This window comes from Geotrypetes seraphini, chromosome 8, assembly GCF_902459505.1.
Source record: "Geotrypetes seraphini chromosome 8, aGeoSer1.1, whole genome shotgun sequence".
NCBI lineage: Eukaryota > Metazoa > Chordata > Amphibia > Gymnophiona > Dermophiidae > Geotrypetes > Geotrypetes seraphini.
Window position 1 is genome coordinate 171,182,968 of NC_047091.1, and position 123,155 is coordinate 171,306,122.

Below are 123,155 nucleotides of genomic sequence, written 5' to 3' on the forward strand. Positions count from 1 at the left end.
GGGATCGAGCCAGGCAGGAGCGTAAAGGGATCGAGCCAGGCAGGAGCGTAAAGGGATCGAGCCAGGCAGGAGCGTAAAGGGTTTCGAGCCAGGCAGGAGCGTAAAGGGATCGAGCCAGGCAGGAGCGTAAAGGGATCGAGCCAGGCAGGAGCGTAAAGGGATCGAGCCAGGCAGGAGCGTAAAGGGATCGAGCCAGGCAGGAGCGTAAAGGGATCGAGCCAGGCAGGAGCGTAAAGGGATCGAGCCAGGCAGGAGCGTAAAGGGATCGAGCCAGGCAGGAGCGTAAAGGGATCGAGCCAGGCAGGAGCGTAAAGGGATCGAGCCAGGCAGGAGCGTAAAGGGTTTCGAGCCAGGCAGGAGCGTAAAGGGATCGAGCCAGGCAGGAGCGTAAAGGGATCGAGCCAGGCAGGAGCGTAAAGGGATCGAGCCAGGCAGGAGCGTAAAGGGTTTCGAGCCAGGCAGGAGCGTAAAGGGATCGAGCCAGGCAGGAGCGTAAAGGGATCGAGCCAGGCAGGAGCGTAAAGGGATCGAGCCAGGCAGGAGCGTAAAGGGTTTCGAGCCAGGCAGGAGCGTAAAGGGTTTCGAGCCAGGCAGGAGCGTAAAGGGATCGAGCCAGGCAGGAGCGTAAAGGGATCGAGCCAGGCAGGAGCGTAAAGGGATCGAGCCAGGCAGGAGCGTAAAGGGATCGAGCCAGGCAGGAGCGTAAAGGGATCGAGCCAGGCAGGAGCGTAAAGGGATCGAGCCAGGCAGGAGCGTAAAGGGATCGAGCCAGGCAGGAGCGTAAAGGGATCGAGCCAGGCAGGAGCGTAAAGGGATCGAGCCAGGCAGGAGCGTAAAGGGATCGAGCCAGGCAGGAGCGTAAAGGGATCGAGCCTGCCTTGCCTCACCGCTGGACTACTGGGGAACTAAGGTAGACGTGCAGGGTGACTGGGAGGGGAGGGGCGGGTTAGTTGCACAAAGTTACCAGGCGGGAGGGATTGATGGCAGTTCCAGCTCCCCAAACCTGTGAGCTACTATCTGCCCATCATTCAAAAAGCAACACATGAAAATGAAAAAAAGTGGAGAAAAAACCTCGGATGAGCTTCGAGGGTTTTTTCTCCACGATTGGCCTCTCTGTTTGCTCTTCCTTTCTCTGTATTTGGTAGATTGTGGTTGTGTGAATATAGGTGGGATTCCTTATATTTGTGATTATAGAGTATGTATAGTGTTTTTTTGTGATTTCAGTTACCCCAACATTGACTGATTAAATGTAACATCGGGGAGTGCTAGGGAGGTAAAATTCCTAGATGTCATAAATGACTGCTTCTTGGAGCAACTGGTCTGGGAACCGACAAGAGAGGGTGCTATTTTAGATTTGGTCCTTAGTAGAATGCATGACATAGCACAGGAGTTAACTATGTTGGGTCCGCTGGGAAAGTGATAGAATTTGAGCCTATACTGGGAGTAACATCGCAAAAGAATCTACTGTAGGGGTGTTTAATTTTCAAAAGAGCGACTATGATAAAATGAGGAAAATGGTTAAAAAGAAGCTTAAAAGGATTGGTTGCAAAGGTTAGGACTGTAAACCAGGCATGGATGTTATTTAAAAATACTGTCATGGAAGCCCAGACCAAATGTATTCCATGTATCAGCAAAGGTGGAAAGAAGAGGAAATGAGAGCCGGTGTGGTTAGATAAAAAAAAAAAATCCTTTAAAGAATGGAAAAAGGATCCAAATGAAGAACATAAGAAGAAACACAAGCACTGGCAAGTTAGATGCAAAGCATCGATAGACAGCTAAGAAAGAATATAAAAAGGCAAAAACTCATAGCAATTTTTTTAGGTACATCAGGAGCAGGAAATCTATGGGACCGTTGGATGACCAAGGAGCGAAAGGGGTGCTCAGGGAGGATAAGGCCATAGCGGAGAGATTGAATGAATTCTTTGCTTCGGTCTTTACGGAAGAAGATGTAAGAGATCTACCTGAACTGGAAATGGTTTTCAAGGGTGGTGATGCGGAGGAACTGAAAGAAATCTCGGTGAATCTGGAAGATGTACTGAACCAAATCGACAAGTTAAAAGGTGATAAATCGCCAAGACCGGATAGTATACATCCCAGGGCACTAAAAGAACTCAAACATGAAATTGCTGATCTGCTGTTAGTGATCTGTAACCTGTTGCTAAAATCGTCTGTAGTACCTGAAGATTGGAGGGTGGCCAGTGTTACACCGATTTTTAAAAAGGGCTCCAGGGGAGATCCAGGAAATTACAGACCGGTAAGCCTGACTTCAGTACCAGGCAAAATGGTGGAAACAATTATAAAAAATAAAAATTGTGAAACATATAGACCAGTGGTTCCCAAACCTGTCCTGGGGGACCCCCAGCCAGTCAGGTTTTCAAGATATCCCTAATGAATATGCATGAGAGAGATTTGCATATAATGGAAGTGACAGGTATGCAAATCCCTCTCATGCATATTCATTAGGGATATCTTGAAAACCTGACTGGCTGGGGGTCCCCCAGGACAGGTTTGGGAACCACTGATAGACAAACATGATTTAACGAGACAGTCAGCATGGTTTCAGCCAAGGGAGATCTTGCCTCACCAATTTGCCTGACTTATTTGAAGGTGTGAATAAACATGTGGATAAAGGTGAGCCGGTTGATATAGTGTATCTAGATTTTCAGAAAGTTTTTGATAAAGTTCCTTACGAGAGGCTCCTGAGAAAATTAAAGTGTCATGGGATAGATGGCAAAGTTCAGTTGTAGATTAGGAATTGGTTATCGGAAAGAAAACAGAGGGTTGGGTTAAATGGTCATTTTTCTCAATGGAGGAGAGTAAACAGTGGAGTGCCGCAGGGGTCTGTCTATACTGGGACTGGAAATTGGAACGACGAGTGAGGTGATTAAATTTGCAGACGACACTAAACTGTTCAAAGTTGTTAAAACGCATGCGGATTGTGAAAAATTGCAGATGAACCTTAGGAAATTGGAAGACTAGGCATCCAAGTGGCAGATGAAATTTAATGTGGACAAATGCAAAGTGATGCACATTGGGAAGAATAACCTGAATCACAGTTATTGGATGCTAGGGTCCAACTTGGGGGTTAGCGCCTAAGAAATGCCAAAAAAGTAAACGAGATGCTGGGAATTATTAAAAAAAGAGATGGTTAACATAAGAACATAAGAGTTGCCGCTGCTGGGTCAGACCAGTGGTCCATCATGCCCAGCAGTCAAAAACCAGCGCCCTGAGACTAGCCCTACCAGCATTCATTCTTGTTCAGTAGGAACTTGTCTAACTTTGTCTTGAATCCCTGGAGGGTGTTTTCCCCTATGACAGCCTCCGGGAGAGCGTTCCAGTTTTCTACCACTCTCTGGGTGAAGAAGAACTTCCTTACGTTTGTACAGAATCTATCCCCTTTTCAATTTTAGAGTGTCCTCTCGTTCTCCCCACCTTGTCCTTATCTACTAAGTCTATCCCCTTCAGTACCTTGAATGTTTCGATATGTCCCCTCTCAATCTCCTCTGTTCGAGGGAAGAGAGGCCCAGTTTCTCTAATCTTTCGCTATATGGTAGCTCCTCCAACCCCTTAACCATCTTAGTCGCTCTTCTCTGGACCCTCTCGAGTATTGCCATGTCTTTCTTGATGTATGGCGACCAGTGTGGTAGGCAATACTCCAGGTGAGGGTATACCATGGCCTGGTACAGTGGCATAACCTTCTCCGATCTGTTCGTAATCCCCTTCTTTATCATTCCTAGCATTCTGTTCGCCTTTTTCGCCGCCACTGCACATTGTGTAGATCAGTGTTCTTCAACCTTTTTACACCTATGGACCGGCGGGGAAAAAAAAATTATTTTGTGAACTGGCAAACTACTAGGACTGAAATTTAAAACCCCTATTTCCGCGAACTCGGTCCTCACAAACCATCTGATCCCATCCACACAAGCCTCAGTTATGATTTTATATTGAATGTATTTTATTAAAGTATAAAAAGAAATAATATTCTGTACAATTGTCATTTTATAAATACAAATAGAGCAAGGATCAACAAAACCCCTGTCTCCCCTCCCCTTTACATATATCCTCTCTATCAAGAAAACTGAATAAGCCAAATTATTACAGAATGCCCTTATAACTGTTACTACCTAATCAGATCACACTACAAACAATAGGATTGCATAAGGGAGAATAATTTTTTGTAATCTAGTTCATGCATGCATTATCAAGATTACAATGTTATTTTTAAATACCTTTATAAAACAAGCCATCCAAGCGGTTTACAATGCAAACTTTAAAAAATAAAAGGAAAAGAACTCCAATAAAATAGGAAAGGCATTAGAAATAATATAGCTCATAAAATATTAAGTATCATCCACTACTGACCAGTGAAAGTTGAGCTGGCTTGGTCTATATTTCATTCCTACAGTTTCATTCGGTGTACAGACCATTTTAAGATCTTTCTCGTTCCCCCAAATTAACACTAAAAACGTGTGAACAGTAAACTACTACAGAAAAAAAATAGTGAGTTGCGACACTCAGCACTGAGATTATTGGGGTTAAATTCCAAGACTCCGCTTCACGAACATGCTAACTTGAGCGCGCCGTCAATCAACACAGCACGTCCTGGAATACAGTACTTGGGTCCAGCTAGCGACGCCTGATTGGTGGAGCCTGTAAGATGAGGCCCTGCCCACAGAAGGTCAGACAGCATGTTGAGCATGGAGCTGGGGGTCTTCGGTTAATTGAACAGTTAGAAAGCTTGTTTTTTTATTTAGTTATCTGTCATAGCCCGGACTTCCTCCAAGATTTCATAATATTCAGTCACTGTTTCTGGGAAGTTCGAGGAATGTGATTCCTAACGGAGGAGGAGCAGAAGTTGGGTGGGAAATCGAATACCCCCACCAGTGCAGGAAATTGCAGCTGTCGATCTCGCCGGCCCTGCGCGGACTGGCAGGAATTTTCTATGGACTGGCGGTTGAAGAACAGGGTTCATAGACAACCCCGCTAAAGACAAAGGCGCGCGCCGACAACTGAGCGCAAGACGGAGGCGCGCGCCAAAGAAAATTACAGTTTTTAGGGGCTCCGACGGGGGGGGGGTTTGTTGGGGAGCCCACCCAGTTTACTTAATAGAGATCGCGCCGGCGTTGTGGGGGGTTTGGGGGGTTGTAACCCTCCACATTTTACTATAAACTTAACTTTTTCCCTAAAAACAGGGAAAAAGTGAAGTTTTCAGTAAAATGTGGGGGGTTACAACCCCCCACAATGCCCCCACAACGCGCCCCCCCGTCGGAGCCGTAAAAACTGTAATTTTCTGCGGCGCGCACCTCCACGCTGCGCTCAATTGTCTGCGCACGCCTTTGTCCCGGCGCGCTTTTGACCTGACACCGAAGAACAGTGGTGTAGACGGCTTCATTGACTTGTCTATCAGAACTCCTAAGTCCCTTTCCTGGGAGGTCTCTTCAAGTACCACCCCGGACATCCTGTACCCGTGCTTGAGATTTTTGATACCGACATGCATCACTTTACACTTAGCCACGTTGAACCTCATCTGCTACGTTGATGCCCCTGCATCTCTCCATGGTGCGACCTCATTTGGAGTATTGCATTCAATTCTGGTCTCCTTATCTCAAGAAAGGTAGAGTGGCGCTAGAAAAGGTTCCAAGAAGAGCGACTAAGATGGTAAAGGGGATGAACTCCTCTTGTATGAGGAAAGACTGGTTAGGGCTCTTCAGCTTGGAAAAGAGAAGGCTGAGGGGAGATATGATTGAAGTCTACAAAATCCTGAGTGGAGTAGAACGGGTACAAGTGGATCGATTTTTCACTCCGTCAAAAATTACAAAGAATAGGGGACACTCAATGAAGTTACAGGGAAATACTTTTAAAACCAATAGGAGGAAATTTTTTTTCACTCGGAGAATAGTTAAGCTCTGGAATGTGTTGCCAGAGGTTGTGGTAAGAGCGGATAGCGTAGCTGGTTTTAAGAAAGGTTTGGACAAGTTCCTGGAGGAAAAGTCCATAGTCTATTATTGAGAAAGACACGGGGAAGCCACTGCTTGTCCTGTATTGGTAGCATGGAATATTGCTACACCTTTGGTTTTGGTACTAGTCACCTGGATTGGCCACCGTGAGAACAGGCTAGTGGGCTTGATGGACCATTGGTCTGACCCAGTTAGGCTATTCTTATGCTCTTAAGCTAAAGGAGAGGCTAGCCAAAAGAAATGGGTTTGTAGGGACTTAACGTTCAGAAACAAATTCTAAAGTTCAGAAGGGTTCCAAAGGCAACCACACCAAAGCAGATCTTAAAGGTATGCAGATCATGCTGGTGCACATAGAACAAAGTGAACTGTACGGAAAAGAAGGGAAACGTATAGAATCCGGTTAATGCACAATGGTATTTTGTACAAAACACAGAAAGCAACAGGAAGTCGATGCCCTTCCTTGCCTATGTAATAACACTAGGATTCTGTACTAACTGAAGTCTTCAGAATTGATAGCGATCTGAAATGAGCGAGTTACAATAATCAATCCTCGATAGGTTTAGAATATTTAAAGGATTGGCTACCATTGACCTGTCCCCTCCCCCCCAATATTCACATACACAGAGCAGAGCACCCTTTTCACCTAGATAAGCTCTGGCTGCTGGCTGTATTCAATCACACAGTCCATTTTAGCAGTGAAAGTGGGAGATGGAACTGAGCAGGACTTTGGGCTAGATTCACTAAGGTTTCCTTTGCTGGGCGATCCGTGGCCGAGTCTTTCTGGGCGATCGATTCACAAAGCCTCTTCATGCAAATTAATGCAATTGGAGGCACACCTCATAGAGACTACATGGATCGCTGCAGAGCAATCCTGACGCATGCGCAGACCGTCTTCTTTTCCTGTAGATGGTCTGTGCATGCACTTGCTCTCTGTGGCTTTTGCTTTTTGGACTTGATTTTTGACTTTTGCGAGCCTGTGGTTTTAACCCGCGGGTTTAAAGCAGGGATGCACTGCAGGTGTGTTCTGTTTTCTCAGAAAGATTACATGCCAGCAATATCCTCCCAATGGAGAAGTCCTACTCTCACAGGCTCAAAAGAGAGCCCAAAAACTCAACAGAGCAGGAGAGTCCTTCCCTGCAGTGCGAGCCGGGAGAATCAGGGAGGCAGAGAGCAGGGCGGTTGCTTTGGGGGAAGAATGGGATTGCAGAGAGCAGGGTGGTATGTATGGGAGAAGTATTACTTTGATTTCAGGGCTGCAGGGTTGGGATTTCAGGGCGGCAAAGAGCAGGCCAATCGGCAAGGACGTGAGCGACTGGTCCTTAGCAGTTGCTTGTTTTTGGATCAGCCAGCCCAACTGGTGGTGTTCCTTCTTGAGTTTAGTGAATCGCTGCTTTCCTACTTTGCATGCCGTTTCCCCTCATTTGCACGTGCGGATCGGGAGGAAGGTTAGTGAATTGGGTCGGGGTCACAAACTGGTCAGGACACATTCGGTGGGCTTAGTGAATCTAGCCCTTTATGAGGGAAGCAAAAGGGGCAAGAGATAGATAAAACTGTGTCAATACATCATTCAGACAAGACATCCAGATATGACTAGCAGCAGCGGGAGAACGAGTGGCAGCAGTGGGAGAGCGAGTGGCAGCAGTGGGAGAGCGAGTGGCAGCAGCGGGAGAGCGAGTGGCAGCAGTGGCATAGCCACAGGTGGGCTCAAGCACATTTATGAGGTAGCTGGCGGGGATCTCCAAGCAACCAAAAAACAAGCCCTGGCAATAAAACAACTGGAAAAGTGGAGTACTGAACTGGCAAGTCCCAGGTTTATTGAAAACAAAAATTATAAAAACAGTACACACAATTATAAATTATAATTGGTCCAATAAGGCACACAACAGATACAGTTACTGGTGTAAAGGAGGCAACAGATTGGCACATTTCTGGGACTATATGGCTGGCAGTGGCTGAAGATGGTAATTCCAAGAATAGCAAATCTACTGGCAAATAGTATGACAGTGTGATGGACTTCAGTGGATGAAATGGAGCAAAAGACACAAGCCCCACCAGCTAAAATTTTCCCAGACTCCTCTGAGCACCTTTTATTAAAGGGCTGATCTTCGCTGGCAGATAGACATGCTGCTCACGCTGGCCCCACAGACTTCCTTCAGATGTAACTTCCTGTTTCCATAGAGGCAGAGTTATTGAGAAGGAAGGCTGCAAGGCCAGCGTGAGCAGCGTGTATCAGTCATGCTGCTTGCTACCGGCAAAGATTGGTTTTTCAAAAGGTAGGCAGCCGGAGCATCAGAGAGGATTGGACCAGATCACATCACCTCACCGGGAAAGGAAGAGATGGGATCCACTGAACTGGGGTTCAGGCCCACCCAAAACTGGGTGTCTAGCTACAGCCGAGTGGCGGCAATGGCCTCAAAGGAGACGGAGGGACAGTGGGAGAGGGTACAATGTATCGGAAGGGGCTAGAGCTGGAACTTCAGAAATGAGGATCAGCAAATGACACATCAGAGCAGAAGTGGCAGGTCAAAAGCGCGCCGGGACAAAGGCGCGCGCAGACAATTGAGCGCAGCGCAGAGGTGCGCGCCGCAGAAAAATACTGTTTTTACGACTCCGACGGGGGGGGGGGGGGGGGGGGAAACCCCCCCCCCACTTTACTTAATAGAGATCGCGCCACGTTGTGGGGGGTGGGGGGGGTTGTAACCCCCCACATTTTACTGAAAACTTCACTTTTTCCCTGTTTTTAGGGAAAAAGTTAAGTGTACAGTAAAATGTGGAGGGTTACAAACCCCCACAACGCCGGCGTTGTTAACCGCTCTTATCACAACCTTTGGCAATACAACTTAACTATATTCTCTGAGTGAAAAAAATATTTCCTCCTAATGAAGTAAACAAAAGGAGTTTTTTGTGGCACTCATTATGCCTTTGTTACAGGATGGAAAAAATGATAAATGATCAAAGGGGAATTACTAAGATATTTCAATTAACATGGGGTCTGTTGACTAATTTTATTAATAATAGTTGAATGATTTATTAATATACTTCTGGCTGTAAATTACACATCCAAGGGGTGGATGGGTTGGGATATCTTAGAAATACTTATGTTCTCTTATTCACTCAAGTGGGAAGGGGAAAAAAGGATTGTTCATGTTTTTCTGAAAGATAAATGTGCTTTTTCTTGTGTTATTCTATGTATATCTAATTGTTTATTGCACTGTTGTTGATTTGGAAAATCAATAGAGATATTTTTTTTAAAAAGGAAAAAAAGCTCTCCACTTCTATTTTATGTCCTTCCCCTCTAAGAGTAATAAAGGAAACATTTATCAAATTTGATATACCACTTAACGTTAACCAGCCAGAAGCCATTCCTGGCTGGTTACATAGCACTGAATACTAGGAGGCATGTTTCTCTCAAAAACCCAGTATAAATAATAGAATAAGGATTGGCTAAGTAAGGTATCGCCACATGTGTGATGGCCCAACCCCCACTGAAGCCAACAGCTGTTTTAATACTGCCGTCATAGCACCCTCATTGAGCATGGGGAGCAGAAATCAGGCCAGGATATCAAACAAGTTTTCTATATATCAGAGCACAGCCCTGTGGCCGAGCTCCCGGTACAGCTCAGCATAATAGTATGACAAATTCAAAGAAGGTGACGAGTGAGCGCAAGTATGACTATAAAGGCAAAAGAGCCAAAGATCTAGGTTTCCAGTTAGACTGTAAACTCATTTTACCAGTACAATTTGTAGGAAAATGACTGGTTTGGGGGTGCAACATATGCTACGTATTTATGAAAAAATTCTTTAACGTTTTCGGCAAATACATTCACCAATTAATCTCTTCCTCACTAGAGAAAGGGACTATACCTCAAAACTGGATAAACTCAATCATTTACCCAATACCCAAAGATGTTAAAGGGATTCCAGTAATTTTAGGCCGATAGCACCCATTCCATTTTTAGCAAAAATGACGGAAAAATAGTTTTTAATCAAGTTTCAGAATTCATAGAGAAAACCGGAGCATTACACAACACCCTCACCAAACAGGATTTCGACAATATTATTCAACTGAGCACTCTTTAATCGGCCTGACATCCACTGTACTATATTTTTGGGATCAGCATCAATCATTTCTTCTTATATCCTTAGACCTATCATAAGCGTTCGACACCTTCTTTTACGTAGACTAAGATCTATGGGAATCTCAGAAGTTGTTCTTCAGTGGTTTCAATCATATCTCCACGAACGTTCATCTAAGGTTACATTTAATAATTCTTCGACAAACTTTGGGATTCCACAAGGTTCAATTTTATCTCCGCTATTAACATATTCCTGGCACCACTGCTAATACTCAGTCAGTCAATTGGGTTTGTCCCATTTGCATATGTAGTTGACGTACAACTGTTATACCCAATAGACTAGTGCTGTTGGAGAAATTACAGCAATCAATGAGAAACTTTCTAAAATATCAAAATGGTTGCATGACAATAAATTGGCTCTCAACATATCCAAAACTAAGACTATGCTCTTTCCGTGTAGGGAGGGTCAGAAACTAGGAGCAAATATAACCATAAATACAATTAACCTTAAAGTAGTTACTAAGGTAAAGATTCTCGGGGTTATATTAGACCAAAAGCTCAACTACCACGATCAAATTAGTTCATTGGTAAGAACTTGTTTCTACAGGTTAAGATTAATTAGATCACTGTCCACGTTTCTCGATAAATCATCACTAAACCCTAGAGAATCTACCAAACTGACATCTAATTACAGACCAATTGCGAGCACTCCCCTATTCGTCAAGCTAATGGAAGGACTGGTCAACCAGGATCTAGTATTGTATCTGGACAAATTTAGCATACTGCATGACTATCAGTCTGGTTTTCTTTCCAGATTCAGCACCGAAACTGTCATGGCATCACTTCTAGACTACCTCCATAACTTATTCAGCCAGGGTACAAGTGCTCTTATCCTGCAACTAGACCTAAGTAGTGCCTTCGATCTAGTTGACCATGCTATTCTGATTGCCTATCAGGAATCAATTGGTCTTTCAGGTAACGTATTAAAATGGTTTTGGGGTTTCTGAGCAAATGGTCATATCAAGTCTACAGTGACAATAAAATATCCTTTAGTTGGGTTAACTCTTGCGGAGTCCCGCAGGGCTCTCCTCTTTCCCCCACATTGTTCAACATCTACCTTGCCTCATTGGGATACCTACTACATAGCCTAAAGGTTAAATTTTATATCTATGCAGACAATATCACCATTGTTATTCCCCTTACTTCTCTGATCTCCGAGATAAAGATTCATCTATCATCCATTCTAAATGAAATCAAACGATGGATGACCGAATTCAAATTGAAGCTCAACACCGACAAAACTAAATTTTTCCTGGCAAGCCCTAATGACAAAATCAAAGACTCCTTGATCTCCCTGAATGGTCAGGACTTCCCTATTGACCACTCTATTAAAATCCTGGGAGTCACCTTGGACCGCCACCTCATTCTAAATGCACACACAGACTTACTAGTTAAAAAATGCTTTTCAGTTCTATGGAAACTCAGAACCATCAGAAAATACTTTGATGCACCATCCTTCCGCTTACTGGTTCAATCATCCATCCTGAGCTTGCTCGATTATTGCAATATTATTTATTTGGGTTCCTTCAAAAAAACCATTCTAAGACTCAGAGTTATTCAAAATTCGGCAGTTCGACTGATCTTTAGGCTGAAAAAATGGGAACATATAAGCCCCTACTATCAAAGACTCCATTGGCTGCCCCTAGAGGCGCGAATCCTGTTTAAGTTCGCTTGTCTATGTTATAAATCAATATTTGGTCTGGCTCCCACTTACCTGGTTTCCCACTTCAATCTGGCAAATTATCTTAGGCCCACACGAAGAATTCATCTGTTCACCTATCCGACAATAAAAGCCTGCCACTACAAAAGATTCTTGGACAGAACTCTTGCCTTCCAGGCAGCCAAATGGAACGACTGGCTTAGTAACGTTTTCGCGCACTCTTCATCCTACTTCAATTTTAGAAAACTATTAAAAACAAGTCTGTTCAATCGATTTGTTAACTAAGAATCTACTCACCACTTCTTATTCTATCCTGTAACCCTATGATTCCAAATCAATCAACATTCTGGTCCATTCTCTTATCATATCTAAAATTGATTATTGTAATTCTCTCTTTATTAACATAACTCAGAAAGAAAAAAAACGACTTCAGATTATCCAAAATACTGCAATAAAGTTAATCCATAAAGCGAAAAAATATGATCACGTCACTCCATTACTGATTAAATCACACTGGCTACCCATTTCCCACCGTATTACTTTCAAAATTATACTTTTGGTATATAAAACATTGACCTTCAATGAACCGCAATTTATCTCAAAAATTATTATTCCATATAACTCCGCACGTTCCCTACGATCATCATTCTCAAACTTACTATCTATTCCCTCCCTAAAAATTATCGGCACTAGAAGAAATGACATATTTTCCGTTATGGCCCCTACATTATGGAACTTCCTACCAAACTATATAAGAAATGAAAAAGACCTATTATCGTTTAAAAAAATTTTAAAAACTTTTCTATTTCAAGATGCATTTGATACGTGACATAACACACTTAAATTTTTTACGTTTTATCACGACCATCAAACTTAACAACTCTCTCTGTCCCCTATTGTGCTTTCCCTTTTATGTAAATTTCAACAGATAAAGATATTGTAACTTTTCCCTCCTTTCCTGCCCATTCATGTCAGTCCCTATCCTAATTTATCTTAAAATTAATGGATTTATAATGGCCGTTTTTTTTTTCTTTTCTTTCTTTTGTTCCAACTGTTATACTGCTTTATATTGTTTGTCTTTTGTCTAATTTGTCTAGATTGTATGTGAAACCGCCACCTAGTGGCTTTTAAACTGTAAATCGCTTAGATATTTTTATAAGCGATTCATCAAATGCTAATAAACTTGAAACTTGAACCTTTTAGCTTTCATATTCTTTATTATGTAAGATTGTATTACTGACTTTGATTGTAACCTCTTCGCTGATTGTCCAGCGCCTCTTGCTGTAAACCGCCTCGAACTTATATGGCTTTGGAGGTATATAAGAATAAAATTATTATTATTATTAATACATTCCCTAGTCATTTCTAAAATTGACTATTGCAACGCCCTATACAAAGGGACTACCTTAAAAGAAATACGTAGGCTACAAATGCTCCAAAACACCGCAATAAAAATTATCATGAAAAGAAAAAAATTTGATCATGTAATCCCACTGTTAAAGGAAAATCATTGGTTACCGGTAAACCATAGAATTATTTACAAAATAGCCTTACTCACACACAAAATATTAGTAAATAAAGCCCCAGCATTTTTAGAAAGATTTCTAATTCCATACACCCCTGTAAAATCTCTAAGATCAGAAGAAAAATCTCCGTTAATAATTCCCTCATTAAAAATCATTTATTCAAGGAGGGATATGATCTTTTCTGTTACAGCTCCTTAAATTTGGAACTTGCTTCCTTTCAACATAAGAGAAGAAAAATTACTTAACAAGTTCAAAGGTCTACTAAAAAGTTGGCTGTTTAAGGATGCCTTTAACTGACCGAATTAAAATCACATGACCTCATTCTGGAATATATCTGGACAAGGAACACTGCTAAGTAGAAATTAAGTGGGTAACGTTCCCTAACCTTTTGTTTCTTTACCCATCCTTTTTCATTTATTTTGGAATTGTATTTACTCCATTTTTTTTAAACCCCCCCCCCCTCTCAACTGCATCTTTATGCCATAATTGTTTTTAGTGTCCTGTTTGTTGGAGTTTTAATTTTTTAATTTTTAATCTTTGTAAATCGTATTGGATTTGGATATTGCGATCATATCAAATATTATAAATAAACTTGAATAAATAAACTTAAACTACTGAAATAATAGCAATAAAAGTCGACAGTATTTTTGAAAGTGTTGATTAGAAAAAAACTCCCCAAAACAGATTGGGCACTGATGAAACTACAGGAGCAGTTGGGCATGAAGACCGAAGCACAGTGGCAGAAATGTTCAAACAGCTCTTATGCACCAGTAACCAGGAGAGTTTTCCATTCCAGTGCTGCAGTTAGGCACTGATTGAATCCCTCCTGCTCTTGTAAACTTTCATATGTAGCAGAGAACTTTTTTTATTTTCAGAAAAAGAAAACCTCTTTCTTTTTACATCCATTATTACAAGCAGTGCAAATATTTAAATACATTTGTATTCAAATACTGTAGTCTGTTGTACTGCATAGGAAGACCAGCAGGGGGCAAGCCTGTACCAAGTTATATTCTGCAATGGCAAAAGTGCTCATTTTCTTTCTTTTTTATTCAGTTATTACAACATATAACAACTTCAGGTAATTACAAAAAAAAGATACAAAATAAAAACAACCTTAAAAGTATATATCAAGTCCTAAAGGAGTCCCACAATTAATAAGAAAATAGGTAAATCATAAATATAAGTGCCCATTTTCAACTGTACACCAATGCTGAAACCTTTAATAATAATAATAACTTTATTCTTGTATACCGCATTACCATGGAAGTTCTATGCGGTTAACAGAAGAAGAGACTGTACAATTACAGCGAAGTTACAATTTCGTTAATGTTACATTAATATTATAGACAATGCATTTTTTTTTTCAATCAAGTTACATTTACATTTTAGACGGTACATTGACAGAGAAGTTAATTTTTGCAGGTAGGTAATATATTCGGAGTAGTTATGTTTGCTATGGGTTACATACAGCAGTGTTACAAATATAAGTGTAACCTACGGCAGTAAAGAGTCTGGGGGAGAGTCGAGGTCAGAGGTGGAGGAGGGAGGGGATCGGAACATTCAGAGGAATTTGTCAAAAAGGTAGGTTTTGGTTAACTTCCTGAAAGTTTGATAGGGGGGGGAATTGGAGATGAGTGGAGAGGCATTTGTTCCATTTTCCCGCTTGGAATGCTAGGGATCGGTTGAGGAATTTTTTGTAGAGGCAGCCCTTCGGGGAGGGAAAAGAAAACAGGTAGGTATTTTGAGTGCGGGAGGGGCCTGCAATTTCAAGGTACTCAGATAGGTAAATTGGTGAGGAGCCTGCTAAGGTTTTGAAGCAGAGGCAGGCGAATTTAAAGATGATTCTTGCCTCCACCGGCAACCAGTGGAGTTTGGTGTAATAGGGGCTGACGTGGTCATATTTTTTGAGGCCGAAGATGAGGCGGACTGCGGCATTTTGTACTATTCTAAGACGTTTGATGATGTTTTTATAGGCTCCCAGGTATATGATATTACAGTAGTCCAATATGCTTAGGATTAGTGATTGGACCAGTAAGCGGAAGGAGAGATGGTCGAAGTGGTGTTTGATGGTGCGAAGTTTCCAGAGGGAACAGAAGCATTTTTTGACCTGGGCACTGGTGTGGGCTTCGAAGGTCAAGCTTCTATCTAGGATGACTCCGAGTATTTTTATGGTGGGGTTGATGGGGTATTCTAGGCCGTTCAGTTTCAGGGAAGTGTTTGTTATTTTGTGGGTAGGGCTTGCCAGGAAGATTTTGTTTTTTTCTGTGTTTAATTTTAATTGTGAGGTCCATTGTTCTAGCTTGGTGAGGATAGAGGAGGTGAGTTGTTCCGTCTGTTGAGTGAATGAAGTTAGGGGAATGATAATGGTGATGTCATCGGCATATATGAATGATTTAAGGTTTAGGTCGGCTAGTATCTGTGCTAGAGGGGCCAAGTAAATGTTGAAAAGGGAGGGGGATAATGGGGAGCCTTGTGGGACTCCGCAGGAGTTATGCCATTGATGGGAGAAGGTTCTGCTACTGTGGACCTGATAAGTACGGTTGGTTAAGAAGCTTGAGAACCAGTCAAGTACTTGGCCGGAGATGCCGATGGAGTCGAGGCAGCAGAGCATGATGTCGTGGTCGACCAGATCGAAAGCGCTGCTTAGGTCGAATTGGAGTACTAGGGCGCTTTTGCCCAATGAGAATAGGTGGAGGAGGTAATTGGTTAGAGCGGCTCTGACCGTTTCTGTGCTGTGGTTTGAGCGGAAGCTGGATTGAGAATCATGAAGGATGTTGAACTTTTCTAGGTAGTTCGTGAGGTCATGGTTAATGAGGCCTTCCATGAGTTTCTGGAAGAGTGGTATATTGGCTATGGGTCTATAGTTAGCGGCGGAGGAGATGGGTTCTTTGTTGTTTTTGAGGGGGGGGGATACGAGAATGTGTCCGAGTTCAGTCGGGAAGAGACCTGTGGACAGGCATAGTGTGATCCAATTGAAGAGATCGGCTTTGAATTGGGGTGGGGCGGATTTAATGATGGCGGGTGGGCAGTTGTCTAGTAGGCAGTTGGAGTTGGCGTATTTTGAGAAGAGTTTGAGGAATAGGCTCCAGTCTGGGCTTTCGAAGGAGCTCCAGGTCATGTCAGCCCTTGAACCTGTTGTGTCTATTGCTGGAAGGTCGAATATTGTCTCAGCGTTGGGAGTTGTAAGAGATGATTTTAAGGTTTGGATTTTGTTGGCAAAGTAGTTAGCACAGGTGTCCAACTCAAGGCCCGCCTGGCTGTTTTATGTGGCCCGTGGTGCAATGCTGCGTTTTCATTGCCGCCCGTGGTATTATCTTCTGGCCGGCTCCCTCCTCCTCCTCCTCCCTGCGTCTGAACTGGAAGCCTTCTCTCTGACGTCACACATGCTCTGTGTTGTGGTAGGAATGAATGTTGAGAAGCATACAGTGGGCTTTGTGTTAATAAGATTATGTTATGTGTTGTTAATAAGATTATATTGTGTGTATATACATGAAAAATGAATGGAAAAAATGGTGTTACAATTAGTACTATTATGGGGGCGGGGTCTGGCCTGCGACTTAGCCTGTGTTTTGCATTTCGGCCCCTTAAAGTGACTGAGTTTGCTTTAGAGCAGTGATTCCCAACCCTGTCCTGGAGGAACACCAGGCCAATCGGGTTTTCAGGCTAGCCCTAATGAATATGCATGAGAGAGATTTGCATATGATGGAAGTGATAGGCATGCAAATTTGCTTCATGCATATTCATTAGGGCTAGCCTGAAAACCCAATTGGCCTGGTGTTCCTCCAGGACAGGGTTGGGAACCACTGCTTTAGAGCATTGGGCAGGACACTAACATTAGTGGCTAATCAACTCTAGTGCTCATTTTCAGTTTTGAGCATTGGCTCATTAGACAGTTCTTTTATAAAACCTTAGCGTGGACAGTGTTTGTCAAGCTCCGTCTCTGGAACTATTCAAATCCAAAGCAAAAGCCTACCTCTAAGAATGCATTTAATTCATAACTCCCTCACCCTAAGCCCCTACTTGTCCTGTGGTCTGTTAATTCAGATTGTAAGCTCCACTGAGCAGGGATAGTCTCTTAAATATGTTGTACAGCACTGTGTGGCTATCAGCACTATAGATATTTTAAATTGTAGTTGCAGTACTGGAAACAAAGACTACCGTATTTTCACGCATAGAACGCGCGCGTTATACACGATTTTATAAACCATGCATAACCTTGTGCGTTGTATAAATTTTTTTTACATCGTTTCCCCCCCCCCCCGACATCCGATTCACCCCGCAGGACCGCTCGCAACGCACCTGCACCCCCACCCCGAAGGACCGCTCGCACGCACTCCCACCCGCACCCCCACCCTGAAGGACCGCTTGCACCCCCACAGCCTCCTGACCCCCCTGCCCCCATCATGTAGAAGCTCCTACCGGTGTCCTGCTGCTTCCTCTTGGCGGTCCCGGCCCTTCTGTGAGCCCTGCGCTGCTTCCTCTTCCGGCGGTCCCGCCCTTTCTCTGACGTCAGAGAAAGGGTGGGACCGCCGGAAAAGGAAGCAGCGCAGGGCTCACAGAAGGGCCGGGACCGCCAAGAGGAAGCAGCAGGACACCGGTAGGAGCTTCTACATGATGGGGGCAGGGGGGGGGTCGGGAGGCTGTGGGGGTGCGAGCGGTCCTTCAGGGTGGGGGTGCGAGTGCGTGCGAGCGGTCCTTCGGGGTGGGGGTGCGAGCGGTCCTGCGGGGGGGGGGGGAATCGGACGTTGGGGGGGGACATCAGGCTTTCAGGGTGGGGACAGGACTTCAAGGGGGAGAGGAGAGTCGGGGCAGCATGCGCGGTATACGGGTGTGCGCGGTATACAAAATTTTTTTTACATATATTTTGGTTTCCCGCACGCTATCCCCGTGTGCGTGTTTTACACAGGTGCGCGTTATCTACGTGAAAATACGGTACTCTCTACTGCAGTGAATCAGCGACTTGGTGAAACCAACTTCTTCACCAGTGATCCCAGAGCTTCAGCAGTGTTCTCGTCAACAGCAGAGTTAATCAGACCTGTTAAGCAGAGTTGAAGAGACCGCAGGACGAGTGCTTACTTTCACCTTGGCTTCCTTGCAATTCCAAATCTTCACAATGTATAAAATAGTCCAACACAAACATGAATACAACATGACAAAGGACCCAACATGGTCTGTGTTTTTGGCCTGAAAAAGTATCTCGGAGGACCTTGGCTAAGTGTACATTTGGAGTGGAGGTGTGGCATAGCAATCAGAACTGCTGCCTCAGCACCCTGAGATTGCGAGAATTTGATCCAAGCCTGCTCCTTGTGACTCTGGGCAAGTCACTTAGGGGAAGATCTCAAAACTTTAACGTGGTTGCTAAACTGGTTCCAGCCAGTTTAGCTTTCATGTATTTTAGTGGCGGATTATAAAAATGGTTTACTGTGGTCTTTTCCGAGCTTCCTAGCAGTCTCCGACTCTGCCATGCAAATGTATTATAACAAGGTCATTAATATTCACAAATACTCTGGGCAATTCTCTATTATTACCGAGTGATTCCCTAACTGCGGTCCTACATTTGCGAGCAAACTTTTCTGGCAGGTTTGAGCTGTCCTAACCTTACTTTCTGGTCAGTGCCAGAGTGATGCTTGGATCAGGCATTAACAGGAAAATAAGGCTTGAGAGCTCGGACCTGCCAGGTTAACCCTTTCAGGACCAAGGGACATATTTGTCCCATAACTTTAAAATCCTATAAATTTTGATTGGGATAGTCTACAGTTCTAAATTTGATATGTACGGATTCCATATGATACTGCCTTTATGTAAACAAACTGGTTCCGACATTCATTCATTAGCGTCGTTGCCAGATTGACGAGAAGATTCACTTGCCACACTGTCCATAAGCCAGAAGTTTGATTTTTTAAAAAAAAAATAATGATATTTCACAAAAAAAATCAATTTTTTGGCATCTGCAAGCCCTTTTTACCATAAAAATGTCGTCAAAACCACAAAAATTGGCCTACGATCCTTATGGTCCTGAAAGGGTTAAGCAACCCCCCACCCCTCCTCCTTAAGCAATCTGGGCCAATCAGAGCCCAGGTTGCACAGGGGAGGGGAAGGCTTGCCATTTTGAAGAGGCGGGCCTGCTGGCTGGCGGCATCCCTCTGGCTTGCCTTGGCAGATAAGGGAAGGGGAAGGGGGAGTCATCGGGGGTATGATGGCGGTGGGAGAGGGCATCTCTCCTACTGCCGGGGTGTCAGGTGGGGTTGCTTTGCAGCAGGAGTAGGCATCCCTCCCACTGCCTTGGGTGGGGGGTGTTGCTTGACAGCAGTGGCAGGAGGGAGTGGGCATCCCTCCTGCCAATCTTTGATTTGGGGTCTTTTAAAACAATTTTTTTTGTGTGCATTTATTCTGTGCATCACCAGCGATTGGTACATGCAAATTTAGTGACCCTCCGCAAGCCTCATTTGTATGCATTTTTTTTTTTTTTAAAGAATGACTTACTTGCCTTTTTGTTAGTGTTGTTGAATACCCATTCCAGCTTATCCAAATTGGTCTAGCCACAACTGGCCACAGACCGTAGATGTCTGCCCAGCCCTAGCCTTACCGGAGTTGCTATGTAAGTGCTACCAAGTTTGTTTTTAATGCCATTCTCCCATATAGAACTTGTGTGTTTACCCCCCCACATTTTTTAATTCCTAAGGGTAGAAATTACAGACTCCAAGATGCCTGGCTTCAGTCCAGCGTTCCCTTCTTCACATCTCCATTGAAATAAAAAAATTGTGATTATTGTCATTGAGGTGATGTGATCCAGTGCTTAAAGCAAGGAGAGAACTTTGATTCTCAAGGTCAGCAAATAGATTTCTGGTAACAGAGCAATCTGATTCTCTTACCAAACACTAGCAATTATGAATGTTCGTTATGGATGGTCAGAAATCCAGTCCTGGTTTGTAGCACTGAAAGATGGATTAGGCCATTAGGGGATTAAATTTACACAGGAATTATCCTAGGGGGGACAGGAGGAAGGGATTCCCCTCGTGTCACTTAATCATTGGGCAAATAACCATTGTCCTGTGTTTACAGGACACAGCTTTAGAAAGTGAACATAAGAACATAAGCAGTGCCTCCGCTGGGTCAGACCATAGGTCCATCCTGCCCAGCAGTCCGCTCCTGTGGCGGCCCAAACAGGTCACGACCTGTCTGAATCTCCAGAAGGGGTCCCCTTGCCACCTTGGTTTCCCATTTAAGTCCTAGCTTCCCATCGAAGTCCTAACCCTCCGGTCTTGCACATGCACGACCTGGTTGGGTTTCTATACTTATTACCTGGTTAGCTTTCTATACCTGTGATACATCCCAGCACCTCTCTCAGTATCCCACGATCCCTTTATCCCTCAGGAATCCATCCAATCCCTGTTTGAATCCTTGTACCGTACTCTGCCTGATCACTTCCTCCGGTAGCGCATTCCAAGTGTCCATGACCCTTTGGGTGAAAAAAAACTTCCTTGCATTTGTTTTGAACCTATCTCCCTTCAGTTTCTCCGAATGCCCCCTCGTACCTGTTGTCCCCTTCAGTCTGAAGAATCTGTCCCTATCCACCCTCTCCATGCCCCTCATGATCTTGAAGGTCTCTATCATATCTCCCCTGAGCCTCCTTTTTTCCAGAGAGAAGAGCCCCAGCCTATCCAACCTCTCGGCGTATGGGCAGTGTTCCAGCCCTCTTACCAGTTTGGTTGCTCTCCTTTGGACTCTCTCAAGTACCGCCATGTCCTTCTTGAGGTACGGCGACCAATATTGTGCATTGGTCTTTATCTTCCCAAATCAAACAAACTACAGAAGAGTATACGTGTACATATTTTTAGACAGTAGTAATAATAATTTTAAAAAAACACATTACACTTTCTAACAAAAGAAGTTTAATACTATTGAAAGAGAACCCCCCCCCCCACACTGAATTTAAGTTCTTGATTACAATCTGAAAATTAGAAATGAATTAATTTAAAAGGCATGTTTCTGATTGTCACAGATACAGAGGTTGTTATACCTTATCCTGACTGAAAGTAAAGAGAGGACAAAATCAAACACAATGTTTAAAAATGCACCTTTAGAAAAATTTCCAGGAACCTGATACAAAATAGTTCAGTCCAAGCTCTAGATTTTAAAGTACCAATAGAAATTAGTCCACATATTTAATTAATGTTATGTTTACCACAGTGAAGTCTGACAAACTGGACAGGCAACACTGTCCTTGGCGTTTTCAAATGTTCAGCATTTTGCAAATAAATGCAAAAAAATACATTCCTGATAGAGTAGTCACAGTTAGCAAATATTTTACAAGCAATATGCTTGGAGAATTTGTTTCCTCTGTCAACTGCAAAGATTGTTTTCTCTTCTGAGTAATGAAAAATAATTTCCAAAGCCCTGCGAGAAAGACAGAAAGTGATAATCAGCAAAGGAAAATAGTGCTGGGGGAGGAAACTGGTGCAGGCATTTCTGCTGTGCATTTAATGAACACAAAAGAATCTGAGTGCTTCTTTGAGGTCATGACATTGCCTCAAATAATATCTATCATTTTCACACATCTCACTCTGTGGGGATGGCCATTATGTTAATATATCACTTATTTTGGTTCCCAGTGCTGCAGAAAAAAGTGCATTGTAAAAGGTACTTGAGCCACTGATTTTAACTTTCTGCCAGGTAATATGGCATTAAGAATCTGCTGCTTTGTTTGGTCCTTAGTCTTCCCCAGGTTTTGTGCCAAATAACTTTGCAAATGCAGAACTACCTCTATTGCTTTTAAACAATGCTGAATCATTATTAGCAAGCTGAAGCCAAATTCTGCCATATACAGAGAGGCCTCATTATTCAGTTGGGGTCAATTATCAATAAACTTGTAAATCAGTTATATAATCTCTGTGCTCTGTCCAATTGGTCATTGTACCTCAAGAAGGATATGGTGATACTCGAGAGGGTTCAGAGGACAGCGACACGTCTGATAAAAGGGATGGAAAACCTTTCATACGCTGAGAGATTGGAGAAACAGGGTCTCTTTTCCCTGGAGAAGAGGAGACTTAGAGGGGATATGATAGAGACTTACAAGATCATGAAGGGCATAGAGAGAGTAGAGAGGGACAGATTTTTCAAACTTTCAACAAATAAAAGAACAAGAGGGTATTCGGAAAAGTTGAAAAGGAACAGATTCAAAACCAATGCTAGGAAGTTTTTCTTCACCCAGAGGGAGATGGACACCTGGAATGCACTTCCAGAAGGCATGATAGGTCAGAGTACGGTATTAGGGTTCAAGAAGGAATTGGACAGTTTTCTGAAGGAAAAGGGGATAGAGGGGTATAGATAGAGGACTACTACACAGGTCCTGAACCTGTGGGGCCACCGCGCGAGCGGACCACTGGGCACGATGGACCTCTGGTTTGACTCAGAAGGCACTTATTATGTTCAATTACTTTCCTTCTAAGGAACAATTCTAATCGCTTTTTCTATATCTGACCTCAATGGTGACTCATTTCAAAGGCAGTGCTCAAGTTCTCATGACTCATCGCAATCTTTTCCGGTCCATATATATTATATCACCCCCTTTATTCTCATTTGCACTTTTTTTTTTTAAACAAAATCCTCATTCACTCTATCAAACTTTGAATCATTGCATATTTAAACCAATTCAAATTGGGTTGATTAAATATGCTGTGTTGATGCAGAAAAGTGTGCTGAAAAGTGAAAAGCAGAGTCTGAGGAGGCATACAGCTCCCCCTCAAGGATCTTCTGAGATGAAGTATAACATGTCACCTTAGGTGATCCAAGTCCCCAGGGCCCAGTGGATCTAACATAATAAATAACAGATAAAAACCCACATGGCCCAGCCAGTCTGCTTAACAAGGTGGCCAGAGCCACACCTGCCACTCTGTGCAGGCCCCAATCACCTCGTATAGGCAGCCAACCATAATGGGGACGATATAGGGTCATAACCAAAACTCCATGTACTGCCAACAGTATTCATCTTCCCAGTCAAGTTGTTTTCCCCTCCCTCCTGAGCTGCACAGTAGAGAATGACACGGGGGAAACTTTGTCCCTGTGAGCTCGGTCCCCATCTCCGCAAACCTTCTGATCCCATCCGCACAAGCCTCAAACAATACTGAACATATTTTATTAAAATATTTATTAAAAAGAAACAATATTCTGTACAATTTGTCATTTTATAAATCAAAGTTTTGGCTGCTGAACTAGAGGAAGAAATCTTCAGCTGTCAGGGCTTTGTTTACAAATGTTTATCAACAACTAATATACTACTTTATTCTAAAGCAAAAAAGAAAGAAATAGAATTTTTTTCTACCTTTGTTGTCTGGTTTCTGCTTTCCTCATCTTCTCATCATTCTATTCCTTCCATCCACTGTCTGCCTTCTCTCTGCCTCTTCCATATGGCATCTGCTCTGTTACTGTGCTTCTCCCTTCCATCTCTCCCTCCACCTCCCACCCCCATTGGTCTGGAACCCATTTTCCATCTGCTCCCCCCCATAGTCTGGCATCTCTGTCTTCTTCCCTTCCACCTTTCCTTCCCTCCCCCAGGTTGTTTTTAGCATCTCTCTCCTCCTTTCCTCCCCTTAGATCTGGTATCATCTCCCCAATCCAGCATGTGCCCTTTTTCCTTTATCCCCTCCTTCCATCCAGTATGTGCTCCCCTCTCTCTCCTCCCTACTTCCCTTCAGCATCTGTTCCACTCTCTCCCCTCCCCGCTTTTTCAATGTCTTCTCTCTACTCTCTTCCCCATTTCCCTTCAGTGTCTGTTCTTCTCACCCCTCCCCCCTCTCTCTCCACTTCCCTTCTTCAGCGCCTTTCACACGGTCCAGCAGCCCTCTCCCTCCCGATCGCCACGGCCAGGGCGATCCTCGCACCTTTACTGGTGTTTTCATTGTCTCCAAGCGGCCCGAGCCTTTTTCTCAAGTTGCATGCCGCTGTCCGAAACTTCTCCTCTGCCGCAACTTCCTGTTCCCAGTTGCATCAGAGAAGTTTCAGGCAGCTGCACGCGACTTGTTTAAAGACTCGTGAAGCTCAGAGACAATGAAAATCACCAGCGAAGGTGAGGGGAAGGCAGGGAGGAAGAAGGCTGCTGGACCACATGATTGCAAGGGGTGATAAGTATTTTGCGTGCGTTCCTTCACTTAACTCCATGGGGCAGTGAATGGTCTTGTCCCCGTACCTGCGGCAACCAGTTTTTTTCCTCCTCATTTCAGTGGGTTACCTGCAGGTAACAGTCACCCTGTCATTCTCTACTGCACAGCACCCTCATTTGCAGCATGCGAGGAAAAGGGATCACCTGACCCATTCCTGGTAGTCTAGTACCTCTCCCAGCTCCAATCCTACCTTCAACACACAATCCCTGCCAAACTTCTCTGGTACTCCAGTGGAATATGAGCCCAATCCCTCACCTCATGCTCCAACGCACAATCTCTGACAGTTTAATAGATACCTTTCCCACCCCCCACACCTGACCCATCACCTTGAGGCAGAAAATAAATCCCTGGTAGTCTAGTGACTCCTGTCACCTACTCACCCACCTCACAGGAGGAGATGGAAGCAGGAGCGAATGGGCCTAATACTACCATAGTCCAAAATGGTTGCACCAGACTCCTAGTCTGTGTTCTGATGTACCACTAGGAGTCAGTCTACCGTTTAAGGCAAATATTGCCTTATTTGGTAGGCTGATCCTTAGTAGTATGTCAGAATACACTCCTAGGAATCAGGTGTCAACATTTTGGACTAATGTGGTACCAGAGGCAAGAGTGGGAAGGCATCACTCCTGCCTTTATGAGGAGAGTGGGGAGGGGTCCAGGGAAAGGAGCCACTAGGAGTACCAAGGATCTGTGTTCAGGAGAGGACAATAAATCCATGGGCGTAGTGGAGGAAGAAGCACTAGATTACTAAGGATTGTGCGCCAGGTGGGCAAACATTTGACTCGTGGGCCTCAATGGGTTCTTAAATTTGACAGAAAGGCCGGACCAAGAGCATCTTTCTATCTCTCCATCCCTCCCATCCCCCTGTGCAGCAGAACCCTTGCCCAGCTTCCCTCCCTCCCTCCCATCCCTTGTGCAGCCGAACCCTTGAGCACCCACCCCTGCCGTGCAGCTGAACCCCTGCTGACCCTCCATTCTTTCTTCCCATCCGAACCCCACCGACCTTGAGCCCTACATACCTCCCTCCAGAGCAGCATCGGGTCGGCAGAACTCTAAACAGGCTGCTTCGCAGCCTTCTCTTGTCGGGGCCTTCTGTGTGCCACGTTACTGATGACATTATCAGTGATGTGGCAGAGGGAATTCCCCGACGAGAAAAAGCCGCAAAGCAGCCTGTTTAGAGTGCTGCCGGCCTGACACTGTTCTGGAGGGAGGTATGTAGGGCTTACTGTTGGCGGGGTTCAGATGGTCAGCGGGCCAACTTTAAAAACTAAACGGGCCGGATAAGGCCTGCGGGCTGTAGTTTGCCTATGACTGGGTTAGAAGGTAAGGAGCCTGAGTCCAGGGAAGGAGAAGGGAGCTACTAATATGTCAAGATGAATATCAGGAGTTGGAGGCTTGGGTCTGAGGGAGAGAAAGGTGGTAGCTGTTTTCATATGGCTACCTTCCTATCCATGTATGAGCCAATCCCTGCTCATCAGAAAGGGAGTGGAGACATTTGCAGCAAACAGTGGGATAACTGCTTTTTCTGATAGTATACACTTTAAATACTGTAGTAATCTGAATGCCTTATTGCACGGGGAGGAGAGGGGGCTAAAATTTTGCATTAGGAAGCTTGTGTGGCTGTCAATTCACATCTCTAATGCAACCTTTTAATGAATGCATGCTTAAACCATTACGTGTCTCTGCATGTGCAAAATTACATGAAATTACACACATTTTATAGCTATATAAAATCCTAGCTTTACGCACATCACTGATTTACTCATCTAAATTCTGATTCTACACATTTAAGCCTTCCTTTTGAAACTTTAGGTTTTAGCATCTGAAGTTTGGGATATTTGGGGGTAACATGGAACTTCTAACCTTTGAAGCCTCCCTCCTAGACATACCTGTAAAGCTTTTCATGTCATCAGTTTGAAAAGGATAAATTTTGATTAACCTGAAAGAGAGAGAAAGAAACCCAAGGAATCATTACCAGCATTCACATTCTCAGATGTAAAGACTTTTCCCCTTGGTTTCCCATGAAGCACTATTTGATATTACTACTACTACCTACTATTATTAAACAATTATATAATATTACAAACTGTATCTGGTACTTTACAGACACACATTTATTTATTCAATTATTTAGCCCGTCCTCCCAAAAGGAGCTTAGGATGGGTTACAAAGTACATCCACAATATAATCGAGACAGGACAGAGATGACATAATTTACAATATAGACATGACAATAAAACATACACTAAGCAGCATATGGTGAGAGTATGTGGCGTAAGCGTGTCGACTCTGAGTGGCATTTCTGGGTGCATGTCCTCAGGGTGCTGGGTTTGTAAAATTGAAGTTGGAACTCTAGACCATCTTTTATTTTATTGTCCATGTATTCAGGCAATTTGGATATCAATATGGGATCAAGTTAATATGTTGATGGAGAGTCATGTGGCTTTATCCTATGACACAGTGATTTTTGGAATGTGTATGAGGGCCAAATGCCAAATATCTGCAGCAAACAATAAATTATTGTTGATTCTTACGGGAGTGGGAATTCAACAGATAACAACTAATTGGAAAGACTGTTCTAGATTAAATTGTAATTTTTGGTGGAACTCAGTTTGTCATATGTATAAGATGGAAAGATTTATTGCGATACAGAGGGGGTATTTTAAAAGATTTCAAGAGGTGTGGAGGCCATTAATTGAATATTATAACGAGTAAAGTTTATTTTTTTTCCTTAGGGGATAATATATAGAAATGGGATGGGATGGGAGGAATAGGGAGGGAAAAATATTGGAAATATGTTGTTATGAAAAATAAGGAGATATATGTAATAGGATGGGATATTTATTGTTGTGCATTACTGGGTATAATAAAATGTTTAAAGTGTTTGAGGAAGAAGGATGGGGAGAGGGACAGATTTCATGTCAGATTAATTGTATTATCAAAAAGGGATGTATAATTATATATAAATTTGGAAGGAATATTTTATTGATATGGAAAAGGGTGGGAGGTGGGGGGGAATAAAAACATGTATAATAATATTGTTTAAGAATGCCAAGTGTGTTATGTAAATTAATTGTAATAATACTGTACACTTGTTGAAAGAAATAAAAAGGAATAAAGATTTAAAAAAGAAGAAGGTTTTCATGACCTTCCTGAAGCTTCAAAGTCCATCTAGTGTTCTAACAGATGGACTTTGGAGGCCTCACTGAGGAGGTCATGGCAGCCATTTTGAGATTGGAGCCGACATGGGCAGGAGTGACTGGGGATTGCTCCTGTTCCAAATAGACAAACAAAGTCTGTAAAATAGGCCTTTGAGTGGAGGGAGGGTAGTTCTTGTGGTCATGGTGGGCTAGAAAGCAGTACAGTATATGTACCGTAAATGAAAGCCTTGTGCTGGTAAACCTCAATAGCGTATGCCCATGAAGGGGATAAGATTTGATACACTCTGTGGTTACAACTATATTACATGCAGCTACTTGTGTTGTCCCTTGGACAACAGAGGGTTAAGTGATTTGCCCAGGGTTCTAAAGACTTGTGGTAGGAACTAAACCCTGTTCCCTTGGTTCTCAGGCCAGTGCACTAATTAGGCTTCTCCACTCACACAGAGAATATATATCTACTTTGATGCCACTTTGTTTCCCTACCTGTACTCTTGGGGGGGGGGACTAGCAGGGATGGTATGCATGGATTGTCTGTTGAGAGAGATGTAGTATGCTTGTTGTGTGTTTGTTGCGGAGTGTGCGGATTCATGATTGTTTGTTTGTGAGTTGATGGGGGATTTTCTAAATGAAAATGTTATGGCCGATGGTCTAGTCTGGCTCAGTGCTTGTTACGGGTACTGTGGGTCCGGGCTGATTTGCTGTCCCCCTTTTGCTGGACCTTGCCCTGTTCCCAGCCGGATTCTCTCTCGATGGGGGGGCTAGTACTTGCTTGTTATTTACAATGTTCTTATTGTTCTTCCTGTATTGTTTTTTTGCTGCTTGTATTTACCAGTCTGGGCCATTTTCCATTCTCAATAAAAAGATATTTTAAAAAAAGATATTAAACAGCAAATTTAAATAGCTCCTACCTTTTTAAACAGCCAACTGTGGCTAACTGTGAACATTCAGTAGTGCTTAACCAGTTAGAAGTACCACTGAGTATTTGTGCTAAATGCCTGAGCTGGTATTGGCTAAAGTGGGCATTCCGAACAGCCCTTAACTGCATAAGACAGCTGCTGGACCACAAATAGCAGTCCTGTCTAAGTGGTTCAGCTTATGTGGTTAAGGGCTCAATACTGCACTTAACCACATAAGTTTTAAAGGGCAACATCCAACCAGAGAATCAATACCGGTGCCTGGACATGACCTGGCACTGAGCATCTGGGAATTCAGACAGCAGTGGACAATAAAACACTTACCACTGCTGGTTGACTATTGGGAGGTAATAAAGCTATTAAAGTACATAAACAAACAAAAAGTGCTTTATGTACTAATTGTTCCAATAAATACCAATGTCTGTTTCTAAATGCCCTTCCCAGCTCTTTCCCCCCATGCCACACCCCACTTCCTAAACTGCACACTCTCCCCGCACCTGAAAAAATCCCCCAGTTTGCATAATCCCCTCAGCTCGCTCAATCCCATGCCAATCCCAATGCATATCCTCTGCCTGCTCGCTCCCTCTCTAATCCAATGAATCATTCAAAGATGCCTCTCTTTATCCAATGCCTTTTCTCTCTTATTGCTTTAAGCTCTACTTGTTTGTTCCCTCTCTAATCAAATGCTGTAATATCTATGCCTAACTATTTGCTCAGTAAGCTCACTGTACTCTGTTACTATTGTACACCGTCTTGAACTGAAAAGGTATGATGGGATATAAATAAAGCTATTATTATCATTTGATGATCTAACCTGAAAATGTCCTTTCAAATTGCTCGGAACTTTAAAATCTCCCTTCATGATCTACAAAAACAAAAGAGAAAGAAAAAAAAAAAATAAGCATACAACAAGATCAACTTTATCCTGCATTGTATAGCCTCACATTTCAAGCATGCAAACACAAAAGTCTTTTCTATGTCCATAAAAAACAGAATTGGACACAGGAGTCATGATCTGGGCTATACCATGACTCCAGAACTGAGGAGGAGGAACGCTGGGAATATGAAGACAGCATATCCCTTCAGATTTCTAATACCTTATATATCGCACATTATGAATTATGTACCAAATATGCAAAATGTTGGAAAATGCCATTTGTTGAGGGGAAAACTCTGAAACATTAATTTTTTTCTCTGTCCTCAAATTAAAGGGTATTGGGTGACAGCCAAATATTATTTTGTAGAAATGCTGATGATACAATTGCCTGCTTCTGGAATGGGTTTTTTGATGATTTCTCAACATTCTTATTATTCAGGAGTGGGGGGGGGAGTGATTAGTGCCCCACTAAATTCAGAATTTTTAGCTTCTGCCAAAACCTAATCTGCAACCAATTTGAGTGCTTGGTTTTGACAGAAGCCAAAACTCAAGATGGCTCCCCCCCACCCATGGATACTTCTGGCCCCCTCCGCCAGGCCTTCCTTAGGAAGCCTTAGTGATCTAGTGGTCTCTGAAAACGAACAAATCCCTCTCATCCCTGCCCTGTGCACTGCTCCATTGAAAATGGCTGTTGAGACTCCTGCCAGTGCTGGTTCCAAATCACAAGATGATTACTGAGTAGCCATTGTGTCAGAGCAGTGGCATGGGGGCAGGAGCAAGCAGGATTGTTCCTGACTTCAAAGAGACCATTAGACCACCAGGGCTTCCTAAGGTAAGCCCAGGGAATGCCTATGGGTTTGGATTTTGGTGCTGAATCCAAAAACCAACATTCAGTCAGCTTCTAAAACGAGCATTAATGTTTCTAAGAATTGTGGTGAGAGAGTTTGAGGACAGGAGGTTCTGGGAAATGTTGGAATTGAGAAAAGAGCCTTCCATCTCTGTATGCAGTGATTACAGACTCCATCCCTCTCTCCTGGTATATCAACCAGCTCTGTTTCAGAGTGAGGTGAGAGAGTTTTGAAGACAGGAATTTGATTTGATTTGACTCACCAAATTGATTTTTCGATTTGATTCACTTTTCCCACCCAATTGAGTGATTTTTTTCAAACAGCCTGGTGGGTTTATTTTGTAGCCTCTTCACCCACCTCTCCCCTCCTTTGCATTCTCCAACTCCACACTAGCACTGAAGAGGCAGCACTTGGAACAGGCTGCTTCTGGCCTTCCCTATGCCATGTCACTAGTGATGTGGCAAAGGAAAGGTCCCAGCGGGGCCAGCCAAGAGTAGCCTGTTCCGAGCTGCTGCCACTTCCCATCTGCCGCTGCTGCTTTGGGAAGCCTATGTCAGATAAGAACATAAGAAGTTGCCTCCGCTGGGTCAGACCAGAGGTCCATCGCGCCCAGCAGCCCGCACCCGCGGCGGCCCATCAGGTCTATGACCTGTCAGGTGTTCCTTGACTTAGCCCTATAATCCCCCTTTTTTCTTCTATCTATACTCTTCCTAACCTATCTCTACTTTTATCTGTACCCCTCAATTCCCCTATCGTTCAAGAATTTATCCAATCCTTCTTTGAATCCCCGTAGTGTGCTCTGTCCTATCACAACCTCCGAGAGCGCGTTCCATGTGTCCACCACTCTCTGGGTGAAGAAGAACTTCCTGCCATTGGTTCTAAACTTGTCCCCTTTCAGTTTCTCCAAGTGCCCCCTTGTACTTGTGGTTTCCCGTAGTCTCAAGAATCTGTCCCTGTCTACCTTCTCTATGCCTTTCATGATTTTGAAGGTTTCTATCATGTCTCCTCTAAGTCTCCGCTTTTCCAGGGAGAAGAGTCCCAGCCTTTCTAACCTATCAGCGTATGAAAGGTTTTCCATACCTCTTATCATTTTTGTCGCTCTTCTCTGGACCCTCTCAAGTATTGCCATGTCCTTCTTGAGGTAAGGCGACCAATACTGGACACAGTACTCCTCCAGGTGCATGATGACTTCCTCCGTCCTGGTCGCGATACCCTTCTTAATGATACCCAACATTCTGTTTGCTTTCTTTGAGGCTGTTGCACACTGTGCCGATGATTTCATTGTTGTATCCACCAGTACACCCAAGTCCTTCTCAAGGTTACTTTCCCCTAGCAATGATCCCCCCATTGTGTAGCTGAACATCGGGTTCTTTTTCTCTATACGCATGACCTTGCATTTCTCTATATTAAAGCGCATTTGCCACTTTTTGCCCACTCTTCTAATTTCTTTAGGTCCCTTTGCAGGTCTTCACATTCTTCCACGGTTCTGACCCTGCTGCAGAGTTTGGTGTCATCCGCAAATTTAATAACTTCACACTTCGTCCCCTTTTCCAGGTCGTTTATGAATATATTGAACAGCAGCGGTCCCAGCACCGACCCCCTGCCAGTCCGAGTATTGGCCTTTTACTCAAACCCTTTGCTTTCTTTCTGCCTACCAGTATTTAATCCATCGGTAAACATCCCCTTCCATCCTGTGGTTCCACAGCTTCCTAAGTAGCCGCTCGTGGGGTACCTTGTCGAAGGCAAATGATGTCTATGGATTCCCCTTTGTCCATCTGGCTGTTTATCCCTTCAAAGAAGTGTAGTAAGTTTGTTAGGCACAACCTTCCCTTGCAGAAGCCATGCTGGCTCGCTTTCAGTTGTCCATTCTTTTCTATGTGTTCATAGATGCTGTCCTTTATCAGTGCTTCCATTATCTTACCCGGAACCGAAGTTAAGCTTACCGGCCTGTAGTTCCCCGGGCCCCTCGATCCCTTCTTAAAGATAGGTGCGACATTTGCTATTTTCCAGTCCTCCGGGATCTCCCCAGTTTTCAAGGATAGATTATAAATTTGTCAGAGTGTTTTCGCTATTTCGTTTCTTAGTTCTTTTAGTACCCTTGGGTGGATTCCGTCCGGGCCAGGTGATTTATCGCATTTTAATCTATCTATTTGCTGGAGCTGGGGGAAGGGTAGTCAGGAGGTGCCTCACAGGGGGATAGGAGGGAGGGAAAGCTTCAACATTTGTGCCCCACCCTGGAACCTCACTCAACACAGGCCTGCTCAGGTGTTCCCCTTGCCAAAAGTCCCTCCCCTCCAATTCAACCTCATGCTTTGCAAAACAGGAAGTTTCAAGTTACACTAGAAGGAAGAGCTCCGGCAGAAAGCCAGGTCTGAATGGGCCAGTGCAGAATAGATCAGCAGTGAGGAGGCTTATGCCACTGATGATGAATCAGTGAGTTCAGGTTTTCCTGAAAATGAATCAAATTTGAATTGATTCACCTGAAGTGAATCAGTGAATCGATTTGAATCGGAAATCGGGCAGCTTTACTAGAAAGTGTTGGAATTTAGAAAATAGCTTTCCATCTCTGCCTGCAGTGTTTACTGACTCCACCTCTCTACCTTGGTATATCAGCCAGCTCTGTTTTAGAGTGAGGTGAGCGAGTTTGAGAATAGGAAGTTCTGGAGAGTGTTGGGATTGAGGAAAGAGCTTTCCTCTGCCTGCAGATTTCACTTCCCTCACCCAGCTGTTATACACTTCTTCTTCCGTATTCACTGTGATAGGGGATTAACAGACCCGCGAATAACTTTTTCATATGTTATTCGCTGTTTTCCATTAAAAACCATCGTGAATATAGTGAAACCGCAAATAAAATGGTGGGAGACCTGGCCTGTTCCTGAAGGAGAGGCAAAACATGGAGAAGAAAGTGCTGGGAATTGGTGATTTTTTCTATGAACGCTTGGAATCAGCGAGTTCTCTATGCAAGCTAATATAATTTGGGAGGAGTAGTCAGCAAGCTAAAAACCGCAAATAATCGAAACCGCAATTGCTGAAACGGCAAATACGGAGGGAGAAGTGGAGCACAGTTACTTACTGTAACAGGTGTTATCCAGGGACAGCAGGCAGATATTCTCAACATGTAGGCGACGTCACCAACGGAGCCCCCTAGCGGACGTTTTCGCGAGCAGACTTGCTTGACGACCTTCAAGCTTGCGATTGGCCAGCGCATGCCCCTCCCGCCAGACCTAGGGCATGCATCTCCTCTGCGTGTCCTCAGTTCAGATAGCTAGCAAAGAAGCCAACCACAGGGAGGTGGATGGGTTGCGAGAATATCTGCCTGCTGTCCCTGGATAACACCTTTTACAGTAAGTAACTGTGCTTTATCCCAGGGCAAGCAGGCAGCATATTCTCCAAGCTAACCAGAATGGGATGGAGGGAGAGATGGCAATTCAGGAGAACAGATTTTGCAAAACGGACTGGCCAAAATGGCCATCACGCCTGGAGTAAGTATCCAGACAGTAGTGAATAAAGACGCGGGCACAGTGACTTAACCGAAAATAACCAAATAAGCCGCGGTGCAAGAGGGACGAGATCGCGCGAAGCAAGGGAGCAGTGCTTCTGGCTCCGCGGAAAACATAAACTGAGGACATGCTGAGGAGACGCATGTCCTAGGTCGGGCAGGAGGGGCATGAGCGGGCCAATCGCAAGCTTGAAGGTCTTCAAGCAAGTCTGCTTGCGAAAACATCTGCTAGGGGGCTCCGTTGGTGACGTCACCCACATGTTGAGAATATGCTGCCTGCTTGTCCTGGGATAATGAGGTATATTAGCCAGCTGTGCTATACAGTGAGTGAGTTATTGGGACACGAAGGGGATATGTGAAAAAAACTGCATCTACACCAGTGATTAAAGATCCTATGGACAAACATTTGACTGGAATTAATCAAGCAGTAAGTACTTTTTCACCCTCTCTTTCTTCAGATGGGTTATCTCGGAGTCCCAACACTAGATCTCCTCCACCCCTGCCTTCAGATGTAAATATTCAGGTGGAGTCATTACCTAATGGGTTGCAGGATAAACCTGAAATAGTGCAGAATCCCATTGTAGCATCTCAAGGGACTGATAACTTAGCTAAATTGCAACCGGTAAGTTTTGAGACGGTTGAGATAGTTTCCACTCACGATGTTCCTGAGTGTGATATTTCCTTAAAAGATATTTACCGCGCAGTCACCCGGACTGTAGCACAATTATGTACTTTTTCTAGTCACGTTGTGTCTCATCTCTGTATCACGACCCCCATCTCCCCAGCCCTCCGCACAGAGCACTGGCTACCAATCAACAAACACTGCACATTCAAGGCTCTTGTAATAGCGCATAAAAGATTCCACACCACCACCCCAGCCTACATAAGTTCCAAGCTACACTTGTACGCCCCTACCCGCCCCCTCTGCTCTAGAGCAGAGAGATGACAGTGCATCCCCCCAAGAAGGTCTCTCCTGATGGAAACCGCCCGAAAAAACTCCAACAGCCACTTCATCCCACAGCTCTGGAACCAACTCCCCCCCACAAATCAGATCACAGAACTCATTAGTGACCTTCCGAAGAGCCGCAAACAATCCCCTCAACTCTCCCATCAACAACCACTAGTTGGTGAACCTCTGGTTCAATCTACTGTATTACCTCGCCAGGAATTTCCTATGAATGTCCCCATCCAAGCTGTCCTTACGTTACTCAACTGTCCAGCCTTGTCATTATGCTACTGTATTGTATGGTTTTTTATTGTATTGTAGTATATTGTATTGTACTGTATTGTCCAATGTAACATACTGTGAATGTTGGCTTGTAACCTTCTAAGCTCCTGGAAGGACAGGATAGATATTGAATTAAATAAATTTTTTTTAAAAAATCAAATCTGGTAGGAAGTGATGTCACCCAATATAATGGTGGCTTAATTGCTGATCTACCCTGACTCCCCCGCTTAATGAGCTAAAAGTAGTGCATAGTTGGAGAGCAGAGTCGCGTTTTTCTTCGCTGGACTGAGGGAGATTGTCTAGAGCGCTGATGGCGAGCAAAAAGGTGTGACCCGACCCAAAATCATTTACCTACCAGCCGGTTGAAGGTTCTAAGGCCCATTGCAGCCATGATGTGCATGCTCACACTGCGGGGGTTGAGCAGGGACTGCCTACATCGCTGGAGCTGGATTCTCACCCAGCCATGGGAGCTGAGCTGCGTACCTGGATGAAGGACTTTAAGGGTACAATGTTGGACATTCAAAAGTCCTTGCAGACTGAATTAGGAAGTCTGTGGACTAAATGGGAGCCCGTTTGCATGATTTTGAGGATTGACCACAATGGAGTTGATAAGCATTTGCAAAGCCCTCAACTTCCCTTTACCATTCCCTCTTTCCAAACTGATCCACAGTGCCTTTTCCTTACCCTGCAGATCCTGCAATTGTGTGGCTTTAATATGATCTTTAACATATAAACGCTACTCCCCCTCTTTTTCTTCCTACCCTATCTTTCATGAGCAGATTATAACTCAGTATAACTACATCCCAGTCATGGTTCTCCATGAACCACATCTCCACGATCACCACTATATCTAATTCATCTTCTTCTATCACAACTTCTAGATCCAGAATCAAGCCATAGGGTGTCAGTAAAATAGCAAACCACTAACTGAAATTTGTCATGTCTCAGAAGAGAACACAAAAAAAAAATAAAAATTGAGGAACACGTGTGTGCAGTGGGATGAAATGCAGAGGCTATTGTAACCTTTAAATACATATATCTAAAGATTGTTTTCATTCATGCGTCAAGTCCAACTAAGCCCCCAATAAAATGGACTGTGCATAGTTTTCAGGTTCCTTTGGCAGTGCTGTCAATTTACAAAGAGTTATATGATTATGGTTTGTACAAGTCTGTGCACTAAATGATAAAGCTATATTCCCAAAGATCCTGGAAGACCAGAAGAGGAGTTTTTCAATCTTCATCCTAAACACCATTTACAAGATCATTTGCAAATCTGTAACTTGTTGAAAATCTGGTTTTTAGACAGTCTCCCACAGACCTTATCTAATGCTAGAGGTCATTGCTGGGTCTTTTCCTTAATGATAGTATAAGGGTGGGTGAAACATGATTTTTTTTTTTTTGCACTGTGTGTTGTGATGGTTACTGGCTATATTTTAATTCTGAGCTTAAGTTCATGACTTGCTATGTTAGTTCGTTAATATAATTACATATTTTGAAATTCATGGAGGTGGTGTGATGCTGGCTTTTGTGTAGATGCCTTTACTGTATGATTGACCTTTTAAGGACAATTTATTTGATCATTAGCGCAGTCTCTGTGGCAATTACAGCAGTGCAGAAAGGAGAAATTAGGTTCTTACCAGCTAATTTACTTTCTTTTAGCTTCTCCAGACCAGTAGAGGTTAACTTTACGAATGGGTATATATCTAATCATGACCAGCAGGTGGAGACTGAAAACAAAACTTTGGGACAGTATATCCTAGCCCCTCCTCTCTATTTCCCTCAGTCTGCCGAATAGCCAAGCAGAACCAAGAACTGGAAAACAACAGAGAGAAAAAACAATACTCCAAAAGGAGTAACAAATAACATACCCAAAATGCTGTTGGAAAATGCAGAGGAGAAATTCCCGAAGGAAGAATGTCCCCACAGCTCGCCAGCTAAGCCAGCCGAGCCACAGCCGCTGTTCTTCAATTCTCCCCGGCCCTAGAAAAATACTAGAACCCGCAGCAAAAACCAAAAACTGCCCGCGCAACAGCCCCAACAACAACAACAACAACAGACAGGGTGGGGACCTCTACTGGTCTGGAGAAGCTAAAAGAAAGTAAATTAGCAGGTAAGAACCTAATTTCTCCTTCTTTAGCACTCTCCAGACCAGTAGAGGTTAACTTTACGAATGGGACGTACCAAAGCAGTCCCTCTCACGGGCGGGACCCCCGAAGGGCCGATACCAGTACACGCTCACCGAACACCGCGTCCCGACGCGCCTGCACATCAACCCGATAATGACGAACAAAGGAATGCAAGGAAGACCAAACCGCAGCCTTACAAATATCCACTGGAGGCACGAGCGACGACTCAGCCCAAGAAGCCGCCTGACCCCGAGTGGAATGAGCCTTGAGAAACTCCGGAACAGGCTGCTGTTTCAGAAGATAAGCGGAAGCAATCGTCTCCTTGATCCAGTGCGCAATAGTAGCCTTAGAAGCGCCCGCTCCCCGACGAGGACCCGCCAGGAGGACAAAGAGATGATCGGACTTCCGGAATTCCTGGGTCCGCTGCACATAAGAGCGAAGGACCCGACCGACATCCAACTTGCGCAGCTGCCGTTGCTCAGAAGAGCCCTCCCGACCACCCAAGACCGGGAGAACCACCGATTGATTGACATGAAAAGGAGAAACAACCTTCGGCAGAAAGGAAGGAACAGGCCGCAAGACGACCCGCTCCCTAGAAAACTCCAAGAAGGGAGCCCTACAAGAGAAAGCCTGCAGCTCAGAAACACGCCTAGCAGAAGTAATGGCCACCAAAAAGACCGCCTTCAAAGTAAGGTCCTTCAAAGAACAGTCGTCCAAGGGCTCGAAAGGCGGACGCACCAAAACAGAGAGAACCAGATTAAGATCCCAAGAGGGAACCGAGGGCCGTAGGGGAGGCCTAAGCAACTTGGCCGCCCGCAAAAACCGAATCACATCAGGAAGAGCCGATAAACGCTGACCTGACACCAACCCTCGAAAGGCCGACAGGGCCGCAATATGAACCCGGAGAGAAGACCAAGCCAGGCCTCTATCCAGGCCATCCTGCAAGAACTCCAGAATGTTAGGCAGAGAAGCGCGAAAAGAGGTCACTCCCCGCGCCCGACACCATTCCTCAAAGAGACGCCAAACCTGCACATAAGCCCGAGAGGTAGAAAGCCTCCGGGACCCCAACAGTGTAGAGATCACCTTGTCTGAATATCCCTTCTTGCTAAGGCGACCCCTTTCAAGAGCCACGCCGTAAGACAGAAGGGAGACGGGTCGAACATGGGAATGGGACCCTGCATCAGAAGGTCGTCCGAGAGAGGCAGAGGAAGAGGATCCGCTACCAGGTGCCTCACCAGATCCGCATACCACGGACGGCGAGGCCAATCCGGCGCCACCAGCACCACCAAACCCGGATGGTGAACAATGCGAAGAAGCACTCTGCCCACCAGCGGCCAAGGAGGGAACACATACAACAGCCCCTCCGTTGGCCACTGCTGGACCAGAGCATCCAGACCCTCGGCCAGACCGTCCCTGCGACGACTGAAGAAGCGGGGCACTTTGGCGTTGCCACCCGTGGCCATCAGGTCCATCAGGGGCTGCCCCCAAGCCTGCACTATCAACTGAAACGCCTCGGCGCCGAGACACCACTCTCCTGGATCTAGAAAGTGACGACTGAGGAAGTCTGCCTGAACATTTTCTACTCCGGCTATATGAAAGGCCGAGAGGTCCAGCAGATGGGATTCCGCCCAAACCATGAGCAGAGCCGCCTCCTGCGCCACCTGAGTGCTCTTGGTGCCCCCCTGACGATTGACATAAGCCACCGCCGTGGCATTGTCCGACAGCACTCTGACCGACTTGCCCAGCAACAGGGAGTGGAAAGCCAACAGCGCCAGACGGACCGCTCTGGTCTCCAACACGTTGATCGACCAGGCGGCCTCCTCCGCGGACCAGGTGCCCTGAGCTGAGTGACCCAAACACTGAGCCCCCCAACCCAGGAGACTCGCATCCGTCAGGAGCACCGTCCACTGCGGGAGATCCAGACCCACCCCCTGAACTAGGTGAGGGGTCTGGAGCCACCAACGCAGACTGCAGCGCGCCAAGCCTCGCAGGGGGACCGGAACATCCATCCCGTGCCTCTGGGGAGACCACCTCCGGAGCAGAGCATACTGGAGAGGACGCATGTGGGCCCGCGCCCACCTCACCACGTCCAGGGACGCCGCCATCGACCCCAAGACTTGGAGGAAATCTCGCGCCCGAGGACACCGGGACGCCAAAAGCAGGCGAATCTGAGATTGCAATTTGCTCACCCGGCCCTCTGGGAGGAAGACCTTCCCCAAGGAGGTGTCGAACAGCACCCCTAGGTACTCCAGACGCTGAGCCGGGACCAACCGACTCTTGGAAAGGTTGACCACCCAGCCCAGCGACCGGAGAAACTCCACCACCCGAGCAGTAACCCGGGAGCTTTCCTGCAACGACTGTGCCCGAATTAACCAGTCGTCCAGGTAGGGGTGTACCAGGATGCCCTCCGACCGCAAGGCTGCCGCGACGACCACCATCACCTTGGTGAACGTCCGAGGAGCCGTGGCCAGCCCAAAGGGAAGCGCACAGAACTGAAAGTGCCGACCCAAGATCGCAAAGCGCAAGAAACGCTGATGAGAGGCCCGAATGGGAACATGCAAGTAGGCCTCCGTCAGATCGAGAGAAGTGAGAAACTCCCCCGGCTGAACCGCCAGAATGACCGACCGCAGAGTTTCCATACGGAAAGAGGGAATCTTGAGAGCCCTGTTGACCCCTTTCAAATCGAGGATGGGCCGAAAGGTCCCCTCCTTCTTGGGCACCACAAAGTAAATGGAGTACCTGCCCGTGTCCCACTCCGGAGGGGGCACCGGAACAACTGCCCTGAGATCTAGCAAGCGCTGAAGGGTCTGGCGAAAAGCCTGCGTCTTCCCCGGAGTCTGACATGGAGAAGCGAGGAAAAAATCCGGCAGAGAGCGGGCGAACTCCAGGGCATAACCGTCCCGCACCACCTCCAGGACCCACTGATCGGACGTGATCTCGGCCCATTTGGGGAAAAATTCGCGCAGCCGGGCCCCCACCGGAACCAAAGGGGGCGCCGGCAAGGCGTCATTGTGCAGGACGGGAAGCGGGGGAACCGGCGGAGGGATTCCCTGCCCCCCGACGGGCCCCCCGAAAGGGCTGCATGCGCTGGAAGAACCGACCCCGGGAAAATCCCGGAGACTGGAAAGAAGCAGCCCCACGCCCAGGGCGATACTTGCGAAAGTCCCGCAAACGCCCCCGGGCCGCACCCCCCCGAGACGCCGGGCGGGCACGGTCCTCCGGCAGACGGGGAACTTTCGAGTCCGACAAAGTCTGAATCAACTTATCCAAGTCCTCTCCAAACAAAAACGACCCCCGAAAGGGAAATTTAGTAAGCTTAGCTTTGGACGCAGCATCCGCCGCCCAAGCGCGCAGCCACAACACACGCCTTGCGGCCACGCCAAAAGCCATAGACTTAGCCGAGATCCGCACCAAGTCATATAGAGCATCTGAGAGGAATGAGGCCGCCATCTCAATCTTCGCTACCTCCTGATCCACCAGAGACCAGTCGTCAGACTCTCGATCCAAGACCCGCTCTGCCCACCGAAACACGGCGCGAGCGACCAGTCCCCCACAAATAGCCGCCTGGACCCCAAAGGCAGAGACCTGAAAATTTTGCTTAAGGATGCTCTCCAAATTGCGCTCCTCAGAGTCCCGCAAGGCAGAACCGCCCTCAACAGGCACGGTATGCCGCTTGGAAATTGCCGAGACCACCGCATCCACGACTGGCGAAGCTAACGTAGCCCGATCCCCTTCCGGAATGGGATACAGGCGAGCCATGCTGCGCGCCAGCCGAAACGGCGTCTCCGGCGTTTTCCACTGCTCCAGAATAATATCCCGAATATCCTGATGCATAGGAAAAGAGCGGGAAACGGAACGGATCCCCCGTAACAGGGGGTCCCCCACACGCGGAGTCTCCGGCGGCGCGTCCTCAAAACGCAAAACCGAAGAAACCTGCTGAATAAGGTCAGGCAGCTCATCTTTCTGAAAAAGGCGCACCACGGACGCCTCGTCACTGGAGAACGGGAAATCCGACAACCCGCCGCCAGCTTCCGTCCCCTCCAGAGAGTCCTGGAACTCCTCAGAAGGGTCCAGGTCCTCCTCCAGACCGACCCGTTCCTCCGACCACAAATTCTCGTCCCACGACACCCGCGGACGCTTGGACAAGGGAGGCGGCGGAGGGGACGTCACGCCAGACGAAAGAGGCAAAGCCGCAGGGAGCGCGGAGGAAAACCCACCCCCCGAAACCCCCTGGGCGCAACCGGGACCCCCAGCCGCCTGAAAATAGGCTCTGCATAAAGAAAAGAAAAATTCAGGAGAAAAACCCCCCGAGGGTCCCAAGGGACTCCCTGCCACAGCAGGGGACCCAGCAGAACCTTGCCCCTGCATAGTCAAAACAGGGGGAAGGTCACCTGAGGTGGAAGACAAAATGGAGGGGCCAGACAGAGAAGATGGCGGTTTTCCCGCCAAAAAAGCTCCCTCCATAGCCTGAAGCGGCTGAGAGACCTGAATAGTCTCAGCCGCTAAAGCAGGCAAGCCGGCATCAGCTGTCAAAAAATCAGCTGAGAGGGAATCCTTCGGGGAATCCCTCCGTGGGCGGTTGTGGAAGACCGGGCTTCCCCACTGCTCCAAGCCGACTCGCGAGGCACCATCGGCGGGGAGCTCTGGGCGCCTGCAGCCGCTGCCGACGGAGCTCCACCACCTCACCGACCCAAACCGCCGAGTTCAGGCCGGCCACGAGTGCCTCGCGGCTGGACTAAAATTGTGGCCTACTCCCCCGGAGAAGGGCACAATTGCTCCATACGCGACCTAGCTATAAAAAAGTGCTGGTTACATGAAAAAATACAGTAAAATACAGTTTTCTTAAAGGGAAACAACCCTTCAGACCAGCACTACCTCAGGATTTTTTTTTTTTTTTTTTACAGAACAGACTCCACAGGCTCTCGAAGCAATATGCCTTGCTTGACTTAGGGGGCAAGGGATACTGCTGAGGCTCCTCTAAAAAAATGTGGGGAGGTGGAGGAAGTGGGGGGAGGGACCCCGCTCGTGACCCGCCGGGTTTAACACCCCCGAGGTCGGACGAACCCCCAAACAGAGTCCGCCCAAGCTCCGTCCGGCTAAAAACAGGGACAATAAACCCCCTAAACAAATTCCAACAGCCCTACCAAGGGAGATGGGTACAGATCACTCAACACCTGCTGGAGACTGAAAGAAGACTGAGGGAAATAGAGAGGAGGGGCTAGGATATACTGTCCCAAAGTTTTGTTTTCAGTCTCCACCTGCTGGTCATGATTAGATATATACCCATTCGTAAAGTTAACCTCTACTGGTCTGGAGAGTGCTAAAGAAAAGGGAAAATCTTTAGTAATCCTTACCTCTTGTTTTTTCCTTAAATGTCCTTTTCTTTCAACTTATTGTAGTTCTACCCTTTTCCCTTTCATGTCGGTTGGTTTGTGTGTTTTTGAACCCACCTTTATGGGATATTAATTAGCCTTTAATTTTAACTTGTCGGTATTACATTGTTTATACTTTTTATTGTAAAGCCACTTTGTAATTTTGAAAAGGTGAGATAACAAATTTTTAATAAACTTGAAACTATATTTACATGTTGGGAACTGTCTTGGGTTTCTTAAAAGGGGGCACCCATTCTTGGCTCAGACCCAGCCAAGACGTTTCAATAATGGTTGCTTTTCTCCCCTCTCTCACACCTGGATCTGGCCTACAATCTGGCAGACCTCCCCCTTCTAGAACCTCCTCATTTTTGTAGACAGGAGCAGAGACACACATTAGTTTTCTGCACTGGCCTTGCAGGCTTCCCTCTGGTTGCATCCCACCTTCGCTGATGTCACCTCCTGGTGGAACATGGCAGAAGGAAGTCTGCGGGTCAGCACAAGTAGCAGATGCACATTGCTGTTGCCACTGCCATTCAAGAACAGAGGTACACGGGGGGGGAAGCAAATGGCAGATACAGGGGTAGGAGGAGAGGGGGCAAGATGCAGGACAAATTATGTGGTAGTGGTGGGGAGGTAGTTTGGGAAGGCCCACCTAAAACAACAGGTCTGGCTAAGCTACTGGCCTCAATTACAAATCAATATATTCATAAATGAAGAAGCAGTTATTGTTGTCACTACTGCTCAGTCAGTCTAGGACGGTATATCACAAACTGTGTGCCGTGAGACACTGATGTCAGCTGACTGCCTACAGGATGTGCCTCTCGTAGTGAGAGGCATGTACTGTAGGCAGACAGCTGGCGCCAGCACCTCTCCTCTCAGTGCCTCAACTCTTCCAGAATCCCACCACTCGCAGCTCAGGGTCTCTGCGCATTTAGGGATGCCCTCAAGCCGTGGCTCCTAGGTTAGTGTGCCACAGCTTTGGAAAGCTTGCAAAACACTGGTCTAAGAGATGACCAGATATCTAGCATGTTCAGCCTTTGCTTAATTGCCTGCAAGTTCTACATGGCAATTACAGAAATCATTAGTATTGTTGTAATACCTGAATGTACATGACATCCTTGCACATGCAGTCCAGTACCTAAAAATGAACGTGCTAGATACACTCAAATACTTGCCCGATTTGTGTTGTTGACAACCACAGGATCTGGCTTTCCATAGCCTGGTGGATTTGCTAAAGGATCATATCCTAGTCTGGCTAGCATGGGTGCAATCTGTGCCATGTCCTTCACCACATCATTTGGAATGAAACCCACCCATTTGGCCAAAGCTTCCATATTCACTGGCTTGATGACCTGATCTGTTGATCGTTCTATCCTGTGAACACAATAAGGTCATTTTCATGACTTTCCACCTGGTTCCATTTAGATGGTCAAAGAGGCTGATTGACAAAATTAATGATACAAAACATAGCAAAATGAAAATTTCCATTGTATAGAATTTATGAGATCCTTACAAAAGCTGGACTGGGGAAGGCTCACCTACAGGAAATAATACATCAGTTCCGAATACCTCCTAGTATAAAAATGCTTTCCCACACAATTCAAAGCTTGCATCTGTACATCATCTACAGACAGTTTAGATGCTATAGGACCACTGGCAGAAACATTCATACGAGTAGAAATATAGATAGGCCAGCCCAATGGCCAACACTGCTGCTATATAATTGGACCTTGGTTCTAGCCAGGAATTAGCTGAGGATGCAACAGAACAGGGTTCTCACTAACCACAGGGTGAAGGAGGGGAAAGCTGTGACCATTTCTCAAGAGTAGCATCTAGTGGCCATATCCAGGGTCCATGTTTGCAGAGTTCTGGAAATAGCTCTGGTGCATGGCCACCAGAGAAGATCGTTGCCACCAAAAACCAGACTAAAAAATTTGGAGGGGGTTTGAAGATTGAGATACAGACTAAGAGAAAAATCCCTTACTAGTTGCAAATGGAAGCAAGGTCCTAAACCCTGTTTCTGACTCCATTGGGAAGTCTAAAAGAACAGAAAGAAAAAACTTCTGGGTCATAACTCTCTTCCCCCCCCCCACCCAAAACACACACAAACCAAAAAAAAACCCCAAAAACCCTTCTACAGCTCATGCCTTGGCACTGCACACTCAGAGCTGAACAAACAAAACTGCAGGCAAATAATGTAGCCAATGGTGTAAGAATCCCCCCCTCCCAAATCTGTACAAAGATGCATAACATCCCTAGCACCCCCTTTGCAGTTCATCATGAGAGTTACAGCTAAGAGAAAATTAAACAAGGACTCCCAGACATGGTATGGTCTCTGAAATCCTGAGATTTACAAATAAGCAATATACTGAAAGATGGCATATAGTCCAGTATTCATCTTTTTATGTACGATTCCTGCATTAGAGATGAGATTCCACCATTAGAATACACTCATAAAAATAGTCAGTAGTGTTTTGCATTAAATGACTCCCTAGCGACAGTAAGCTTACATACATAATATCTCTGAAGGATGTGGCCAAGAGACTACACCAGATCTGGTTCATACTGTGTGGTACAGAAGCAAAATTAGTTTGTTTTCTTCTTGCTGCTTCTGTGCCAAACTTGGGATGTGGCACAACTTTCTTTTTCTGCAAAAGGGCAGGAACTTGATGTGAAACTGCAATTACTGAATATCCCCATGTTATTATGAAGATTTTAAAAATATGCTTCTTGTATTTAAAAAAAAGTGGAACAAAGGAAAAAAAAAAAATCTTACTTGTATGCAGTGAATCAAAATAACAGTGCACAAAAACACTCGTGATAAATCATACAAAATTATATGAAGTTGCCGTAACACATTAACTGACAACAAGATAGACTAACTGCACGGTCTATCCAAAAAGCAGTAAAAAGACTTAAGTGGACAGCCTGCAAAAGCAGGAACTCCCTAAACGAGTTTCACAAAGGGTCCAATTGCAGAAGCTGTACTCCAGGAAACACAGATGGTTCAACTGATTCAGTTTAGGAAATAATCCTTCTTCAGGAACCTGTCTACTTCCAGGAGAGAATGCCCAGATTAGACTGCCATTTCTAATCTGGGCATTCTCTCTTGGAAGTTCACTGAGGACAGGCGATGCTCTAACCTTGCTGTACTACATTTGCGGGTAAAATTTTCTGGGAAGGTCTGAGCTGTCGTAGCTTTACTTTCTGGTCACTGCCTGAGTGTGGATTGGTTCAGGCTAGAGAATGACACGGGAAAAAAAATTTGTCCCCTTGACCACTGTCTTTGTCCCTGCAACTACTATCCCGCATCATCCATACAAGCCTCAGTATTGCAATATTTATCTTATTCCTTCCTGCTGGCTGCTGAAGTAGAGAAAGAGATGTTCAGCTGGCAGGGCTTTGTTTATAAATTTTTATCAACACAACTAAAATACTACTTTATCCTAAAACAAAAAAAGAAAAGAAAAGAAGTAGGAATTTTTTTTGCTACCTTTGTTGTCTGGTTTCTGCTTTCCTCATCTTCTCATTCAATTCCTTTCATCCACTGTCTGTCTTCTCTCTGCGTCTTCCATTTTCTCTGTTACTGTGCCTCTCCCTTCACCCCCCCAATTGGTCTGGCACCCATCTTCTTCCCTCCGCTCCCCCCATAGTCTGGCATCTCCGTCTTCTTCCCTTCTAGCGTCTTTTCCCCACTCTCTGTTCCCCATTTCCCTTCAGCGTCTTCACCCCACTATCTGTTCCCCATTTCTTTTCAGCATCTATTCCTCCACCCCCCCCTTCAGCGTCCGTTCCTTTCCTCCACCACCCTTCCCCTCTTGCCACCTCACCATCCTTCGGCACCCCTCACCCCTGCACCCCTCACCCCCCTCCCTCCTTCCTACCCACTCAAATCTATTTATCTCCCTTCTTCCCTCCCCCTTACCTTCGCGGCGCGTTTTAAGATTGAGTAACTTGTTCCAAAGCCGTCGGAGCCTGCGTTCAGTCACGTGCTTCTGTGGGAGAAGTTGCGTCAAGAGGAGAAGCTTCTGCTCACAGATGCATGCGACTGAACCCAGGCTCCGACGGCTTTGAACAAGTTACTCAATCTTAAAATGCGCCGCGAAAGGGGAAGGGAGATAGATTCGGGTAGGTAGGAAGGAGGGAGAGGGCTGCTCGTGATCGGTAAATGCAAGCGTTCCCTTCCTTAACTGTAGGGACAAGGCCATTCACTGCTCTACAGGGTGGTGGATGGTCTTGTCCCCGTTGGCGGCTAGCCATGGGTAACAGCCACTGTGTCATTCTCTAGTTCAGGCACTGACAGTAAAGTAAGGATTGACAGCTTAAACTCCACCACAAATAATTTCCTCCTGCCCATAAATTAAAAAAAAAAAAAAAAAAAAGGATCTCAAATTACTCCCTCCCATCGATTTCCCCCAGGGCTATTTGATGCTCCATGTTTGGCAGGAGGGATGCCACCGGAGTCCACTGCCCCTCGACAACCCCCCCAACAGCCCCCACCCTACTCATTCCCGCCTGTCAGCAGGCTACCGGGATTCTCCGACAACTCCCCGCCCCTACTCGAAACTAAGTTGGATGGCCGAAGGGATGCTCATTCCCTCCGGCCATCAGGCCTAGCCCTTCAAAATGGCAGGCTTACTCCTTGTCATAGAAGTCTGCCTGGCACTGTCCTTAATTTCCAACTACAAGAGTTGCCATCGAAGCCCATTCCGGCCTAAACAAACCATTTGGTCACTTGCGGGACAGACCATAAAAATCTGCCTGGCCCGGTCCTCATGTTCCAAATTACTGGAAGTTTCTGTCAGTCTTCTTCAGCCTATCCTAAACCAAATTGCCATATATAAGATATGAACTGTGCAACTCTGCAATACCAGCCTTAGTTCTTCACAGCCGGAGTTTCCATCTAAGCACCACTTCACATATGAAACACATGTATCCATTTAAATTTTGATTATACCATTCATTTTCTAATTAGAGATCCTGTGTTCATCCCAAGCCTTTTTGAATTTTGTCATCGTTTTCGTCTCCATCACCTCCCTCGGGAAGATATCCTAGGCATCAACCACCCTCTCTGTGATAAAGAATTTCCTGACATTATTCCTCAGTCTGCAACAACAAAGGAAACCTCAATACTCTAAAAAAAAGTAGTAGAATTGATGGACTGGATGAACCAAGTTTATTTAAATAGTTAAATTGTGACTTGATTAATGATTAATTTGTGACTTGAGGTCAAAGTATGATCCAACAAGTGTTCACAAATCAATATAATAGATATTGGCGTAAACAATGATGCTTTGGGAAATAATGGAACAGAAGACTACACTTCCCCCTCCCCATTCGTGGTTTCCGCACTCGCGATTTCACATAATCGTGATTTTTTGAGGGGGAGGGGAAAACAAACAAACAAACTCATATTTTAGCCTTTCCCCCGGCATCCCGGTCTTACCTGGTGATCTAGCGGGCTTTCAGGGCAGGAGCGATCTTCCTATGCTCCTACCCCGTGTAGATCGCCAATAGGAAATGGCTGTGAGGAGTTCCCGTAGTTTCTCGAGACTACGACGGGAACTCCCCACAGCCATTTCCTATTGGCGATCTACACGGGGCAGGAGCGTAGGAAGATCGCTCTTGCCCCGAAAGCCCGCTAGACCACCAGGTAAGGCCAGGATGCCGGGGGAAGGCGGGAGGGAGGTGAGGGTGGGTCAGAGCCGGATATTCGCAGTCCGGCTCTGCCCCTATCCCCCACGAATAATGAGGGAGATGTGTATCAATATTAGATGGTAACACAAAAGGCCCAATATAAGATGGGTCTTTTGTGTTAGCATCTAATGTTAGGCCACTCTATTATATTGTTTTGTGGACACTTGTTGGACCATACCTTTGGCCTCAAGTCACCATTTAATCATATTTTATTGACTGATTTAATTATTTAAATAAACTTGGTTCATCCAGACCACTTCACTCCACTTCTTGGTTCATTCAGACCATTCCACTTCTTTGTTTGATTTTGTGATTACTCCTCAGTCTACCACTCTGCAACCTCAATTCCCGTCCATGACACATAGGGGTCCTTTTCCTAAGCTGTGGTAAGCACTAATGCATGCTTATTGCAGCTTAATAGGGCTTAATTACCGTGGGGGGGGTTGCACTGAGGTGTCCCACAGTAAAAATCTGATATGCGCATACTATCAACACATTAAAAAATACATTTTTTTGGCTAATAGGGCATGTCTGGGGGTAGAGAATGGGTAAGTGCAGCCACATTTCTGTGAGCTGATTAATAAGTAAACAGCGCCCAAATCGACAGCCGCCTACAAAAAAGATACTGGCTGCGTGACAATCATGCTTAGGCACCATTTAAAAGAATCATGGCTAATGGCACTTATCACAAAACTTAGGCACTGGTAATGTAGACCAGGGTGTTACAGGCCTACATAACAGACGTCCAAGTTCTTTTGAGAACTGTGCCTCATGGCACCTAATTTCATCTCTGCCCTGTAGACATTATTATAATTCCTACTTTTATAAATGAGGGGTTTTTTTTAATGGCGGTCAATTATTGCACCAATTAAAGTCATTTAAATTAGGCAGTGGTAGGGTTATTAAAAGTTTTAACTGCACTTCGATATAACCAGAGTTTTGGCGATTTTAAATCTGTATTTCACAAATAATTTCAGAAAAGCCACTCCAGCAGTTTCTATCATTTAGTAGAATTTTTACTTAGTTCTCATATGTGGTCTATGGAACTCTGTGCACTTCTATTTCCAACATTACATAATGTTGCAGTCTTCTAGGGATACTCCCAACATTTATGCGACCCTCTGGCTGGGTATAAAGGTTGCTTATCCTTGTGAAAAGGGAAAAAATAGGAAGAATACCCTGAAAATTTGTTCCAGGGATCTATTCTTTCAGTGCACCAGTTCAATCTGAAATCTGGAAGCTGGATTTAACAGTTACCAAGACAACACTCGATCAAAAGACTCAGAGTTCACACAGCCTCATTTTTCTCTTACATAGAAACATAAATGGCCCATCTACCGTATTTTCTCGCATATAACGCATGCGTTATACGTGGTTTTTACGTACCGCGCATACCCTTGCGTGTTATACGTGTGAGCGCGTTGTACAAAATTTTTTTTACATAGTTCCCCCCCCCCGACGTCCGATTCACCTCCCCCCGCAGGACCGCTCGCACCCCCACCCCGAAGGACCGCTCGCACGCACTCCCACCCGCACCCGCACCCCCACCCTGAAGGACCGCTCGCACCCCCACAGCCTCCCGACCCCCCCCCCCATCATGTAGAAGCTCCTACCGGTGTCCTGCTGCTTCCTCTTGGCGGTCCCGACACCCGACACGATCGGGGCAAGAGGGAGCTCAAGCCCTCTTGCCCCAGTCAACCGCGGCAACCCCGACACGATCGGGGCAAGAGGGAGCTCAAACCCTCTTGCCCCGCCGACTCCCCAACTCCACGACAATATCGGGCCAGGAGGGAGCCCAAGTCCTCCTGGCCCTGGCGACCCCCCGCTAGTTGTTCGGGCCAGGAGGGAGCCCAAACCCTCCTGGCCACGGCGACCCCCCTACCCCCACCCCGCACTACATTACGGGCAGGAGGGATCCCAGGCCCTCCTGCCCTCGACGCAAACCCCCCTCCTCCCAACGACCGCCCCCCCCAAGAACCTCCAACCGCCCCTCCAGCCAACCCGCGACCCCCCTGGCCAACTCCCACGACACCCCCACCCCCCTTCCCCGTACCTTTGTGTAGTTGGCCGGACAGACGGGAGTCAAACTCGCCTGTCCGGCCGGCAGCCAACAACGGAATGAGGCCGGATTGGCCCATCCGTCCCAAAGCTCCGCCTACTGGTGGGGCCTAAGGCGCCTGGGCCAATCAGAATAGGCCCGGGAGCCTTAGGTCCCACCTGGGGGCGGGACCTGAGGCACATGGGCCCAACCCGACCATGTGCCCAAGGCCCCCCCCCCAGGAGGGACCTAAGGCTCCCGGGCCTATTCTGATTGGCCCAGGTGCCTTAGGCCCCACCAGTAGGCGGAGCTTTGGGACGGATGGGCCAATCCGGCCTCATTCCGTCGTTGGCTGCCTGCTGGACAGGCGGGTTTGGCTCCCATCTGTCCGGCCAACTACACAAAGGTACGGGGAAGGGGGTGTCATGGGGGTCGCGGGTCGGCTGGGGGAGGGCGGTCGGAGGTTCTTGGAGGGGGTGGTCGTTGGGGGGAGGGGGGTTTGCGTCGAGGGCAGGAGGGCCTGGGATCCCTCCTTCCCGTAATGTAGTGCGGGGTGGGGGTAGGGGGTCGCCGTGGCCAGGAGGGTTTGGGCTCCCTCCTGGCCCGATATTGTCGGGGAGTTGGGGAGTCGGCGGGACAAGAGGGCTTGAGCTCCCTCTTGCCCTGATCGTGTCGGGGGTGCCGCGGTTGGCTGGGGCAAGAGGGCTTGAGCTCCCTCTTGCCCCGATCGTGTCGGGGAGTCGGGACCGCCAAAAGGAAGCAGCAGGACACCGGTAGGAGCTTCTACATGATGTGAGGGTCGGGAGGCTGTGGGGGTGCGAGCGGTCCTTTGGGGTGGGGGTGCGGGTGCATGCGAGCGGTCCTTCGGGGTGGGGGTGCGGGCGGTCCTGCGGGGGGGGGCATCAGGCTTTCAGGGTGGGGACAGGACTTCAAGGGGGAGAGGAGAGTCAGGGCGGGCGAAAGGAGAGTCGGGCAGCATGTGCGGTATACGGGTGTGCGCGATATATAAAAATTTCTGTACATAAATTTGTGTTTTTTGCGTGCTATACCCGTGTGCGCGTTTTACCGTGTGCGCGTTATCTACGTGAAAATACGGTAGTTTGCCCATCCGCAGTAACCTTTATCTCTTTCTCTCTCTGAGAGATCCCACGTGCCTATTCCAGGCCCTTTTGAATTCAGACACAGTCTCTGTGGCTTTGCAATAAAACAAAAGATAAACAAATAATTTGCATCCATCTGAAGATCAGTTATTAAAAATCACTGGACTTCTCACCCTTTCATCCCTGAATCTAAAAATCAGTTATCCTTGTGCTGATGCTGTTTTTCTGATTGACTCACTGCTGATGCTTCTCTTTTTTAAAAAAAAAAATCATCTGAGACTACATTTGCCTTCAGTGGATGCAGTTAGTTGGGGTTTTTTTTGTTTTTTTTTTTAATAACCCAAGTGCTTCCATTAGGAATTCTGCCAAGTTTTAGCTCAAAAGTCAAATAGCCTGTACTCATTGTTCAGCCGAGCAGAACATCAAAAGAATTTTATGCATTTACAACAATATGGATGCTTTCTGATTGATCCAAAGTAATTAAGGATTCTCCAACTAAAAAGGAGATGCTGTTTCGATGGCATGGCTATGTGGTTGCTTCCATAAGGGTGCCCAACCAAGCCCGAGAGAACCTTCTTGTGTTAGCATGCTACCTAGAAAAACATACAAGATTTGTTGCTAGATATCAGATTCACAGAACTCTACTGGCATAATAATTTTAAAGGTGGTACCAAAAAGTAACCATAATGCTACCATAGTGATCCTACAATAAAACAACCTAAATCCTACAGTCTACAAAAGGCCAGTGGTTCCCAATCCAGGACTCAAGCGCACAGTTGCTTTAGGTTTTCATTTTCTTCCTCACTAGTCCTCTACCATTCTGGGTACATGAGCATGTTAACTTTCCATACTGAATTCAAACACTTACTCATCCTCTGGAGCCTAACCACCGAGCTTGGTAATAATCGCAACAGCCATCACTCGCCCATCACTCACTTCGGGATCCCAGTCAGCATGGATTCACCAAGGGTAGGTCCTGCCAATCCAATCTCATCAGCTTCTTTGACTGGGTAACAAGAAAGTTGGACTTGGGAGAGTCTTTGGACGTCGTGTACCTGGACTTCAGTAAAGCTTTTGACAGTGTCCCACACCGCAGGCTGCTAAGCAAGATGGAATCGATGGGGTTAGGAGAGACACTAACTGCGTGGGTCAATGATTGGCTGAGTGGCAGACTTCAGAGGGTGGTGGTTAATGGTACCCTCTCTAAAACATCGGAGGTGACCAGTGGAGTGCCGCAGGACTCGGTCCTGGGTCCACTCCTTTTCAACATATTCATAGGGGATCTGACTCAAGGGCTTCAAGGTAAAATAACACTATTCGCCGATGACGCCAAACTATGTAATATAGTAAGTGAATGCAGTTTACAGAATTATATGGCGCAGGACCTGCTTACATTGGAAAGTTGGTCCTCAACCTGGCAGCTAGGCTTCAATGCTAAGAAATGTAAGGTCATGCACCTCGGAAACGGAAATCCATGCAGGACGTACTTCTTGAACGGAGAAACTTTAACTAGGACTTCAGCAGAACGAGATTTAGGAGTAATCATCAGTGCAGACATGAAAACTGCCAATCAAGTGGAGAAGGCTTCATCTAAGGCAAGGCAGATATTGGGTTGTATCAATAGAAGTTTTGTCAGCTGAAAGCCTGAAGTCATAATGCCATTGTACAGGGCCATGGTGAGACCTCATCTGGAGTACTGTGTGCAATTCTGGAGGCCACATTACAGTAAAGATGTGCGCAGAATTGAATCGGTTCAGCGGATGGCCACCAGGATGATCTCGGGGCTCAAGGGTCTCTCGTACGAAGAGAGACTGAACAAATTGCAGCTCTACACTCTCGAGGAACGTAGGGAGAGGGGAGACATGATCGAAACATTTAAGTACCTCACGGGACGTGTCAAAGTGGAAGATGATATTTTCTTTCTCAAGGGACCCTTGGCCACAAGAGGGCACCCGCTCAAACTCAGGGGCGGAAAATTTCATGGCGACACCAGAAAGTATTTCTTCACAGAGAGAGTGGTTGATCATTGGAACAAGCTTCCAGTGCAGGTGATCGAGGCAGACAGCGTGCCAGACTTTAAGAATAAATGGGATACCCATGTGGGATCCCTACGAGGGTCAAGATAAGGAAATTGGGTCATTAGGGCATAGACAGGGGGTGGGTAAGCAGAGTGGGCAGACTTGATGGGCTGTAGCCCTTTTCTGCCGTCATCTTCTATGTTTCTATATTCATGTCTAACCCAGTCATCTTCACTATTTTTGAACTGGAGGTCCTATTAGCAAAAAGACTTCAACATGAAAGCCAGCACAAACCAGATGATCCTTAAAGATCTAGGAGACAAGGGGGTGAGGATACCTCTCCCATGTGTAGCCAGTCCGGCTTCTCAGGCACAGAGAAATATATGCAAATTAAACAAAGTTAGATAACCTCTAGGCTCTCTCAGGCCATCTTGTCTCCCACAATCTACATTCCCCCTAAAAACTCTCATCTTTACAAACTCTCCTGTAACTCTATCCCAATGACAACTCCCGCCAACCTCTTCTCCCAGACAGCCACCATCATTCTATCCCCAATTCCTCCTGGCTATGTCTCCTCAAGTCTGATAATGCCCTCTGCCCTTTCCCAGAGTCTTGCCACAGTCACTGCCTCTGGAACAGCCGTTCTATTTATTTTCCAGCATCATGTGGCTCTTAGTAAGTGATGTGTGGTGTCCAAAATTCTTTACAGCAGAGTCATACAAGAACAGCATGGGAGCTTGTATGCTGTACAACTCAAACTCACTGAGAGCTGCACAGTCCTAAAGAGAAACAGAATAGCAGCAAGCTTACGGACAGAAGGGAAGGGGAGTATGTATTGAGAGAACAGAGAATCATACTTGGGATCAAAGGGGCCATCACTGGCCCCTACACCTTGCTGTGAAGAACACTGGTCTAGCCTGCTCATTGGCTCTGGCGCCCATCTACTCTGAGCTGGTATTTTAGCACCCACCACAGTCAAGCACACGCACACTATCTTGTTCCCATTCTTGTGTACTCAAATGCATGACGACTCAGCAAGTTTTTTTGTGTTAAGTACTTTACCACATCCTGAAGCTTTTCACAGAAGAATAAATTTGGTATGTAAAAGGCCGCTCACAAGAAGCCAACATTTCATGTTGCTTGATACGCAAGATGAGTACAAGTAGCTTATTATTGATAAGAGCTCATACAATTCCAGAAATTTGTAACAGTATGCTCCTAGGAATAAAACACTAGCTTAAAGCAGGGCCGCTACCAATAAATATAAAATAATTACTGTACTCAAATATAAACCAACCTGAATATAAGTAAACTTTCCCTCCCAAAAAAGGAGGAAAAAGGTTGACTCTAATATAAACCAGGGCTCTGCACCCTGTTCTCCCTCCTTCGCTGCTCTGCCACATTCTGCATCCAGCCCACTCAATCACTCCCTCCCCATCTCTGCACCTAGCCCCCCTCCTTCTCTGCCAGGTTCTGTACTCTTTCCCCCTCCCTTCTTGCCGTAAGAACTCACGGCAGCCAATCAGCTAGCGGCTCTGCATGGGCCAGGAGCAACTTTCCTTTGCTCCTGTCCGTGCAGAGCTGCTAGCTGATTGGCTGCCATGAGTTCTTACGGCAGCAAATTAGCTAGCAGGTCCTGCACAGGCAGGCGTGAAGGTTGCTCCTGCCACGATTCACCGCTGGACCTCCCTCCTGTCCCAGCCACTGCTAGACCACCAGGTCTTCTCATGGCAGGCCCAGCAGAGGCCTGCAAAACAGGTTTGGGAGGGGGGTGGGACAGCGCTGACTCGAATATAAACCAAGACCCCCATTTTTGGGCCATTTATTTGGCCCAAAAATTTCAGTTTATATTAGAGTATATATGATATATATATTTAAAACAAAACCCTGAAGGTGTCAGATCTGATTCTAACTTTTATTATATTTTTGTTTCTTTTTAACAGAAGAGTCTCTGCTTCTTTTGTTCAGCTGCCCAGCCCTCCCTCCAACAAAGCTCTTCCACAAATTTGATCTGTGGCCTCAATGCATCATTCTGTACTAATGTTCTGCCCACCTCCAAGAACTGCTCTGAGCTGGAACAGTAAACAAGGTATTTCAGCATTCACCCCAGTCAAGCACACTTGCATTTTCTTGTTCCCATTCTTGTCATTCTCTCTTCCCACTCTAAGCTGATCCCTTTTTCACTTTCTCTTCCCCCACACATAAGATGAATGGAAAAAGCCAATGGGACATTTCCTGTCTTTGAATTCTCTGCCAGTCCACCCGAATAAGAGTCATTTCCCCACTCCATTAAATCTTTACTTACTCCAACATACAACCCTGCTCCAAGTATTCACAGAACAGTGGTCTCAAACTCATGGTCTGGGGTCCACATGCGCCAGGTACTATTTTGAGGCCCTCGGTATGTTTACCATAATCACAAAAGTAAAATAAAACAGTTTCTTGATCATATGTCTCTTTATTATTAAGACTTAGCCAAAAGGAAAGATTTATAAACTATAAAGAGTTTTACCTCATGCAAAACCGTCATTTCTTTAATAAGACATTAACTATTTTTTTTCTGAGGCCCTCCAACTACCTACAAATCCAAAATGTGGCCCTGCAAAGGGTTTGAGTTTGAGACCAGTCATAGAATGCATACAAGTCATAGCCACGCCTCACAATTGCTCTATGTGATAAAAAAAAAAAAGTTACTATTAAATCAGCTGAAGTACAGCTCTCATTTAGAGGTCAATGCTATTTAGTCATTTCATACAAAAAAAAAAAAAAAAAACCTGCCACATTTTACAGAGCTAATAAGCCTCCCCTGCAAATTTTGTACCTTTCATTCCTATTGTTGGACGAGCTTTACAATCATCAACATGGAAGAAAAAAATATCACACGGTATTATTTGCATAAAACGCTCATACATGTTCCAGTTTGTAGTTGACTCCCTAATTTTAGGCAGTTTGAAAATTGCCCACCTTCTCATTCATGCAGAAGTACACATGGGCATAGAAGCCAGCTCTTTGGGTGCTATAGATGCTTAAGCACCTCCAATATTGAGCAAACTCCTTGACTATGTCCAGGGAGGGGTTAGCATCTCCTATATTTTGAAGAGTTGGCTCCATCAATGCTCCATGCACTTTTATTTATTAGACAAAGGAGGACTGCTCAGAATGAGGGATACAAAACACACTGAGATTTGCATTTGCAAACTTAAGCTAATTTTTTTTCTTCTGGGAAAAATGACCTGGTGCACATCTTTTCAGGAAAACTTTTACCTAGGCAATTTTCAAAGGAAAAGCCTTCTGCTTTATAAAATCTGAAGATAAAAAGAATCCCTAACTTTGTAGCTGCCCACCTGAGCTGGAATGTACATTTCCTGACTGAACATGCAGGTCCCCTGTGGATACATGATATCATAGTTGCTTTTTTCCTTCAAGGTTCTATGCAGTGGTTCCCAACCCTGTGCTGGAAGACCACCAGCCAGTCAGGTTTTCAGGACAGCCCTAATGAGTATGCATGGGGTAGATTTGCACGCAAGTAACCTCCATAATATGCAAATCTCTCTTATGCATATTCATTATGGCTATCCCAAAAACCTGACTAGCTGGTGGTCCTCCAGGATAGGGTTGGGACTGTTCTATAGCAAGGTTGAAGACCTGTATGTTGCTAGCTGCAAAGCAAATTATAAATTTTGGTCTTGCACTTGATTTCTAGATTGTAACAGAAGTTCCTAGAGTCAGTATTTATGATTTGTAGTGGTTTTTTTGGTTGGTTTTTTTTTTTTTTTTTTTTTGAGGGGGGGAGGTTTGAGTGAGGAGCGGGAAGAGGTAGTGTCTAGGTCAAGGTTATCCAACGTCGGTCCTCAAGGGCCACAATCCAGTCAAGTTTTTAGGATTTTCCCAATGAAATTTACATGAAATCTATTTGCATGTACTGCTTCCATTGTATGCAAATAGATCGCATGCATATTCATTTGGGAAATCCTGAAAACCTGACCTGGTAAGGGCCAAGGTTGGACGCCCCTGGTCTAGGTGGATTCCAAGGCAAACCTTTCAAAAACAATCACAAAGTTAACTCTCCAACTGGGAATTCTTTTGGAAATACCATATCATGTGCAAAAATCATCATACCTATTCACTTAAATACAAACTACTCATAACCTTTAATGACATCGCCTAAATAGATATTATGCTGCAGAATGACTTGAAGAGCAGGTTGAAAATATTAGAAACAATTACTATGATTAAGTGCATCTTTGGCACATTTTTTAAAAGTATGTCAGTGTAAGCCAGTGCAATGAGAACTCTGCAGAACAAGGACCACTGGGAGAGTTGGTAAGGGCAGATGTCTTCCTTTTGGCTAATTTGATCATCATATTCAATAGTCAACAGCACACAACTATGGGATAATTAATCCCAAACTCAGTTAAAGGAACTGTTTATGAAGGCTACCACAATTAAATTTCACTGTGTTATGTTAAAAAGAAAATGAAAAGAAAAAACTAACAACAAACGACTCACTTTGATAGTGATACTCCTCCAGGTTTCCCAATCAGCTCCTCGTGATGTAGCACTGCATCATTCCATGAAATGCCCAAAAAATTCATAATAATCTGCATGGACAGCTTGGGATGCAATACCAACTGTTCATAATAGACAGGCAGGCACTTTGCCTGCCCCATTTCTAAGCACTGAGAATACATGCTCTCAATTGCTTTGCTCCATTTCGTAAGGCAATCTCGATAACTGCTTAAATCAAACCCAGCTATCGTCACCTTCCTGGTGATCATTGAGTGCACAGAAGCACGCCCGTCCCGAATCATCAAAAGAAACTTGGAGTTTGGAAATAATCTAGAAAGATAGAGTGAAGACTTTAGTGTAAAAGGGTCTTTGTTACATAAATACTTAGCTGGCTCCCCATGTTTGGCTATGATTTCTAATATAAACGCCTGCATTGCAGAGTCCAAAACCAGGTCAGTCACCCCAGCTTCATCCAGACGCAATTTTTCACGCCCCGATTTGGACCATGCCTGGCGCATAGCCAACAATCTGGGGATAATGCGGGTCTCCTCCCCACAACGGATGTCTGGATGAGCATCCAACATGGCTCTCATTAATGTTGTGCCACTTCTTGGCACACCGCCAATGAATATCAGCGGCATCTCCTTGCTGTAGTGATACTCAACATTATTGGAATCCAGCATGACCAACTTTTCATTCTCTGGTTTCATTACCCTATTTCGCCTGCTATGCTCCTCACTGAGTATCTGTTGACATTCCAGCATTTGTTGACCAAGATGCATGGCTACCACAACCACTACAGTGAGGCTTAATACCAAAAGTAGCCTTCTCGTAGTCACCCTCATTGTGACCTGCTCCACATATGCAGGTATACCGAGATATTGTAGACGTTTTCAGCCTTCAGTTGCTATGCAACTCTTGCACTGCACGCCTGAAAAGAAATTAAAAAGTACAGAAAGAACACTATATTTTGAAACATATTTATGAGTATACCTGTAGTTAAAATGTAAAGTTATACATGTTTTGAGGAAGGGCTTACAAAAAGAAAACTAGGTTGGTTTGTTATTTTAATTCACCAAAATTCCCAGGAAGATGAATGAAGGAAAGAGTAGGGACCTCAGCACCTCCACTGACATTAAAATGTATGTCTCTGGGAAAAGGTGACTAAAGTAGCAGAACCGAGCTGTTATTATATAAGAAAGGGTGGTATATTAAATAAAATAAACCATCCAAAATTGAACTTCTGTAATTTTCCTTTATGTAAAAAGATGGGGAGGAGGGGTTGACTGTTGTATTACAAATTGTTTGTCTGGTTATTTTAGTCATCTTTTTCCAAAGACTGTCACAAATATCACATGTTTGTTCAATGCTTGGTTTTCACCGATTGTTTCCCCAAAGCTTGGGGAAAATGTCCCAACAAGAATACTGTAAAGCAGGGGTCTCAAAGTCCCTCCTTGAGGGCCGCAATCCAGTCGGGTTTTCAGGATTTCCCCAATGAATATGCATGCGATCTATGTGCATGCACTGCTTTCAATGTATATTCATTGGGGAAATCCTGAAAACCCGACTGGATTGCGGCCCTCAAGGAGGGACTTTGAGATCCCTGCAAAAGGAATGGTTGTCGGTTAGTGCATTGTAATATACATCTAATTTCTGATTGCACAATACTGCTATATCCACAGTCCAGAATCTCTTATGAATTAAGTGGTGTTATGAAAGCAGATAAGTTTCCAATGATAATTTTCATGAGAGCCCATTCTTCTTTGCACCTTCATCTAGAACAGGGGTCTCAAAGTCCCTCCTTGAGGGCCACAATCCAGTCGGGTTTTCATGATTTCCCCAATGAATATGCATGAGATCTATGTGCATGCACCGCTTTCAATGCATAGTCATTGGAGAAATTCTGAAAACCCAACTGGATTGTGGCCCTCAAGGAGGGACTTTGAGATCCCTGATCTAGAATGAGCTTCCCAAACCAGTACTTTAAGCCAATAATTCAACCAATCAGGCTCTGTCTGGCAGTATTCAAAGTCAGACTAAAAACCTACTTATTTGAAGCTGCATTTATACACCGACACATCTGTCATTCCCTCAATAGCCTCCTATGTGTGTCTGTCATAATTAGATTGTAAGCTCTTCTGAGCAGGGACCATCTCTTACATGTACAATAGTGCTGTGTGCACCTGGTAGCGCTACAGAAATATTACATTGTCATAGCTGTCTTGATGCCATTCAGTCACACATTAGTGGATGGAGTCATGAGAAGACAGACTGCTTCCCCTACAAGGGCCGGTTCTTTCTCCCTTCCTTTGAACCAGACGTGCAATGACAGTTAGTATGGAATTATAGGCAGCCCCCCTCCATGTCTATGGACTTCCAGTTAGTCACTGTATACCAATTCACAGGCCCTGCTTTGGTTACTGCCGGCGATTAGGAGACAGAAAAGATGAGCAGTGAGAGGGGTTTTGCTTTGTCGAAAAACTTTTTGCCTATTATCTATTATATTGTGTTTTAATTCTTCTATTGTTTTTATTTTGATTGATCCTTTTTATTGTTATTACTATGTTCTTTATAACCTATTTTTGATTAACAAAATATAAATCTAATAAAGAAGATACATCTATAATGTGTGCATTTTCACATCTATAATAATAAAACCCTAGAGTGCGCATGCGCTCTTGAAAGTTTGTGATTCCTGGCGCCGTGAGGTGTGCTTCTGTGGCAGTATTCTATTTCACACCTCACGGCGCTTGCAGGGGCTGGAGGCGCGTGCGGTGGCTGAAGGCGCGCAACTGTGGAGCTTTGTCAAAGGCGGTCGGCTTCAGGCGCGTTTGTTGGACCGGCGGGAGAGTGCAACTGTGGAGCTGTGTCAACGGCAGTCGGCTTCAAGTGCGTTTGTCGGACCGGGGGGAGAGTGGCGGTTGTGGTGGCGGTGGCGGTTGTGGTGGCGGTGGCGGTTTGACAGCGGCAGCGCCGGCATTTTCTCTTCTGTTAGTAGGGGCTGGAGAGTGTCAGCTGCTTTGTAGGAGGCTGTGCAGCAGCTGTTATAAGGTAAAAAAATATATATACTACAGCCCAGGGAAGTGGAGGGGGGAGAGGGGAAGGGGGCTGCTTTGGAGGGAGGGGTGTGCTGGGAGGCCAACAGACAGAAGGGGGCCAGAAGGGACAAAGAAATACAGGCAGGGGGCCAAGGACAGAAACAGGGGGCCAGGCTGAGAGACAGAATGAAAGAAAAACAGGGGACCAGGCAGAGAGAGAGAGAGAGAGAGAGAGACAGAAAGAAAGACAGGGGTCAGGCAGAAAGACAGAAAAACAGGGGGCCAGGCAGAGAGACAGCCAGAAAGATAAACAGGGGGCCAGGCAGAAAGACAGATGGAAAGAAAGACAGCCATCTACACAGCGGCCAAGGAAAGAGAGAGAGAAGGAAAGAAAGAATGACAGACAGACAGCCAGCCAAGGATAGAGAAAGAAAAAAAAAAAAAAGAAAGACAGACAGACAACGGCCAAGGAGACAGAGAAAAAGAAAGAATGACAGACAGACAGACAGACAGAAAGGGAGAAAGACAGACAGAAGGAAAGACAAACAGACAAGGGGTAAGAGAGACAGATAGAAAGAAAGACATACAGCTATACAGACAGCGGCCAAGGAGAGAGAAAGAATGAAACAATGACAGACAGGATGCCAGAAAGAAAGACAGATAGAAAAACAGACAGCCAGCAGCCAAGGAGAGACAGAGAGAAAGAAAAAAATACAGAGAGACAGCCAGCGGCCAAGGAGAGAGAAAAAAAGACATACAGACGGCCAGCAGCCAAGGAGAAAGAGAGAAAGAATGAAATACAGACAGGGGGACAGAGACAGACAGAAAGGGAGAGAGACAAACAGAAATAGACAGACAGCCAGAAGCCAAGAAAAGAAAGAAAGAAACACACAAACAAAAAAAAAAAGACAGACAGTGGGCAAGGGAGAGAGACAGAAAGAAAAGGGCCAGGGAGAGAGAAAGAAAGACATACATCCTATATAATGTTCCCTGCCGCCGTGTTTTCTGATCCGTGGCCGGATTCTATTTTAGAATGCGGTGGCAGGGAACACTCTGGCCACTCCCCTCCTTCCGTCCTCGCTCACCAACCACTGGAGGAAGCACAGGCAAGCTCTCTCCCTGCCCACTGCCCTGTCACTCCTCACACGCGCATGACGCCAAGCCAACAGGCCACTGCCCAGCAGAAGCCCCAACACAGCGCCGACCACAAGGGAATTGCACACAGGAGCCCCCCCCCCCCCGACACAACCCTCCAAGACAAGCAGCATGGACATGGAGCCCCGCAGGCAGCCCGAGAACACGTGCCAACTCTGCCGAAAAGGCCCGGCGCACAGCTCCACCCGTGCAACCACCGTGCGCCAACTGAAGAAAACGCCACGGACGCCTGCCCGCAAGGCAGACCCTCAGGATGACGCCTGCAGCTCTGAGCAGCCAGTGCTCCCGACATGCAGCCCGCCGGGAAGAGGTGCTACTGGACCGTGGGAGCAGGGAAGAGGTACTACTGGACCGTGGGAGCAGGGAAGAGGGACAGGGGGAGCAAGGAAGAGGTGCTACTGGACCGTGGGAGCAGGGAAGAGGGACAGGGGGAGCAGGGAAGAGGTGCTGCTGGACAGGGAAGTGGAGTGGGGAGAGAAATGCTGCTGGTGAGAAAAGGGGGCTCGGGCTGAAAATAGGGGATATGTGAGGGAAGGAGGCTTTACTAGCACCCGTTAATGTACAGGCTTAAACACTAGTTTTAAAATAATAGTGAAAATAAATGCAGCTCAAATGGGCTTCCCATGCTGCACCCACCGCCCCGTCCTTAAAAAAATTTCCCTGGTGGTCCAATGGACCTTGGCTCCTTCCAAACCTAGCCATATAAAGAAACCTATAAAAGAAAAAGTGGTGGGAGGGGAAATGAAGATACAAATAGGATGGGATATAAAACTAACCAAAAAATAAATTAAACAAAAAATTAAATTAAATCTGACTTTTTGAGAACACACAGGTCTCTTTTGAGCCTCAACTCTAAATTCCATCTAGAATCTGTTTGAATTAAACAGTAGCTTCCACAGATGTTTAAGTGCGATTTTCCTTTTCTCTCTCAGAGTGCATGGTCACCTGTCTGTATGTAGTGAACTCCAGTTAATATTCTGTCAGGCATCTGTACAAGATTTCTTTGCATTTGGACAGCTCCAATCATGAAGCCTAGCTGATATTTTGAACTGTCCTTTTAGTAACAGCAACAATCCTTCTAAGCTTAGCTCTTAGGGGTTCCAGCCCTGTGACGTTTTCACTCTTAGTGCAATATGGATTTTATTTGACCCTCCAGGACATTAAAATTAATTGCTGTACCCTAGCTAAAGCTATTCTTCCAGAATCAGAATCGTAGAGTACAGAGGGAGTGGTAGTTTTAGCAAAAATTAGATAACCATAACAAAGAGAGACAATTTAAGAGTTCTTTTCCAGGAATGCTGACTTTTCTCATAGGTTTTCTGCTAAATTTAACCTGTTGCTTGAAACATCTGCAGAATCAATTACTCCAGCTAGGTGTGGGAGGGATCTCCAAATTAACACCAAATAACTTACTCCATTTTGTACCTGCTAGAACAGTCTCTCTCAAACTTTCTCAAGCCAGGGCACACTCAAGGTAGTGGTCATGGCTCGAGGCACCTGGAAGTGCGCGGACGTCACCATGATGACATCATGCGAATGCGTGACATCACCTTGACATCCATGCATGGGCAGAGGCCCTCCAGACAGGCCCTGAAATGCCAGTAGGGCATGCCAGCAGTGAAGTCTAACAAATATCAACTGAGTACCCCAACCACAGACCTCCCAAGCTCCACCCTAGACCCGCCCCAGCTCTTCCCTAGATCCCGCCCCCTTTACTAATTGTAATGCAATTTTTTCCATTCATTGTTCATATACACACAATATTCACAGCAGATATAAATTCTCAAAATCGACACATTTCTATCAATATATTGAAAATAAAATCATTTTCCCTACCTTTCTTATTTGGTGACTATTTTTCTGTGCTTTTAACTGTTTCCAGTGCCTTCTTATCCATTGACTGTTTTTCTCTCCTTCTTCACTTTCTGCCTTGCATCCATCTTTATAGAACAAAACACAGAAGACCCCCCCTCTCATCAATATTGGACAAGTTTCTCAAATAATATCATCATGTAACATTTAAAGGCTTTTAAATATTTAAATGTGCTCATAAGCTCTTCAGTAAGGCACCACAACAGAGGTATGTCGTCGCTGGAAAGGTGCTTGAATTTTAATCATAATACATTGAATTGCTTCTACTGGAGTGGCAAATGTTATGGCTCTACAAAAGCTGTTTAACAGTAGACCACTTATCTGAAAAGGTCAGTTCATGGCTCCAGAGAGAAGACGCGGAAGGCAGGATACACGACGGCAGCAGGTGGGGGTGCAGAGAGAAGACATGGAAGGCAGCCCCAAAAGATTCGCGACGGCAGCAGGAAGATGCCCCGGGAGACATGCAGCGCGGCACGTGAACCTCTGGCCTTACAAGAGGTCCCTCTCGCAATGAGAAGCAAGTCAGCTGGCTGGCGCTTCTCTTTCTCCTCAGTGTGCTGCAGCACAGTTTATGATACACTGTGCTAGAAGAATCCTAGCCAACTTTTATTTTAATTGGCTAGGTTTAAGTTTATTCAGAAGAAATATGTATACACTGTGCTAGAAGAATCCTAGCCAACTTTTATTTTAATTGGCTAGGTTTACATTTATTCAGAAGAAAAGCAATGTTACTTACCGTAACAGTTGTTATCCAGGGACAGCAGGCAGCTATTCTCACTAATGGGTGACGTGATCCAACGGAGCCCCAATGCGGATGCTTCTTTGAAGAAAACTCGAAGTTTCGAGTCGCCCGCACCGCGCGAGTGCCTTCCTGCCCGATGCACCGGGCGTGTCTCCTCAGTTCAGCTAGCTAGCAGAGAAGCCAACCCAGGGGAGGTGGGTGGGACGTGAGAATAGCTGCCTGCTGTCCCTGAATAACAACTGTTACGGTAAGTAACATTGCTTTATCCCAGGACAAGCAGGCAGGTATTCTCACTAATGGGTGACCTCCAAGCTAACCACAATGGGATGGTGGGAGAGTTGGCAACTTAGGAGAATAAATTTTGTAGTACTGTTTGGCCAAACTGTCCATCCTGTCTGGAGAAGGTATCCAGACAATAGTGTGAAGTGAAGGTATGAACCGAGGACCAAGTGGCAGCTTTACAAATCTCCTCAATCGGTGTTAATCTGAGGAAGGCTACAGAAGCTGCCATCGCTCTGACCTTGTGGGCTGTGATTTTTCTGTCAAGGGGAAATCCAGCCTGGGCATAGCAGAATGAGATGCAAGCCGCCATCCAGTTGGAGATGGTGCGCTTGGAAACGGGGCGTCCCAACTTGTTTGGATCGAAGGAGATGAAAAGTTGAGGAGCAGATCTGTGAGGTTTGGTGCGTTCTAGGTAGAAAGCCAAAGCACGCTTACAGTCCAGAGTGTGAAGAGCTGATTCTTCAGAGTGAGAGTGTGGCTTCGGAAAGAACACTGGCAGGATGATGGATTGGTTGAGATGAAATTCTGAGACAACCTTAGGAAGGAATTTCGGGTGTGTGCGGAGAACCACCTTGTCATGATGGAATACTGTAAAAGGCTGGTCCACAACCAAGGCTTGCAGCTCACTGACTCTCCGGGCAGAAGTGAGGCCAAAGAGAAACACCACTTTCCAAGTGAGATATTTCAGGTGAGCCTTGTGGAGAGGTTCAAATGGAGGTTTCATAAGTTGTGAAAGAACAACATTGAGGTCCCAAACCACTGGAGGTGGTTTGAGGGGAGGGTTAACATGGAACAGCCCTTTCATGAATCTGGAAACCACCGGATGAGCAGATATAGGTTTCCCTTGGAGAGGCTGATGGAAAGCAGCAATTGCACTGAGGTGGACTCGTATCGAGGAAGACTTGAAGCCAGACTGAGACAGGTGCAAAAGATAGTCCAAAACTGAGGACAAGGAGGAATGTTGAGGCTCCTGGCGTTGGGAAACACACCAGACAGAGAATCTAGTCCATTTTTGGTGGTAGCATTGCCTAGTAGCGGGCTTCCGTGAAGCTTCCAGGAAGGGAAAACTGTAGAGGGGTTACGTTGAGAGGAACCAAGCTGTCAGGTGTAGAGACTGCAGGTTGGGGTGAAGCAGAGATCCTTGATGCTGTGTAAGCAGAGATGGAGAGACTGGCAGATGTTATGGCTTCCTGCTTCTGAGTTGAAGTAGAAGGGAGTACCAAGGTTGTCTGGGCCACCGTGGAGCAATCAGGATCATGGTGGCATGGTCTGACTTCAGCTTGAGTCTTTTGGATGAGGGGAAATGGAGGAAACGCATATAGAAAGCAATTCATCCAGTCCAGGAGAAATGCATCTGCCTCGAGGCGCTGAGGGGTGTAGATCCAGGAGCAGAAGTGAGGCAGTTTGAAGTTGTGGGGGGCTGCAAAGAGGTCTATCTGAGGTGTTCCCCACAGAGAGAATATATGATGCAGGGGCATGGAGTTGAGGGTCCACTCGTGAGGTTGCAGAAGACGGCTCAGGCTGTCAGCCCCCTGAATGTAGACCACTCTGAGGAAGGTGTTGTTGCGAGACGCTCAATCCCACACCTTCAGAGCTTCCTGGCAGAGGGAAGCCGATCCCATGCCTCCCTGCTTGTTCACATAGTACATGGCGACCTGGTTGTCTGTGCGAATGAGGACCACCTAGTCACGAAGGAGATGTTGAAAGGTCTAGAGAGCGTTGAAGATCGCCCTGAATTCCAGGAGATTGATGTGGCACTGGCGGTCCGTGCTGGTCCAGTAACCCTGGGTGCGGAGGCCATATAGATGGGCCCCCCAGGCATAAGTCGACGAGTCGGTCGTGAGGACTTTCTGGTGGCAGGGTGTGTGGAATAACAAGCCTCTGGAAAGATTGGAAGATAGCATCCACCAGCGAAGAGACTGTTGTAGAGCAGGAGTGACCCGGATGGGGCGAATCAGAGGGTCGGACGTCTGGGACCACTGGGACGCCAGGGTCCATTGGGGAATCCTGAGGTGAAGTCTGGCAAGCGGAATCACGTGAACTGTAGAGGACATGTGGCCTAGAAGGACCATCATTTGTCTCGCTGAGATGGACATGCGAGAGGACACTGAGTGGCAGAGATGAAGGAGGGCATCCCTGCACGGGGGCAGGAGGAATGCTCTGAGATGGGTAGTATCCAGAATCGCTCCAATGAAGGGAAGAGTCTGGGAAGGTTGCAAGTGGGATTTGGGGAAGTTGATCTCAAATCCCAGATGTTGCAGTAACCAAATTGTCTTCTGGATCGCAAGAGTGGCTCCCTGAGATGTGGAATCCTTGATGAGCCAATCGTCCAGGTAAGGAAACACCTGGAGGCCATGGCTCCTGAGTGCTGCTGCCACTACAACCAGGCATTTGGTGAAGACTCTGCGTGACGAGGACAGGTCGAAGGGTAGCACTCGGTATTGGAGGTGAAGGTGTCCCACCCTGAATCTGAGATATTGACGGGAGGCTGGATGAATTGGAATGTGAGTGTAGGCTTCTTTGAGATCCAGTGAGCATAACCAGTCGTTCTGCTCGAGGAGAGGGTACAGTGATGCCAGGGTCAGCATGCGAAACTTTCTTTGACCAGATATTTGTTGAGTACACTGAGGTCCAAGATGGGTCGCAGGTCGCCCGTCTTCTTTGGAACAAGGAAGTATCGGGAGTAAAACCCCTTGTTCTGTTGGTCTTGAGGGACCGGTTCGACAGCCCCCAGCTGTAACAAGGCTTGAGCTTCCTAAAGAAGAAGGGCGGTCTGGGTCAAGTTGGAAGGATACTCTCTTGGAGGGTGCTCCGGTGGAGCTTGGTGGAACTGAAGGAAGTATCCTTTTTTTATGATGGAGAGAACCTAGAGGTCTGTGGTGATAGTCATCCATCTGTGGTAGAAATGAAGGAGGCGACCTCCGATGGGTGAATTTACTGAGAAAGGGAGGACGATGGAGGCAATGTCCTCTTTGAGGCAGTCAAAAGGGCTGGGGAGCCTTAGGTGCAGCCGGTGGCTGAGGCTTATGCTGGTGTTTCTGCGGGTGCTGTCTCTTCACAAGCTGTCTGCTGGGGGGAAGCCTGTTTTGGAGGGTAGCGCCGCTGGTATACCAACGGCGGGCGAGACTGGCGAGGAGAAGCAGGCCTGGGCTTTGGACGTAGAATGGACTGGAAGGATTGTTCATGGTCCGATAGCTTCTTGGTCACCGCCTCGATGGATTCGTCGAAGAGGTTGGTGCCAATGCAGGGAACGTTTGCAAGCCTGTCCTGGAGGTTGGGATCCATGTCGATGGTCCTCAGCCATGCCAGCCGGCGCATGGCCACTGAGCACGCTGTTGCCCGAGCCGCGAGCTCAAAGGTGTCGTACGAGGAATGCATCAACTATACCCGGAGCTGGGATAGTGAGGCCAGCGCTTCTTGGTACTCGAAGTGTGCCCTCGTGTCCACGTAGGGCATAAACTTCTGAAATACCGATAGGAGGAACTCCAAGTATGTTGTGAAATGGAAGTTAGTTCAGAACTCTCGAGGCCATCATGGAGTTCTGGTACACTTTCCTGCCGAATCGGTCCATAGTTTTCCCTTCTCTGCCAGGCGGGATGGCGGCGTAGACTTGGGAGGGATGGGATCGCTTCAAAGATGACTCCACCAACAGGGACTGGTGAGAGAGTTGAGAGCTGTCGAACCCTTTGTGATGGACCATCCGGTACCTGGTGTCCAGTTTACTTGGGACAGCAGGGATGGAGTAAGGTGTCTTGAGGCATCGAGCGAAGGTCTGGTCCAGAAGCTTGTGCAACGGAAGCTTAAGGGACTCAGCGGGTGGTTGAGAGAGGCGCATAATCTCCAGATATTCCTTTGAGAATTTGGAACCTGTGTCCAATGGTATGTCCATGTCCTCAGCCATCTGCCGGAGGAACGAGGAGAAGGACAGTTGGTCTGCCGTTGCCTGGCTCCGTGATGGGCTCGATGAGGTCGAGGCTTCCGGATCCACTGGGGACAGGGATCGAGATGGTGAGAAGGATCCTATTGTGTCCTCGAGCTCTGGCATCAGTGGAGGTAAATACTCCAGGTATGCTTGTTTCCGCCGAGGCGAGGCGTGCCTGGATGAATGTCTTGAGGAATGCCTCGATCGGTGTCGAGAGGTTGGCCTTGATGGACGGGGCGAGGCAGGCTTCATTGAGGCCCCCAGGTAGTGGATGGGGCTGGAAGCGGTCGATCGAAGCAGGGGTTGTTGCCGTAGAGGATCGAACCCCTTCAGGGTGATCGGCTCCAACGGAGGCACTCGCAAAGACTCTGCTCCTTGCATCGAATGCATCGGCTCCAACGGAGGCACTCGCAAAGACTCTGCTCCTTGCATCGAGTGATTCTGCTCCAACGGAGGCACTCGCAAAGACTCTGCTCCTTGCATCGAGTGATTCTGCTCCAACGGAGGCACTCGCGAAGACTCTGCTCCTTGCATCGAGTGCGTCGGTTCCAAAGGTGGCATGCTCCTTGCGATGCATGTATTGTTGCCAGACCTGACACTCGCAGAGACTCTGCTCCCTGTTGAGAGTGTGTTCCCCGCTGAGGCACTGGAGGCGGCTCGACCTCGCGGGAGGCCTCCGTGTGTCCAGGCTGGATTTGGGAGAGAAGCTGAGGCCCTATCGTGGTAAAGAGCTCGATGAAGTGCTTCTGTAGCATGGTCTGGAATGAAGCCGTCAAGGATGGATCCGCATCTGAAATGGGACCACCTGCACGGGCCTCGCGTTCCTCCAGAGTCTATTTACTTTATTTACCCAACTGTTGGAAAATATGCAGCATTCTTATATGCAGTTTAATGAGGGAATGTCAAATTCCCCAACCCAAACAGCTGACCCTGGCTTCCTACCAGTGCTAACAGATGCGGTGGGATATCAAAACCATGCAAGTTCAGTATGCAACGACTCATCAGAAGGTGTGAGATGGTTTAATTTCTGACAAAATCCAAGCGTTCATTAAAAGCAGCTGGTCAACAATATTTACTTGTGCCTTATTGGACTTCAGTTTTGTCGATATCTTTTGCAATATCATCTTGGGAAGAAAAAAAGCTTTTCAACTGTTCATGGTAAATTACTGCTCTTTCTGGTGTCTTTTTAATCTGAAACATATCAAACTGGTTTGGTAAGCTTCTTAAAATCCTTGTTTGAGGATTTTGGTTACCTTCACAAATATGCTATTGGCGCTTGGGGCAGGTCTCAAGAGCCTAGAGAGACAAACAATGCAGTTTGTCCAAAATACAGTTAAGCTTCTCCCTAGGGGGCTAAGTAATTAGGGGTCTTCTGAATTAGCTTAGAACAGGAAGTGCTTTAACCGAATGTCCCTCTGTGGAACAGATATTTTATAATACGTCTACTACTCCTGGCAGAATACTGTGCTACTGTGCAATGCAGAATTTGCACAGAATTTGCCAGGGACAAATAATTACCCAAGGTCTGCACAAAATTTGGTATAGCACAGTTACTTACCGTAACAGGTGTTATCCAGGGACAGCAGGCAGATATTCTCAACATGTGGGTGATGTCACCGACGGAGCCCCCTAGCAGATGTTTTCGCAAGCAGACTTGCTTGAAGACCTTCAAGCTTGCAAGCGGACCGTGCATGCGTGAGTGTCCCTCACGCCCGACCTAGGGCATGAGTCTCTTCAGCGTGGCCTTAGTTCAGATAGCTAGCAAAGAAGCCAACCACAGGGAGGTGGGTGGGTTGCGAGAATATCTGCCTGCTGTCCCTGGATAACACCTGTGAAGGTAAATAACTGTGCTTTATAGCAGGACAAGCAGGCAGCATATTCTCAACATGTGGGAGACCTCCAAGCTAACCAGAATGGGATGGTGGGAGAGTTGGCAAATTAGGAGAACAGATTTTGCAACACCGACTGGCCAAAGTGGCCGTTACATCTGGAGAAAGCATCCAGACAGTAGTGAGAGGTGAACGTATGAACCAAGGACCAAGTGGCAGCCTTACAGATTTCCTCAATGGGAGTTGAGCGGAGGAAAGCAACAGACGCCGCCATCGCTTGGACCTTGTGGCCTGTGACTCGACCCAGCAGGGAGATACGAGCCTGAGCGTAATAGAAAGAGATACAAGCGGCCAAACAGGTAAACATGGTCCGCTTGGAAACAGAATGCCCCAAGCGGTTAGGATCAAAGAGATGAACAGCTGGGAAGTAGTGCGATGAGGAGCAGTGCGCTTCAAGTAGAAGGCCAGCGCACGCTTACAATCAAGAGAATGCAGAGCCACTTCTCCAGGGTGAGAATGGGGCTTCAGAAAAAACACAGGAAGAACAATAGATTGGTTGATGTGAAACTCAGAAACAACCTTAGGCAAGAACTTAGGATGGATACGGAGAACCACCTTATCATGATGGAAGACAGTGAAGGGTGGGTCCGCCACCAAGGCTTGAAGCTCACTGACCCGACGGGCAGAAGTTAGAGCAATAAGAAACACAACCTTTCAAGTAAGATACTTCAAGAGAACCCGTGCCAGCGGCTCGAAAGGGGTTTCATTAAGCGAGCAAGGATCACGTTAAAATCCCAAACCATAGGAGGAGGTTTAAGGGGCGGATGAACGTGGAAAAGTCCTTTCATGAAGCAGGAAAGCACAGGATGAACAGAGATAGGCTTCCCATCAATCAGCTGATGAAAAGCAGCAACGGCACTAAGGTGCACTCAAACCTAAGAGGACTTGAGCCCAGGACAGCAGATAAGGAGGCAGATAGCAGCTCCTGCTGCCGAGTAGCACACCAGGAAGAAAAGCGGGTCCACTTTTGATGGTAACATTGGCAAGTGGACTCCTTCCGAGACGCCTCCAGGATGTCCAGCACAGGCTGGGAGAACTGGAACGAGGGCATTAAGTTTCGAGGAACCAAGCCGTCAAGTGCAGAGACTGCAGGTTGGGATGAAGCAGAGAACCCCAACTCTTCGTAAACAGAGAAGGAAAAACAGGCAGAAGAGAGGCTCCCTGGAACTGAGTTGCAACAGAAGGGAGAACCACAGCTGTCGGGCCATCGAGGAGCTATCAGAATCATGGTGGCACGGACTTGAGCCTGACGAGAGTCTTCAGAATCAGAGGAAATGGAGGGAATGCATACAGAAACAGGTCCGTCCATTCCAGTAGAAAAGTATCCGCCTCGAGTCTGAGAGGGGTGTAAACCCTGGAACAGAAGCGGGGCAACTTGTGATTGAGGAGGAACACGACATCCGGAGTCCCACAACGAGCAAACACCTGACGCAGAGTCACGGAATGGATGGACCACTCGTGAAGCTGCAGAAGACGACTCAACCTGTCCACCAGACAATTGTACTGGCCCTGAATGTAGATTGATTTAAGGAACATATTGTGGCGGATGGCCCATTTCCAGAGCCACATCGCCTTTCGGCACAGGGACAGGGACACCGTGCCCCCCTGTTTGTTGAAATAATACATGGCGACCTGGTTGTCCGTGCAGATCAGCACCACTCGGTCGCGAAGCAGGTGCTAAAAAGCCTTTAGGGCGAGAAAAATCGCCCGAAGCTCCAGCAGATTGATGTGACAAAGGCGGTCGGCACTGGACCAAAGACCCTGAGTGCGAAGACCATCCAGATGAGCTCCCCAAGCATAGGCCGATGAGTCCGTCATGAGGACCTTTTGCAGAAGAGGAGCATGAAACAGAAAACTTCTGGATAGATTGGAAGAGAGCATCCACCAACGGAGAGACTTCTTCAACAAAGGAGTCGTGACAATGCGTTGAGAGAGAGGATCCCAATCCTGGTTCCATTGGGACGCAAGAGTCCACTGAGGAATACGAAGGCGAAGTCTGGCAAAAGGAGTCACATGAATCGTAGAGGCCATGTGACCGAGGAGGACCATCAGGAGCTGAGCCAGGGCCAAGGACAGATGGGCCACCCTCCGGCATAAACGAACAAGGGCCTCCTGCTGAGGCAAGAAGGAGCAGAGACGAACCGTGTTCAGGACCGCTCCGATGAATTCCAGAGACTGGGATGGACAGAGGTGAGACTTGGGGAAGTTCACCTTGAAGCCAAGACTCTGAAGGAGCAAGATGGTATGATTCGTCGCTCGCAGAACTTCTTGGCAAGAGGACGCTTTGATCAACCAGTCATCGAGGTAGGGAAACACCTGCAGGCTGCGGATACGCAGGGCTGCAGCTACCATGACCAAGCATTTCGTGACCTGGCCAGATCACCATCATAGAATCCACCATGAATTCTACTGTGTATCACAGGGTGCTTGAGAAACATGTGAGACCATCTGTAAGAAAATTAAAGCTGAAGTGGAACTGGACTGCAACACGACAAAGACCCAAAACATACCAGTAAATCCACCAAGGACTGGCTGAAAACTAAGAAATGGAGAGTCCTGGATGGCCAAGTCAAAACCCTGATCTTAATCCCATTGAGATGCTGTGGGGTGATTTGAAACGGGCTGTACATGCAAGAAACCCCTCAAATAATCTCACAGCTGAAAGAATTCTGCATTGAAGAGTGGGCAAAACTTTCTTCAGACCGATGTCAGAGACTGCTAGATAATAATAATAATAATTTATTTCTTATATACCGCCAAAGCCATAGAAGTTAGAGGCGGTTTACAGTGAAGAAGAGCTGGACAATCAGCGAATGGGTACAATCAGAGAAAGGTACAATCAGCAAGTACAATCAGTAAGTGGAACAATCAGCAGAATGGCTGATTGTTCAGATGGCTACAAGAAGCGTCTCACTGCAGCTATTTCAGCCAAAAGAGGTAACACTAGCTATTAGGGTGTAGGGCAGGGGTGTCCAACCTGTGGCCCAAGGGCCACATGCGGCCCAGTGAAGTATTTTGTGCGGCCCCGGTCGATGGCGATGCAGTGTTTTCCTCTGCTGCTCCCAGGTGTTTACCATCTTGCTGGCTCCTTCTTCTGTCTTGCTGCAGCATTTGTGCAGCCCCAGAAACATTTTTTTCGGCCAAAAGGTTGGACACCCCTGGTGTAGGGTGTCCTAATTTATTCCTCAGTTAGAATACACGTTTTTGTGGCTATCTTATGTTTCATGAGTAAATCAAGGAAAATTTTTGTTGTTTATCTGCAATTACATCACTTTCTTTTCCAGAGATAAATTTAAAAAAAAAAAAAAAAAAAAAAGATTTGACATCGATATGTGAATATTTCTTAAGAATAATTCATGGGGTATCCTAATTTTTTTAACATGACTGTATAATCCAGTACCAATAATCTAAAATTTAAAAAAAATTGTTATAAATGATTAGATTGAGGCTTTTAAAAGCAATATTTTATTATTATCAAAATGATATGCCTGCATCATACCTCCATCCATGCCCTGGATCTTCTACTCCCAGAAATGTTTCACTTGTAAGCTCACCTTCTTGAAGGATAATCATTGTATCTGTTTGCTGTCCTCTTCCTCATGAATTCAAGCATTAGGAATGTACCTGATGGAAGAAAAAAAAAAATCATGTGTTTCTTTGCTGTCTAAGTTTAAATACTGCTGCTATACATTAAATAAAATATATTTTTTTAAAAAAATCTTTTAATACTCAACTATTTCCTGATTTTTACTACTTTTCCCCTGTTATGGCCATACAGAGATTTTAGCCTTGGCATTTACAAGCAATATTGCAAAAGTCTCTCTAAGGAGTGGAAGTCTAGGAGGTGGGGGAAGGAGAATGGGAATTAAATCTTGATCTTTCTATAGCCAGCATGCAGCAGTACCACCAAGTTGTTAATTAGTATCCTTTCACAGCTGTTTTCTAACCAGGTACTTTGTAAGCAGTTCAAGATTGGACAAGAAGGAAACTAGTAAACTACAGTAGATGAGAAATTGGTTGACACTCCTCCACTGGCAATTCAGTGAAAAACTAGTATAATATAGGGGTAAAACACCGAAAGGAGTCCATCTCTACTGATTTTAAACAAAACTGAGGGGTTTTGAGGTGGACACAGGCTTTTAAAATAAAATAGGGAAAATCCCAGATAGCCACCATGGCAGCGATTTCATGCCAAACACAACCTAGGGGAGCTACCCTGATTTCAAAAAATTCAGAGAAGAGGTTTTTGGAGGTAGGGAACCCTGTCTCTGTCCTGAGGAACTTTCAAAATGCCCAAATTTAGACACCCCCCTCCCCCCCCCCAATTTTCCCCATAGGCTATAATAGTCTATACTCACTGTGCCTTGCTGGTGCCTGCCTGTGTCAGCCCTCACTGCAGCTGAAAGGATTGCCTCAGGACAGATTCCACAGGTCAAAAAACTGATCTTTGGGCTGCCAGTTGGGCTAATCCTGACTGAGACCTCAGACTCCCACTAAATCATGCGCCATGACAGGGGGAGGAACACACAGCCAACTCTTTTTATGTCCAACTGACTTATCCCAGGGCCAAACATCCTGTGCTCAAGCCCCAGATAAATGAGGTTGCAAGCTAGCTTCAAGGGAAACCAACTCCGAGTTCCAAAAACTGTTAGTGCAGACTGGCTATACAGGTACACCTGAGGGTTGCCCTGCTAGCAGCAGACTGCTCACAGGGAGTCTGTGTCCTCTCCCAGGCAGAGCTGCCCTAAAGAATGGGGTTCTCTCAGCATTGAAGCCTCAAAAATGGATTTTAAAAATCCCAGAAATAATAAAATTAAGCAGAGAGATCAGATGGACACCTCTATTTGCTTGCAAACTTTTTAACTGATTCAATCAGTGCTGTTAATTGAACAGTGCCATTAAAACCCAATTAAAAACAAATTTTAAAAAATTTATTTTCCTGTAGATGCCTAACTGAGTAGGCGCAATGTAGGAGCCTACACTGGAGGTACCTACTTGCACCTACCCGAAAAGTAGGCGTGGTTAGGGGGGCAGAGTTTGGGCATGGAATGTTGGGCACCTGTATTTTAGTCCAAGAAAACCTTAGCCTAATATACAGTACTGGCGCCTAAGCTGCAGTGTCTAACTTGATTTAGGCACCACTAGGTGCGATTCTAAAAATGGTGCCTAACTTTGAATGACATGCGGTAGGTGTTGTTTCCTGGGTGCCTACTAATTTAGGTGCTGTTTATAGAATCAGGCCCAATCTGTCTCTCTCCCTCCCTCCCCTATGACCCCTGACTTGAACTATGTAGACTCGCAATGAAGCAGAAATAGAAAGCTGCTGGAACCATTTCTGTCCACTTCTACTTAGCTAGTAAAAAAGATAGAGCCAAGTAAAACATATTTTAAGCCTCTTGCCTCTCACAAAATCCTACCTCATTTATTTTTGCCTATCTTGAACATTTTTTTCTATCCAAGTAAACCACTGCTGTGTCAAGCAGCATTCCCAGCGGACAAATTAACACAAACAGCTGCCAAACATGGTAACCTAATATTTCCCACTTTTCCAATCATTTATTTTTTTCACATTCCTAGCCCGCCTATGAACTAGGTGGATTATAACACCACACAATTAAAATCACAAAATACATTAAAAACAGACAAGCAGCTCCCTATGACTAGAGATCCTGCTATTCACATATAAAGCTGAAAGGACTGAAGATAAATATGCTTTCAAGCACTTTTTCTTAAATGTTTCACAAATCAGGAGGCAGCCACAAAACATCTGGCATCCTATTGCAATAGTGGCTCTGCAACAGACAAGGCAAGTGCTTTTCAGGTTTCGATATAACGCAACTTAGACAGAAGGGGCAGTACAAGTAGGAACACAACAGCATATCTCAGTGCCAAGGCATAGATTATAAAAGGTGCTTCATTTATATAACGCAAAACTACACCAGACAGGAGCTTTCTAAACAGAAGTTTAAACTTAATTCTAAAATAGACAGGAAACCAATGCAGTTCTCTCATAAATAGTATAACATGATCCAATCAAGTCAGTCCCACCACCACCTTTACTGCTGTGTTTTGTACAACTTGCAGTGCCTTATGGTTCACTTGCATTAACCCCATATATAAGCTGTTGCAAGTGTCGTACGGGGCTCTTTTATTAGAGCTTACAAGGAAGAGCTGAAAAGTTCCCAGTCCAACCAAGAAGGGAAAGATGTGGAGTCATGAAACTTAGCAAATTATTCCACATATTCACCTCTGAATTAAACACATAGCACATCATGTCTGAGGTTTCTATAATCCTTCCAAAAAACACTCTGATGTCCAGTCACTAAATACTAGTCCACTGCTGCAATCGCCTCCAAATCACTCAAAAATTGTCACAGAAAACAGTCATATGGAGCAAGATCTGGTGAGTAGGATGGATGGTGTATGAACTGAAACCCAACTGTGTCAAAACATCCATCCCAGGCAGAGGGAGTAGTTCCATGTACTGTACAAGCTTGTCTTCAGCTTAAATCCCTCACGAAGGAAGTAAAAGAACTGAGAGAAGAGGTGGCAAGATTGAGAAGATTGAATTCTCCTCTAAGATCCTGGGCATTATCCTGGGACTCTGCATTGTCATTTCAGGATTTGATAATTCCTTGAAGAAAAGCATCCGTGAGAATGAGATGTACATTGATGAAATGGTTCATGAGGTGTCAAAGATTTCCAGTAGTGGGGAAGAGGCTGTGCTGAGGGAAGACAGCTGGAATCAGATTACAGAACATAGCTCACCTATCCGAGAAACAAACTTGAGTGGGCATACCTGCAGTACCCTGGCACCCTCGGGCTGCCTGGGCCCACTTCTAATGAAGGGACCCACCAACGCCCCCAAAGATCATGTGGGTGCTAGAAATAAACTTCCGATCTACCTGCTCCAAGGCCGCGCTGTCCCCTGGTAAGCCAAAAACTAGAAGCCGTGACCAGCAGTTTAGCCCCTAGTCAGACAACCCCACCGTTGACCAACAAAAGCAAAGTAAAGCGCTGTGCAAGCCAAAGCAGTACATCCCTTGCCGCTAAAAGGTATTTATACCAACAACTGTCAGGGACAGAAAGAACCCTAATGAGAGGACAACTTACAGCCCTCCCCTGGCTGGCTAACCTGCTGACCATACAACTAAAGCTATGCGGCCTAAGCATGGGCGAGCAAGCAACAAGCCCACACCTGAGACCTACCACAGGCTATCTAAGAAACATGGGAGACATAAAACCCTAGAGCAAGTAGCAGTAACAGGGCAGTCAATGCGCCAGGCCAGGTTGCCATCTGAAAGGGCCGCAGCCCCTGGACAAACACTCGCACACACTGCAAGGGCTCCCAGCACCAAAATGATCCTCCATAATAACCAAAGACCCAAAGGAGCCTCCTCCCCGCTAACTAAAAGCCCAGTAGGGCGGATCCAAGAAAACCCCCACCACAGCCAGAGGGTACCGCAAGGTCGCTGATGCGTCCATATTCAAAAACATAGAAGTCGCGGCATCTGCTGCTCAATTCAGCCCCAGGGAAGAACACCAGCCCTGATGCGACTCTTACGATCACGGCCGATAGTAAGCATTTGTCTCTTTCATGCGGTGACAAAAGCAATAAACAAACGCCCCTTAACACTGCGCTCAAAAAAATCCAGCGCCAAATCTTCCCACTGACCGTCGTCTCACTAGGGCAATAAAAACTGGACACTATCGTACTGATCACGCCCCAAGTTCAACTGTACCGGTTTAAAGTCTACGCAGCCAACACAAACCTGCCAAATAGCCTATCCACTGGAGCCAACCGCCAAGCACCTTTAGTTCAAAAAGGCAAATCAGGATCCTAGGCCAAATGCTCAAATGAGCCTGTGTAAGCTCCTGCCGCCTCAGACCACGAATCACACAAATACCCTGACAAAAATTGCAAGAAACCAACACCCACCCGCCAGCTCAGACAGAATGGCCACTGAATTAGGCCGCCAACTTGCCTCCGGGACCAAGAGAGCCGAAGCCCCTGAAAGAGTAAACTGCTGGAAAGCCGGTACTCTCTTAAGAGTGCCTTTTTTATTTTTAACTTATGTGGGAAAGGAGAAACACAGAGAAGGCACAGTGTCTAATAGGGTAAGGGACCTGGGAGGGTCCAGGTGTTACCCAAAGAGGGTGAGGTAGGGAGCTGGGAGGGCCTAGGTGTAACCTCCAAAGCTGACACACACCCCTTTCCAATAGCCAAGCCTGGCCCAAAATCCACAAGCAGAAGTCAGGAGCTGTGAGGAACACATCTATTCAGCCTGCTGGAGATAGAGTATACTGGTTGGCCAGGAAGCTGTGCATCCAATATATTCGAGGACAACTCAGTGCTATCTCCACCTGCTGGTTGATGGATGTAATCCCACTAGTCTCTGAATTCATCTGCTGCTGATGACAAGGAAGTACCAGATCTTGCCAGAGGGGGGAATTCTGGACAGACTGTCTCACGAGACTGCCGCTTGAGATCAAAGGAGCTATTTCGACCAGTGTGGCTGCCATGGAGAGAATGACTAGAGCTCATTCTTAACCCACCTATATCACAAGACCACCAGTGATTGTAAAGTAAGCTTAGGGTGCAAGGCAGGCTAGGCTGGGCCAAAATACTGATTCAGATTATTATTATTTTTAGTACTTATATACCACATGTAGCCTAAGTGGTTTATATTCAGGTACTCAAGCATTTTTCCCTATCTGTCCCAGTGGGCTCACACACTATCTGATGTACCTCGGGCAATGGGGGTTTAAGAAACTTGCCTAAGGTTACAAGGAACATAAAAACATAGAAAATGATGGCAGAAAAGGGCCATCGGCCCAAAAAGTCTGCCCACTCTAAGAACCCTCACCCCTAAGCACTTCCTCGAAGTGAACCCACATGCTTATCCCATTTTTTCTTAAAATCGAGCACGTTGCTGGCCTCAATTACCTGAAGTGGAAGGTCATTCCAACGATCAATCACCCTTTCAGTAAAGAAATACTTCCTAATGTCACCAGGAAATCTCCCACCCTCGATTTTTAACGGATGCCCTCTTTGCCTAGGTACTGTAAGGAAAAAGATGTCTTTTTCTACCTCAATACGGCCAATAACATATTTGAACATCTCTATCATGTCTCCCTTCTCTCTGCGTTCCTCGAGAGAGTATAGCTGCAACTTACCTAGACGTTCTTCATAGGAGCCCATCCTAATGGCCATTCGCTGAACCAACTCTATTCTCAGATTATCCTTTTGATAATATGGCCTCCAAAATTGAATACAATATTCCAGATGAGGTCTCACCATGGACCTGTACAACGGCATTACAACTTTGGGCTTTTGGCTGACAAAACTTCTACGGATGCAACCCAGCATTTGTCTAGCCTTGGATGATGCTTTCTCCATTTGATTGGCAGTCTTCATATCCTCACTAATGATTATTCCTAGGTCCTGTTCTGCAACAGTTCTTGTTAAGGTCTCATCATTCAGGGTGTAAGTTCTGCGTGGATTTCCACTGCCAAGATGCATAACCTTACACTTTTTGGCATTAAAACTCAGTTGCCAAAGTTGTGGACCATTTTTCTAGTACGAGTAGGTCCTGCGTCATATTGTCGGGCACGGTGCTTTTGCCCACTAAACTAAACTAAATCTTAGGTTTGTATACCGCACCATCTCCATGGTCATAGAGCTCGGCACGGTTTACAAGGAATTGTGAAGAGAGAGGAACTACAAGGAAAGGGGTTAGATGAAGATCGGAGGGAAGAGGAATGTTAAAGAGCTAGGATGTCAGATGGGGGGGGGGAGTGATTAAGTTTTTGAGAAAAGCCAGGTTTTAAGATGTTTGCGGAAGGGTTTGAGAGCACTCAGGTTCCGAAGAGGGGAGGTAAGGTTATTCCAGAGCTCGGTGAATCTGAAGAAGAGGGAAGTCCCCAGTTTTCCTGGGTGGGAAATGCCTTTTAATGAGGGGAAGGATAGTTTTGATTTTTGAGTAGGTCTGGTGGTACTAAGATTCGAGGAATTCCAGGACAATGGGATTAATGGAGGAAGGATGCCGTGGAGGATCTTGAAAGTTAGGCAGATGCATTTGAAGTGGACTCTGGAAATTATCGGAAGCCAGTGAAGCTTGGAGAGGAGTGGTGAGACGTGATCAAATTTACTTTTTGCAAAGATAAGCTTGGCCGCGGCATTTTGAATCCGCTGGAGTCTGTGGAGGTTTTTCTTCATTAGGCAGATGAAGATGGAATTGCAATAGTCCAGTCTGGAGAGGATGATGGATTGGACGAGAACGGCGAAATGTTTTTGATGGAAACAGGATCTTACTGTTCTCAGCATATGAAGGCTGAAGTAGCATTTTTTTACCAGGGAGTTGAGGTGGTCGTTGAAGGACAGTGTAGAGTCAATGATGATGCCCAGGACCTTGCTGGAGAATTCGAGCTGCAGGGTGGAGCCGGAGGACAGTGGGATTGAGGTGGGTAGCTGAGCTAATTTTGGGCCAAGCCAAAGAAGTTTTGTCTTGGATTCATTCAATTTCATTTGGACGGTGTGGGCCCAAGATTGCAGGTTCGAGATACAGGAGGATATGTTCTCTGAGAGATCATTGAGGTTCGAGTCTGTCTCCAGAAGGACAAGGATGTCGTCAGCATAGGTGTAAATTGTTTCAAGGGAGGATAGCTGGAGGAGTTTTAGGGAGGACATATAAATGTTAAAGAGGATAGGAGATAGAGGTGAACCTTGCGGGACTCCACAGATTGGTATCCAGGGGGAGGATAAGGTGCCATTCTTGTTGACAGTGTAGGAACGGGAGCGAAGGAATTTTGAGAACCAATCAAGGACTGTAGAGGAGATGCCAATCTCGGAGAGATGGTAAAGTAGAATGTCGTGGTGAACAACGTCGAAAGCGGCAGAAAGGTCAAATTGTAGGAGGACGGCGAACTTGTTGCGGGAGTGAAGTTGTTGGACCTTGGAGATTAGGGAGGTCAGAAGGGATTTGGTGCTGAAATTGGGGCGAAAGCCATATTGGTAGGGTAGGAGAATGGAGAATTTCTCTAGGTAGGATGAGAGTTGGGTCGATATGATGGACTCGAGCATCTTGGTTAGGAGGGGGATATTTGTTATTGGGCAATAGCTGGATGGAGCGGAAGGGTCGAGGTCGGGTTTTTTCAGTAGCGGGGTTAAGGCGATATGGCCCATTTCTGGGGAGAAAAGGCCCAAATGTAGAGCAGAGTTTAGGAGTTTGGTAATGGAAGTTTAGCGTCATCGGCAAATAATGTAATTTTACCTTGAAGTCCCTGAGGCAGGTCCCGTACAAAGATATTAAATAGGATTGGACCCAAGACCGAGCCCTGCGGCACTCCACTGTTCACTTCTGACGTTTCGGAGGGAATACCATTTACCACCAACCTCTGGAGTCTGCCACTGAGCCAGTCAATATTTCTCCTATTCCCAACGAACTCATCTTGTTCAATAACCTACGGTGTGGGACACTATCAAAAGCCTTACTGAAGTCCAAATACACGACATCCAGGGACTCTCCCATATCTAGCTTTTTTGTTACCCAAAGAAGCTGATTAGATTGGATTGGCAGGACCTTCCCTTTGTAAATCCATGCTGGTGGGGATCCCTCAGCCTCTCGTCGCTCAGGATCGTATCTAATTTGTGTTTAATCAACGTTTCCGTAAGTTTACACACTATTGATGTGAGACTTACCGGTCTGTAATTTGCAGTCTCCGATCTGCATCCCTTTTTGTGGAGCGGAATGATATTATCTGTTTTCCAGTTCAATGGGACTCTTCCCGTGCTTAGGAAAAGATTGAAGAGCGCAGCTAATGGCTCCACCAGGACATCTCTCAATTCCCTAAGCACTCTGGGGTGCATTTTATCCAGTCCCATGGCTTTATTCACTTGGAGCTTTGATAGTTCTTGGTAGACGCTGCCGGTGGTAAATTCAAAATTCCAGAACAGGTCTTCTGAGCTCTCCCTTGTCTGCAGCTGCGGACCAGAATCCAGCGCCTCACAGGTAAAGACTGAGCAGAAGTATTCATTGAGTAGTTCGGCTTTATCGGAGTCTGATTCTACATAGTTATCGTCGGGTTTCCTTAGGCGCACTATCCCGTCTATGTTCCTTTTTCTGTCACTAACATACCTGAAAAAGGATTTATCCCCTATTTAATATTCTTAGCTAGATTTTCTTCCATCCGGAGTTTGGCATCTCTGACTGCTGTTTAACAGTTCTGGATTTCACCAGATAGGCTTCTTTAGCTTCCAGTCATTGTGATTGTTCGTAGGATACAAATGCTCTCTTCTTCTGTTTTAAGAGTTCCGAGATCTTCGCGGAGAACCATTGGGGTTTATTATTTCTGACGTTTACTCACTGCTTTTATATAGAGGTTGGTTGCTTCCTGTAGGGTAGATTTCAGAGCTAACCACAGTACCTCCACACTATCTGTTGTGTACTGGTTTTGCAGTGCCTCATAGACAAAATCTCCCATGCTCTTTAAGTTAGTGCCCTTAAACTTAAGGACCTTTGTGGATGTGTTTGACTTAGTGAAACCCTTCCTGAGGTGAAACCACACTATGTTGTAGTCACTGGAGGCCAGCGCATCACCCACCGAAACCTCTGACACTAGCTCCGTTGGTGAGTATTAGGTCCAGTATCGCCTGATCCCTAGTGGGCTCCAATACCATCTGTTGGAGTCGTGCTCCCCTCATGGAGGTTAGTAGCCTTCTGCTGCGCTGGTCGTAGCGGAAAGTTTGTTCCAGTCTACATCAGGCATATTGAAGTCCCCCCAATAGTACGGTGTCTCCACAAAGGGTGATAGTCTCAATGTCTTCGATCAATTCTTTTTCTATGTCATCCTGTTGTCTTGGAGGTCTGTATACAACACTCAAGATACAGGCATTTGTCATTTCCCCTGGCCAGGAACAGCGTGGGATTTGAACCTACAACCTCAGTGCTCTAACCACTGCACCACACACTCCCAGTTTCAGCTGAAGCTGAGCAGTGAGGTCTGCCCTCTGGTCATACAAACTGGCTCATCTCTGTCGGAGAACAGAATACTTTGTCAGACAGACCATAGCTGCTGTGGTATGGCAATCAGCGCAGTTTTTTTCTAACCACTTATGAGAAATGTTGACCTTAAAATCGCAGAAGCGTTAATATGTTAGTTGCATTAAAAATTAAAAAGTTTCACTTACAACTTTTGTTGACCTTCCTTTTTTTTTAATGATGGAATTAGTTCACAGTGCTGGAGGCAAGGTATGCAAGTGTTATGTGCCAGCTCTCTGGGTACAGGGCATGCATGAACACCCAGTACTACGTGCAGGGAAACGTAAATTGTTTTGGAACCTTGGCTCTGTGTCCAGGTACAATTTACAAGTGCATTTAGTTAAGTAGACTAAAGAAAGCAGTTTCAGGAAGAGGGGGTGGAGACTTGCGGTTTGGCACCTTAACTTTAGTAATATGTACAGATATGTTTGTTTCAGCGATTCCCTCCGGCCACTTTAAGCTTCCAGCTCAAAACAAAAACAGCATCTTCCAAGACCTAAAATAGAAATTAAGGCTCATGGCACTAACTGCTAACTGAATTTCCCCCCCCACCTTAATTTCTTCACCTTGCATGGATAACTATGGCTCCTTCCATTTGCACCCCAAAGCTAATCAATACATATTGCTGTTCTCAAAACGCTCAGATTTGCCTTTCCTTCTCTGCCTTCTTCAAGCTTACTGGAGACTGTGTCATATCCCTGAAGCTCAGCCTCTTCCCCCCCAACCCCCACCCCCACCCCCAACAGCATAAGATGAGTAAGGGAATGAAGAGAATACAGAATTTCTAACCTTTAAAAAGTAATAGTGCAACAGTTCAAATAATACTCAAAACAGTTTTGGGCACATGCACAGTATCTTTTGAATTCCCCAGTCAAAATTAAGTCATGCGTCACAAAATGCTCTCTAACTTTCCATCTATGGAAATGATAATACTCAGGCACACACATCAACCAAGTTCTTTTATCAATGCAATGCAATTTACAAAGAAAAAAAATTCAGTGCCAAAAGGTCATAGGCTCAGAGCAGATGTGGTCCCTCTCCACAAAAGTGGAAGTAAGAAGAAGTAGGGAATTACATGCCGGTAAGTCCGACTTCTGAGGTAAGCAAATTAATGAAAACACTTTTAAAACAGAGATTGGTAAAGTTTCAGGAATCCTATGGATTACAGGACCGGAGGCAACATGAATTCCCTAGAAGTAGGTCTTGTCAGACAAATCTGATCAATTTCTTTGACTAGGTGACCAGAGAATTGGATAGAGCAGAGGTAGGCAATTCCAGTCCTCAAGAGCCGGAGCCAGGTCAGATTTTCAGGATATCCACACTAAATATGCATGAGATAGATTTGCATCTCAAGGAGGCAGTGAATGCAAATGCCTCTCATACATATTCATTGTGGATATCCTGAAAACCTGACCTGGCTCCGGTTCTCGAGGACCTCAGTTACCTACCCCTGTGATAAAGGATGTGCGTTAGATGTGGTGGTGTACGAGTACAGTGGTACCTCGGTTTACGAGTGCACCGGTTTGCAAATGTTTTGCAAGACGAGCAAAACATTTGCAAAATCGGTGCCTCGGAAATCGAGCATGGCTCGATTTACGAGCAACCCCCCCCCTGCAATCCGGCACCCCCCCTGCCTCGAACTGGCACCCCCCCGCCACGATCCGACCCTCCCGCCATGATCCGACCCCCCCCCAACACAATTGGGCACACCCCCCCGCCGCTTCTTACCCTCATCTGGGCACTCTTGAAGACCGGCCCTCGTCTGCTGGGCCTTGAGCATGCTCAGATGCTCAAGGCCCAGCAGACGAGGAGTCCGATCTTCTAGAGTGCCCAGATGAAGGTAAAAAGCGGCAGGGGGGTGCCCAATTGTGTCGGGGGGGGGATGTCGGATCGTGTCAAGGGGGTGCCCAATCGTGTCGGGGGGGGGGTCGGGTCATGTCGGGGGGGGGGCGGATCGTGGCGGGGGGGTGCCGGTTCGAGGCAGGGGGGTGCCTGATCGCAGGGGGGGGGCCTTCGAGGGGAGCAATTCCGGTTCTCAGGGGGGGGGGGGGGAACGCATCAAAGCGAGTTTCCATTATTTCCTATGGGGAAACTCGCTTTGATAAACGAGCATTTTGGATTACGAGCATGCTCCTGGAACGGATTATACTCGTAATCCAAGGTACTACTGTATTTAGATTTTAGCAAAGCCTTTGATAGTGTTCCACACAGACGTCTAATAAATAAACTGAGTGCCCTTGGAATGGGTCCCAAAGTGACAGGCTGCGTCAGGAACTGGTCAAGTGGAAGGCAACAGAGGGTAGTCATCAATGGAGATCGCTTTGAGGAAAGGGATGTTACCAGTGGTGTGCCTCAAGGTTCTGTTCTTGGGCCTGTTCTTTTTAACATTTTTATATATGATATTGTTGAAGGGTTGTCGGGTAAGATTTGACTCTTTGTGGACGATACCAAAATCTGCAATAGAGTAGACATGCTGAATGATGTGAATAACATGAAAAAAGACCTGGCGAAGCTTGAAGAATGGTCTGAAATTTGGCAGCTAAAATTAAATGCTAAGAAATGCAAGGCCATGCATTTGGGCTGCAAAAACCCAAGGGAATGGTACAGTTTAGGGGGTGAAGAACTTATGTGCACAACAGAAGAGCGGGACTTGGTGTGATTGTATGTGATGATCATAAGGTGGCCAAATAGGTTGAAAAGGTGACGGCGAAAGCTAGGATGCTAGGTTGCATAGGGCGAGGTATGGCCAGTAGGAAAAAGGAGGTATTGATGCCTCTGTATAAGACTCTGGTGAGACCTCATTTAAAATACTGTGTAACATTCTGGAGGCCGCACTTTCAAAAAGATATAAAAAGGATGGAGTCGGTCCAGAGGAAGGCTACTAAAATGGTGTGTGGTCTTTGTGATAAGGCATATGGGGACAGAAAAATCTGTATACTTTGGAGGAAAGGCAGGAGAGAGGGGGGGGGGAGTGGCTTAAGGAAGATGGCCGCGGGTAGCTGGAGTTAGACGCCACGGATGTTCCCGGGCTGCTCTTACCTTTGAAATGGTGAAAAGAAAATCTAAACTTCGGGTTTTTCCCGATGAATCTTTGCCAGCAGCTTCGGGCCCGATGGACGCTTTTCTTCAGCGAGGGACGCTAACACAGCCGGAGGATTTCTCGGCTGGGAGAGACACGCTGGCTGAAGCGTTACAGCTCTCCCTCGAGGCAACATCACTAACCCCGGAAGAGCGGAGTCCTCCGAGTCACCCGGGGGCGTTTGATCAGTCGATGGAAGAGCAAAGTCCTCCGAGTTGTTCGGGGGCGTTTAACCAGTCGACAGTGGAGGAAATGTCCCGGGGTGTTCACTCTCCAGACCTGCTGAGATCGGGAGTCGGCCCAGCAGGAGGAGTGGTGAAGCCAAATCGACTATCAGAGCATTCGGAGGAGTTGGAACAGAAATTGCCTCAGGATTTCCTGACACTGACTTCATCACCTGCTGAAGTTCCAGGTACTTTTTCATCAGAGAATCTGGGTGTTGAACTGATACCAATGCAGAGACCCAAGGTTTTCAACATGGAGACAATTTGGGAAGCAATATCTAGTTTGCAAATCTCTTTGGGAACCCAAATGCAGCAACTTACCACACGCTATACCTCTGTTGTGTCTGAAAAATTTGAAAATGAAAAATAGGATATCCAGCGTTGAAAATAAAGTGGATGGACATGAAACTAGAATAAAAACAGTGGAGTCCCAGGCTTTGGTCTGGGTAAGAGATAGTGGAAACCTTAATTTTAAGGTGGAAATGTTGGAAAATATGACTAGAAGAAGTAATCTTCGGATTATTAACTTTTCAAAATTACCACTTATCTCAGCGCAGGATACATTTAAAAAGTATTTGAAAGTTTTGAAAGTTCCCGAAACCTCCTATCCGCCTCTCACTAAAATATATTATTTACCTACCAGAGTATCTGTTCAAAAACCAAACCAGCAGAATTTGGATGCTGATAGTTTGGATTTGACAAATTTTCTTGAGAGGTCAGGTGAAGAGATACCGGCAACTGCTACGCTACTTGTACAATTTGCTATTGATGCTGACAGGGAATGGATGCTTAAAATGTTTTTTAAGTTTAAAGATGTACCATTCATGACTAAAATACTAAGAATGTATCCAGACGCGTCACGAATGACAAAAGAGAAGAAAACAATTTCTCATTTTGAGACCAAGGGTTCTGCAGTTAGGTGCGAAGTTTGTACTCAGATTCCCCTGTAAATGTGTAATAACCTATCAAGGGAATAGATTTATTTTCTTTGAACCTCAGCAGCTGACAAAATTTATTTCTGCTAAAGAGCAAATTTAAATTCTTGAGAGAATTTCAGTCTCAACCTAGCTCAAGTATAAAGTTTTTGTTCTTTCTCGCTACCATCTTTTATTTTCTTTGTATTATTTGATAAAGATTTCAGCCATTGTAAAGTTTACTCCCCTCTTGATTGAGGTCTAATGATACAAACCAGTAAAATTTATATTTGGGTCTAATGTTTTTGATGTATGAGAAGGAAATTTTTGCTTTGTTTTTGTATTTCTAATGTATATTTTCTTTACTGATTATGGTCTCATTTTAAAGTTTGAACTGGAGTTGTATTACTTTCTTTGTTTTGACTAATATTATGTCAATACTATAAAATGAAAATAAAGAATTATAAAAAAAAAAAAAAAAAAAAAGAAAGGCAGGAGAGGGGAGATATGTTTAAATACCTACATAATATAAATGTGCACGAGTGAGTCTCCTTCATTTGAAAGGAAACTCTGCAATGAGAGGGCATAGGATGAAGTTAAGAGGTGATAGGCTCTGGAGTAATCTGAGGAAATACTTTTTTACAGAAAGAGTGGTAGATGCGTGGAACAGTCTCCCGGAAGAGGTGGTGAAACAGAGACTGTCTGAATTCAAGAGGGCCTGGGATAGGAAGTGGGATTTCTCAGAGAGAGAAAGAGATAATGGTTACTGCGGATGGGCAGACTAGATGAGCCATTTGGCCTTTATCTGCCATCATGTCTCTAAAAAAATACTTCTTTACCAAGATGACAAATGCCCAAATAGCCCACCAGCAGAAATGATAGTAACCAAACTGGTAAAAGGGCATAAGCAGTGTTCTCCCTAGCGTCTTTTAGCTGGGCACTCCACCTGGCTAATTTAGGTGAGCGCCTAGCTGTCTTCCTCCAATAACACACTTCCCCCTCAGAAGTAATATTTTTTGGGAAAAAGTTCCATGCTGGCATTTTCTCTTATGCTATGTCCCCTTCCCTCAGGGCGTCTCTCCCACACTCCCTTTGCAACTGCAACACAACCAAGGGCCCCGCTTCAAGGTCTGTACGGTTCCCGCCGGTTGGTCCTCGACAAGCGGTGGTCACAGCGCGGAAAACGACTTCTCTTGCTGGGTACAGGAAGCAGTGGAGGTAAGGCTAAGGGTTACAGACAATTTCTCATATTTGCAGAGTAGCAGTATAGAATCAACACTAAAAACACACAGATGGATTTCTGAAACAGAATTAATCCCATCATGGTCATTCAAGCTTCCATTCATAATACACCAGTTAAATTACTGCTCATTCAAGTCAAAAACAAACAAACAAACAAAAAAAAACGAAACATGTTCCACTAAATTTATAAAAATACAATCTCAAACCATGTTATTAGTACAGTACTTTCAAAAAACATCTATCCAGTAAGAACAAGGTACTTGAGAAAACACCACAGCACCCTATATAATAAAGAGCTAGCCGCGCATGCGCACTCCTTTTTGCGTGTTCTGTGCGCTGTAGGTCTGTGGCCGCAGGAGTGCGCATGCGCGAGTCCCCAGCCTTGTCCGCGGCTTGAGGCGGCTGACAGGAGCGGCGAATGGCGGGAGGAGGGCTCATGGTCCTGCCGCCGCTGCCGCTCCTGTTCACAGCGGCCTGCACGTCACCGACTCTCCCGCTCCCGCAATAACCACTACCGCTCCTGTTCTTCCCCTCCCTACAGTCACCGCTGCCATTCCTATTTAAAACGGCCTGCTGAGGTTCGCAGCCGGATGTAGCGAACCTCGCAGGCCGCTCTCCACATGGTAGCACGTTCCCTCTGACGCAATCGCGTCAGAGGGAACATGCTACTGAGGTGGACAGCGGCCTGCGAGGTTCACTACAGCCGGCCGCAAACCTCAGCAGGCCGTTTTAAATAGGAATGGCAGCGGTGACAGGAACCATGGATGGAGGGAGGGGGAAGAGGAAAAAGAAGGGCCATGGAACAGGCAGGAAAGGGGGCTGCTTTGGGGGGAGGGGTGTGCTGGAGGGGAAGAACTGGAGGGGAAGAGGAAAAAAAAGGGCCATGGAGCAGGCAGGAAAGGGGGCTGTTTTGGTGGGAGGGTTGTGCTGAGTGCAGACAGCAATCATGGGGGGGGGTAGGAGGAACAGAAGGGGGACATGGAGCAGGTAAGCATTGCAGAACAGGGGGAGAGGGAAAGGGGGCTGCTTTGGCAAGTAGGGGGGCCAGGGAGACATACAGAAAGAAAGACAGACAGACAGGGGACCAGGGAGAGACACAGACACAAAGAATAACAGAGACAAATTAAAAAAAGCTAGACGTACAGACATCTACTCTGGGCAGCGGAAGGAAGGCAGTACGGAGTGCTGCTGGAAGTGGCTGCTGGGAGGAGGGCTTCGAGACGCAGAAGACTGTCCCGAAAGCCCCTGCGGAGAGTTGGGCCAACCTCTCCTTCCTCACCGACGCCGAAGAAGCTGCAGGCCCCGCTCCCTCTCGCGCTCTGAGCACTCACGATTGGCTGAAGGGTGTCGTGCCAGTGCCGCAGGTACAGGGGGATGCTTTTGTTGGAGAGGTGTGCTGGGGGATAGACAGCTTTGCTGGGAGGGGGAGGGGGAAGACACAAGGGGGTCAGGGAGAGGGAAAGGGGGCTGCTTTGGGGGAAGGGATATGTTGGGGCCAGACAGCTTTGCTCTGGGGGGGGGGATGACACAAGGACACAGACACAAACAATGACACACAGGGGGCCAGTGAGACAGACAGAAAGGAAGACATTCAGGCAGCGTCTAAGGAGAGACAGCCAGTGTCCAAGGAGAGAAAAACAAATAAATATAGACAGACAGACAGCGGCCAAGGGGAGAGAATGACAGACACATACATCTATTCTAGCACCCGTTAATGTAACGGGCTTAAAGACTAGTGAGAAATAAATTCCCTTCATCGCTGATAACAGTGACTGGGTTTACTCACTGTAATACATTTTAACATACTATATTTTGCTGAACTATGCTTGCCATGCTGTTTCACCATACCATGTTTTTGTCATGCTATATTTTTATCATGCTTTGTAAACTGTGTTTTGCCATTTTGTCAGACTTGCCCCAGGTACATTAGATAGATTATGAGCCTGCCGGGACAGACAGGGAAAAATGCTTGAGTACCTGAATAAATTCATGTAAACCAGGGATCTCAAAGTCCCTCTTTGAGGGCCGCAATCCAGTTGGGTTTTCAGGATTTCCCCAATGAATATGCATTGAAAGCAGTGCATGCACATAGATCTCATGCATATTCATTGAGGAAATCCTGAAAACCCGACTGGATTGCAGCCCTCAAGGAGGGACTTTGAGACCCCTGATGTAAACCATTCTGAGCTCCCCTGGAGAACAGTATAGAAAAGTAAATGAATGAATAAAGTCCCGAGTGGATGGAATGGATAAATAGAGAATGATTGTTTACACTGTCATACAGGACTAAGATAAAGGGACACGTCATCAAATTAAAAGGTAGCACAAATTATTACATGGATCTCTACTAGCAGCACAGCTGTGGTCTTTGTGTAGTCTTCTTCACAGCTCAAAGCCAACTTGATGAAAGAAAAATATGAATCAAGTCAATGAACCAGGGACAAATGATGTTAGCCCAAAATTAACCTCTTTGATTTGTACTTTCCTACAGCCATAAAATATCAGCTCTGTAGTGCAATCAAAACTATATTGTATTGTAAAACACACACAACATTAATGATGGTGAAAGATTAGCTTTGTTCACTAAATTCATCCTTTAGTGAAAGTAAACTTATTTTAAAAAAGCATAAGAAGCAGGAAGCAACTTAAAAGCAAATGAACAAAGAACAAATTTGCTACTAGCAAATAAAATATGTGGTCAGAATTAATGGCTTTACTGTTTGCATCCCTATAAAATGTAGTTAATTTCACAGAATTCCAGAAACAGAATTCTGCCACTCAGTGCCAAGCAGTCATCCTTTAACACTTAGCCACCATTAGTCCAGGACACAAACAAAGAAACCCCATATTTTGTTCTACGCACACCTATCAATGAAAAGCTGCTAGCGTGTAAACTCGGTTGTGGCATCAAGATCCTCTGTGCATTCTGAACTAGGTAATGCCCAACCTCTCCAACCACTACCAAATCTAGAAGCATTTAAACAATGTTTCCCAAGTTGATCATGATTCCAGCACTTTTGTGGTACATGTTAGGGAGAACGAGAGGGCACTCTCTAAAATTGAAAAGGGATAGATTCCATTCAAACATAAGGAAGTTCTTCTTCACCCACAGAGTGGTAGAAAACTGGAATGCTCTTCCGGAGTCTGTTATAGGGGAGAACACCCTCCAGGTGTTAGACAAGTTCCTGCAGAACTGGAATGTATACAGGTAGGGCCGGTCTAAATAGAGCGCTGGTCTTTGACCAGAAGGCTGGCATGTGAGTGGACTGCTGGGCACGATGGACCACTGGTCTGACCCAGCAGCGTCAATTCTTATGTATGTTGACTACTGCCGCTATGTTAAGTTTGATTTATCAATGTTTCTCAAGTCGGTCCTGGAATAGCCCCCTTGGCTAGTTAGGTTTTAAAGAGGTCCAAAAAGCATATGCATGAAAAATATTTGCATACAACAGACCAATTCGTACATATTCACTGTAGACATCCTGAACACCTGTCTGGCAAGGGAGTACACTTCTCCCTCCGTATTTGCTGCGATAGGGGTTAACAGAACCGCAAATACAGAAAAATCGCAAATAAACTTTTTCATATGTTATTCGCTGTTTTCTATTAAAAACTATCGTGAATATGGTGAAACCGTGAATAACATGGTGGGAGACCTGGCCTGTTCCTGAAGGAGAGGCAAAACACGGTGAAGAAAGTGCTGGGATTCAGTGATTTCTTTATGCAAGCTGATGTAATTTGGGGGAGGAGCCAGCAAGCTAAAAACCGTGAATAATTGAAACCGTGATTGCTGAAACTGCGAATACGGAGGGAGAAGTGTATTCCAGGATTGACTTGGGAAACGCTGATGCGAACCAAACTAACACTACAACATACCTGTAACCATGAAAGTGCTAGGATCTCATGGGACATTCCTCCCAATTCCTAAAAAGCTTCACAAAAGCAGTGCTGCCAGTGGAAGCAAGAAACTGTGGAACCGATGATCTTGATAAAAACTTTAATTAGAACAAGGTGCAGAAAACAACAATATAAAATATCCAATAACACAATGAAACAGAGTACATAAATTGTGGTATAGACCTGACACGGGCCATGTTTCGGTTGTTAAACAACCTTCTTCCGGGGTCCGATGCTGCTATGAATCACAGATTTAAGAATTGCGAAAAACCTCAACAAAATACTGTGCACAACCATGCGTAGTCTTCTACTCGACTAAAGAGGTGCCGCTATGAACCACAGATTTAAGAACTGCGAAAAACCGCAACAAAATACTGCGGTTCATAGCAGCACTAGACCCCAGAAGAAGGTGGTTTCACAACCGAAGCGCGGCCCATGTCGGGTCTATGCCACAATTTATATACCGTGTTTCTTTGTGTTATTAGCTATTTTATGTTGTTATTTTCCGCACCTTGTTCCAATTAAAGTTTTTTTGTTATGAAGATCGTCAGCTCCACAGTTTCTTGCTTTGCTTCTGTATTTGTGGAACTATTTTTATTTATTTAATCATTTATGTACCACTTATAGTCTGGGGTGTCCAACCTTTTGGCTTCCCTGGGGCCGCACTAGCCGAAAAAAAATAGTTCTGATGCCGCGCAAACGCTGCAGCAAGACAAAGGAGGGAGCCGGCAAGACGGTAAACACCCGGGGGCAGCAGAGGAAAACAATGCATCGCCCTCGACCGGGGCCGCACAAAATACTTCACGGGGCCGCAGGTTGGACACCCCTGGTCTAAGTGGTGCATTTTTTCCTGTCTGTCCTGGTGGGCTCACACTCTATCTAATGTACCTGGGGCAATGGGGGGGGGGTTAAGTGACTTGCACAGGGTCACAAGAAGCAATGCATGTTTGAACCCACAACCACAGGGTGCTGAGGCTGTGCCACTATTTGGTTGGGGGGGGGTTAAGTGACTTGCACAGGGTCACAAGAAGCAATGCATGTTTGAACCCACAACCACAGGGTGCTGAGGCTGTGCCACTATTTGGTTGGGGCGGGGGGGTCCGCCGCCAGTAGAAGTGTCAGTACCGAGCGGGCTGTCACTGTTCAACGCTGTACACACGGAGAGAAAGAAGAAGGTAAAAGGCTTTGCCCGGATCCTGTCTTTTCTACTGAGGAGGGGAGGGAAAGAAGAAAAGAATCAAGCGGCACGAGATACCGTTAGAAACGAACGCAGAGGCCGCTCCAGACGTCCTGGCACAGAACTTCCTCGAGGCGTTGCTGAGAGCGCGAGAGGGGGGCTATTTTGGAAAGCCTGCTGACAGAATTTCGTCTTTAGGAGCCGAGTCGCGCCCCTCCCCGGGATCCCCTTCCTCGTTCTCGACCTTCTCCCCCACCCCCTCCCCACTTCGCCGGTCCTACCTTCGAGCGGGTCTTCGCGGTCGAGGCGGCGTCTCTCACACACACACTCACAAGCGCACGGCTTCACTGGTCCATCGCTCCGCCCCCCTCTGACGCGCCCCTTTCCGCCGCGCCCCGCCCTCTCTGACGTCGCTTCCTCGCCCGCGGGTTCTGACGAGAGGGAGAAGCCGAGACGGAGGGTGATGGTTGGGGTGTGGGGGCGTTCGTAGAGCTTTGAGACGTCGGGGCGCGGGCGGCTTCCACCTTCCGGACGTCTCCATGGGGGTGGGGTTTGCCCCGGCGCTAGCTGGAGGAAGGAGCGGGAGAGAGAGCTCGTGTCCAGTGGGCTTTTTTGCGCGTCTATGATGAGCACGTGCCTGCGAAGCGCCTCCTCTGGACTCGTCCGAGCCGACTCGAAAACGTGCGAGCGCGTGCAGGAACTTGCAAGGTCGAACGTGCGCCGCGTGTCTTCCTTCCCACGCTGAAATGCGTGACTATAAGAGGGGGGGGGGTGTTGTTAGTGCAGTGGGGCTGAGAGTTAGGGTGACCAACTCTCCTTTATTTCCCGGGAACTCCTTTATCAGAGGGCTTATGGGCTACATTCACTAAAGTCCACAAATCGATCCTATTCCTGTCCTATCCGTTTCCGAGTCATTCTGGCCCATCGATTCAGTAAAGCTTGGCCGTGCAAGTGATCATATTCGTTCACACGTCTCACCGTAACATCGATTGACGCGCATGCACACACTATCCTTTTTGGTTTTGAATTTGAACCACAGAACGCATGTGCTAGCTGTTTTGGACTTCACTGAGTAGAAATGGGGTGGTGTTTAATCGCAGACGTCATTGGTGGGCTCTGAATGCGCCTACCGCAAAGCATTGTTGTCATAAAAAAATGCAATATAAGAACTGTACTTTTTACCAACCTCTCCTCGGCATACTCATGTTCCAAAATAAGCAGATAGCGTAGCCGATGAGCGACGTCCATTTCTCTCATTAAGAGAACTGTTAAATTGCTAGAAGGCACAATAGTTAACAGCAGTTGAATGCGCTGGGATCACGCACTGTTATATACAGCCTACGAATCCCAGGAGGCTGTGCAGCTCTTTCTGCCGTGAAGCACGAAGCAAAGACGACCTCGTGACGTCAGATGCACACGACGATCTAGCTGGAAGGAAGGGGGGGGAAGAATAGCTGGCCCTTAAAAGTTATTTTTGATTTTTTTTTAAATGTGGCATTGATATATGAAATGTAGAATGCGCAAGGAGAGCACGGGGTTAATCCGCGATTTTCTCACCATGCACATTACAAATCCAAGATTCACTCCCATGCTTGCTATGCGCATTCCAAAAAAATATTTCTAACACTTATGTACATGAAAGTTTACATATATTTAAAGTTTACATATATTTTGGATTTTTTGCGGGGTAGATATATATTTTTAATGGGGTTCTTAACATGCACGTGGCAGTTGTTAGGCAGGAATAGTCGGCGAGGAGGTAAAGCGACTGGTCCTCAGCAGTCGAAACTTTTTGGACCAGAAAGGCCAGTCGGTTTGGACAAAATGGTTTCATGAATCGATGCCTTAAGAAATTTACATGCCTTTTTACTCATTTGCATGTGCAGATCGAATCGGGTGTGGATGGGGTCTGGAGGAAGGTTAGTGAATCAAGCCATAGTAGGAAAGTGAGCGCAAATCGAGCGGTATACAATCATTTCGCTTAGTGAATCTAGCCCTTAGTTCAGCTGCATCAGTGGACAAAAATACTACAATTACCATGTTTCCCCAAAAATAAGACACTGTCTTATCTTAATTTGGGGCCCAAAAAAGACACTAGGTCTTATTTTTGGGGGAGGTCATATTTTTTTTCATGTACAATGATTATCTCTCCCGTCCTCTCCTCCACCCCAATTCTTCCTATTTCCTTTCTCTCCCCCATATGTGCAGCATCTTTCCTCCCCTCTCACCCATCCCCTTGTGCGGTATCTTTCTATTCCTCCCCCTCCCATCCCCCTGTGCAGCAACCCTTGCAGCTTCTATTCCTCCCATCCCCCCCCCCGTGGAGCATTTTTTTAATCCCTCCCATCCTCCCCCACCGCACACACCCCCTCTCCCTGCTGACCCTTCCATCTCTCCTACCCATCCGAACCCCAACCACAAGACCGAAATACAGTACCTTTTAACAAACCGCATTGTCAGCAGCACAGGCCCCATCGTGGATGACATCCTCAGGAACGTGGCAGAGGAAAACCCGGGCGTGAGAAAGCCGCGATGGGATCTTTGCTGCTGATGATGCGGTTTGTTATAAGATACTGTATTTTGGTCTCGCGGTCAGGGTTCGGATGGGGGGGAAGCACTGCTGCCGCCGGCAACTAGGGCTTGTTTTCCAAGTTAGGGCTTATATTGAGACCTACCCTGAAAATCATGCTAGAGCTTATTTTTGGGGTAGGCTTATTTTCGGGGAAACACGGTACTATTAATTATTTCTATAGTGCTACCAGATGCATGCAGCGCTGCACAGAGTCACAAAGAAGAAAACAATCCCTGCTAGAAAGAGCTTAAAATCTAAACAAAATACATACAGGTTAGGACTAACAAACATGCATATTTGTAAATTATTATTCTGTATTGTGACCTGTATACTATATATAATGTAAATTAAACGTTTTTCCACTTACAGAGGAAAGTACCAGTATATAATAATTGAAAATCGGTTTGGTTACAACAGAGAAAGGTTCAGATCCATGGCCCCTTTTCTTTATTGCAAATGAAAATCCTAAACCATGAAGATACTGCTGACTAGGGTTACAATATTTGTTAAGACAAAAAAGGACACATGATCCCACCTTGCCCTATCATGTCTTCTTATTCCCAAGTCTTTCACTAACTCTGTCCTCCACTCCTATCCAGCAGGTCCTTCTGTCTCTCCACTTCCATCCAGTGTGCTCATGTCCAGTAGTGTAAAGTAAGGGGGGGGACCGCCCCGAGTGCTGTCTTGTTGGGGGCACTGGTACCTCTCTGCCCCCATCGCAGGCCGGAGAAGCTGCTCACACTGGCAAATATTTAAAGAAGTACGGGGGAAGGGAGGGCATGAGAGTGGTGTGAGGGGCGGAGAGGCGGGGCGCCCCTTACCCTCATTACACCACTGAGTGTTTTGTCCCTCTTTCCCATTCAGTGCACCCCCTCTCTCCACACTTCCATGCAGTACATAGTTCCCCTCTCTTGGGTCTCCTCTCTGACTCTCCCCACACTTCCATCAAGCAAGTCTCCTTTTCTCTCATCCTTCCATTTAGCGTGCCTCCTCCCTCTCCTTCCAAACAACATCTTCCCTCTACCTCTTTTCTATCCAGTGCTCCCTCTTATTCTCCTCATCTTTCCATCCAGCATCTTCTTTCTACCTCTTTTCTATTATGTCATCTTTTTCTCTCCTCAACCTTCCATTTAGCATGTCCTCCTTCCATTTCCCTCATCCTTTCATTCCGAATCTGTCCCATCCTTTCATACATCATCCCCACTCTATTCCTTTTCCATTCAGGGTTCCTTTTTTCTCTCCCCATCTTTCCATAGCATGTCCCCTCTTTCTGTACCCATCCAACTTCTCTCTACCCTTTTTTCATCCAGTGTCCCCTTTTTGTTCTCCTAATCCTTCCATTTTGCATGTCCCCCTCTTTCCATCCAGCGTCTTCCCTCTTCCACCCAGGGTCCCCTTTTTCTCCCATCATACTTCTATTACCATGACCTCCCCATCCTTCCAAACAATGTCTTCTTGTTCTCCCTACCTTTCCATCCATCTTTCTCACACCCCTTCCCAGGTTCCCTCCTGTTGCTGCTTCCAGTACGCAAAAAGAAGAGCTATCATAATAAACCAGGATCTGAAAAATGTTGAGAAGAAAAAACATGAAGTAGTTTAAAAGAGTCAGCAGTAAGGTTACCATATATCCGGGTTTCCCTGGACATGTCCTCTTTTGCGGGTGCTCCATTGGGCATCTGGGGGCTTTTTTTGTTTTCCACCTTTTGTCCAGTTTCAGGGCAGCAGTGAGCAGTAGTAACTGGCAAGAAGGAACAGGTGCGCAGAACCACTGTCCTCAGGCATGCATTGTTGGATGTGCCAGTCCTCTGCCCCGGAACAGGAATTAACATCAGAGGGGGCAGAGGACTGACACAACCGACAGTGCACATCTGAACACAGTGGCTGTGCTAGCCTGTTCCTTGTCTGTTATTACTGCTCACTGCTGCCCTGAAACTTAACAAAAGGTGGAAAACATGCATCTTACCATGCACTTTACTGAACCTCCTCTTTCCCAATGCATCAAGGAGTAAAGCAGCATTAATTTGCATGCTAACTACATAGTGTGTTAGGAGGCATGGACAGGGCAGAGAAAGAATGTAGACTACATATTTCAATTAATGCATGGTACTTAGGGGAATTCTATAAATGGCGCTCAAAATTCATTGCTGTAAAAAAATCAGCACTAAATTCAATACCGTTAAGTTCGTGCAGCCTTTATTGAAGCTTAGCACCAATTCCTGCACCTAACATTTGGTGCCCGATTTACACCTGCTGAAAGCTGATGTAAATGCTTGTGCCTAAGATGCACTGAGAGATAACTTTTTGGAGTACCCAGACACACCTATGGCCACACCCCTTTTACAGTTAGGTGCCATGCCATATAGAATAGAGAGCATGGCCAGATGTATGTGCAAAATTTTAGTGGGTGCCAATTAATGTCAATTTCTGGTCATTAGCACCCAATTATTGATGTTAATTGTGTGTGGGAGTACACCCAGATTGTGGTATGCAAATCTGGGTGCCATATATAGAATCCAGGGGTTACTGTGCACTGCCAAGAGGAAGCAGTAAGGGCACCCACCTTAATCATAAAAGTCTTTTTTTTTTTTTCAAATTCTTTATTCGTTTTCAATCTTACATCAAGTGCACAAACAATACAATTAAACACATCACTTGACAATCTTTCTGATTTATCTTACAATACATAAAATTACCACCCTCCCCTCCCATCATTCCTCTATTATTTCCCCAATAAGAAAAATGTAAAATATACCTCCCCTCCCCCCAATCATTAGACGAATATGTTAAAAAGAAACCCAAAAATGGTCTTAGAGATATTTGGAGCATTGATATTAAGCATCAAATTTCAGCATCTCAATGGCCACAAATTTGGTCTTGGAGGATGAGATGTACAGTGTCTGCATCTATGAGTCAAACTTGGTTTTTTCTTCTGCATAGAGCATTTTGGACCCCAGTTAGACTACAAAAGTTAAATAGTTCAAAGTCTAATAGATGTTGGCACTATAATCTTGAAGTAGGGACTTTAGATCATCTTTTGTTTTATTGTCCCTTTATCTTAGCCTTTTGGAACTCAATTTGGGATCAAGTAAATTGTTTATTGGAAAAGCATGTGGCATTATCTTATGATACAGTACTTTTTGGTATGTCTATGAGGAAAAAGAGCCAAATATCATCACATAACAATAAACTTTTATTGATAATGACAGGAGTCGCCATTCAGCATATCACAAGTAATTGGAAAAATTACAGTAGACTCAATTATAATTTCTGGTGGAACTCATGTCACATATATAAAATGGAAAGAGCAATAGCTATACAACAAGGAAGCTTTAAGAAACTTAATAACATTTGGGAGCCATTAACTTCTTATTGTAATGAGTAAACACCATTTTCTATTGTAATCATAAAAGTCTTAAGGTTCGGTAAAGAACCTTTTGGTGTAATAACTGCATAGGGTCAGTGTTCCGTCTAAGACAGTGGTCTCAAATTCACGGCCCGGGGGCCACATGCGGCTCGCCAGGTACTATTTTGAGGCTCTCTGTATGTTTATCATAATCACAAAAGTAAAATAAAACAGTTTCTTGATCATATGTCTCTTTAGCTATACATTACAATATTATTATTAAGACTTAGCGAAAAGAAAGATTTATAAACTATAAAGAGTTTTGCCTCATGCAAAATTGTCATTTCTTTAATAAGATATTAACGATATTTTTCTGAGGCTCTCCAAGTACCTACAAATCAAAAATGTTGCCCTGCATAGGGTTTGAGTTAGCACTGGTCTAAGGGCTATATTCACTAAGCAAACTGATCGTGTACTGATCAGTTTGCGACCACTTTACTATCAAATTTCCCTCCGGCCTGATTCACTTACCTCTCCTGCGATCCGCTTGGAATCCTTGCATGCAACTGAGGTGAAACGCATGCAGATTGGACAGCGACCCAATTCATTACACCAAATTTCCGATCCGACTGGGCTGGCCGATCACCTGAAGAAGCGACTGCTGGGGACCAGTCGAAAACGTCTTTCCGACTGGAAGCCCTGCTCTTTGCCCTGCAATCTCTCCTGCCTGCTCGCCCCGAATGCTGCCCTGCTATCTCTACTGCTTGCCCTCATGCCGCCTTGCTCTGCCTCTATCTTCCCCTGCCGCATCACCGTTTTGCCCTTCCCCATCAAGCGAGCCTGTGGTTTTAACCCGCGGGTTTAAAGCGGGTTAAAACCACAGGCTCCATTTATCTTTTTGTGAGGGTGGCAAAAGCGGGACCAGCTTTTAGGAGCCACGCAGGTTGGGGTCAGTGGAGGTGGCAGCGTTTTCCCTGAAGTCAAAAGTAAAAGTTTTTTTAAAAAAGATCGCTGCTCCTATGGTCTGTGCATGCACGAGCCATGCAGGCAGATGGGGGCGTTCCTCCGATCGCCCTCATCTGCATGTTTAAGTTTACTGAATCAGTTGGACCTGCCGGGATCGGAACCTGATCGAGCAGGTTAGTGAATCCAGCCCTAAGTTGTGCCTAAGTCCTCCAACCACACTGCTGCCAGTGAGTGGAAGGGGTGCTTCAATATTATGGCCTGGGATAGGCAAGTGAGATTTCTGAGAGAGAGAAGGAGATAATGGTTGCTGTGGATGGGCCATTTGGCCTTTATCTGCCATCATGTTTCTATGTTTGCAATTGCCAGGGATAATTAGGCAGGGTCTCTGGAGTCCTGAAGAACTTTCCTGTCTCTCATTATTGCAAATGTTGGTATTGAAATTTCGCCCCCCCCACTGGCAGGAATACAGGTGGAGGACTCCTGCACAGTTTAGAAGTTACACTGCACAGAATGTTCTGGGCATTCCTCCAACAGTGCAAAGCCTTTCCACTTACCATGTGTTAATATTTGCCTTTAAAGCTGGGAAGGTCAAAATCCTACTTTAGTAAAAGGGCTTCTAACATTTTTATTCACCCAAGGCCTGGTTGCTCTCTTGAATCACTGTTGAAGAGAGTGTACCTTAATTATTTAATCACAAGGCTGATGTGATTTATTACTTTTATATGCTATGAAATGAAATGTTCTATTATTTGGATTTCTTTTATACCTTTTTCAGTGGTAGTTCAAGACTGAACTACATTCAGGTACACATTTCACTGTTTCCCAGAGGGTTTACAATTTAAGTTTGTGCCTAAGGCAATTGAGCGTTATGTAAAGAACATAAGAATACTCTGAACCACTGTTCTTCAACCACCGGTCTGTGAACCGGTGCTGGTCCGCGAAGGGCTGGCAAGATTGATGAACTTCAATTTCCTGCCGGTCTGCGCAGGGCCGGTGAGATCGACGAGATGTCATTTCCAGCAGGGCCGGAGAGATCATGGGGAGCCTCTGACAATGGCTTTCTCCCCTCCCAGCAGCTCTCCTTACTTACCAGCGCAGCGATTCAGGAAGGCAGCTTTGGGGCTTTTGCTGAGTCACAGCCACCTTTGATGATGCAACCTCTTTCCTCAGAGGCGGCGCGACCTATCAAAGGACCTGAGGCTGCCTTAGTAAATCGCTGCGCTGGCAAGTAAGGAGAGCTGCTGGGAGGGAAGAAAGCCACTGTTGGAGGCTGGGGAGCTGCTGGGCAAGGGAAAAAAAAGGGACAGCTGCTACTGGATTTGGAGAGAGGGAGGAGAGATGCTGCTGGAAGGGGAGGAGGGAAAGTAATCTGGGAAGCTGCTGGACAAGGGAAAAAAAGGGACAGCTGCTATTGGACCTGGAGAGAGAGAGAAGGAGAGATGCTGCTGGGAGGGGAGGAGGGAAAGGAGTCTGGGAAGCTGCTGGACAAGGGAAAAAAGGGACAGCTGCTGCTGGACCTGGACGGAAGGAGAAGGAAGATGCTGCTGGGAAGGGAGGAGGGAAAGAAGTCTGGGAAGCTGCTGGATAAGGGAAAAAAAGGGACAGCTGCTACTGGACCTGGAGGGAAGGAGAGATGCTGAAGGGAAGGGAAGAGAGTTACCGCTGGACAGGAGGCGGGGGGAATGGAGAAGGAAAAAAAGGAAGGAAACAGCTGGCAGGGAGATTAGAGGAGGGGAAGGGGAGAGACAGGCATGAGAAAGTAGAGAGATTGATGATGGGAAGGGATCAGCAGAGAAATAAGCAGAGAGGGACAATGATGCTAGATCTGGTGTAGGAGAGATAAAAATGAAAGCAGTGAAGCTGGAATGAATCATGTAAAAAGGAGAGAGGGGGCACAGGCTGGATGGAAAGCGGAGAGGGGCATAGAAAGAAGACAGATAGCATATGGCAGGGGGAGAGGGCAGACAGTGGATGGAAGGGGCAGATGCTGGATTGAAGAGGCAGAGAGGGCAGACGCTGGAAGGAAGAGAGTGAAAAGATGAAAGCAGAAACCAGAGATGACAAAAGGTAGAAAAAAATAATTTTATTTCTATTTTGTGATTAGAATATATCAGATTTGAAATATATATCCTGCTAGAGCTGGTGTTAGACATAACTGGGGACTGCAAAGCCCAGGCAGTGCTTCTTTAGCTTCCAGCTGGCTTAGGGCTCTCTCTGACCAGGCAGCAGTTGCCCTAGTTGCACTCCCCTAACACTATTCCTGTCATGTGTGACTGCAGTATTCTGTTAGCATGATATTTCTGTGTAGCATTCTGTAATAATTTGGCTTATTCAGTTTTCTTGATAGCAGAGGGGATATATGTGAAGGGTAGGGGAGACAGGGGTTTTGTTGATCCTTGCTCTGTATTATTTGTATTTATAAAATGAGAATTGTACAGAATATTGTTTTTTTTATACTTTAATAAAATACATTCAATATAAAATCGTAACTGAGGCTTGTGCAGATGGGATCAGATGATTTGTGGGGACCGAGCTTGCAGAGACGGGGCGGAAACAGGTTTTTATAATTTCAGCCCTACTAGTTTGCCGGTCCACAAAATAATTATTTTATTTCCGCCGGTCCATAGTTATAAAAAGGTTGAAGAACACTGCTCTAAACAAACCTCCTATGGGAACTATTATTTGTTCTTATAGACACTCTAATTCCAATATTTCAACTAACAATAGTGCCTCTTTCATTCAAAATACAATTTTCTTATGTTAAATATTCAATTTGCCAAAAGAAATAAATATAAATAAATAATCATAAAGTGCTCAGTGCCACCACCAGGTCATTGCTAATGCAATTCAGACTAGTGCTGCCCGATTCAGGGAAAAAAATTTTGATTCGATTCAGCCTATTGAATCGATTTTTCGATTCGATTTTCCTGTCAAATTGGGTGACTTTTTCTAAACATCCTGGTAGGTTTATTTTATAGCCTCTTCACCCCCTTTGCCCTCTCCTACCCAAACTGGTCCTGTGGTGTAAACAAAATAAACAAACAAAAAATAATTTTCCTCTCTCTGTTAAATCCTAGCTCACGTTCGCAGTCTAACACCAGCTCTGGAAGGATACACATTTCAAATCTGACAGTGTAATCACAAAACAGAAAATAAAATTATTTTTCCTACCTTTTGTTGTTTGGTCATTTTTCAAATCATGTTGGTCCCGTGTTGGTCTGGATGTCTTCTGATCAGGCTCTCCTTTCTTCTTTCTCCGTGCAAACCATCCAACTTCCATCTCTATCCTCCCCTTCTGTTTCCCTTTCTTCCCCCGGAGGTAAAAGTGAAACGATTTTATTATTCTTTCAAAAATTATAAAGACTAGGAGACACTTAATGAAGTTACATTGAAATACCTTTAATACAAATAGGAGGAAACCAAAAAAATTCTGTGGAGTGGTGATGTTCCTAAATGGACTTTATTTGAAAGTGTCTAAATTCCAAAGGTACACTGAAATCATCCACATAAAATAATTTCATCCACATAAAAATCAGTTATCCACATAAAATCCTTAAAGGACCTAGTCCGCTAGGGATACAGGACCCAATACGGTCTGCATTTCGACAAAAAGTCTTCTTCAGGGGTCCCTGGGGGTCCTATAAAGGTGAATACGTCGGAAACAATTGTGTGGTGAACCGGAAGCGAGACACTGCTTGGCCCCTTTCTATTGCAAACGCAAGCAGTGTCTCACTTCCGGTTCACCATACAATTGTTTCCCACGTATTCACCTTTATAGGACCCCCAGGGACCCCTGAAGAAGACTTTTTATCGAAACACAGACCGTGTTGGGTCCTGTATCCCTAGCGGTCCTTTAAGGCGATGGTGCGCCCGCATCTGGAGTACTGCGTCCAATATTGGTCGCCGTACCTTAAGAAGGACATGGCGATACTCAAGAGGGTTCAGAAGAGAGCGACACGTTTGATATAAGGTATGGAAAACCTTTCATACACTGAGAGATTAGAGAAACTGGGACTCTTTTCCCTGGAAAAGCGGAGACTTAGAGGAGACATGATAGAGACTTACAAGATCATGAAGGGCGTAGAGAAAGTGGAGAGGGACAGATTCTTCAAACTTTCAAGAACGAGAGGGCATTCGGAAAAATTAAAAGGGGACAGATTCAGAACCAATGCTAGGAAGTTCTTCACCCAAAGGGTGGTGGACACCTGGAATGCGCTTCCAGAGGGTGTGATAGAACAGAGTACGATATTGGGGTTTAAGAAGGGATTAGACGATTTCCTGAAGGAAAAGGGGATCAAGTTTCAAGTTTCAAGTTTATTAAGTCTTGATGAATCGCCTATATAATTTGCTAGGCGATGTACAATAAAAATAACATGTATTAATAAATGAAACAAGTGCAATGTTAAAAATGACATAAAAACAAATTTGTTGTATAGACAAGAAACATACTTTACAAATTAATCAAAAACCTAAATTCATAATAATGTGAGGGTAAAACATACAAGACATGTGAGGCTAAATAGGGAAATAGTTACAATTTTGATAGAAGAGAGGAAGAAACATAAAAGGGAAAAACAAAAGGTGGGTAAGAGGTGGCTGTTTTTTTTTTTTTAAAAAAGAAAAAACCCGAAAATGTGTATAGGATTGTCAATTTTTGCTACTCATAATAACCATACGCATCTTTGAAAAGAAAAGTTTTTAGCATTTTTTTAAACTGAGTTAGGTCTTTTAGCTCTCTGATGTGTTGGGGTAGAAGATTCCATGATTGAGGGGCATTAACTGAAAACATATCCTGTCTTCTGGTTCCTATCATTTTAATAGATGGAACTGTAAGAAGATTAGTTGAGGAAGAACGAAGTGAGCGTGTCGTACTATAAGGAATAAGCCATCTGTTGATGAATTGGGGTTCATTATAATTTAAAGCTTTGAACACCAAAAGCAATAATTTAAAAGTGAATCGATGGCTTATAGGAAGCCAATGAGATTTAACTAGATAGAAGGGTATAGATAGAGGATTACTATACAGGTCCTGGACCTGATGGGCCGCCGTGTGAGAGGACTGCTGGGCATGATGGACCTCTGGTCTGACCCAGCAGAGGCACTGCTTATGTTCTTATATCTCACATTATCATTTTTTTTCTTTTTTTTTACTAAAGGATTTTCAGAAAAGAGATTAATGTGAGCAATAAATCACAACAATGAAATCTTTCACTAGTGGTTCTGATTGAAATACCTCTCGCTAATAGCTGAATAATTTGTGCATGTGGTCTTGTTTTAAAATTTGTAGCTCTTCGGGCATTCATGTTGAGTGGTCAGTTGGCACCTGAATAGTACATCTCAGTTTGTAAGTAAAGAAGGCCCATCTTATTTCCATATGGACATTATACAGTTTTACAGCCAGCTGACTTAGTAACTCGGATGGAAAACCAGTATACAAAAGACCCCTGGTTGAAGCCCCAACTCTGGCTTTTCACTCCTCAGGTCAGCTGGGGCTGAGGATCTTATGGAGACAGCTTTCATAGCCCCCAGAGGAGAGGGAGTCACGATTATTGCTTAATGATGACACCTGGTGGTCAGATTTAGCACCTCTAATTGGAGAGTTCCAGAAGGAGCCCTGGCGCATAGCATCCAATCAAGGTCTGCCACTACTACTACTACGATTTCTGTAAATTATTTCTGAAGCACTAACAGATGTACACAGCACTGTACAGAGCCATGAATGAGACAGTCACTGCTTGAAATAGCTTACAATCTACTAAAATAGCCGCACCAGTATAGGTGTGAGGGGTGGATATCAGGGGAAAATCCCTAGCCAGTTCCAAATGAAAATACATGGTACCAGATCCCAGCCCTGGTTTTACTGGAGATGGAGTGGAGGAGTGATCTAGTGGCTAGAGCTGCTTCCTCAGCACCCTGAGTTTTGAGTTTGATCCCAGTGCTGCTCCCTGTGACCCTGGGCATATCACTTAACCCTTCATTTCCTCATAGAACCATAGCTAGTGTTCCCAGACATCTGGGTTTTGAAAAGCCTCCTCAAATCGCATCGGGCAGGGAGGAAGTCTGCAATTGCCCTACAAGAGCAAGCAGCGGGGGTGGGATTAGGGAGTTACAGGGTGGGCCTGGGGCGGGTCTAAGGGGTCCAGATTTTCCATCTGGCAACCCTAACCATCCATAGCTAGATTGTGAGCCCATCAGGACAGATAGGGAAAATGCTTAGAGTACCTGACCATTATTCAGTGTCAACCACTTTGGGTAAAATTCTTCATAAAGGTGGTTAAGAAACAAATGACAGCATAAGGGAGCATGGCAGGGTTCTTGTTTATTTTCTCTTTGAAGTAAGCAATGATCACATATTTGACTCTTGAACAGCCAAAGGATTCAGCTTCCTATCAAAGCTAAAATATGAGCATAGAGCTGGAGAAGTCTTTGAATGCTAAAGCCATGACATTTGCAGTTAATTGAGTTTCCTAAGGTTGCAGACAGAGTATTTTGCTCCCCGTTTAAATAGGCCCAGGTGAGTCAGTTATGTTTAAGGCCATTTTATTAACCTCTCTCCTATTACTGAGTGCATTCAATCTATTTCAATCACAGTTTCTTGCTCAGTGCAAAGAACCACTTAGTCCTGCACTGTAGTATCAGGCGGACAGCGATGAAGCTTAGCTAAGAGACGGCCAATTTTTTTGCTAATATTTTGGTGTCAGTATAATAAAGGGAAAAAATGTAATGAATAGAAAGTGGAAGGACAGTTCCAAAGTGATTTTAATATGATATCTTTTTTAAAAAATATTAACCCACCTCATTAGCTTAAGTCCTCCAAGTGGAGCTCAGCGTATTAATTCTATGCACAATTTAACACTTAAGCGCTCATTTTCAAAGCAGGTTGAGGTCTTAAAATATCTCCCAAAACATCCATCTACTTTGAAAAATTGCGAGCTAAGGTAGAGAGAACAAGAGGGCACTCTCTAAAGTTAAAAGGGGATAGATTCCATACAAATGTAAAGAAGTTATTCTTCACCCAGAGTGGTGAAAAACTGGAACGCTCTTCCGGAGGCTGTTATAGGGGAAAACACCCTCCAGGGATTCAATACAAAGTAGATAAAGACAGGTTTGTTCAACCTCTCCAAGGTAGAGAGAACGAGAGAGCACTCTCTAAAGTTAAAAGGGGATAGATTCCGTACAAACGTAAGGAAGTTCTTCTTCACCCAGAGAGTGGTGAAAAACTGGAACGCTCTTCCGGAGGCTGTTATAGGGGAAAACACCCTCCAGGGATTCAATCCAAAGTTAGACAAGTTCCTGCTGAACCAGAACATATGCAGGTAAGGCTAGTCTCAGTTAGGGGACTGGTCTTTGACCTAGGGGCCGCCGCGGGAGTGGACTGCTCGGCACAATGGACCACTGGTCTGACCCAGCAGCAGCAATTCTTATATTCTTATCAGACCAGTGGATAGTCACCAGTAATCTGTTGTGTTTTATTGATGGCATGAAGAAAAGTAGAAAACTCACCGGACTAAAGGGCAAATTGTATAAGAAGCGCCCAAAAGTTAGGCGCCTAATTAGGAATCAGCATGATTCAAGTAAAATTGGGTGCTGTTTAGTGAATCACGCTGAGCGGCACCTATTTTGGAGGCGCCCATTAAATAGGCCAGCTCTAGGAACAGCTAAAAGGCGCCTAGCTGAGCGCATAAGCACATTTAAGAGCATTGATTCTGTAAGAAGGTGCCTAACACGTAGCCACACCCATGCCTAGCATGCATAGCGCCTATTTGTTTTTTGAAGGCTGCCTAAATTTTTAGAGGCGCCTTGTTACAGAATCGCGCTTTCTGGATAGGTGCCTATGTTAATTAAGCTTGTTCTTCAATTTAGATAGGCGCCTCCCAAATAGGTGCCAACTTTAGGTGCTGGTTACAGAATTTGGGCCGAAGTGTATAGCCCTCGATGGAGACTGCCCCAACTTTATCGGTTGGGCTGAGAACTTTTTGAGTGGCCCCCTCATGTGTCTGTTCACCAAGAATTGCAATCATCCTGAACCGTACCCTCCTCAATAGACAGAATCTCTTGTTAGTCTACGTTTTGTAAACAACTAACAGCTTATCTATTTAAAAATATCAGTCCTAGTTTTTTTCACTTGTCAATTTATTGTGACAAGTGAAAAATATCATATTGCATAACATTTTGAACCAATTACTGGGATGAAGTGGTTTGTTTGTTTTATTTTATTTATAATCCGCTAATTATTTATAATCCGAGATTAGATTGGATTAGATCTCCACTTGGAAGAGACTCAACTCATGACTGTTTTGTTTGGCTGGAGACCAGTAACCAGTTCAGCAGACACAGATACCTCCATTGTTCTCATGGGCTGTATTCCCTGAACAGCAAAATGTAAGATGAGCTGATCCATTGTTGTTTGTTAAAAATTGGTATTAGCAAAATCTTTTTTCCAGTTTTTTCTCCTTCATTTGGTTTACTCAGGAATCATTTACATCACACTTCCACTTTACTTTTGACTTTCAACTGTAAGCGTCAAATAGTAAAAATTGGTGACATTTTTATTTCATTAAAAGTAATAATAATAATAATAACTTTATTCTTCTATACCGCCACAATCTTGCAACTTCTAGGCGGTTTACATTCAAGAGAGCTGGACATTCAGCGATTTACAATATGTAGGAGTACAGAGTACAGAGACTTTAAGAAATCGAAATTACAAAATATACTGTTTGCTGAGAAAAAAAGAGGAAATTACAATATATAGTTTGTTTAGAGATTCAGACGTATTAGAAGAAAGGTCCCTAAATTACAAATGCTGCTAGATTAGGATTTCAGATTTTAGCAAAGATTTTAGTAAAAGTTTGTTGTACTTTTTATAAGTAAAAGTGACCACTTAGTTTTACTTAATTACTATTCAACACAGCTGAAAACTAGAGAATGACACTGGGATAAATTTTTCCCCTGTCCCCACGGAAACTCATTTTCCTGTCCCATCCCGATGAGTTCTTTTCCTGTCCCTGCCCCATTCCTGCAAGCTCCATCCTCATCGGCACAAGCCTCAAACACTTTAAAATCATACGTGTTTGAGGCTTGTGTGGTTAAGGCAGAGTTTACAGGAATGGGGGCAGGGACAGCGACAAAACTCGCGGGGACGAGATGGGGAAATTGAGTTCCTGCAGGGACGGGGAAAAATTTGTCCCCGTGTCATTCTCTACTGAAAACACTGATTTTCTGGACTCTCAACGATTCCCAAACAGTTTAAAAATAAACACCTAAATGTACAATTTATATATTCTAAGAATAGAAGCCCTAGCTATAAGTAAGGGCTCTTTTTACTAAACCACTGAGGAGATTCTTACCGTGGTCCGGCAAGGTAAATGCTCCAATGCTCATTTATTTTGCCAGCCTGCATTAAGCTCTTCTGGAATTCAGTGGTTTTCAATAAGTAATGGAGTAGCACATTCATATCTACCTATTCTACAATTTTAACAGCTACATTGTGTAATATTTGTAATTTTCTCAAGTTTTGTTGTTAAAGACCAGGAAGTATAACATTTGCATAGTGTAATCTTGCCATATACAATCAAGTGAAAAAATTAGGACACCCCATGAAATATTCACCCCCTCTTTTACAAAACTGTGATAGCAGTTTCTAGCATGGGGAGCCGTGCTGAATGGCCCGTGCTGCTCCCGACACTCATAGGAACTCAATGAGCGTCGGAAGCAGCGCGGATCACTCAGCGCGGCTCCCCGCACTAGAAACTACTATCGCAGTTTCGTAAAAGGAAGCCTCAGTTCTTTCTTAAGAAATTTATTTATTTAAAAATTATTTATAACCTGCCTATCCACAAATCTAAGCGGGAAACAATAAATACATACAAAGTAAAAAAAACCAAACCCCCTCCCCAAATACAAAACAGCATAAAGAGAGCTATTCTAACTCAAACTGTCACATGACTTGCTCCAACAAAATGCTCAAATAGCAAAGTTTTCACCCCCTTTCTGAAATATCAGAGCATGCTCGATTGACACAATGACAGAGGTAAGGCATTCCACAACGTAGGGCCCTGCCCAGAAAGCATAGCTTTGCGATTCCTCGCAAGCCTCACGGCTGTTAAGCACAGAATTTCTAATCTCAAAATGTCTGAAGACCGTAGCTGATGCCACTGCAAAAGAGAGCGAACACTTGCCGGATAATTATGTAGAAGCACCTTAAACGTTGCATATCGATGTCAAATCTTTTTTTAAAAATTTATCTCTGGAAAAGAAAGTGATGTAATTGCAGGTAAACAACAAAAACTTTTTTTGATGTACTCATGAAACAAAAGATATCCACAAAAATGTGTACTTTATTTGGTGCATTGTTTTGGTGTTTTTGTACACTACCTAGAAGGCTTGATTGGGCGGTATAAGAAATTTTAAATAAACTTGAAACTATTCTAACTGAGGAATAAATTAGGACACCCTACACCCTAATAGCTAGTGTTACCCCTTTACTGTTAGTGGACACCTCATGGCCATTGTAAATCCAAGCTACCTCCATTTTTTCCACACTTAAACAAGTCCATTAGTAAAATTTCACACTCCTTTCCATACTTACTAACCGATATAGAATGGACTACCTCCTCAAATTAGATCGTGTTTAAAAAATACTAACAAAACAGAAAAAACAGACAAAAACTGCAGACAATGTACATGATGCAGGCAAAAATTTATTGTACCAAAGTTAAAATGCAGTAATAAAAAACCTTTTTACCAACCAAGAGACCCAACACGCCTTTGTCAGGGGTCCATGGTAAATAAGGTATACAATGTACTGCAAAAAATGAAGGTAACAACAAATGCCTGTGTATTACACCAAGAGCTGCTGCCAAAACCAAATCACTCAAAAGCAGAAAATACTAACGCAAGATAGGAAGAAAAGAAGGACATTCCAGGCCAGAGGGGCCCCCTGGTGCAGCTGATTTAAAAAATGAAAGATAATGGGAGGGCATTTGGTGACCCGGGGGTGATGGGAAGGGAGGGAAAAGGGAAGGAGGAAGAAGGGAGAGATGGTGGATGGGAGGGCATTTGGTGTACCCGGGGGTGATGGGAAGGGAGGGGAAAGGGAAGGCGGAAGAAGGGAGAGATGGTGGATGGGAGGGCATTTGGTATACCCGGGGGTGATGGGAAGGGAGGGGAAAGGGAAGGAGGAAGAAGGGAGAGATACTGGCTGAGTGGGCATTTGGTGGGCCCGGGGGTGATGGGAAGGGAGGGGAAAGGGAAGGAGGAAGAAGGGATAGATGGTGGATGGGAGGGCATTTGGTGGACCCAGGGGTGATGGGAAGGGAGGGGAAAGGGAAGGAGGAAGAAGAAAGGAGAGATACTGGCTGAGTGGGCATTTGGTGGGCCCGGGGGTGATGGGAAGGGAGGGCAAAGGGAAGGAGGAAGAAGGGAGAGATGGTGGATAGGAGGGCATTTGGTGGTCCCGAGGGTGATGGGAAGGTAGAGGAAAAAGGGAGAGATGCTGGATTGGAGGGCATTTGGTGGGTAGGGAAATCAGAGGAGGGGCAGGGAGGAGAAGAAATGGGGGGAGGGGTTCTCCTTAATTTCTGCCTGGGTCCCTAGCATATCTAACACCAGCTTTGCACAGGAAGCATGCAGGTTATAGAATAAGGGCATAGGGCAGATCCATGCATAGCTACTAAGGACTGCCAATAATTAGTGTTTGTCAATGCCAATAATTGTTCTCACCTATTTAGTCAATTAGTTCAGGCACTGACCACCCAAAGAGCACTCTCAACTCTAGGTGACCTATACAGAAGCATGTGCTTAACGCCCTTTAATAGACGGGACCCAAGATGACAGACGACTGCTTAGCACAAAAATATCACTTACACGTGAATAAATTAACATTCAGGTGCATAAGTGCTAGGATTCTATAATCTGAGCACTCGGTGCAAAAATGTGGGCACTGATGCTACATCATAGTAAGGCAACAAAAAATAGCTTGGCTTTTGACTGAGCTGAAGGTACACCGATGAAAGTGCGCAGGACATTGGCACACCGACAATCCCACGCCGATCTGCATGCAGGACCAATGTGTGCTGCGGGTTCCACCGTTTTCAGGCCTTAGCGGTAGCATTCTGAGGGGTGTGTGGGAGGGGAACCCCCCCAGTACACTTAGAACTGGTTGTGCTCCCGTTGTGGGGGGGTTGGGAGGGAGGAAACCCTCCCAGTACACTGAAAACTTCTGTTCTCTCGCTGTTTGGGAGTTTTCAGTGTAGTGGGGGGTTCCTCCCCAGCAGGAGCACGAGCAATTCTAAGTGTAGTGGGGGGTGCCCCCCCTCAGAACGCTAATGGTAAGGCGTGAAAGCGGCAGAACTGGCGTCGCGCATTGGTCCTGCATGCATATGTCGGTGCGGGATTGTCGGCGCATCATTGTCTGACGCACTTTTGACGTGCCACCGCAAAGAACAGGAGCAAGAAGAAACTGGCATGAAAACTGTAGGTCCTGATTTTCAAAATGACTTATCCAGGTAGCAGGTACAAACTGTCCTGGATATATCATGAATTTTCAGTGGAGTGGTACCCAGATAATGCCACCGAAAACTGGGAAGTCTGGGGGGAGGGGTGCAAAGCCTGGATGAAACAGCAGATGACTCAGATAATTGTGATATTCAGCTCTTTGGATAATGGTACTAGATATCCCATTATCTGGATAATGTTGGGACTGGCCATTTAACCCTTTAATTGACAGATGGTGAAATGGTTACTTTATGTAACTTGACGTTGAACGAGAGCAACAGTGACCGAGTAACAGGCATTTGGAGAGGCAGATCCTCCCATAAGAGGCAGAGACGACACATGTGGCTTCTGAGCAACAATGCCAAATAATGGGCCAGCTATGGAGTTTCAATGCCCTCTTTCCCCCCAAATAAGACCTATCCTGAAAATAAGCCCTAGCATGATTTTTAAAGATGCTCCTAATATAAGCCATACCCCAAAAATAAGTCCTAGTTGAGATCATAGAAACATAGAAAGTGACGGCAGAAAAAGGCTAAGGCCCATCGAGTCTGCACACTCCATTGACCCACCCCCCCTAGTTAATCGCTCTCTGATGACCTTTTCCCTCATAGAGATCCGACATGAGCATCCCCCCCAAAGCCACCTTGACACCATCCCTGACACTAGTGCTGCCCGATTCACTGAAAAAAATCAGACTCAATTCAGCGATCCCCACCTCGGTCAGACCTGACATATCTCCGCCCCGAGGCCTCCTAAAGTGGCAGCAGTGCTCTGAATGGGCTGCTTTGTGGTCTTCCCCACTGGGGCTTTCCCTCTGCCGCATCATGATGGGAGGGTCAGTGGGATCCTGCTGCACAGGGGATGGGAAGGAAGGATAGAAAGATGCTGCACATGAGGGGGGGAGGGAGAAAGGAAAGAGGAAGAATTGGCGTGGAGGAGAGGAAGGGAGAAATGATTATTGTACGTGAGAAAAAAAGACATCCCTGAAAATAAGCCCTAATGCATTTTTGACCCAAAATTAATATGACACTGTTATTTTTGGAGAAACAAGGTATTATCCTGTTTATTTTTGTTTCTAAATAAAGTACATCCCTATTTTTGCAGACTTTTAAAATTCTAGCAGTATCCTAACCCTGGGTGATGCTTGATATTGAATGTAGTAAGAATGTGCTTGCCCCCAAAAATCCAATTACAGGAAAATATGCACCATTTTATCTGCTAAAACTGTACAGCTGCCATTTCTTCCAGCTTTTCTTATAATGAAATGCTTTCTGCTCTTGTCATATGGCAGTCATAACATTCAAAAGAACAACTTGCTGTCATCTGTGCAGGGAAAAAGCAGGAGCACAGGCAAGCCAATTAACTTCTTACAGGAGGGGGGGGGAGGCAGAAGGCAAAAACAGACTAGAATCAGGTGGAATGGCAAATGATGATGTTGGTGTCACAGACAGGGATTTGCATTCATTTGAAACGACATGAGAAATGTCAACATTTACCAAAATCGAAATTGCTTTCCGGTGGAAACTGAATCAGTTAAGTGTGAAAATACAATTCAAAAGAATGATAAAGGTGTCAAAACTCCAAACTAAGAAACACATTTCTAAATATTCTAATTGGAGGGATAGGATTCAAGGTCTTCAGAGTCCCATGCTCTATAATGTATTAACAAACCGGCACTTAGGCTTGGATTCTGAAAGCGGTGCTATAATTGACAGGTGCCTGAAAAAATGGCGCCGGTCACATGTAAGTTTATTATGGGAAGCCATAATATTCTATAAAAGTTACCTATGGTGTTGCTGATGTAATCTCAAGTTGAAGTTTGGACCAGAAAGGATCTAAGTAACGTAAAGTCACAATCTTAAGTTTGGACCACAGAAGACCTGGTAAATGTAATAATGGGTTGAGGAAAGCACGTGGATTACGTTGTGCCAAGTGGCTTTCTCCTCCTTTTAATAAACTGTGATAGCGGTTATTAGCACAAGGAGCCGCGCTGCTACCGACACATAGGAACTCTAAGAGCATTGGGAGGAGCGTGGAGCATCCAGCACGGCTCCCTGCACTAATAACCGCAATTGCGGTTTAGTAAAAAAAAGGGGGCGGGGGGGTGAAAAGTGCTGAAAAGTTCTCAGCCCAACCAACCAATTTCCTAAATTCTGAGCATTATTTTGCCACTGTAGCTGAAAAGAGCATTATCTTATTTTGTTAAGCGCCAATTTGCAGAAACTAAATTCTCTGTTTTGACATTGTTTCAGATCATTCATTGAACCATATCCACGTCACTCTCTTCTGGGTTGGGCTGAGAACTTTTCAGCACCCCCTCGTAGTATGAAGACTTTCAGTCTCTGGTAACCAGAGCTGAGATTGTGTTGTCATAATGCCTCATTCCACCAATAAGAGCCAACCTCATCAGTGATGTCACAATGGCTCATACAAGAACATAACAGCCATAGTGGGTCAGGCTAATGGTCCATCTAGCCCAGTATCATGTCTGCAACTGTGGTCAATCCAGGTTACAGGTATCCGACAGAAACCCAAATAGTATGAGGGGTGCTGAAAAGTTCTCAGCCCAACCAATCAACTTCCTTCTCTTTTTTGGGTGGGCTGAGAACTTTTCAGCACCCCCTCATATAAGTAGCTGTATGTTAAGTGTGGAAAATTGTTAGTAAGGACTCTGTGGAGAAGCTTCCAGTTGAAACTTTGTGATTGAGTTCCCTAAGAAAAGTAGGTCTTCATTTCCATGCATGCAGTGGGATAAAATCACAACGAATCAGCCTCTTAAGATTAAAAGGAGTCATGTAGAACAAACATCAATCTTTTATTTCCCAAACCTGTTTTGTGTGTTATTAGGTTATAATGCACTTTAGATAAACATTAGGGACTTAAATGGCACCTAAAAAAAAAATAGGCATTATTCGATAAAAAGAAAAAAAAGATATAATTTAATCATGAAAGTGTATTACATGTGATTACAGGATGGGCCATTCAGGTCTTTATCCGCCATCATTTACTATGTTACTATAAAGGGTGCTCATAGTTAGTCACCGTTTATAGAATGGCACTTAGCGCCAGGAACTGAGCCTAACTTTTGGCACCAACTGAAATGCGGGCTCTTTCAAAGAGAGAGTCACTTCTTTTCTCTTACTCACATTCACATCACTGGCTTGAGCCCATCCTCCCTACCATCTTTCTAACATTAAGGGCTCCTTTTATGAAGCTGCGCTAGTGGGCTTAGCGTGCACTAAATTGCCACGCACGCTAGACGCTAACGCCAGCATTGAGCTGGCGTTAGTTCTAGCCGCTGTGGCCGGGCCAGTCCCCGAGTAGGTGGGAAGCCAGGCTCGGACCACAGGCAGATTTATTGTAGCGCCTTTTATGTGGTTGGTTGAAAGGAAACCCGGATGCCGGATCTGGAGTAGAATCCACCACGTTTATTACTGCTCTCAGAATCATGGAAAAAAAAAAAACATTAAACTGGGTAGGAATTTTCCTCAGTGTCCTTTGGTACCATTACCAGTATCACAGTCCAAAACTACTTTGCACTGGGCTTCAGGGTCAGAAAACAAACAGTGCTGGTTAAAAGAAAAAAGTCCTATTCCAAAACAATAATTCAAGTGGGTCCTGAGTTACCTTTATACAGCTGAGCACAACCTGTGCCAGCTCTCAGGTTCCTCATAGGTGGCTTCAGTTCAAGAGGAAAAACAAAACTATTAACTTTTCTTTTATAAGTTCCATAGAAATATGGCAAAACAAACTTCCCAGAATATTTTCCCTTAATTGGGCAGAGCTGCTTCTGCCCTGCTCCAAGCCCTGCTTTAGCTCAGGGTTGTAATTAATCAGGACTGGATTTCTCCTAGGACAGGACAAGGACCTTTCAGGTTTCACTCCCTCCTATATCCATGTCCTCCTCCAACTCCTTCTCATCGGGGATACTATTCATTTCCCATTCATTAGTCAGGGACTCCCGGCTGTTTCTCCAATCCCATATCATAGGCTGTTCCTCCCATCCCCCTCCTTGCCTGCTCATCAGCTCTTTGATAATGTTTCCTCTCTGAGGCAAATCTCCTGGGATCCCCTCCCAAGGTTGGTTGGGCAAAGTTCAGTACCTCTCAGAGATTACACTCTCCCTCTTGCTGGGCTGGCCTCTCGGTAACGTTCTAGGCTGGGGAATAGGACCTCCCTGGAAGCTGCAGTCACGGCGTGTGCCTGGGCTCTCCTGATTAGAGCCACCTGAGCTACCCTGATTGACCTGCTTGCTTCTTACTTGAGGCAATTTGTTTGACACACTCCAGGGTCTGACTCCACCCCCTCCTGGGTTGGTTTTAGGTTTCTGGGCTTGAGGAAAGGAGTAATAGGGGAAACTACTAGTTTTCAGTGCCCTCCCTATCTGGCTCTTGGGCTGTGCTGTGACCTGCCTTTTCTCTCTCACTCTTGGCTGAGCCAGCTGTCCTGGCTCCATACCAGGTTTTGCAGGGACTAGGGCTGTGTGCCTGCTGGGTTTAGTAGTCCTTTTAGCTGGGACAGGAGCTTCCCTGTCACACCGCATAGCCCGGGTTTAGTTTGCGCTAAAATTCTGCGTGCGCTAAAAATGCTATCGTAGCTTTGCAAAACGAGCCCTAAGTATAATAAGAACATAAGAGTTGCCTCCGCTGGGTCAGACCAGAGGTCCATCGCACCCAGCAGTCCGCACACGCGGCGGCCCATCAGGTCCACAACCTGTTAGGTGGTCCCTGCCTTTTCCTATAACCTATCTCTAAATCTATCTGTACTGAGGAGTAGTGGCTCGTGGCCAGTAGGGGGTGATGTTTATGGGACGGTAATGGAATGGATATCAGAACATGATAGTGCAGTATTTTTGTGGAGTTTTTCTACAAAAGTGCCTGGCTTTTCGTATGATTCTGGGTAATTCTAATTAGATACAAGCATATGTGTCAGTTAATGCCACGCCCAACAGAAGCATACGAAAGACGGGTGAATAAAAATCTGAATATAAATGTAGCCAAGGCCAGAAAAACACACTACAGATTAATATAAGGGAAAGTATAATAATATTCTTTTTATGTACTTTGCTATTAGGCTAGATCATGAAGGAAATCATGAGATGCATAGACTCCATTTTGATTGTTGTCTTTTCTATATCTTCTCTCTCTTTGGAATCCATTTTGTTTTCCAAGTCTTTGTTTAGGTTCTCAGCATCGTGGTGTTAATTGATACCAGATGTGCCTTAGGCTGGCTAGGAAAAAAGTATCCCAAACTAAGATATAACATGAATTAAATATAGTTATGAATCAAGTTATGAATGTATAGAATGCTTGGGCCCAAGCAAGTGCTGAATGTGAGTGGTATGAATGAATTTGTAGTATTTAAAATGAAATGGTTAAGTTAGAATTAGAGAATGACACGGTGGCGGTTTACCCGCGACCACCGCATTTTAGCCGCGGGTCACCCGCCGAAAACGGGGAAGAAAACTAGCAGTCGCTGCGGCGACGGGGACAAGGCCATTCACCGCCCGCGGGGCGGTGAATGGTCTTGTCCCCGCAGTGAGGCATGAAGGATCGCGCGGTCCCCGCAGCTCACACCCGCCTGCCCAATCGATTCTAGTGTTTAGCCAGCTCTCTCCCTTCTCCTCACCTTAGTTTGTAGATTTTCTTTTTCGGCGACCCGCACGCTATCAGAGAGCCGCGCACCCGCTGCTTCTCAGTTTCGATCTTCTGCTCTGACGCAACCGGAAACAGGAAGTTGCAGCAGAGCAGAAGATTGAACACTGAGCAGCCGCGCATGCGCGGCTCTTTGGGAAAGCGTGCAGGTCGCCGAAAAAGAAAACCTATAAACTAAGGTGAGGAGAAGGGAGAGAGCTGGCTAAACACTAGGATCGATTGGGCAGGCAGATAGTGGCTGCGGGGACCGTGCGATCGCTAGTGTTCCCGGCTCAAATTGGAAGGAGGGAGTGAAAGGGAAAAGGATTCTGGGCCAAGGGGATGAAGTCGGAAAGAAAAACCCACAGCAGGAAAGAAAGGGAAGGACTGGCAGGTGAGCCAGATGCTAGAAGCAGGGGGGGGGGAAGAAAGAGGGAAAAAAGCTAGATGGGGTTGAAAAGAAGAGACACACTGGTATGGAAGAGGAAGATAGGGGAAATCTGGACACAGGAAGGTAACAGAAAGAGGGGACATTATGTGCATGGGGCATAGGGACAGAGACATAAAGGGGACATGCCATGGGGATGGTATATGGACACAGGGGGGCAATGACAGATACATAGGGGAGATATTAGAAATGGAGAAAATAGGAGCACAGAAGCGAGATGGTTTGTGGGGATGGGACAGGGACCGAGCTTGCAGGCTCCAGTGGCTTGCACAAATTACATTGTAACGTGCCATGAAAATAAGAGGAAGGAAGGTAGATAGGCCACGCGAGAGGAGCTGAAGGGTAGTAGAAAGGAACAGATGGTAAAGGAGGGAGGGAAGGGTGGTGGTGGAAAGGAATAGAACAGACATTGAAGGAGGGTGGAGAGGAACAGACCCCCAAGGGAAATGTGGAAGACAGAGTGGGAAGAAGACAGATGCCAGACTATGCGGGAGCGGAGGGAAGAAGATGGATGCTAGACCAATTGGGGGGGGGGGTTAAGGGAGAGGCACAGTAACAGCAAATGGAAGACGCAGAGAGAAGACACACAGTGGATGGAAGGAATTCAATGAGAAGATGTGGAAAGCAGAAACCAGACAACAAAGGTAGAAAAAAAAATTATATTTATTTTTTGCTTTAGGATAAAATAGTATATTAGTTGTGTTGATAAAAATTTATAAACAAAGCCCTGCCAGCTGAACATCTCTTTCTCTAGTTCAGCAGCAGGAACTTTGATTTATAAGAAAGGAATAAGCTAAATATTACAGTACTAAGGCTTATATGGATGCAGCGGGGACGGTGACGGGGCGGTGAATGGGATGGCAGTGGCGGTGACGGGGCGGTGAAAGGGATGGCGGTGACAGTGACGGGGCGGTGAAGGGAACGGCGGTGACGGGGCGGTGCAGAGGATGGTGGGCCGGTGACGGGGCGGTGACGGGGACAGATTTTTTCCCCGTGTCATTCTCTAGTTAGAATCAAAGATCTGATTCTGTAACAATTATTAACGGGGAAAGAGGAAAGACAGCCCCTCCTTTTCTAGGAAGGCTTCTGTGTAAAGACAATGAAATTTGAAACTCTCAGCTTAGGGGGGAACAGCCCCTCCTTCTCGTCCTCCTTTATTGTAATGACAAGCAGGCTGACTAATTTTCAGCACCCTGTTAATAATTGTAGATTCTCTTGAATATTGGATATGTTATAAAATGTTATATTCAGAATGGTATATATAAAATGGTATATTCAGAAATCAAAAGTAATTTTCTGAAACTTTTTCTTTGTCTAACTTTTAAACACCTCCTTTGTTGATTTTTATTGGTTGAGAAACTGATGATGTCACACTGAGCCAAAAGTATATAATAGAGGGTCTTGAGATCTTAAACTGAGCTCGTTATCAGAAGGCCAGCATTTTGGCAACTATAACGATCTCCCGCTAATGCAATTATGCTTTATTCTTTTGATGTCATGATTGAAGATAAACACAATAAAATTACTGGTAACTTTACGTTAGTGAAATTTTGCATTTTTTAATTATTTTTCACACCTTGAGCTTCATGAGGGCGTCAAAATTCTTATGCACAGTACCCTCTAATTCTATCTGTACCCCTCAATCCCCTTATCCTTCAGGAATTTATCTAAACCTTCCTTGAACCCCCGTAGCATGCCCTGCCCTATCACAATCTCCAGGAGCGCATTCCATGTATCCACCACCCTCTGGGTAAAGAAGAACTTCCTCGCATTCGTTCTAAACCTGTCCCCTTTCAATTTCTCTGAGTGCCCCCTTGTACTTGTGGTTCCCCACAGTCTGAAGAATCTGTCCCTGTCTACCTTCTCTATGCCTTTCAGGATTTTGAAGGTTTCTATCATATCTCCTCTAAGTCTCCGCTTCTCCAGGGAGAAGAGCCCCAGCTTTTCCAACCTGTCAGCATATGAAAGGTTTTCCATACCTCTTATCAATTTAGTTGCCCTTCTCTGGACTCCCTCAAGTACCACCATGTCCTTCCTGAGGTACGGCGACCAGTACTGGACACAGTACTCCAGATGCGGGCGCACCATTACCCGATACAGCGGCATGATGACTTCCTTTGTCCTGGTTGTGATACCCTTTTTGATGATACCCAGCATTCTGTTTGCTTTCTTGGAGGCTGCCGCACATTGTGCCGATGCTTTCATTGTTGTATCCACCAACACACCTAGGTCTCTTTCAAGGTTACTTAACCCCTAGCAGTGATCCCCCCATTTTGTAGCTGAACATCGGGTTCTTTTTCCCTACATGCATGACCTTGCATTTCTCTACATTGAAGCTCATTTGCCACTTTTTTGCCCATTCTTCCAGTCTCGCAAGGTCCCTTTGCAGGTCTTCACAGTCTTCCGTGGTTCTAACCCTACTGCAGAGTTTGGTGTCGTCTGCAAATTTAATAACCTCACATTTCGTCCCGGTCTCCAGGTCGTTTATGAAGATATTGAACAGGAGCGGTCCCAGTACCGACCCCTGCGGAACTCCGCTCGTGACCCATCGCCAGTCTGAGTATTGGCCCTTCACTCCAACCCTCTGTTTTCTGCCCTCCAACCAGTGTTTAATCCATCGGTAGACATCCCCTTTCACCCCGTGGTTCCCCAGTTTCTTGAGCATCCGTTCATGGGGTACCTTGTCGAAGGCCTTTTGGAAGTCAAGGTAAATGATGTCAATGGATTCCCCTTTGTCCATCTGGCTGTTTATCCCTTCAAAGAAGTGCAGTAAGTTCGTGAGGCACGATCTTCCCTTGCAGAAGCCGTGCTGGCTCGCCCTCAGCTGTCCATTGTTTTCTATGTGCTCGCAGATGCTGTCCTTTATCAGTGCTTCCATCATCTTTCCCGGAACCGAGGTCAAGCTCACCGGCCTGTAGTTTCCTGGGTCACCCTTCGATCCCTTCTTGAAGATAGGCGTGACATTTGCTATTTTCCAGTCCTCCGGGATCTCACCAGTTTTTAAGGATAGGTTATATATTTGCTGGAGTGTTTCAGCTATTTCGTTTCTCAGTTCTTTTAGTACCCTTGGGTGGATTCCGTCCTTCATCTGTTGGTTCCTGTCTATAATGCTGATGATCCTGTACCTGCACTATCCTGCAGGCCTCCTCAATGTATCTCTCGAGCTCCCTAACTTGCTCCTCGATGTGGTTCTCTCTGGTGGAATCCTCAGTTGCCCAGAATGATTCTTCTGAGGTGCGGAGTCCCTCCAGCTCCTGGACCTTGATCTGCAGTCTCCCGACCTCCTTCTTCAGGCTTTCCAGTTCCTGACATCGACCGCATATGTACGCCTGCCTCTCGGAGGGGAGGCAGTCGTACATATGACACCCAATACAGTATACTGGGAAACTCCTGCTGC

At 45.6% G+C, this 123,155-nt stretch overlaps 1 protein-coding gene across 2 annotated transcripts; it reads right to left on the reverse strand.

Moving 5' to 3' along the window:
* Positions 1-21,154: 21,154 nt before the first annotated feature.
* Positions 21,155-94,930, reverse strand: TPST2 (tyrosylprotein sulfotransferase 2). Of its 2 annotated transcripts, none has more exons than XM_033955723.1 (8): positions 94,580-94,930; positions 74,280-74,349; positions 63,855-63,958; positions 57,826-58,756; positions 43,639-43,837; positions 29,328-29,378; positions 26,328-26,377; positions 21,155-21,676 (listed from the first exon to the last, which is right to left on the reverse strand). In XM_033955723.1, exons 4-7 carry the CDS (start codon positions 58,668-58,670, stop codon positions 26,348-26,350), a joined length of 1,125 nt encoding a protein of 374 aa, XP_033811614.1. In that variant the 5' UTR covers positions 58,671-58,756; positions 63,855-63,958; positions 74,280-74,349; positions 94,580-94,930; the 3' UTR covers positions 21,155-21,676; positions 26,328-26,347. The 2 variants fall into 2 exon arrangements, with proteins under 2 accessions (XP_033811614.1, XP_033811615.1); XM_033955724.1 differs by having other exon boundaries at positions 74,225-74,349.
* Positions 94,931-123,155: the final 28,225 nt, after the last annotated feature.

What these genes read in the sequence shown, in the direction of transcription:
- TPST2 (XM_033955723.1), bottom strand. Translation starts at nt 58,670, where the DNA reads ATGAGGGTGACTACGAGAAGGCTACTTTTGGTATTAAGCCTCACTGTA. An exon ending in GGAGGAGTATCACTATCAAA is followed by an intron (nt 43,838 to 57,825) that starts GTGAGTCGTTTG and finishes TTGTGTTCACAG; the next exon opens with GATAGAACGATCAACAGATC. An exon ending in TTGTCAACAACACAAATCGG is followed by an intron (nt 29,379 to 43,638) that starts GCAAGTATTTGA and finishes TTGTTTTTGTAG; the next exon opens with ATCATGAAGGGAGATTTTAA.